This window comes from Manacus candei, unplaced genomic scaffold (genome assembly GCF_025592945.1).
Source record: "Manacus candei isolate 608988 ecotype Guabito, Panama unplaced genomic scaffold, ASM2559294v1 h1tg000041l, whole genome shotgun sequence".
NCBI classification, from domain to species: Eukaryota; Metazoa; Chordata; class Aves; order Passeriformes; family Pipridae; genus Manacus; species Manacus candei.
Window position 1 is genome coordinate 3,520,096 of NW_026138089.1, and position 144,179 is coordinate 3,664,274.

The window sequence follows — 144,179 nt, forward strand, 5'->3', positions numbered from 1 at the left end:
TAGGAATGTGTTGTTTACTATACGTGAGAGACCACTAAAATGGATGTGCTTCCAAGCTGGTGAGGGGAACCTGGCCCAAAGCTGGGTGAGGAGCAGAGTGCAGCTTCAGTGGGACTTGTTTGGTGACTCTCCAGTGCTATGTGAGCCAGCATGAGCCTGGAGGGAGAGCAGGTGCTGCCTATGCACTGACTCACTGCCTCCTTCCCCTGGTGCCTTTCTGCACCTCCAAGGAGGGAGCGGGACAGGAGAGGAGGGCTGCGATGTATGGATGGATTGTTATTTTCCTGATTATGAACTTATCTTCAGTTTTCTGGAGTTGAACTCAGTTACAAATGACCTTACCTGTGCGAAATGGCTGTTCAGAGCAATCAAGTCTGTCCTTCTGCACCTTTTCCTCTGCCTTCTTCCGCTGTAGAGGGAGGCTAGGCATATCTAAGGTTAGGTGGTATTAACACCGTCCAGAGATTTTTAAGCCTGGGTAGTGTGTTATGGTTAATACACCTGTGTCATGAAGTAGGGGCAGAGCAAAAGGGCTTGGCCAATAATCCTGTATTGGCCTCCAACTCTTGTTTGGGACCTGGCATATCTTTTAAAAAATTCCAGCATCTATTTAAAGACTGCAAGTGATGCAGACTGCAATACTCCACATCCCTGAGTAAGCTGTTTCAATGATTAATTACCTGCTCAGTTAAAAATTCACACATCATTTCTAATCTGAATCTGTCTAGCTTCGACTTCCCAGTGTTGTCTCTTTAATAGCTGGGAGAAAAAGAGACATGACATCCATCTGTGTCTTGGTGCAGCCCCTTGTAAATTGTGATCAAGCCACCTTTTAACCCTTCTCTTAGATGAACTGCACGTATAAAGATGCCTTTCACTGCAGGAATGCTTTTCTTTTTCTTCTCTTTTAAAATTTTTTTTTCTTTATTTTTTTTATTTATTTTCATAGCTCCAGTAATTTTTGAGGTTCTTTCCTGGGTTATTATCTCCAGCAAGGTGACTTGGACATACGCAGTAGCCCTGCACACTATTCCTGGATCCTTGGTGTTTTCAGAATGCCTCCCTGACGGGATGGGGACCAGGTGCCTGCATGATCCCTTTGGGACTGAGGAGCCCTGCTCCAGAGAGCAGGGCCTGTGACTCCTCAGAACAATGGCTTAGACCTGGGCAATCCCATGGACATCGAGACTAACGGTTTTTCCCTTTGCTATGTGGGAATGAAGAATGTTTTCCTTTTTTCCTCCAGAATAGCTTCTCATGGACAGTTTATATAATGATTTGGTTCCATTTCAGAACAGAAAACATCTTCCACAAAGCTGGCTTTAATGGGTTCACGCAGACATTTTCTCCATCGTGGTCTCTGCTTATGTGTGGGAGAAACCTTAAAGGTTTTCAGGACAGCGGAAAAATATTGTTAAGATCCTTAACATGTTCTTCAAAAATGTATGTGATGTAGACAGACAGATTTATGAGTAATTGGGGAAAATGGGAACATCAATCCTTTTCACACTCAGGTTTCTGAAGTAATTGAATGCCCTCAAACAGACGCCATCAACAAAAAGATGCAAGTTACCTTTGTTTTTGACTGTCAGATATTTAGGTGGGGTGATAGCCTCCCCCAGGGTTTGATGACTGTGAATTTAGTTGAAAAGAGACAAATGATTATTTTATCTAATACATTTTGACTAAAGCAAACTAGAATCATGTTATAGGGCCGTGCAGGTCTGGATGCTGGAACTGTACATGGATTTGCACTGTTCTTCACTTGGACTTTCCAGCAGTGGCTTGGAAGAAGGAAGATGCTATGCAGGTTTCAGCCACCACATGCTTATCCTGGACTGTGAGTGGCCATGTCAGGCTACATTTTTACTGCTGTTTTGACCTGAGCTTGGTAGTTCCAAGGTGGGGAGGGCACGGCTGCAGGCTCCCCTGGCATCTGTGGTGAGCACAAACGTGTCTCATGCAAAAAATTCACTCTGCTGACTGGCACTGCTGTGCAATTTTGGAGCTGTCTCCTGGGTGAGGTCCTGTAGTGGACAAGGCTATGCACTGATACGCACTTTGAGTCCTGGGAGTCATAGATACACAAGTGCTATGTTACCCTGTTTCACGTCACTGATTATGCAAATTATGCCTGAGTTAACTCGCATTTGGCAAGTAATTTGCACAGAATAATGAACTTCAGGTGATAAACCCGTGTGCTCTAGGTAGAAAGCTGTCAGCCTCACTGAATGTCTTTATACAGCTGAGTTGCTCCCAGATTCAGCTGCTTGGTGCACCCCAATCTTTGAGTAAGCCAGGTAGTGCTTATCCATCCCTTACCTCCTTGCATCTTGGTCCTTCCAGTGTATTGGTCAGTGCCAAGTGTCTTGATGAAAATAGGAACAAGATGCATGGATTTAGGCTGATAAAATTAGTTTCATGTTAGGGGTCTAAACGTATGCTGTTTAGATAGCAGTGGGATTTAAATCAGTGATTTGTAATTGTTAAGCTGGTTGACTTGGTGGTGTGATGTAAGAGGTTCTTACTCTGCTTGTTAATATTTGGTTTTAAGGTTTCTGTTTTGATTTGGTTTTTTAAGCTGAGGCATCCAGCCTTCCAGCAACTGTTGCTTAAAAGTGGATTATCCCTATTTTGCAGACCAGGAACAAGCAACCTGTAGACAGGTTGACCTGTTACTTCCTGTACAAGTGAATTCCAGAGGACTTTTAAAAGAGCATTAGATATTGGCCTGATTTCTCTTGATTTGCCAAGCAGGCCGTCTGTGAAGTGTTGACTTTATATAGAAGAGCTGGGTACTTCTGCTCTGAAAGTCATTGTGACAGAGAGCGTTAGATTCGACCTGCCATGATGAAGCCCTGACTTCTGTTCCCAGACAGGTGTGAAAAGCCCTCTGGTAATGCTTGCAAATTGCAAAATGTCAAAAGCTGCCTGGGGAAGAGGCAAATACTAACGTCCTGTTCTCCTGACTGGCAATTTGGTACCTAAGCCAAATGGTTTTCATTCCCTTGTCAGCGCCTGAGATTGTATCTAAGCCCTGCAGAGAGGTGACACGCCTGTCAAATGCACAAATCACGAAAGGTTTGTGGAGTCTAACAGGCCTGCACTGACAGAGGACCCAGAGCTGAATTCACCCTGGGATAAGGGAGGAGGGACTTGTGGGGACTTTGACCTGAGCCCTTCTGTAGTTTTTTAATATTATACCTTAGTATCATGGCTGTTTTCTGAAAATCCCCTTGGATCTCCTTTACATGTGGTAAATGGGAACCAAATGAACAGGCTGGTGTTTTTGTCAGAGATTGGCTGAATTGATTTTTATGTTGACTGCTAACACAGCACATTTGGTGTGCTGTGATGGAGTTGCTTTATCTATATGTGTTCAGGTGAATGTAGAGAATTGCTAAACTTAGTTTTGGATTACTCATGTAGAAAAAATGTTTGTGCCTGGATAAGCAGGTTCCTAAATGGCACTGTGAAGTCCATGATGAACAAAAATCAAGGATTTAGGATATCCTAGACTCGTACAATGTCTTGGGTTGGAAGGGACCTTAATGATCATCTAGTTCCAACTCTCCTGCAGTGGGCAGGGACACCTTCCACTAGACCAGGTTGCTCAAACCCCTATCCAACCAGACCTTGAACACTGCCAGGGATGGGGCATCCACAGCTTCTCTGGGCAACCTGTTTCAGTGTCTCTCCAGCCTCACAATAAAGAATTTCTTGCTATATCTAATCTAAGCCTAAACTTTCAGTTTAAACCCATTCCCTGTTATATCCCTCCTCATGGATATTTTCACAGCTTGCCTTTGCCTCTGCTCTCTACAATGTCAAACTTTCCATTTTGCTCAGATCCACCAAACAAGTTGAAGATCAGAGTGTATGCCAGAGAGGTTGTATGGGGTTGAGACCCAACTGCACCGTATGTGGGCTACTAAAGTTTGCTGCTGGACATCTCAGAGGTGGATGAAGGCACTGCAGTGTCATCTCAAGGGGACATGTGTTTACACTGAAAAGGCTGATGGTGAAAGTAGTGGTGTATGTGGATCAGATGTGGCTTGAGTCTTTCGAAGTACTTCCTCCTCCTTGCTCTGCAGCCTGCATCAGGGCACTGCTGTCAGCTAAGGTGAGGCACCTTACTGCTGTCATGAGCAGCTTTCTGCTCACCTGATGCACCCTCTTGCGAGCTCCACACAGCGGGAAAATCCACACTGCAGTTCTTGCCATTCTGCTGTACATATTCCTATCAGTGTGTCTCCAGTGTCTCCTCTTGGCTCAGTGACGTGTCTGCCATGACAAATGGAGGTGTCTCACTTTTGAGGCACTGTTATTGCCACACTTCCTCTGGCCTGAATGCCAGAAGGGTGTCTTGTTTAATGGAGCCAAAATGCTGAGTGGTTGAGAAGCTGTTCTTGTCTTTGCTCTCTGCTGCCTGTTAAGTTTGGACACTTTTTTTTTTTCTTTTGTTTTGAAACAATGGACACTTCATTTTTTAATCTTTTTAGGTAACCGTGTAAAAGAAAGGAGGTGGTATTGATTGCAGCTGGAAAGTTGCTGACTTGAGAGTAAATAGACTGCCAATGTTTGAGGAGGAAAAGTTAGCCATGCCTATTTCAAACTCCGTTCATTTCATACCCATTTCATCCTGGTGACCAGTGTCTGCTGCTGACAGAGAACACATTGGTTGAAGGCTTGGTGCTGCCACTTCTTCCCTTCTGGTGTGATGTATCTGCAGTAGTTCTCACCCTGAACTGTTCTGGCAGTACTAGGACCAGGCTTATTCCTCATGCTCTGTTCCTACCCTATTGCTTCTAAAATGCTTTCAGGCATTGGTCATTGTGAAGAAGGACACTCAGGCATGCTGTTGTGAGACAAGAGGTAAAAAGAAAGGAAGAAAATATCTTTCCAAGCTGTCTGTAGTGGGAACTGATAGTGACAGCCAGCAACACAGAGCAGAGGAGGTGTATTTTGGTCAACTAAGCCATTTTTCTGTGAATCACCTTCCCTTTTTCATTCAATCCCATTCTGCTCCAAGAAGCCATCAACAAACTCAATAACTCAACAAAAACAAACCATATATCTGCTTGAGAACAGACCATTAAGTCTGTAGCATCCCACTTGTGAGCTGTATAGCTATGGATTGGTTCCATAAAGTTAGGGATCCTGCCAAAGACTTTTCAGAAGTGACTAATGGTTCTGTGTGCATCAGTTTTTGGCACCTTGAACACCCACTCCCTGAAAGTCTCATCCATTATACATACTGCTACAGAACAGGCAGCCTAGTCCTGCCTCATCAGGGCACCGCTCTGGTTTCCAGGGGGAACAGATTTAGTCTTTATGCATCTCCCTCCTTGTGTTCACCCAGACTGTGCCATAAATAGCGTCACCCCGATGTACAAATCCTCAGAATTCATCAGGGTATCTCTATAGTCTTTATGGTAAATTAACAGTTAGGACTGTGCAAAATTAGAACAGACTTTTTTTTTTCCTTTAACAGAACTGGCAAAATTTTATCTTGATGCCATTTCATTTCAAAAATATCCCTTCAACTGAGTTGTTTGCTGCATATTTCTCTGTGTTGTTTGCATAAATTTAGCTATTAAGAATAAAGCAGAGTGGGTTGGAGTAAACCAAAACAATCCTCCTTGCTTGTCCCTCTTTCACCAGCAAGCCAATGCTGTTTTGTACAACCCATTGTTTTTCTAACCACCAGCACTGCTGGAACAGTTGGGAAATCCACTACTGTGTTCAACAGAGCCAGGAACTTCCCTCGGGTGCTTTGAACCCAATCCTGCAGATGCAGACCTTCTGCCATAGCAGAAATGAGACAAGAGTGACAAGAGTCCGACCCATCTTCCTCTTTTCCAGCTTTACTACCAAACCCAGCCGTTGGGCTAGGAAGACTTCAGCTGGCCATTCTGCATGCCAGGAAGCCCTTCGGATTTCCTGCTGGTCAGCTGGGCTGCTCTTGATGTTGCTGCTGTGGACAGGGCCAGTGGGTGTTCCAGGGAAGCTGTTATTCTTGCTATCATCCATATGGATGGTAACACCAAGCACCACTTACTCTCCTGTGATGGACAAGCCCCAGCTTTGACAGCCCTCTGCCTGTTTTATAGACACATCTGCCTCCTAGACTTTCCTTAGCAGGAGTAAACTTGTGATGCATCCTTCTTCCCTGACATGGTGTAATGCAGCTCAGGGAGGCCCTGAGTCCGCTCTGCCTGATGTTAAACCAAGGAGCCTGGAAGTCACAGTCCACTGCAGCAAAGTCAGTCTTTGCTGTGAGAATGTTGTTACATTAAGTGAAAGATCACCAGACACCTCAGAATAGACTTTGCTAGTTAGATCTCTTACATAAATTTAATGAGGAACGGCTGGTGGTTTTACAAAACCTGTTGATAATTATCAGTTGAGCTTGACATTTCTGCTAATGGATTAATACAATTTATTGTGCTGTGGAGAGGACCTTCTGTGTCGAGAAGCCAATTTCGCTTTCACTTCTATGTGGAAGATAATACACAACAATATTTCTAGAGACATCTTAATTTACAGTCAAAGATAATGTCAAATATAATTCAAATTCTTGCAAATCTTTGGTCTTCTGCCTGGTCAAAAATATAGTTATTTTCTTAACTCCACGATTAAGCTGAAAGCATCTCTTCTTCTCTGTAAAAGAGTTGTTGCCCTTTAGAGATAAGATTTGAGTTCTGACTATCATTAATTCTTCTTATAAACTTCCTCCAATGGAATACATTTGGAAAACACACACATTGTACTTATTTTTCCTAGCCCCATATATATTCTGCACGCTCTGGTCTGCAGTTCATGTCTCGTCTCCCATCTCCCTTACGGAATGGTGGTGTTTTGCTGATCACTTAATTCCAATCCTCCTTTCAGTACTGGGAGGAGAAGGAAACTCTTCTAAAAGGTTAAAGTGTTGCCATAGAATGATTCTTTTTTTGTTACTGTTAGTGATATTAAGAAAGACCCCAAGCCTGATGGCTGCAAGGGAATTCTAAAGTTCAAGTTAAGCAAATTAAATGTTTCAGTGGGAGGAATGTTTTGATAGGAAGTGGATGAAAACTCATCAGATAACTATGGAAAAAAATAGCTGTCCTACGCTCTTGCTAAACTACTATCTCCTTATACCAAGTGTGAACTGCCCTTGCTGGGATATCAAGGCTATTGAAACACAAAGCCCACAGAGTCTTAGCAAAACATTATATATATGGTTATTATTATAAAAATTGAAATTAAAGCATTAATGTTTTTAAAAAACTCCATTAACTTTCGGCACTCTAAGGTATCTTTACTAGACAGTTAACTTTTAAAATATTTTTCTCTGTTAGGGTATTCATTTTTGCATAACTTCTCATTGCTGTCATGTTCAAGTGCTGTGGTTGAGTTTTTAAAATACAGTTATTTCTTTGAAAGTCCTGCTAGCCCACACTCTTACAAGCTTTGTTGCACAAATTTGTGTATAAGAAAAAATTTGATTTATGATACTTTAAAGCAAAATAAGGAATCCTTTTCTGTTCACATACTGGTTGTTATTGCTTAAGTATGTCTACTAGGTGGGCAGATTAACTAGACATTCCATGAAACAAGGCAACTGGGCAGTAAATGGCATTTTTGACTCTACATGGGAAAAAACCCTTCCTTTTTCTCCCGAAATTCCTACAAAGCAAATACTTCAATGAAATCTCTTGCCTTTTTGAGTGTGAAGACATCTTTGGGCAGTTCTGGCTCCCTCTGCGGAGTTCTATGATAAAACAGCACTGTCTCCTTTTGAATGTGAGGTACATAATACAGATGCACAATGTTGGCAGAAGAGTTGATCCAAAAGAATATGCCCATATAATTCAAATTAATGGTCCCATGCAGATGTGGCTGGTTGGTCAGATCTCAAAACATTTGCTGCTTGTCCAAGAGAATGTATCTTTTTGAGAGATTTTTTACAGAGTACTATCCTGAACATCTAGCTTTCAGGAGTGCAGTTTCATATTTCTCAGGGTGAAAAATTATAAGGAACTCAGATGTGAAGCCAAATTTTTTTTTTTTTCTTTTGTAAAGAGGATTAGCTAGAGGAATCAATGAAGGAAGAGAATGATGGATTTGCTGTCCCTTGATATCTTCATAGCCAGCCTGAGTGGCTCTCTGAATGGTAATCAGAGATGGGTCGGCTGGACCTGTGCGGGGATAACTGGTGACCCTCAGTGGTGTCTGTAACGAAGGGGCCGAGCACAGCTGCTCCAAGAGCTTCTTTTGGCCCTAATATCCAGGAGCTAAGGACAAGGCTCCCTAGGGAGGTATATATTGTTCCATTTCTGGAGTGTCACTTCGCTGGCATAGTGCCATTAATGTCTGGTAGTCATTTGAGGGGACTACCAAAGTGTCTGGAAGCCCAGCTGTTGGGGACAGCCCTGGAGGCTCTTGGACCAGGGAAGGGAGGTGAGTCAAAGGATGTTTTGCAGCTGTGACTGGGCTTCTTCTGCAACAGGTGGAGTGTTGGCTTTCTCCCTGACTGAGAAGTTGTGTCACTTATCTTCATTGGTCTTCCTACTGCCTCTGCTTCATGCTATCCCTGTCAGTGCCTTTTTGTTTTCTCAGTGTTTTCAGTTCTCTCCTAAATCATCCTATTTTCCCAAATGATATGCCCTTCCCTTCCCCCACCTATCACACTCCACTCATGTGCCTTACCACTTCCCTTCTCCTGTTCCTGTCTTGCCTGTCTGGACTGTAGATTTCCTAGGGTCCTGCTCCTTTGTGGGTATTATGGAGGATGGGTTTTTAGGTTAGTGCCGTAGGGATGCACAGAAATATGCATTATCTGATCTGTTTGTTCCAGTGTGGAGCGTGTGGAGGTAAGTGCTTGAAGTAGAGATAGGTAGATACAATTTATCTATATTATTGCTTGGCTACCTGCTCATTAATCCTTGATGCTGTAGGTCTCACTGTAGAAAAGTGTGATTAATAGTAACAACAATAATAATTTGCAAAGATTTTTATTCTGGGGGAAAAAAGCAGTGAGAATCTAAAACTGCTAAAAGTTATTGTTCAGATCATAGGGCTGAAAGTTACACTGAAATTAAGGATGTGATGAAAAGTTTTTTAATTCTGTATTGCTCTATCTTTGCTTTTTCTGAGGTCACAGCTTACACCTGTAGCCACTGCTATGAGAGGACTGTTTTTCTCACAGCCATCCACTGGCCTATTTATTTAGTTCTGGGTAGGGAACAATTTCCAATATGATGTTGTATCCTGCAGAATTTCCTTGCTGGAGCAGAAGGAAGGACCAAGTAGTACAGCACTACAAGCTGAGGTCCAGTGCTCCTTTTTCTTTTTGTAGTAGCCTGACCATGCTTTCTCCATCCAGTGGGCAGACAAAGCAAAACAGCATCACTGGACCTTAGCAATCTGGTCTCATCCCTGCCAGTTCTGGGATCGAGGGATCCCGAGATGTTTTCTGGAGTACATTGGTGTTTCCCTACTGCCAACTTCAGGAAAGAGAAGCAGCATGGGTCCCTCTAATGTGCAGGACTTCTGAGGATGTGTGTGAACCACTGCTGAAAGATGGGGGAGAGAGAAAATCAGATGTGCCAGCAACAGTGGCTACATTTCCTTTGCCTGCAAATGTCCCTGAACAACGGCAGTATTTAAATATGAGCTGCTCCTTCAGGGTTTTTTTTTCCCAACCTTAATATTTTTCAAGCCAGAATTAGAGCCAGAAGATTTCTATTGTTTCTGAGCTGCTTCGGAGCTATTTTTTAAAGAAAATAGTTAGGGGGTGTGCCTCTGCTGCTGCTGCTTCTCCGGCCTATTCCTACCCCACTTTCCCCCAACCCTCCCATCCCCTTTGGTGCCTACTGGTTGTACAGCTGTGTGTTATCTCCCACTGACTGGGACAAGGGACCTGCTTCAGTCAGTTTGGAAAAATAATTGACTTTGGGCTCATGATTGGCACTGTGGCGATCATGTTTGCTGATCAACTTTCCCTGGCAGGAAATGAACACTATAGAAAAGATGTGTAAGTGTTATTTTTTTAGCATTTCAAAATGTAGAGGGAAAGAAATGTAGAAAGAAGAGGGATTAAAAAAAAAGAGAGAGAAGAAGAAAAAAAATTACTACTGTCACTCACAATATATATATTTTCCCTTGTAATGTTTGCAATGTGCTTTGGAAGCTGGGAGATTAATTGCCTTTTTCTAATGCTGTTTGCCAGGGTGACGCAAGTTGTTCCTGTCTTTCCTCCTGTGTTTCAGTGAGCAGAAACTTCCGAGCATTCCTGAGCATTCACTTTGCATGCAGCATCTTTGATAATATTACGAGTGATGTGTATAATTCTGGAATACTATTTAACTGTGGCAGGTAGGAGACTACATCTTCTGGGGCAACTCGATGCTGCTTTGTTCTTTTGCGTTCGGGTTTTTTTTTTTTTTTGGAAAAGCTCTTATCTCTGTGTAGTGTCAAATATATTTATTTTTTTAAATGGCAAAAATTTAAAAGTAGATTTGGTTCAGATTCCCAGCCAAATGTGGTCCTGCCCCTGCAGTTGTTTAAACACATGTACCTGTCTATGTATAGTGATATTAACAAACATTTTGATATGTTTAAAAATATTTTCAGACCATGCTCTTGAACTTAGTGAAGCCATCTGTGCATATGCAGTGGCAAAATGGGTAAATTGGTTTAGACATTCTGAAGATTTTTGATGCATCCTATTTTTAAGCCTATAAAAGCAGGGTACATAAACTGTACAGGAAACAGGGGTACACACCATCTAACTATAACCACCTAAATTCAAACAGAGACTTGTGTCTCTGGGATCTCTCTATAGTCATTGGAGATAGAGATATTATTCAAGAGATGTTTCAAAGCACTTACTTAATTTAGGCACTTTGGGCGACACGTCTTCCAATTTAGGTGCAAAAAATTAGGTGGTATGAATAGCCCTCCCTGTTTTAACTCCTGGATGCAAGTCACCCAGAAAAAGGTTGTTGCTGAGTAAATTAATGAAGGGAGGACTAACAGCACTGGTGGCTTCAACAAGGACTTCCCACCCCCTTGGCATACTAATTAACCTCTCCATCTCCACCCTGCAGCATGAGCATGCTGGGCGTTGCAGAGCTTTCATGAGCCGTGCTCGTTAATATTGGCATCGCACCCTGAGACCGTGGGAGGGAAGGTGGGAGAGAAGAGTAAATGTTCCCTGTTACAGGAGGTGAGGAGCACCATTCATGAGTGCTGGGCAGGAAGAGGGATGTGCGTCAGCTCAGCCGGTGCTCACCTCCCTGCAAGCAGGTAGGGAGGTGGCGTCTGTGGCTGTCCTGTGTGAGGCTTTCCTCTAAAAAGAGTAGGAAAATGCAGTTTGAGCACACCACTTTACCTCAGCATGCCAGACAAACCCCACCCATGAGTCCCAGCCCCACACTGCCCTTGGACACGGGCTGTATCCTGGGGGAGCCCTTTAGCATGCTGCGTGCCAGAGGTGCCAAGGGAAGAGATGACTTTGCTCTACAACTGCATCTCTCATCCAGACAGGGACATCTCTAATGAGTTTGGTGTCTCTGCTACAGCCTCTAGTGTGAATTTGTTCATAGCAGAAAAATATGGTGGCTGCTGTCAAGCTGCCATGGCAATGGCACTGGGGACCGAAACACGCCGGGTGCAGGGCATGCCGAAATTTATCTCTCAGTGCTGCAGACTTGCAAATTAAGTCTTTTACTCTTGGAAGTCCCCTGAGCAGAACAGGCAGGACTCTGCGCCCAGCAGTGATCCTTGCTGCAGAGCAGAAAGTGCGTTGTACTTTTTTTCTGTTTTCAGCCTCCCAAACTTTCATTTTTATCAACTGACTGTGAAAGGTGTTGGTTGTCTCTGAAGCAGCAGGGGCAGGTTCATGCTGAAAGACTTAGCTCTCCTAAGAAAGGATGAGTGGGAGGACTGGCACAGAGTTGAGCTTGATTAGTATTGAGCGTAAGTTTTTCCTTGACAAGTTTTTGGCACATTTCTGAATACTTACCTCTTCTCTGTGCCAAGTCCTTGCAAGACATGTACTGAATGTCCAGTGCCAAACAATCTTTTTAAATATTAATCACTAAGAAAGCACATAAATTCTGTGGTTCAAAAACTGTGTATGTGTCATTTGATCTAAACCAAAACAATTTTATACCATGCTTGGTTTCAGTTTCTTGTTTTCTGTGGTTTAGAGGGTTTTTTTCTTCCTATAAACCACTTACCCATGCAGATCATATTATGGCTGGCCCTTGCTTGTATGTAAATAGGCACGATTCTATCATTAACCTTGTGCTAAGGTCAGCTTAATTCCAAAGGCTGGTGAGAACAAGTGGAGCTGGAAAAGCCTCCTGGATCAAGGCTTTCAGGGGTCACAGGGTGTCTCCTTCACAGGTTACTTCTTGCTTCCACCCTGTCCCTGATGAAGCTGAGCCCAGATGACAAAGGTGCATGAGGCCTTTTTTTGTGGTGGTATCTAAACAAAAGCAAGGATGGCAGGAATGCCTGTAGTCTTTATTTTGGTGTTGCTCTCCTTAGGGGTGAGGTTTGATCAGATACCTGAGCATGAGAAAAGATTTGGAGGTGGCAAATGTTTCTCAAACAAGCAGCTTTCCTGCTTCACTTGCCCTGGCCCTGACTCCCATCTGGCCTGTTGGTGAATTGCTTTGCCTTCTTATATCGGCTTATTAAAAACAAAACAAAACAAAACAACCAAAACAAAAAAAAAAAAGGAAAAGAAAATGATGTTTTCTGATGGTTTCATATGTGAGGGAAGAGTCATCTTGTGAAATCTCACCGTGAGCCTTAGAGCTCAGCAAGGTTTACTCTGGTCAGGTTGCATCATATATTCTTCAAATTTGCAAGTCAAGTCTGGAGGAACAGTTCTGAGAAAATCTCATCACCAAAAAAAAAAGATGAAAGGTTGAAATGGTTAAGACTGGAATTCATTCAAGGGAATGCATTCACTGGACACCAATGCTGGTAAATAGAAGAATCCAATGTTTTTACTTTCTCCTCTTTTCATTCAGATTGGCCAGCTTTGACTCTCTAGTGCTCCTTGATGAGATCTGAAGACAGGAACTCCACTTGACCTGAAACAATTATAGCCGAAGAGGAGTAGGAGGGGAAATCTGGAAGTAACTGGCCCAATTTGGGGAGTGACCGAGCTCCTGCTCCCTGTCATGAGCTGTGACAACCATGGCCAGTTATTCTGGTGCCTTCCCGGAGTCGGGTGACAGGCAGTAAGGCTTGAAAATTTTGGGGCAATGGTGTGCTGCCTGCACAGTCAGTGAGTAGAGTGATGTAAATTAGCAGTTCCTGTATCACTTTTCATGTCTTCCCATTCTTCCTATTTCAAAGGCATTATTCAAATGTATTTCACAAAGTTCTTCATGCTCTTTGATGCCCTTGGATCTACTTCCTCTAGGGACCCTAAAGAAATCTCTAGCCTATTCCCTTTATTTCTGCTTTCTGGGATTCTTTTGCCTGTACATAATAAGTTTTTTGGCTTCTCTGTGTGGGCAATGCCTCTCATAACACTTGAAGTAATTTCAGCGTAGCTTTGCAAGACAAGTGCAAATTATGTCACTGAGAAAGAATATGGATTCCTTTGCCTTTGTCATCTGTGTCTGAAGTCTGCCAAAAAGTTTCAGAATTTAACTTGGAGAAGTCATCTTGATTAAAACTTACCTTTCTCCTACTGGTCTATAAAACCTTCTGCTCTGAGAATCTCACTTTAGTTCATGCTGGTGTTGTCGGAAAACCTCCTACTTTCAGGGAAAGCAGCTTGTTATCAACTTTCAAAATTTGCACATTTTGAAATTAATTTTTGGTTTGACCTTAGAACAAAATCAAGGTTTTTCAAAATGTTACCTTTCAAAAAATTCGAGGTGGAACAAAGTTTCTAAATTTTTAATTTCAAAGCCCAGAAATATGTTATTTGTTTTTTTTCACTTTTCTCTCTATTTTGTGCTTTCACTTGTATTGTGTTTTGATAATTTTCATTATTTTGTGACCTGCCAACATAATAAGTGAAGTAATATGTCAATTTATTGTAATGTCATAGTAGAAATATTATAACCATTTTTACTTTTTGCCTAGGGATAACATCACAAGGGTAGCTATGTGGGACTGAAAATATATAATAAACTTTCAACTATGATTTGTAATTGGAGTGTGTAATTTTAAAATACTGCATGGGAATACAAATAAAAATTAACATATTTTAAGTAATACGAATTTTAAAACAATGCATCTTTTAACAGGAAAAACTGCAATCTGAAGTTTGGTGGGGGTTTTTTGTTTTGTTTTGGTTTGGTTTTGTTCAGGACGTGTTTCAGTTTTGCTTTTCACTGATGCAGCCCAGGAAGGGGCAGATAAGTGGAGATAGTGCACATCTATTCTGAGCAAAAATTGGAGTGGCCCTTTCCAGCCAGCCCACACAAAATAGATGACTGTGCTTTTTACCTAGCCCTGTACTATTACTAAAGCTACTATGATAGCAAGGTGATTCTTTTAAAATGTGGTCACCGTGATGGGAAAATAATTCCAAAATAATTCACTGTGGAAATGCAGCCATCCTATTTATAGCCAAGAGATTTATCCTGACTTCTGTGTCTGTTAAGTGAACTTAACTCACAGTCATTTTGTAAGTGAACTTCAGGCTGCCAAGGTGGTGGGACTTTAGGACTGACGCAGTGCGAAAAAGGAGTAATTGTTAAAAAAACTTCACAGTGCCTTGCTGAGACTAAAGAGCATTACTTTGTTGCTAAAATTAGCTGTATTCTAGAGTGTGAAGGGGAGAAGGGGGAAGAAGTGGAATTAGTCAGAGTAATGTCAGCTTTGGGTTAAATCAAAGGGAAATTCAGTGAAGCATTTCTGTAGCTTCATGTTTTCCAAAGGCCATACGTTTCCTCTTTGGATAAGTTAAGTACTGTAATTCTATGACATTTCCCAAGACCAGCATTAAATGTAAAGGATCCAACATCCATTCATCTCCACTGCTGAAGACATTTCCCTCCCTGATGCCCTTCTAGCTGCTTGACTCTGCACCAGGATTACAGACAAAGTCACTTGCCTGGGAGGAGCGGTGGCTTTTCAGGGCCCTGGCAGGAGGAGAGGAGCTGGAAATCTGGGGACTGATTGTCAATCTGTGCCTCCCTGCCAGGTGCTGGGGATGACCACGGCTTTCAGAGGGCTGAAGGTGCCTCGGCTGGTGCCCAGGGGTGCACAGCCACAGCCAGAGCCCTTGATGAGGTGTCCCAGCCTTAAGCAGTCCAGGTTCTGGCTTCTGAAAGCCAGGACCCTCCCAGACGCAGAAATCTCACTTCACTCAGCAATATGATGTCAGGGAAGAGATAAACCACCCCCTCCTCCACCCCCTCCAAGTAGGCTAAGTGCTGATCTCTTTCATGTCTCTGATGTCTTATCACATTTCAGATGCTGTCACTACACCCGGCTGGGATATTTTCAGTGGAAATACCTAAGGAGAAATGAGAACAGTTTGGTAAAAAATAAATATCCAGAACTCAGCCTCCTTTGCATTGCAATGCGATGGGATTTGGAAAGAGTAAAAAGATGTGTGAAAGAAAGAGCTTGTTTATGCAGGAAGTTGCTGTGAAACAGGACAAACCAGGCTTCACAACTCCGTACTGCCATGCTTAAGCTGTTTCCAGTGTTGGAGTTAGTCATTTGGAAACCACCTGCAGTGTAAAATAACATCTTTCCTGCTGGGGCTTTCTCTGCAAACCTCTCACCAGTGCTGTCACGAGACAAGCAGGCAGCACCATTCCCTAGCCCCCTGAGTATGCTAGTACAGACTTTCTCACCCCTTTAGCCAATATCTACTTGGTTAAAAATTATTTGTACTTTGCTGTACTACATGGCTGGAGTGCATATGTGCCCATGCTTTGCAAGTCATTTGCAGTTTATAATGACTCACAGACTGAGGATGCTGCTGTATATCTGCAAAATGGGAATATAGTCCCTGATAAACAAGGGAGATGGACCTAGGGCTTTGCAGATGAAAGTTTGTTTGCACCTCCTGGTGCACCCATGTCTCTCAGAAGTGGCCTCCTGCTCAAGAGGATCTGCCATAAAGGCCTAGTGGCCTCAGCTGGGCATGCTGGCTGTTCTCAGGAGCAGTTTCCCAAGAAGAATTATATACACTGCAGTGTGTACAGGGGCTTCAGGCTCTGGAAAGTTCCATGGCTCTTCCACTTGCTTTTCCTGATCGTTCAGAGCATTGTGAAAATGACAAGTGGTGACTATCTAAATAGACACGTGATAGAAAATCTCCTCTCTGTAGATGTCCCTCCCATTTGCACTCTGCTTTTCAATAGACTTCCCATTACCTTTGTGGCATGGACAGGTGAGCAGGACCCTGTGTGGTAAGCAGTATGCATGCTCTTACCCTTGTGAACTAAATTACCTCTTTTGGACATGGAGGCTCATCCCACCTTTGCCACAGGGGAAGATTGTGTGCCTGCCAGTTACCCTAAAGCACCCCAAATACTCTAAAGTCACACCGTAGCCCACCAGGAAGCGGTTGGTGTTTACTTGGCATGGTGAGGTGAGGCTCTTTGATGCCCTTGCAGTGCAAATGGATGGTAAGCCCAGCCATGCCAACAGAGCCAGCCACTCTGTTGACTGTGTGTCAGTGTTCTCCCAAATCACTGTCTTTCAGACACCGGTCATGGAGTTGCTGCTTCCAGAAATGCTGACCAGGAGATTGTTATGCCAGAGATATACAGAAAGATATACAGAGAGATATACAGAAAGCAGCTGAATAAATAATATATGTTTCTTTTATATAAAATTGCCTTCCTTCTCCGGGTGGTTGAGTGTCTTTCAGGGTGCAAACCAGAGAAGCTTTGGCCTTTGTCTAAGTCCTGCAAACCTGGTAGAAACCAGATCAAAGTATTGTGTTGTACTCAAGAAACAAAGCAGCAGCAGTTGTATATGCTCTCCTACTGCAGCAAGTTTCTACAGGAAGCTAAATAATATTTACCAGATTCGTATGTCTGTCTCTAAGGAATCCTGGAAACAATTTTAGAAATAACTGTCCCTGTTTCAATTATCTCTGTTCAGCAAGTAGCACTATTGCCACTCAGTGGGGTCTGCAACATTAAATGACGTTTCCCAGCAGGGGACAGATGGATGAGGCAAAGTAGAAAGAATCGTTTTAGTTATGGAAAAAAGCATTGAAATAAAAAAATCAAAGTTATGCTAAGTTTTTAATTTTATTAGTTAATTTAACAGTTCATTTAACAACTGCTAATCAGTTTAAAAAAATAATTCTTCTCTCTAATTAGCAGCACTTAATATTATATTGGTACTCTTATTTAAACCTCATGGCTGTCTTTCAGTTCTGAAACTGTAAATTTAACCTTTATTATTGAACTAAGATCCTCACCATTTTGAAAATAGTTTTATAATATGGCTGTTAGATGTGCTGTATAATTAATATTCCTAAATGGACATGACCTTAGATTTATCTGTGAACCTGAAGAACATCTTTCAGATATGTGTAGTTGAGACAAATTACTCATCCTATATTTTTTGAACTTGAATGAGCTTTCTAATAGACTTTCACAAGTTTTGATTCATGTTAAAACTTTGGAAGAGAAAATAATTATCTGCTTTCTCAACAGGAAATTATCCTACCCTACCCTACCTTATTTCCTGGAGTCAGGATGTAATACCAGAAGTATGTTGACTGTACTCTGTTTACTAACACTGAACCAACACTTGTTATTGAAAGTTTGTTCTTGCTCTTATCCCCTCTCCCCACGGGGAGGATTGTTTGAGCTATCTACTTTCTAAATTACAGTAGGTTTTTTCCCCTTGTATTCTTTATGTATGTCATCACTCTCTACAACTCCCTGAAAGGAGGTTGTAGCCAGGTGGGCGTCGGCCTCTTCTCCCAGGCAACCAGCAGTAGGACAAGAGGGCACAATCTTAAGCTCTGCCAGGGGAAGTTTAAGGTGGATATTAGGAAGAAATTTTTTACAGAGAGAGTGATCAGACATTGGAATGGGCTGCCCAGGGAGGTGGTGGATTCTCTGTCCCTGGAGGTTCTTAAGATGAGACTGGATGTGGCACTTAGTGCCATGGTCTGGTAGCCACAGCAGGGTTGGATCAAGGGTTGGACTTGATGATCTCGGAGGTCTTTTCCAACCTGGTTGATTCTATGATTCTGTCACTTGGTGCTTAGGGAAAGGAAAAATCGTGATCGCAGAATTACACCTTGGAGTAGAAGCCTACTTTGTTGAGGTCTGCAAGGGTTGAAGGTCTGGGAGCTCCAACTCACACATCAAACCAAACTGAAAGAAACCTTTGTGTCCACGTAAGTCAGCACTTGTCCTTCTGCAACAAAGTTCTGCTGTGCCTAGGAGCTGAATTTTCCCACCTAAAAGGAGCAACTAAGTCTTTAGGAACCTGATTGTCCAAAACACCGATTGTCCTGAACTTGTAGGGAAGAGAGCAAAGTTGTAGATGCTCAGTGTTTAACTGGTGAATTCTTACTGCCTTTAGATCACCTGTGTGGTTGGCTTTTTTTCTTACCCAAGTAGATTTCAAGGCTTTCTATCTCAATATTTCATAGATACATTATTAATAAGTAAGGTGCAGTCTTCACAATGAATTCTCTTGAATTGCTGTAGAGAACACAAAATACTGATTTATTGCTGCTGCATAGAGCTGAGGGCCTGGAGCCATCCAATCCTGTGGCATTGTTCACCTCCTCACAATGGAATAAGAAAGCAGAGGTGGGAGTATAGGCTGCATGAGATGCAGTTCTATCCAAAGCAAGGGAGTCTGAAGGAAAGGAGCATCTGGCATCACTAACCTGAGATGTGTAGACTCATTGCTTGCTGGCCATTTCATTCTTACTTAAACAATACAGTCCTGAAATTACTTAGGCTTGGCACTGAATTGTTAATGATCTTGTTGACATGAAGTTGAAAAGGCGACATATGGACTAAGATATAACAAGGACAGGATGCCTCTCACTCACAGAAATACTCAGACAGTTATAACACTCAGTGATGATATGGAATTTCTTGAAAGCATGCCTTGTCATTTTTACCACCTGTCACTTTGCAAACAGGGGTCAGGATAATACACTCAAGGGCAATCTCTCCTTCCATTCCACTATTTCACAACCTCAGATCACAAAAAGAAGGTGGTTGGGAACAGACCAATTCCTGGAAGTCCTGAAGTTTTCTTGGCTCCTAGCTCTCTGGAAGACTGCTTTGCTTAGGTGTGTTGTCTCCATCACACCATTTTTTTTAGAATCATCTGAGTCACTTTGAGCTCTAGACATGTGTTCAGAGAAAAATTAGTAAAGCAAAGGGCTAAGTTCTTGATTATTTACTGGCAACAAAGTTATAGTACAGAAAAATGAAAAAATAAATAAATGCAAACTTCAGATGTACTTCACAGCTACAAATTGCTCCATCTGTCACACAGGATTTCTTTGTGGAAGCTGAAGAGACGTTTCTGAGCCTGAGCCCTGTTTCAGAACTGCTTCTCAGATGGGGCTTCTCTGTGTCCCTTCCCCCTTCACTGCTGGAAAAATTGTTTGTTATCTCTGCTGCTGAATGCAGATGAGGGGGCAAATAATGTCCAAAAACTTGTAGCCCTCCTCCACCCTCTGGGGTTTTTTTTGCTTCTGATCTTTTAGCTTAAACTATTCTGCATTTAAGTGAGACTTTGCAGTGTTTGTCTAAGAGAGACTTTGCAGTGCTTATTTTTCACACTTACTCCCTCCTCAATTGCAATGCAGCTGTGCGTTTATAATGTGACATTTGTCATAAGACTTGTCAGACAGGGTTGGGGGTATTTCTGAAAAAAGTTTAGATTGCTTTTTTTCTTTGCTTACCTTTTATACTAGGTATAACACAGATGCAAGAGGCATGGGGCATGGAACCAGTCCCCCTCTCCAGTGATGTTAATTTTAAGGAACATTCTTTATTCAAATCTAAAGCAGTTTAATCATATATATGCATGCCTTGATTACCTTTGGAGCTTGCAGGGAAGTCTTATGCTTTATGACAATGCTGAATCTTAGTACCTTTGTGACATTATCCTAGCATTACTGACATTTATGGCCAAAAATGTATCTTTCACATTTCACTCTGGACCTTCTAGGAAGTAAAATTATTGTTCTGAACTTCAACCAGAAATCCTGATCACCAGTAGAGCTTTTATTTGATTTTCTTGCCTATGTCTACATGGCTTCCTACAGTACTATATCTCTACTATATCTCTAGTTCTGTAAAAAGAAATTTACCAATGATGTCACTATAACTTTGCTAATTAATACATATTCACACCATCTTTAAGATCTGCTAGTAAATTTTGATTCCTCCAGCACATAAATCTGCCACACTCTATGTAGTTGCTTTCCAAAATGGGAGAGACATCTCGCTTACAACTCACAATCACCCTTCCAGGCTAGTTAAGGTAAGACATTTCAAGCTATGATTCATCATGATATATATGAGATTATGCTTTCAAATTTATCCTTGGCTCTGTCTCTTAACATTTTCACTAAATGCTGAGCTGACAGCTGGTGTCAATGCACAAGCTTTGCGTTTTTCTTTGCTTTTATGAGAGTTTGCAAGATCTCTGCAATAGTATTTTCCTCAAAAAATAACTAATCAAAAAAATAAATTAGTGTTATATGAGGGAAGACTCTTGAAAAAAATAGTATGTTCCTGAGAGGTCAAAAAAAGAGAAAGTTGGTAGAAACATGGTCTGATGTGCCATGTAGACTGTTCTGTACAAATCAGCTGTTACTTATCTGTCAGGAATAATCCTGCACATTGGCAAATGAAGCCATGATTTGGGAAAAGGTGGAGAGACAGGTTATCTGATTAGGGTATAATCCCTTACAGGAGAAATTACTGAATCAGTTTTAGTACATACATGCTGTTGGAACCTTGACTCTCTTAATAACATATTAAAAAAGACACAAATATGAAAACTGGAAAAAACTCAATATTTTGGAGACAAAATATCTCTTAGAGTAGCCATTCTGGTATTATTACTAAGTGATTACATCTTGGAGAGGGATAAATATATAGAAAAATCAATGCTAATTTATTTGGATCACTCAGCGACATTGAATATGATAGACCACAAATCCATGCTGGGTTCCCGGTGGCTCTGCTAGGGGTGGATATTTCTGTTCTTTGATTAGTCCACTGCTTCCTTGAAACCTCACCAAAAAAATAACCTGAAGTGTGGGGGTTTTCACCTGAACTTTTTATTTGCCTTTCTTAGCTTGAAATTTATTAGGAAAGGACAAATTCTCTGTTTTCTCTCTGGGAGGTGTATTTATCACATTTCCTGACCTTGGGACGGTTCTGTATGACACCCTGTGATGGGTAGAAGTTCATCGACTCATTAGAGATGCTGGTAGCTTCCCAGTAAGGGACCTAGAAAGGACAGGAGATTTCTGGTCTTTCTGTTGATGTAGTTTGAAGCCCTCCTCACTCTGTGGGACTGTTTGCTGCAGTCAGAGGCTGTTGCTTGTCTCCCTGTTGTTACATGGACTCACAACTGTTCTTTTTTTTCTAGACTGTCTTTTCCATATTTAGCCATGCATCAGTAATCTTCAAAAAAATTGGACACCATGATAGAAAGTGCTGAAGAAAGCTTAGAAGATTTGACTAAGCAGCATGTGGGTGGTAAACTTATGTGAGTACTGCTCAAATTTGTTCAGAGCAGATTTGGCATCTGCATTTTCTCAGGGATTAGTTGGGTGAATAACTTTGACTTGTGAGGTTGTTTAGGAACAGTGCTTAGGTCATATGACATTTTGTTTCCCTCATGGCATGAGATTACTGAGATGTTGCTGGTTTAAAAGCTGTGAAATGAAAGCCCTGTGGCAACTGGTAACAACATATTGAGCTCAATAAATCCTTATGCATTGTGTAAGTTTTACTTGAAGACTGACAGATCCGTCCTTGGTATCAATTGTCATAATGCTACTGACACCAGTGTTATGCTATTCTGTGTAATTCTATGTAATCTGAAGATCTGTCCTTCAGAATAAGACTGGCATAGTGTGTTTGCTTCTCTTCCGAAGCATAGTTTCACTGTTTGAACACTGAATTGTCTGTAACAATTTTCAGTTAAATATTAATTTGTAGCAAAGCCTGTGAAAACCCAAGAGTTTTAGTTACTGATGCTGCTACTGACGCTGAGTCATAGACCAAGACCCACCTAGAAAGTATTGCACAAACTTGTAAGGAAGGAGTTTACGATACAAGGCTAAGACAGGAGACAACTGATGTTGAGGAGCCCAGGGAAACAGGCAGGCAGGCAAAGTAGCTCAGCACGATACAGCGACCTCAGTACACCAAGAGCTCAATTGTTGACATATTTTACAGACATCAGGCAAGAGAGTGCTTCAAGAAGGCATATAAGACATATCTTCTGTTGGCTTTCTTTCCTAGCAGTAGCAGAAAGTATAGAAAGTGCTTAGATGAAAATAGAGTGGAAAATAAAACTGGTAGTAAAGTATAGCTATCGATGCAGAGATTGTAGCGAAGGAGAACCCTGGAAAGGGCTTTGAATTTCTATTGGATTTGAGAAAGCTGATGTTTAGCAAGACCTTGAAATAGTGGCTGGCTGAACTCAAGGGCTAAGTGTGCAAATGCATATATGAATCATAATTTTTTAAATCCAGCTAGCTCTGTTCAGTGCTAAGAGTGAGGTAGGAACTTTTTGCATTGATTCTGCTTAGAGAGACCTACCTTCCAGATAACTTTAAGACATAATTCAGTGTAGTGATTTGATGCTGAATATGATTAATGTGTTGGTACTTGTAAAGTACCCTTTTTCCCAATTTAATGGTTGAAGTAAGGGACATTTCAGCTGAGATTTGAAGGCTGGGATTCAGTGTTTGAAGTGTCAGTGGCATATAGCTCTTATTGTAGAAAGTTCTTCCTGCTGTGCTCTGGCAGAGTACAGATCTCACTCTTAAGTCATAAGGCAAAGTCTGTTCTCCTGAGGTTTTTCATGTACTGAGTGTAGGCTGATTGAACTCTTGCAAATGCTTTCCATATTTTGCTGTATGTCAAGTTGTTCTGGAAATGCTCCGAGTACATACTTATCACAAACAAAACAGCAATGAGAATTTTTAAAATAAATGGCTGAATCAGTGCTTTATGAGGGCCATTTACACTAGACAAGTAGTGACTGATCTTATGCCAAAGCACTCTCTTTTGGACTATTAGCAAAATAAAAGGTTCATATGTTTCAATATCTATCGTCTTGTTAAAGACATTGGGCTGAAATATGCTGGAGTTAGATATAGCCATAATATTTTCATATGGGATCCTTCAGAAAGCACATGGGCTTCAGGAAACGAAATAACCAGCTTAGTAATGGTGGGAGCTTAGAAGGAGAATATGGTTAATGTAATTAGAAAAAGTTTCAATCAAGGAACAAGTTCATCATACAAGTGTTCTTCCACAGAGAAAGCACTTTCCATGAATGACTTTTGCTGTCCTGGCATCTTGATCTTCATGCAAAATTAACTAAGACTCATCAAAATTACATGGCCTATAAACTAAGCTGCTTCAGTTTAGTGTCAGCCTGAAGAAATACTGGAGTGTGACCATGGCACTTGGTAATAAACTATCATTTTAAAAGAATAGGTGGGGAAATCTGTGGTACTGAGGAAATAAAAAGCAATTTAAACCTATATATATAAGAGGAATCACAAGATAGAATGAGACTTCACATGAATGACAGAGAAACCCACAGAAATAATTGAAGGAAGAAATGCGATTCTAACCTTTAAAAATATTTAAAAGATAATATACCTGAAATATCATCAAACCCCAAACGTATAAACAAATCTATATTCATGGACCTTCATGTCTGTCTTCACAGTGCTCTTTAAACATCCAAAGCATCAATCTGGTGGCCTAAGGAGGACCTAAGAGATGACTGAGATTAAGTTACAACCACAGGGAAAAGAATGCTAAAATTTCCATATCCTTTTTCCCTTCTGGATTACACTTTGGATTACATGTAATTTATAACGTAGGATAACACCAGGGAAATGCTTCAAGAAATTATACTCTGAAAAGCCTCTTTATAGCTGACACAAATCTATTTAGCGAGCATGTTTATCAGATTTACTTATGTTCCTGCGCAACTCAAAGGTGTTGATAGATGTAATGCAGCTGCTAAGATCCAACTGCTTGCTTGTTGCTACTGTAGCATGCATGGATCTGGCTGGTAAAATGGGAATGGCTGACTGATTGATTATCAGATTTTCTTTTTTTTTTAATGCGAATATTTTTTAATATATCATTACTTATGGGATCATCTGCGAACAATGGTCCCAAACCATCAAATTCTGATGGTGCTCCACTTCTGTCATCAAGCAACTTTCAGACAAATTCTGTGGAAAATCCAGTGAAAGGCAAGTTATAAATCCCCAGCTGATGCTTGTTAAGTGTCATGTGGCATTTGCAGGAGTTATGGATGTAAATAATTCATAATCCAGTATCAAACTGAAAAGAGCAAATGAGTTTGTCTCTGTGGTTAAAAAGAATAAGGTATTGATTACCATAACAAATTAACAACTTGAAACCTGATATATGTCCTCTGAGTGCTGAGAGCTGCGAACTGGAACAGTCATGTATTACACATTAGCCTCATGAGATTTAAAAGGAATTGTGCTACAAGAATAGCTAGTTATTAAAAGAGTTCTGTAAAAATTATTTTAATGGCATTTTCTGCAGTGCTAGAACAATTACCAACTTGCAATCTAACTAATAGCTTTTCATTAAGTAAGATAGTTGAGCAAGACCCTCTCTTCACAGATTTGCTGCGAAAAATGATGCTGGGTGTATTTTCAGTGGCAGGCAGACTGGTGACAACGGGAACTATTGAAAGATGGAAGAGGGAGATAAAAAGCACTTGACACTTCCAGAGGCCTTTATACTGAGATGGTTAGATGTTGGCTTTTGGTGGAACCAGATTTGCTCTATGGAGTAGAAACTTACAGGGAAAACGAAGCTAGGAAATCTGTGTGTATGTTGGGGAAAGAGGTTACGTTAAAGCCCTACAGATGAACAATTTATGGATGCTCGTTTCTGCTTTGCATTTTCTCTGCTTCCCTCCCCCCATTGCAATGAGTGAGATTCCACCAGCTGATTTAATAAGATAACCACGTGAAAGTGCACTAGTTTGAAATGATATCCAGCTCTAGCCAGCAAGCTGCTTTCAGGATAATACTTCCAACTGATAGAAGCCTTGAAACTATGAGGGAACAGCGTGAATATTCATTCACAATTTTAAGGAACTTCTCTTTGACTGTACTAACACTTACTCCCTTTCTTGTTTACTCAAATGTTTTTGTAAAGTAGTTTGCTGGCAACAGTGTTCATGGAAATTGAAAATCATAGCAAATACTGCAAATGATGATAGATTTCTTTTTTCAGATCCACAGCAAGGCTTGCAAGGAAAGTCATGTATTACATTCAGAGTTACAGAACAAAAACATATAGTTTTATTATTCTGTAAACCAAAATGCTTTTAGCTGAACATGCTCAAAACTGGCAAGATATATTTTGCTGATCAGCTAAGGGATAAAAATCCTCCAGAGGGGATATTGAGACTACCTCACACTGCAGATATTGTGGTATGCTACTGGACAATTTGAAGACAGAAAAAAATATGGTTTTGTATGTTTGATTGTTGAACTCTATGTTTGTGTTGAACTGTTTTGCTGGCCTTATGAGGGATATAAAGATCCTTTTTTGCTTTTTTGGGTATTGAAAGAAACAATTGGTGGACCTATGAAGACAAGGAATCTTCCATAAACCAAAGGAAAGATGTTTTAGATTGACAGATGAAATGAAAGCCATTTTGGCCATCCTTTCACGCTGAAGTGCTGAACTTTGACCAGGAGGAGGGAGGTAGTTCTAGATGTTTGAAGGCAAAAGTTGAGATTAGTGTTTAATCCATGAGGAACAAAGTAATGTACTGCTGCCAATGGCAAAACTGATTTTTGTGGTGAATTCTGGGGGAAAGCAGGACATGATGGGGCTGGGGAAGCTTGAGGATCCTTGGCTAGGTGGTATTTATCTCTCCCTTTCTCCTTGACAAATCTCCTGAACTCCTCATCTGATCTGACCTTGCTTGGGTGGAATGTCTAATGCTAGAATAAATTGTTGTCATATTGAAGTTGACGATGTGTGTTGATCATCTTTCATATAATATTAATATAAAAATTACATAAAACCTCACTGGGAACCATTGAACATATTGAAGATGAGTGTAGCAATGTGCAGACATCTAGGAACACTTGGGAGAGCTGTTCCTGTGGTTTTAAGAAACTTAAATGCCCTGAAGTGTTATTTATTTGGTGACATAAGACAAATTGTTCTATGAGGACTAGTTGATTGCACCTTAAAAATAAATTAAAGCCTCTCTCTGGGTGTCCTGCTCAATTTTGATATAGAACTCTAAATAGGAATCTTGGCTGCCTGGGATGTGCAACATTTAAAGAACCAATTATCATTATACAACTCTGGCAAAGTTTCCCATCATCATTGTTGCTTCTTCACTTTGTTACCTTGTATTTTGTATCTTTCCTCATACTTTATCTGTTATAGATCTGTTTCTCATGTTAATTAAAGTCAGTTTAGTTCGCAATGTGTGGAAGTATTTAGCAGTGTATTTGCTGGAGGGCTGATGGGCCAATGAGGCTGCTATATCCTTCTCTTCTTGGCTGGACCACCACACTGGGGGTACAAGTGGGAAATAGGAAATGGCTTCTGTACTGCTGGCTTTTATCCATAAATGGTCCAGTCCCACTTGAGACTGCAGGAACTTTGTCAACTGACTTCAGCTGAATTTGCTTCTACCCCTACATGGACAGCATCACATGCTGCCTTAGTGCATAGAATGATAACTAATATTGTTTCCTGTGGCTAATCCTCAATCAAAAAAGTTGCTCAAAGTGTATGAAATGTTCTTTTTCACTACTGTTTGCAATTGGAAATAAGGGTTTGAACAGATCAGATCAATGTAAGCGCTTCTTTTGTACTTAGAATTGACTTGGAAAGACAATTTAAGCAAGAGAGATTTTGGCACAGTAATGTTCATATTCATACCAATCTCATAACCTACTAGGGGAAAGTGTGTTTTGGTTTTTTGTTTGTTTGTTTTAATTTTGTTTGATTTTTGTTTTGTTTTGGTTTTGTTGTTTTTTGTTTTGTTTTTTTTTTGTAAGGAGATCACCTTGCTTTATTTTCTCCATATAACCTGGGGCTACTGCAGAGTGGATGAGGTTTTGGCTGTAGCATTAGTATCCACACAGCATAATGATCCAGTTGTGCACAGTGAATCCCTCATTTGGTGCTGCAGCCTTTGTAGATTATGCTGCTGGTTGGTGGAGTTGCCTTCCCTGTGGGAATCAAAGCACCCACTCATTTCCACTTCTGGTGAGGAAATTAATATCCTATTCATGTAGCTCTATATTGCTTTTAATTGGTTTAGTATTAAACTACCGACTGCCTGAATGAAATGTTGTGGGGAAGATCATTTCTAGAAGGTAGTTTGTCTCTGGACAATTATAGAGTGTTTATTTCTGTGTTACTGAATCACAGAAGGGAATATCTCATGTAGAAAACCGTATTTTCAGCTAAATTAATGATCCTTTAATAAAACAATGAGCATTTTTTTTCTTAAATAGAATTACTGACAAAAATGGTAACACCAACTTGCGTGGTAACTCATCTGTCCAATAAAAAAGTGAGTAAATATTTATGAACTGCACATCAGGAGCAATCAGGGAGAGCTGGCAGCATAAAACATACAAACAATATTTTTTAACTTCACAAACCCCTTTATTAACTCCTTAGAACAGAGGCTGTTTGGGGCAGAAAGCCCTTGGAGGTGGAGTTCTCTCCTCGTATCCACTTCAGAGATGTCAGCCAGCTCTCTTCCCCTGAACTTTGGGCTGGAAGGCCAAATGGAAAAGGGTCTGCCAACTGCTGTGGAGTTATGCTGGATGGGGGGCCTTACCTAATGACAGAGTTGATGTGGAAGTGCCAAATCCATGGGTTTGGTGAGGTGTGCAGCTGACAATCTTGATGGAGTGCAAAGGAGTTACAAAACTATGAATGATGGTGAAAAATCCCAGGATTTTCCTCCCAGTATTTTTTTTCTTTCTATTCTCTGCTAAGGAAGGGAATATCTCTATTTCCTGAAGTATGGATGGAATGGTAAAAAGGATAAAGCAAATTCCATTGCACCTTGTCCATGACTCCACCAAGATCTAACGAGGTAGTCAGATACCTGATATAATTGGTGTGCTACTGGATCAAACTGTTCCATGAATACCTCTGGTGCTGCAGTAAATTACACAAGGAATTCAGTCAATGATATCCTGGTCAGAGAGAGTGAAACACTTGTCTCTCAGTATGATATCAGGATACGGTTCTGCTGCTCAAGGTGTAAAGCTGCTGCTCAGACCATCTGTGGGTATTAGACATCCCAAGGTTTGTTTTGTAAAGTGTGGGATATCTTGTAATCCTTGACACGTCTCAACGTAGGTATGCACGTCCTGGGAAACTAAGTCTATCCACAGTGTTTTCAATTCTGAGGCAGAAGAAATACATTAATGTTATGTATTTAGGAGGGATCTTGACATAATCTGCTATAATGACTGGGATTTACAGGTCTGTGTATCTCACCTTGATACCGCTATAGTGATCCCAGTAATGTGTGGTTGATAAATCATGTCTCCAGAAAAGCATCCAGTTTTGATTTTAAGACCTCTAGAATCCAATAACATCTCCCACCACTTATTCTACTGGTTAATATTTTTACTATTAAAACCATGTCCCTAATTCCCGATCAGCCTCAGCTTCCAGCCATTGTTTCTTGACATGCTTTTCTCTGGTGGATTAAACAGTCCCCTCCCACCTGGCAAAGCTTCCCCCAGAGGTCCTTAGATACTGTAATCCAGTGATGTCTGAGTCTTCTTCCTGGCAATTTTTGAAATGCCTTGTGGCACAGTGTTATCTCCAGCCCTGGAATAATTTTTGCAGTTCTTTTCTGAGACTTATGCATTTTCAAAATCCATTTCAAAGATTTTGCAGGCTTGATGGAATATATAGTAAGAGTCATACATAAAGACATACTATACAAGTGATATATTTTGGACTGATTTCATTGTAACTACTACATGGAATAAAATGTATTAACTTGTATGACTTTGAAAAGATGCATTTCATTGGAACAATGCTAATGACATTTTTGCTTTTGTAACCAACCCCCAAAACATGGAGAAGTTTTTGTGGTCTAACCCAAAATATATTTACTTTTCCTTTTGGCAATACGGATTAAAGGAAACTCTTTCAGGCTGACCATGAAATTTTGTGAAACAATCAGTTTTGTTTAAAAAATAGGAATGCAATTTTACGCTTCTTAAGTTTTTCTCCATTTTCTGCTGCAACTAATTGTGGTGTTGGACTGAGTAATTTGTAAATGGACATGCACATCAGTTGATAGATAAGATTTCTTACAGTAAACAAAGGAAGTTTGTGCAACTGAATACATAGTCTGGTATGAAAGGCTGCTTTGACACCACAGCTCCCCTAAAGGAGGGTGTAGAAAGGATCCTGGGGCATGACAGGGACAGGGGGCATCTCCCAGAGCTATGTCCAGGGAGTGCAAAAGGAGCTGTCTTTGTTTTGAGTCTGAAGACAACTAAAGCTAGCAACAGGAGAGGGAACAAGAGTGGGAGCAGAAGAAGGAGGAAGAAAAGGGAAGGGAAAAAAACCCTGAGCAGCTCAGCAAAAAGAAAAGGTTAAAAGAACCCCAACATTCAGAGGCTGAAAAACTGTAGCTTGAGCTGTGTCAGGTACTGGGAATGTCCATTGAGGAACAGAAGATGCAGACTCACCAGGCAAGGGGAAGGACTTCAGTGAGGCTTTGGGTGGGCATGGGGCTTTGGTTGGGCTCAGGAGGGCACAGAATTTGGGAAAGGGGTTTGAGGAGGGCTCCCATCAGGGCCTGTGCTGCATGGGGGTATGGCAGATGAGAAAGGAGGGATGGGATAGGGCAGGGGATAGAAGGCTGAAAGCAGGGTTGAAATTCAGTGGGACCCTAGTAAGACTGGGCCTGATGATCAGACAGGCTTAAGTGTAAGGAGAGAGTCAGACTCTGGCTGCAGAAGAGACTGGATGTGGCACTTAGTGCCATGGTCTAATATATGAGGTGGAAGGTCAAAGGTTGAACTCAATGGTCTCAGAGGTCTTTTCCAACCTAGCTAATTCTGTGATTCTGTGAAATCACAGATCTCCATGAATTCAGTGTGGCAAATGCATGACTGTTATGAACACCTACTGCCATCACATGCTCTGTGAATCACTGCCTCTGGTTTCAACTGTGACACTTGCATATGTCAGGCCAGGGCATATCATGTCACACCAGCAAGGGGTGAAAAAAAACACTATTAAGGGAGAATGCAACTCAGTTTAAGTGACTTGGCTGATACTGTGTCAAAACTCCAGTAGAAGTGGACACTGACAAATCCAGTTCTTCTCTGGACAGGCTTGTATGCACTCTACTATGTTGAGGGCAGTGAGTTCCACAACAAGGAGAAAGCTCATTTTAGATTTTGGGAACACTAAAGACCCAGCAGATTGTAAGTACTCAAAGCTGTGAAGCCCCATCATTATGCTGGTGGTGTTTCTAGGGCACTGGCTGAGTGGTGACTGCCTCTGCTACATCATTTTGTGTCACCCTCTTGCCTGTGCTTCCCTTCTCCCATTGATTTGATAGATCCAGTCATTATCATCTTATTTCCTAGACAAGGTGTAGCTTGCACAGGACAAGATTGCTTCTTCAACTGCACTTTGCCCTGGGTATGATAGACTGGCACTGACTCCTGCTGGGAAGAGTGGGTAGAGTGGTTTAGAGAATTGCCATCCAGAAAGGAACCCGTGATTGCATTATTCCCCTTCAAACCATCCTCCACGCTCCCCGTCCAGCTGCTGTTGCCTAACTGGGTCCAGATGGTTTCATCTCAGCTTGATGTTTTTTCCTAGTGTGCATTTATAATGCCATCAGCCCATGCAGCAGCCAACTGTTGTGATTGGGCAATGTTACTGCCATTACCTTCCTAGGCTTGGCAGCGTGATGGTTATGTTTTGTCTCAAGTTAGATTGCACATTTCTTAGGGTTTTTCCCTGTGCACTTGTAGTGGGTCATTGAAATTATGCTCCGTTTCTGCCTACAGCCTGTTTGTCCATAAAGTAAGCCATGGTGGGAGAGACAGGACAGGGAGCAAATTAGTACTGGGTTTGCTGTACTACCCCCTCCTTGAAGAGCAGGGGCTTCTGGGTCAAGCTGGAGCAGGCAGGAGGTAACCAGGAGAGAAAAAAGTAACTGAAAGTTGAGGTAGAAAAGGAAGGGACTGTTTTATTTGAGTTTTGAAAAATATATGTACTTAGTGTATTTAATCTAATCATGTCCCTCCTGTGGCTTCCTTCCTCTAAGGGGATCTCTTGCACTGTCCTAAACTGGATGAGGAACTCCTCCACCCTCATTTTCATTCTCCCTTTGGGGGAGCAATAAAAAGTCAGATTTCTTCTATGGCAACAGAGATGTGAAAACGTGAGTCTGCCTTCCTCCTTATGAGCAACCAGAAATGTGCAGGAACACGGGAAAGGCTGGGAACTACAGCGTTCTGTTTATTTGGCTCTGAGCCTTCCTGCTGCAGTGATCTCAAATCAAGGAACACATTTGCTTGATTATGGCCTTTTTAATTATTTATTTGGCATTTATTAAAATCCTAAACTGTGCTTAGAAAATACCCACTGATTAATGATCACTCATTAGTGAACAAGGAAGCTTGAAGGATGGCTCAGTTACTTTTGGCAGGAGTAACAGAGGTTTTACCTTTTTACGAGTGTCCTGGTGGAAATGAAAAGACTGTTTTGGATGCTGTGGGAGTTACCTCAGGTAAGGAATTTTTGGGCAAGGGTGTGAAGCCTGTGGCTACCCTTTGTGGCTGCTCCTACTTCCTCCATGGACAATGCAGCTTGTTGTCAAGGGTTGCCTAAGAAGCCCATATCAGTTTAGCAAGTCACTGCAGGTACTTCTGTGGCTTGATCCTGACTTTTACCACACACGTAGAGAGCTTTTAAGTCACTCAATCACCATTGTAATACTTCTGGTATTCAAACTGTGGCCCTTTAGTGTGCACAGATGGGAGAGATCCCTGCTGGATAGTACTTACAAGGTGCTCTGCCAGAGGAATATGCTTTTTCTTTTCAGGGAATTAAGTGGGTTGCTGATTTTGTTTGTGTTACCCTGCTGAGTAGATGGCAGGACAGCTATTGTATCACCCTTCATTCCCTCCACCCCATCCCTTCCCCAAAGAAGGGCACAGATGATCTTGTTTTGAATGCAGATGTGTGTGGAAGTATTGCCAGGGAAAACAGTGTTATCCAGAAAAACTAAAAGTGAGACAGGATACCTTGACATACCTTGGTTGCACTAAAACGGATGAGGAAACCCTCAATATCTGGGAAAACTGGAATATCAGACTTAATTTCCAAATAAAGGTGTGCTATATGTATTTGTTGCATGTGTTTGGGAAGCACAGTAGTACAAGTTGCATCCTGTTATAATAATTGATGTTTTTCTGTTAAAATAATTGACATTTTTCTACAGAATGTTGAACTGTAATATTCTCCCCTTCCCATAGAGAACATTGCATGGAGCAGTAGGCATTCCTTTGAGCATCACTTTGACAGAAAAGCTCTTTAAAAGAAAATACAAAGAAGAGGGAAAAACTCACTCCGCCTCAGCCTTCTCATAGGCAGCCAATAAACCAGCCTTCAAGGAGACTTCTGAGACTGACTGACAAAAGGTTGCTGCACAAAGCTGGCTCCTGATTGTAGCAGATATCTGTTGGATATTTTGCTTTCTGTGCAGGGAAGGAAGACGAGTGAAAAAACAGTGAGATGATCCTTGGGAGTGATGAGTTATGCAGGGTTTGGGAAGTTGGAGAAAGCTGGGTGTAAGTTTGGTCTCTGGCACATTTTGAATATCTCTCAGAATTACATCTGCAATAGCTGCACGTTCCCTCTCCCAGGGTAGCTGTGTGTTGGTAGAGGGTGGTCTATCACCAACACAGCAAATCTACTGTCACCAGTCCCAACAGCCCTTGTGGGTGGAAGGAGAGGGGCCCTTCTAGATCAGTGATGTCTGGGGATTTTTGCATTGTATTTCCTTTTGTTTGTGTCCACTTTTTTTTCAGTGTTGTGACATCAAAGGGGAAGGTCAGGGCTGTTCCCTTGATCACTGTTAATGACAGATACTTGACAGGTTTGTAGATTGGCTATGATGTCTGTGGTCCAGCTGTATGACGAGAGATTCCCTAAATCTCACCCTGACATGAGCCACATATCTTTAAGGCAGAGATACATGTGATACAACTTCTTTTCACCCAAGTGTAAACCCTCATCTCACTCATGTTAGTTTCTGACACCATTTCTTACAAGTCCGTGGTTGCTGCAGGACCGTGTTCGGTCTGGCCAGCAAAGATAAGCACAAATGAATTGATGCTATGTGGTGTAGCTTTGGCATTCATGTACTTAGGACCTTCCATTCCCCACTTAACAGATGCCATATTGATTGAAGGCTTGAGGTCAATTATGATCAATAATGACACCCCAAATTTTCTTACCATCGTCCCATTTCTGACTGACAAGAGTCTGACAGATATGGAGCCCTGCCTAAGCCTACATTTGCAATGTGTATAACGAAATGGTGCTTGTTTTTTGATTTTGTGAGTCTAGTAGGTTTGACTTCTGCCAGACATTCTCAAGGAACAGATCATCCTGAGTGCCATCACACATGTAGGACAACCAGGGGATCAGGCTCAGCCAATATGGGTTTATGAAAGGCAGTTCCTGCATGACCAACCTGATCTCTTCTATGACAAGGTGACCCACTTGGTGGATGAGGGAAAAGCTGTGGATGTTTTCTATCTAGACTTTAGTAAATTGTTTCCTACAGCATTCTCCTAGAGAAACTGGCTGCTCGTGACTTGGAGAGGTGTACTCTTTGCTGAGTAAAAAACTGACTGTAAGGCTGGGCCCAAGTGTGGTGGGGAATGGAGTTACATCCAGCTGGTGGCCAGTCACAAGTGGAGTTCTCCAGGGCTCAGTGTTGGGGCTGGTTCTGCTTAAATTCTTTATTAATGATTTGGATGAGGGGATTGAGTGCACCCTCAGTAAGTTCACAGGTGACACCAAGTTAGGTGGGAGTGTGGATGTATTGGAGGGTAGAAGGGGTCTGCAGAGGGATCTTGACAGATTGGATTGATGGACTGAGAAGAACTGCATGAGGTTAAATAAAGTGCTGGGTCCTGCATTTGGATCGCAACAACACCATGCAACATTCCAGGCTTGGGGAAGGGAGGCTTTAGAGCTGCCCAGCAGAAAGGGACCTGGGGATGCTGGTTGACAGCCAGCTGGATACGAGGCAGCAGTGTGACCAGGAGTGCAAGAAGGCCAATGGCATCCTGGCCTGTATCAAAAGTAGTTTGGCCAGCAGGGCCAGGGCAGTGATTGTCCTGCTGTACTCAGCACTGGTGAGGCTGCATCTCAAGTACTGTGCTCAGTTCTGGGCCCCTCACTTCAAAAAGGATGTGGAGGTGCTGAAGTGTGCCCAGAGAAGGGCAACGAAGCTGATGAAGGGTCTGGAAAACATGTCGTGTGAGGGGTGGCTGAGGGAGCTGGAGTTCTTTAGTCTGGAGAAAAGGAGACTCAGGGAGGACCTCACTGTTCTCTACACCTACCTGAAAGGAGATTGTGGCAAGGTGGGGGTTGATCTCTTCAGCCATGTCTCAGGTGAAAGGATGAGAGGAAATAGTCTTATGTTGTGCCAGGAGAGGTTCAGATTAGATATTGTAAAATTTTTTTTCCCTGAAAGAGTGGTCAAGCATTGGAATAAGTTACCCAGGGAGGTGGTGGAGTCACCATCTCTGGAAGTGTTCAAGAGGTGTCTGGATGTGGCACTAGGGGATATGGTTTAGGGTTGATTATGATTGGGATAGGTTGGACTAGATGATCTGGAAGGTCTCTTCCAAGCTGGACGATTCTGTGATTCTACAATTCTGTTTAGAGTTTTTGGGGCATTTGCTTGTCTATAGGAGGGTCTGAGATTCTGTGTGGTACAGCTGAGAGAGGCTGCTTGCTGGGAAAGCTCCCAGTATACATTGTCTTATAAATGTTGCATTTGCTTGCTCGTGCAATGATGCTTCTAATAGCTTTAGGTAGGGTAAGAGCCTTTGGCATGGATATGAAAATAGCAGGTGGGCTGCTCTCAACCAGCACAAGTGGGAGCTACATAAATACAAAAGGAAATATCTTTGAGGGACACCATTTTTCAGCTCCTAATTCCTACAGGAGTCCAATTCAGCAGGACGGATCCTGGCTTCCTCCAAGCCTTACTCCATCATTGAGTTAGTAGAAGCATGTTGCCTCTTTGAGGAAAAGCCCTTCCTAGCTCCCATTGTATATTCACCATGACTGTGCCACACCTAAATGCTGTAAACCACCGGACTACTGGATTAAAGCTGGCAGAGTCACCACTTTGCTTTCTGTGAAAGCTGCTCTGACTGGTGTGCTCTGAGGCAAGACGTGACTGACTATGATTGACTATAGTACTTCAGGCGAGGTAGACACCAACCTGTCAAGGCATCTGTGTGTCAACATTGAAAGACAAATCCCAAGAGCACTTCACTATTAGATCCTTTTGGGTCTCAAACTAGCAGGTCCTCTGGGAGTGAGGACTAGGTGGACCTGAAGTTTAGTCTTGGATGCTCATCTCGTGAGCATTTGACCCCACGACTGGGGGTCTCTGGAGGAGCCATTCTCCACAGGACATCATGGCTGTGGGAGCTTTTCAGGTTGTGACTGCGGCATTAATTGTCCTGGAAGTGCTCCAGTACCAGCCACTTTGCTCAGCTAAGGATTGAGCCCTGTGTTTATACAGTCGGCAACTTCAGTAGAGTTTAATGAAGTTGGAACTGCCTTTTAATTTTCTTCAGTAGTGGGGCTAGAGTTACGATTATAATTTGGACCTGATTCTGAAAAGAATCTTAGGTCTTTGTGATCAGGCACATGATTTAATTCAGTTGAATTTAATTTTGACACCGGCAAGATTCTCATTTAAAGTGCACATTTCCAAGTGTATAAATCTATAGAAACGACACTGGCTCAGAACCTTTACCAGGCAGGCTGTCATAACTAATGCCTATTAGTTAAATTAATGTAACAACGTGCACTTTTAGTACTTAGGAAAGAATCAGCTCCTCAAATATAAACCACAAAGACCTGGAAATGGTTATTTAATTAAACTCATTTATTTTCTTTTCAGATACTTTCTCTAAAATTTCTTTCTTTCCTTGGGTAAGGTGTTCTTACAAGACACTGTGAATTTAAAATACTAAAATCAAGGAAAGGACAAGTTACAGCATAATGAGTATATTAAAGCTTACCTGCTACTCTGTTCTAAGTGAAACTCTATTTCTAGTATAAAATGCAGAGGAAATTGAATTCATTTGAAAGTGTTTCTGTGGTGAAAGGTGAACACAAAGTCTTCACTGGATGCTGATATATGTGAGTAGCAAGTGGGAAACATGTTCTTGAAATCACTTTTTGAATTATCTGTATAAGTCTATATTATTCATCTATAAGTAAGATGAATTATCTGCATCCTAATTTTATTTTTGGAAGTCTGTCCATTTTGCTTCACAGTAGTCTTTGAATGCTCTTTGTTTTTATGTGCTCAAGGAAGCCCCAGAAAATACAGGAAATCTGAGATATGTTTGGAGTTTATATGACTTACTGCAGGTACCTCCAGCCACTGGAGCACTGTGAACTTCTTGTCTCTGCCACTTAAATTCCCTGATGCACAAGAACAAGAGCTCCATACTTCCATGCTGTGGTCTTGGTTGAAGAGCAGTGTCTGGAGCTAACCACAATGCTGTTTGATGATTCATGAAAAAGTGATTTTGGCAGAGAAGTCAGAGCGGATACATCTACTGTAGATTTTTAGTGCTCTGGATTATTAATAACCAATTAGCAGCCAGTATTTAACACATTTAATAAGGGCTACTCTGGCCATCATTTTGCATTTCCTCAAAACTATAAAAAAATGTTTTTTTTACTTAAAGATTAGAAGATCAGCTTTGGGTAAGAAACAGAAGTCTGTAACCATAAATAAATATGTAGCATGTCCATTGTGGGTTTTACAAGTGTGCTAAGTACATTGAGTTAATTGGTAATTAATTCAGGGTAAAGTCTACAGATAGTCTAAACATACTGATTGCCAACTCCTCCTTTTCCTGGAACAGAATCACTGTGCAATGCTGAACTGAATTAAAATAAAAGACCACTACAGAATATCATTGCTGCTGCAGACTGAAGATATTTTTATGGCATGACACACTACTGGAATAGAGCAGTAGTCATCAACTACTGTTTAGAGCATGAAGCACATTTTGTGTTCTAGAAGTCAGGAAGATGTGTAGAAAGTACACATAGTTAAAGAAGATAGGGTCACCATAAAACTCTGATTTTATTATAATCATAAATGGCCATGGCCAGAATAAACTCTCCACATCTGTTAAAGGACTGATTTTCAGAAAGAAAAAGAAATAAACTGGCTACAGAGCACATGAACTCTGAATAGTAGAGGTCTAAGCTGGGGCATTAGAAACTGCAAATAGAGATCAATGCATGCTTTGTTAAACTACAAATGCCAGAGGAGGCATGAAGTAGTGCTCCAAGAAATCATACATTATCCTGTGATGTTTTCAGGAAGAGTGAGTATTTGGCATTTTCCTTGTAAATAGACTTGGAACTATTTGTGGCTCAGCTCAATAAAATGTAGGCTGATGAAAATTATAGTTTATGGTGTCCTTCATTTTACATGAAGGTGATTGTATTCTTTGGTGCATTGAATCATATACAAGCCTAATGCAATTCAGTCACAAAAGGTGACACTTGTCTCACTTAATTTTATAAGCCCACAAAGCAGAAGTCTACATCTGATCTGGTTGTCTGGTCTCCTTTATGACTGTGGAGATAGCGAAGAGTCTGGAGGTGCTTCTAGAGAATGATTCATCTGTTCTATTTCAGACACCTATTTGAGGAGGAGATGAATTATGCCCCAGGAGCACCTATTTCTCCTTGACTGTGGAGTTAGACAGCCGGCTCAGATGAAGATGTTGCGCATCCAAAAGCCTCTTGCTCTGCAGCCCTAACACACGTGCTTGCATAGTCAGCTGGGTCTCTGCTTCCCCTGGCACTGGTGGCAAAGTTTCCTCACTTCCCATTGTGGGTTTCAAATACAGAACTCCATGGGCACCAATGACCATAAGTCCACTGGCCTGAGAAGGTCCAGCCCACTCCTGAGGTGTTTCCTTCCAGGGATCCTGAGGCTGGATCCCTTTCAGCCTACAGTGAAAGCAGAAGGGACTTCCCGCACCTCTTCAGGTGATGGTTAAACTGTTGTGGGTACTTCACAGTGCTTTTGGGTTGCCACAATTTTCAGAGCTATCCACTGGCCCAAATTATCCCATATTGAGTAGCTGTCACCATCCTGAAACAGCATTTGTGAAGTGTTTTGATGGAGCAGGATTTTGGAAAGTTCTGTGGGCAACAGTAAATAAAATAACAAACAAAACAGAACTTGGCTGCCTGACTTTTCAAAATATCCTGCTAAGACATCTGAAATATTGTCTCTTGCACAGTCCTGCTCCTCAGAGAAATCCAAAAAGGAGTTCATTTTCATACTCAGTGTGTACTTTTGCTGCTTGAGATATTTCTTTCTGCTTCTCATTAATGCTCTTTTCAATCCCACAGGGAGAATGCTAGGTAAAGTGACCAAGAAAAGCTTTCTTGATGCTCTTCCCAACTTCATGAAATATTAATGCTTATTGTATTTGAGCCTTTTGTTTATTTAATATTTGCCCAGGGACAGTATAAGCTGTCTATATTGCTTTCAATCAGAATTACTAATGTAGGAAAAGGGAACACTATAACTCAATACCTACCTTATTAATACTTTTCATACAACAACAAGACAAACAGAAATAGTCCAATCTTGTTACAGATCATTCTTATTTATATGTGCATTGAAGATGAAAGGGTGAATGTTGTTCAATACATGTTTTCTTTCTTTGGCTACTGGGATCCGTGGATACACTTTTTAAGATAAATGCTAGAGTTAGGTGTCTACAACGAAGGGCTGAAACATCATTCTGAGTATATGGTCTTTCATCCATGCAGAAGAGCAAGTGGGAGAATATTCCATGGTCTTCTGGCTCCTCAAGCATCTTCACAGTATGTGCTCTCACAGACTGTGTGATGCTCTGGGAATGAACACGGCACTGGGTTCTATGAAAGGTCCACAGCAGAAACAGCAGGGCTTCAGCTCCAGCTCTGGTTTCCATTTCTTGGCAAAGATGAAAGATATCAACAAAATCATATGCTGCTGGCCTCCTGGAAGAGTTGGTATCTGCACTTTTTCCTGCCTACACTGGCACTGACAACGAGTGATTCTCAAGTACATGTTCAGTTGATCTAACTCGGGCCAGGAAAAAGCCTGATCCCTTCTCTCCTGAAGGGAGATCCCATTTCTAAGGGGAGCACCTTAGAAAACACAAGGCTGACGACAGGATGGTGTCATGGACGCTTATCCCTCCATCAAATATCCCTTGTAGGTGAGGATGGTGAAAGAGATGCATGGGAACAATGGGTGGCAATTAAGTAGCCTGATTTTTCAGAAATCTTGTGCTTTCTGGAGATTACTTCAACTTTTGGAGTAATTGGAAGTAATGATCTTCAGTACTTTGGGCAAAGAAAAGCCAGCTCAACTCATCCTGAGGCCAACATTAAATTTAGATGCCGACTCTAAGAGGATATACTGTCTTTTACTATCGTCTTTCATCGCAGTGGTATGCACATCCTGATCTACTGCACTTGGAAAAATGTCTGTCATAAAAGAAAGCTTTGGAATTAATTCTGAATGAATGCAATGGCAGGGATTCCCATCCCTGGTAAATTCTTACCCCCAATCATGCTTCTAGGCAAGCGTTTTTTTTCTATATATAAAACTTTGAAACTTCACATGCTTTGGCTGTTGTAATATTAGTGTTACTATTAGTAATAACAACAATAATAGACTAATACTGTCTGAGCTAAATATGTCACTGTGATTGAGGCTTTTTATTACTTTATGATATAAATTTGTATACAGTCCTCATCTGTTTTCCCCAAATATATGCTGAGCTTGAATATGTGGGCCAGTAAACTTGCACAGTTTCTCCAGCTGCCTTGGCAAAAATATTACCTGTGGGAGCCAATGAAACATTTATTACACGTTGCTCCTACTGTGCCCACAATGACATTTCTTCAAATGTGGCTGTGCAGAGATTGAAGATATACTTATTGGTTCAGTTTGTCACAGTATTATTATAGATTAGATTATCTTGTGCTACGTGAAGTGGGTAAGAGTCTGGTAAGTGTTTAATTTTTGAAAAGTTGCTGAATAGTGTATACTTGCATTTCCATTGCTGACTGGGGCTGGGGCTCTCTGTCTTGTCTGTGTCTGTGTGATGGCCTGGGACCCACAGGCTTAGTTAAGAGATGCAAAAAGGGTTTTCAGTGCACAAACTCTCTGGAAGCGTAATTTTTTAAAACTGTGTGCTATAAAGGTGTGCTAAAACACTTGTAAGGTGCTGTACATTTTTTTGGTTTGGTTTTTTGTTTTAAGAGTGATTCATATTCCTAAGCAAGCAAAGGAAGAAAAAGTTAGAAAGAGTAAAATCTAAGATTGTATGAATTCAGTGGGAAGGAACATGCACTGTATAGATGACTGTAACTAGTAGGGACGGGAAAGAAAGTGAAAATCTTCCCAAGAACCTCAGAATCAGGAGTCTATGAAGTGGGGGGGGCAGTTTCAACAGGCTAGCAGTACCAATATCATTGGTGGGAAAAATCAAATTATTTGTTCAGTAGTACTCTGCTGCTTACACAGGCAAAAGATAGCTGGCCAACCACAGAGCTTGTTGGAACAGCAAAAGAAATTGTTTACTGCATAGACTATACAGTGAGAGAAGCAAATGCATTCCATCCAATTGTCTGTCATTTTGAAAAGGAATAGTTGGGGATAATAAGGAAATTGCAGCAAAATTAAATGAATTCCTTGTGTTTATCTTCATCCCAAGTGGACAGGGGGAAATACCTGCTCTAGAGCTTCTTTTTTTGCAGGTAACAAGAATGAGGAACAATTTAAAAATTAAATTAATCACTAGGGCCAGATGGTATTCATCCGTGAGTTTGGAAAGAATTTAAGAGTGGTTCATCTGTAAGCAAAAGTACATGAACTATCATTAAAGCCAGCTACCATAAAGAAGGACTGGAATTTTTCCAGAGTTATAGTTCCCTTATTACAAAGAAATTTTAGTTTACCTCATTACTAGTTAAATTAGTAAGGAAAATAATTAGGGACACGTACAATGCTTAAATGATCACCACAGACAAAACCTGTCTTTTTCCAAATTACTTAGGGGAATAGATTGGTGTGGTAGGTAAGGTGAACTTTGGTGTAGCCACTGACAAAATGCCGTGCTGGCAGGTGAGAGGCTAAGTCACTTGCAATGTAGAAACTAATTATGCCAAAGTAATTAGGGAGAACAGGAACAAATCCTCAACTCTGCAACTGGAGGGCATCGTACCGAGTCAGCTCCAAGCTGATTTAATAGCCTGCCACCATTGAAAACTGGAGAACAATTAACTCGTGCACTGTGTTCTTGACAGCATGAAGGTGCCTATGTGCCCTCAGGGATTTGAAATAATTTTTACTCTCCATCTGATAAAATACTTCAGAAAAGTAAAGATCGGGGGGAAATAGGTGTCTCTGAGCAAATATTTGGATTTTGGGCTGCAGTTGAGGTTTATGACTGGAAATATTTGCACATCCTCGGGTCTCCTGTGCAGCAAGGGATGTTGCTGGCCAAAATTTGCCGCCTCCTCTCCCATTGCTGTAGACTCCCTGCAAAGCTTTTGATGCAGACTGCAGGGAGAAAATCATGGAGAATCATGGAGAATGCTGCCTGTCAGGTAAACTGTGCTTTGTCAGATGCATTTCCAATTCTCTAGGAACCTGTAAGTTCCAGACCTGTGCCTCCTCTTCCCATTTGAGTGAATCCTGAAATCCAGCCAATTTTTGACTGAGGCTTTGGCTCTACTTGCTAGTCACCACTTGCTTTTTCCTGTAGGTTTAGCAGGCATGGTATCTGCCTACATTTCTGTAGGGAACCTGTAGAGAGCAAAACCCAACAATAACAGAGAAGCAGCTTCATTATGGCTGACCCAGAGATTCACTCGGTTAAAGCATGGTGCTAATAATGCCAAGGTTCGATCCCTGTATGGGGCTTTAATTGAGAGTTGGACTGGATGATCCATATGGGTCTCTTCCAACTCAGAATATTCTGTGACTGTTTCAAGTGAAAATGGAGATATTACTGAGTATGAATGTAATTCCTTCCTCAGGGCTATCGTGACTGTTTTTTTTTTAAAACCCTTCCCATTTTTTTCAGCCCTTCAACTGTTCCATGAGGGTTAGGACAAAAGTGCTGTCTCTTGTGTCACATACTCTGTTTTGTTCCCCCAGCATCGTGCCTTTGGTGGGGCACAGGTGAAGTTGTGCCAGTGCCATGAATACTCCTTGGACACTTTACATTTTCTGAAGAATTGTTCCCTTGCCAGTAAAATGGTGGAGTAGAAGTGGCAATGCATCTCACTTCCATTTAAATCCCCTCTCTGAGAGGTATCAGTAGTACTGTGTGTTTGGATTCATGGTCTGTGCTTGGGGGGATGGGGCAGAGCACAGATGGCAGTGAGGTGGAGCACTCCATCAGAGCCTGGATGGGCTGTCTCAGCATGGTCTCTGGTGCGTGTCCCCCAGATGGCTTGGTCATCCAAGTCATCTTCTTTCCCAGCTTGTCCTCTGCCTCTGGTCCTAAATACAGCTACCTTTCTGCCCAGAGGTGCCAAGGAGAAAGCACATGGGCCTGGAATATCAAGGGATGACAGTAAGAGGCAAGGAGAGTGCTGTGTTGACTGAGGGGCTGTCCTCTGCCATGTCCCCGGGCTGCCACTGACCTCTGCTGCTGCATCGCTTTCCCTGGGCAGCCACAGCAGTGGAAACCACATCAAGTACACCTCTTTGCACCCATGTCCAACAAGATATCCAGGGCCAGCTCTCCTTTTGCTATCTGTGCTATGGCTCTAGAGGTCATTGTTGACTCAGGTTGCCATCATTATTTAAAGGATGGGGGATTGGTGTGGCATAGCCCCGTGCACAGTGCAGACCAGGGTGATGCTTTATCCTGCATAGACCTTATCAAGAAAGTGAAAGAACACATCAGCTTTCTCCAAATATCTTGATTACAGTCTGCCTTTTAAGGGTGCAGAGCTGTAAACAGACCAGAATTGTTTAGCTGGTTATTGTGTATGTTTCTGTACCATGCTATGAAAATTAGCAGCTACAAAACGTGATTATTGTTGTTTGAGCATTCTAAAAATTTTGCTGTGGCAGGGGCAGGCCTCTGTATGCATTTGAGCCTGGCTGTTTGTCCACATCCTAATTACATGTTCTAATTATAAGTAATTACAGGCACAGGCATGAGCTGTTTTTCTGCCATAGATGTTCCAACAAGATTCAGACATATTGTCAACATGTTTTAGCAGTTTAATTGTAGAGCTGAAAAGCAAAGAGTTGTGAGCTTTATTCCTAGTCCTGGCACATCCCTCACATCCCCCTCACCCAGCTGTAGCTGTGTAAAGTTGGGGGGTCCAACCCAAGCTCGTCACTGAGGCTCCCTCAACAATCTAGGAGGAGAGGCAAAGTACTTCTGCACTGCGGGTTAAGGGGGTCTGGATACTTAGCTTGGGATAGGCACTGAGCTTTTAGGTAGGCAGCTCTGGTGGGATTAATGTCCCTTGCACCCACAGGTCTGGAGCAATGCTGTTGTGCCTGACCTGTGCATCACTTCTTACCTGCTTGTGTATACACTTCCTGCTGTATCCCAGCTGAGTCTGCTCACCAGGTGGTCTCATTGACACTAATGGCATCTTAACTAGCCCCTGAGGACACTCCCCCCACCACCCAGCACTCTCCACTCTTTCCTGCGGATATTTTTCCAAAATGCAAAAAAGGTATTTCCAAAGAGAGGAAGAGTTTTGAAATTATCCACAACCTGAACGTGCCTTCCTCCAACGTAAAAATGGCATGTCAGAATATTTATTCTGATCAAAAAATGTGGAAAAAATATTTCCTCGTTTTGTCAGTGGCAGTCTGGAGTTGCCTGTGCTCCTGTGCTCTGCATTGCTGGTGACTGGTGCACAGCACTGCAATCCCAAAAGGATCTGCCTTCTCCCTCAGCTCAAATGAAAACCATTTTAAAATTCATTTTCATATATTTTCAAAATACATGTGTGCCACGGTATGGCAGGCATCCTGAATTAACAGCAAGATGTCCTTTTTGTTTCATTTTGGATTTTGGAGAGCTTAGTGTTGCTTGCTTACTGCTTTGTCACAAGTCATTGTAGCAAACCTGCAGTTACCAAAATCATGGATGGCACAAGCACAGAAACTGCTTTTGTTGTGTTTGTTTGCCAACCCCAAAAAATCCTTCCTAATATTGACAAGATCCCAGCTTCTGTGGTACTGATGAGCTTTTCTACCAACATGCCCTACAAAAGGCTCAAAGACGTATAAATTATGCAGTGTACTATGATCACGTAGCTGAAATAAAAGGCAACAGTTTCTGAAAACAACCTGCATAAAACTACACTGTGCCAGTTTCACAACGGTATAGTGAGATTTAGCGGTAATTAATTAATATTTCATACATGGCTTTCCAAACCTTGATGAAGCGTTTCCTTCTGAAATGATGGACTGATGTTCCTTGCACAACACTCTCCCACCATCCAGAAACACACCAGGCACACCTTGGCGTGAACTCCTCCATTAAAGTTTAGTTTTCCACAGTCTGTGGTACTTTATCTTTCTGTCTTGATAAGATCAGTAAATGTTTTGCTGCAGGAGAGAGGGCAACGCAGCTGTACGGAGGTTACGCACTGAATCCAAATGGGAAGGGAGAGATACAGAGTATATATAATGCATTATATACACAGAAGGTAATCACGTACGTAGTTGTCGTGAGCAAAGAGACAATTCCAGCTCTTACTGGGCAGACATTAAGTGCAGAACACCTGCCTATTGCATCTATAAATAAAATCTCTGCGGTTCCTCCTTTCAGCCTGAGCAGCCCGAGCATGTGTTTTCTGGAGCAGCTGTCTGCTCAGGGAAAAGAGCAGAGAGTCACCCTGCGGTGGTAACTGTTTAATTTACATCGGTAACGACAGCCCTGGTGCAGGCCGTCCTCCTCGCCAACTCCCAGCGTGGTGGCGAGGGAATTCAGCTGCTAGAGCTGGAGGGAGGAGATTCCTTCCTCCTTTTGGATGCTCCCCCGCCGTGCCGAGGAGCGGAGAGGGTGCTGGCGCTGGCTGCAGCCCGCTGCTCCCTGCTATGTGCTCCTGCTCCCCAGAGCAGTTCATCCCAGCTAGGAAGATGTGTTCGCCGGGTCTCTGTCCCAAGGAGACCCGTAGCCATGTGGTCAGAATCTTTAGCTACCCACCCTGACAGGTAAGGGGAGCCTAAAGGATGTTTTTTTCTTTGTATAAACAGCTCTTTCCTGTTTTGCTTTACAGCTCTGTGTCTCCAAAAACTGTACGAAACTTCTCATTCCCCCCACCTTATCAGTGCAGTGCTGGAGAATCACTGTGGCTAATGAGGAGGACACTTGTCTTCCTTGTCTTTCTTTTTTATCAGACACCTCTGAGAGGGCACCAAGGAAATCTCCATTTCTAAAATAATTTTATTTTTCTGGGAGAGTATATACCTAACCTGTTCCTACACCTATATCTACATCGACACCTACACCTCTACCTCTACCTACACTTATACCTATACTGATACCAAAGTCTATTTTGTCTCTAGGGTTTCTTTCTACAGTCTGTGAGGGAAATAGGAGCTCCACTTTCCAGCCTTGAACACAGTGCCTAAGCATGGCAGCTTACAGAAGGCAGAAATACCCTGGCATGCTTGTGTATGGAACTGTCACATTCAGCTGTGATTCTGAGGTCACATTACTGGATCTGCTCTCATACCAGAATGGCTGGAGGGAGTAATTGATAACAAAAATAAATACCCCTGGCATTTGTAATTCTCTATAATTTCTTATCTTTTCTTCCTCTCATTCAAATTGGATGTCATCCAAAAAGGTAACAAAATCAACCCCATCTGACTCAGATGGCCAGTTATGATCCATCAAGATTATCATTAAGTAGCGGAAATGAGCAAATTTAGAGAAGCTTTAAATATTATTGTTGACTTTTTGGACAGCAAGTTATCAATAACACAGTATTTCACAATAATTGAGATTCATGACTGTGTAATTACTAGGCAAAAAGAAGACTGGAATTTGTGAGGAATGTGAAGATTTAAATAATTTACTTTGCCATGGGTATTAGAAGTGATTTTCTTCCCATATGTCTACACTGGAAAATACAGGAATTGTATTGAACCTGCCCCCTATAAACAAAAAGCACAACAAAACTGATTTCAAAGTTTGACATTCAGATTGTACATTTTTCCTAAACTGCTAGCCTAATAAATATATACTGATTCTAAAAAATGATTCTAAAAAATGCAAGCCATGGCACACAAAATTGGAGAAGTCATTGGTGCTATGTAAACATACAGATTCATTGAATTCAGATGGTGTTATTCTGTCTTTCAGTGTAACATATACAAATAAATGTTTGATAATTTTAGAAGAACTACCTACCAAATTAATTCAAGGATTATTTTTTTTTCTTCACAGGGAAAAAATCTGCCTTCAGTGGTATAGACCTTCATTCATTCTTTCTTCAGATCTGTTTTCTGAGGGGTGTTTAATAGCATATAGGAAAAAAAAAATCACATATTTTTCTATGAGAAACAGTGTGTTTCATCAAAATAGAAATTTGCCACAGGAAGAAAGACTTCAATGAAATTGTACCCATGAAAAATGAGAAACAAGGGCTGTTTCTCCTTGTGATTGAGTCAGTGCAATACATCACAGGATGCTCCTAGACCTCTGCTGTGTGGAGAGGCCATGGGAAATACAGTTTGCCTGGGGAAGAGTGCCCATCTGGGAGGACAGGAAGATGAGGGGAGTAAACTCCCAAGAGGCTTTTTGGCAGCTGGATTGGACACAGAGATTAATGTTGACTCAGATCAAAACAAAAAGTTTAACTTCAGGCCAGTGAATAAAAAAGGAAAGCTTTAGTTTTGGAATGCCAAAAATTGCTTAATTTTAACCCAAGAGTTCCAAAATGCCTTAATCATGGGTGTCCAAAATTTCTGTTCCTTCCATTCACACATTTTATTTTCTGTGTCATTTTTGTAGGAAACAAATCCAAGGCGATAAACATCACCTGCAACATAGAAATCCTGTGTCTTTATTCTAGTTCCTCTGTTGTTAAATGAGTTTAATAAAAGCAATTGAAGCATTTTCATTTTTTAAAATGGAAGAAATGACAAATATGAAAAGTTAACTGCTCATACTATTTTATTCCTCAAGACAGAGGATATTCTGTTACTCTGGGATGCACAAAATTCACCTTCCCAAGGCTGATAATGCCAATTTGCTGCTGCCTTGTGTCACAGATGAGCTACGGAGCACTTAAAACTTTACAAGTGAATCAGAAACAGTCTCTTGTTCCTCATTTACCTGCTGATGTCTTGAAGCACAGGTTTCCAGAACCTGCTTTATACAGTTCACACAGAATAACTGTTTGTCCTCTCAGACAATACAGAAACACAGAACCATTTAGGTTTGGAAAAGACCTTCCAGATCATCGAGTCCAACCTTTGACTGATCTCCACCTTGTCAGCTAGATCACAGCACTAAGTGCCATGTCCAATTGTTGACTGGTGGCTCCACCACCTCCCTGGGCAGCCCATTCCTTTGCTTCAAATGCATGTAAGAGGTTGAAGACTCAAGTAATTTTCTTGGGCTCTTCAGTTTGAATGGGATATGCTGGATCTAAAAGACATGAAGAGGTCTCCTGAACACTATCCACACAGCTGGGCTGGGCAATGACACTCCATAGCAAGGGAGTAGCCACTTGCTACTCTACAAACAGAATGTTTGAATACTCTACAAATAGAATGTGCCCTAGAGGTAAGACTGTTTGTCAACAGCTGACCCCATTCTAGTTTCAGCAAGGGTATTTTAGTCTCCTCTATCCAGGTAAGGTGGGTACTCAGCAGTTTTCAAATGGTATCAGTTTAAAAATACCTATGGGAGACTTTGCACATATTGCTTTCATGGGTGTATAAGGCCAGAAAGACTTTCACCTTCTGCATGGTAAAAGATGCTACTTCATCCAGTGCACTGGAAAAAAAAACACAAGAAGGATTCCTTGTGTCACCAGAAAGACCAAATAATAGAACAGCCAATATATTATGGGAGATAGAGATTCATCAGCTGATATTAAGTCAGCTACGTCTTCCTATGTCCTATGTGTTCCTACAGACTTCATGGGAAATGTGTAGGGCTTTCTTTTATGTCCTTCAGCTACTGCGGTGACAACCACTAAACTCTTCATTTCAGTGTTTCAAGTGATGGAACCATGTCTTTTTATACTTTTTAGATTGTTTTGAGAGTAGTCTGCTGTCCAAAGAAACTTCTAGCTCCCATCAGTCCTGATTTGTGAAGCTGCTTTTTTCATTGGATATCTCAGACTGGTGAAGGGATTTACAGGATATGTCTAACAGGCTAAGGAATCAAACTCAGGATTAAGGGTCACAAAGTGCCTTGCACCATGCTATTTAAGGCAAGTTCTCTCCGGAGCAGACTGGTTGCATTTGCATTGCACAACCTCTGGCCTTCAGATGAGCCTTCAGCCTTGGACTATGGCTGTTATTCCGTGTGTTTTATTCCAAAGTGCCTGAGATCCGATGTACTCTGTAAGGTTTGTGCCATAGGCCAGCTGAGCAGTAGTTTCATGGCACAAAGTGTGGCTGTACATGTCCAATGACATGGTCCCTGTAGATGCAAAGTCTGCTGATGGTGTGTCAAGCTAATGCTGATGTACTCTTGTCCACACTCTCTTTTGGACCAGTCCTTGGCATGAGTATCCCCACCTTTCCCAGGCATGGTGGTAGGAGTGAACTAGGAGAAGGGTTTAATGTTTGATCCTCTTCTGGGTAGGGTAAAGGTGTGCAGTGTAGGCACTGCTGCTGTTCTAGATGCTCACAACCACCTACTGTGATTTTTTTCTTCCAGCGAATTATTTTTGTCAATGCTCATGGACCAACACCAAACTGGGAAAGGTATATGATCAAATACCAGCCTCGACCCCCTTTGCATAGCTGGAAAAGCCAGTACTTTACAGACCCTGTGTTAAAGTCCATTTTTAAAATGCTTTTTGTGATAACAGCATAAACTTTAGGGCTTTTTTTGCTTCTTACCCTGAATACAAGGGTTCTTTTTTTTTTTTTTTTAAGAGGAAAGGGTTTAAAGACCAAAGTGTATCCACTGCCTGCCCAAGCCATGTATTGAACAAAAGCTCCCTTGAAATCCTCATTGCATTCATTGTGGAAAATTAGATTATTCTCATATCAGTGAGTTTCAGCTGCAGATTTCTATTTAGTTCATTAATTTGCCTTGAAGTTGGATGGAACCAGGAATATATTTCTCACTTTGATTGAGTAATTAGGGTTGATACTTTTTTGCTTTCATGCTACTCCTTTTAAAACTCTTTCAGCTGTGTTTTTGAAAATAAAGTGAGCGAATTTATCATATTTAGACATCAGCAAGCACCACATGGCAGAGACAGCTACTCTGGAATCCTAACGGGCTCTCAAGAATTATCCTCTGTGATTATCTCCACGTCTGAAGGACCATATGTCACAGGCTCTGCAAATGGCATCTGGTTATATCACGGAAAGAGGTTTCTTCTATCTATTTTGCAAGCAACTCAACTCTAACTTGTGAACAAATGCCCAAATATATTGAAAGGAGCTGGAATAATTTGAACTGTGTTACTGAAAGTGATGTATTCTGTGAGCTGGATGCCTGTTTTCTCTAAAGACATTCTAACTCTCTTATTGTTTCATGTTGTGTCAGAAAGGACATGTGATAAATCAAATGAGTAGCTAAGCCAGTATACCAGAAAAATAATTATGAATGACCTTTTTCTCTTCTAGCTACAAATGTTATCCAGAAAGGGTACAACCCTTTCAGCTCCATGATAGACCAGAGTACCTCTAATCTATCAGAGTTGAAATCTTGTAATGGGAAATTACTACCACCTCAGCAAACAGTGCCATAATTACTCAAACAATTACTATATTGATCTGAAATTTCATAGGTCAAGTGGATGGCCTGTCTTTGAGAGATATGGGACAGTGATGGTTTTGTGCAAGCTCCTTCTTGACTCAGTCTAGGTGTCTCCACAGACCTCCCTGACATGCCTTGTGGCACTGGGGGCTGCATGGTATCCCTCACCAGCTCTGTGCTCTGATCTGTGGCCCTGCCTACACGTGTCATTGTGATCATGCATCATGGTGATCTAATCACAAAACTCAAGTGATATAAAAATGCCCTCAACTCTCCATTAGGAAATACGTTATTTCACACCCTCACTGATGAAAGCAGCACACTCAGCACCTCCTCATTTCCTATCTATATAGCTTTCCTGCAGGCTTCCAGTCATTGTGGCAGAGTTATGCCACTAAGACCAGAGGTTTTGGCCTGCACAGAAACACACCCAAAATTTTACAGATGAAAGTGGCCAGAACAGTGGGTCTGACTTCAATGGCACTCTGAGATTGAGGCTGGGGAACCCACCCTGATATCAATCTTCTGTGGTTTTTATTGTCCAAGTAAAATTGTAGATCTGGAGACTTCCAGAAAAAAATATTAGGTGTTTTGGACAGGCTCTGCCACATGCTCTGAGTCTAGTAGTTTGGCTGCTCTGATATTGTGCCACCATCTGGGTTCTTGCTGCTGGGAAAGCAGCAATAGGGCCAGAAGGAGCAGTGGGAAGAATCATCCCTGGGCTTTGGGGCCACATTTCAGCTCCAGCCCTCAAGCTAGGTCCTCCATGGTACAGCTGTACTCAACCTCCCCTGCTGATCCCAGCCTTGCCTCCTTGACTTGGTCCCAGAGGTGCCCTGTCCCCAGCCTGGCTCTGCTGGTCACCTCTGGGTGTGGGGGACAGGGCTGCTGGGGGAGGTCCTGCTGCAGGCTGCCCCACTGCCCAGCTGGTGCCCTCCCCAGCCTCACCATGCCCTGACAACAGGAATTCAGGGGTAAGTGAAGCCAGACAAGGTTAGGTTGAAATATAGTGAAAGAAAACCCACGTGAACTGGGTAAACCCACTGGCTTTTAAGACCTATAGTGTCTGTGTAAGGCAACAGCTATGGGGCTTTTAATTCTCTCCTTAGAGAGATTTCAAAATGGGGAATATTATTGTAGCATTTAAAATGACGTATTCATGGAGATTTACATATTTCCACAGCTCTTTCCTACTAGCAATATATATATATATGTGTATATATGTACATTCTCTAAGGTAGAAATGTTTAGTTTGCTCATTATTGTGAACACCTCACTGGTATTTTATCTGTCACTGTATCCAGCAAATGCTGCACGCAGCAGTAATTGTTATTTTAATTAATATTAGTCTGTATGATGCCTCTTACATTTAATGTTAGGCTTCTATGACTCACTGGTACCGAAAAGTGACCTACAATTGCATTAACAGCCTGAGTAATGTATGGCCTGTCATCTCTAACACATTTTGATGCATTTTCCTGTGTTTTTCTATTTTGGGGATAATGTCTGGTTTTACAGACAAATGGCCTAATTCTCAGTGCTTTGTCATTTATTTGTATTTCATGCCAATTTTTTGCACAGATCTAAATTAAAGAAAGGAAAAAAATATACTGCAGAACCTCAGTGTCTCATAATAAAAGGCTGAATCCAGACCTCATAACTCTTATTTCAATCAGTCACAAAGGGAAACATTCAGACTCATTTAAAAATATTTGTCTTTTTCTCTCTCCTGGTAATTTCCTAGTGATTTCTTATTGCCATGAGGAAATTTCTAATATATATATATATTTGCGCCAGCATACACAGATCCTTTTGTACAACAGGTTGACATCTATCTGTGTTTACTGATAACTGGTCAAGCCCAGCATGTGTCCCGCCTCTGAAGGGAACTTGGCAACTTCTGGCCTTACACTATGATCACCTTTTCGTATAAGGAGCTTAGAGAGTCCATTCAGAAGTTATCTCAGAGGGGCCAGAAAAGAAGATTAAACAGCTTTCAAGCTTCAGGGAAGTGCCTTGTGTGGTGGGCCCAGGCTCAGCCTGTGGGGGATGTATGAAATAAATTATGAGGGTAATTTTTGAATCAAAGTATTCAAGAGCTATGTAAAATATGAGGAGAACTGTATGCTAATGAAAGTTTCAGTTTAAACAGTTTTAGTCATACCTAAGATTTTTCTTTTTTGCTCCTTGTCCCCTACTAGCAATTCATTATGGATCTTGAGATTAGCTGTGTGTGGGTGCATTTGCAAGCATGTATATGTGCATGAATGTTTGTGCAAGAGTTGTAATGCCATGATGTACAGTAAGAAAGAATGGCCCTCAGGTTTGATTTGCCCCTGAGAATCATGTAGTAACTCTGATACTGTTCATATGCAAAATCACCTTCCCCTTCACTATCATGTTGGCAGCTTCCAGTTTCCAACCCTGATGTGATAAAGTACCTAGTATGGGAGTGCTGGGCTCCTGCCACTAGCATCCTCAGTCCTCAATATCCCTCAGCCAGCTGCTGTGGGGATCTGGTCTGCCTTTTCTCACCTCTGGAGGTCAAAAAATGTATACTTGAATTTGGCTGGGATAAAGGGTAGGATGAATGGATGGACAACAGCCACTGGATATTACTTTCAGACAGGTATTTGTTATGCAGTCATCACTGGATGCTAAAAACCCCAATATGCCTTAAAATAACTGTATTCTCTTTTCAAAGCTGACAGAACAAAAATCTGCAATTACATTTCGTGTTCATGTCACAACATGACAATGAGAGGTGAACACAGTGCTAAAGACTCGGCAACCCATGAGTCCTTCTAGAAAGTCTTTATGGAGAAGAAAATTTAGCTCTACAAGTATCAACTGTGAAGAACGTTTGGAGTATGGCTGGGAATTCTGATGTACATCAATAATGTATGGGTAACATGGCTGATAAATATAATACATCAGGAATTTAGACACTCACACATGCACATGTTCTCACTTTTTGCCTCAGGTGGGCACATATATAGTTCCCATTCTGGTATATTTACACAGAAACTTAATTTTTGCTAACTCTGGAAAATGCATGCATACTGTTGAAGTAAGCCTCGCCTAATTAATCTCATTACTCTGGGAAAAATAAAATTTCCAGTTCATATGTAGAATCAAAGGCCTCACATTGCATTACCCATCTCCCAAGTCTGCATTCATCCAATAATCAATCAACAGGTTCAGCTAGAAGAAGGATGAAAGTAATGCCAGCCGATGAAGATGTTCTGCAGGGGTCATGAGCGTGGGTAACAGACCCCAAGCCATTCAGCCAAGCTCTTCTGTAAGTACAGCCTTTAAAGACAAATTCAAGAGCATGGACAAACTGTACAAGCAGCAGGGATTCCATTGGCATTTGCAGCAACAAGGAGATTATCAATAGTACACTCTGTAGGATCATCATTGTTCACTGTCAAGGGTCAAGACATGATTCTGCACATTGAGGAACTCAACACTAAATCCAGAGCATGTGAGCAGAAACCTTCTGCCTCATTCTGTGCATTGCCAGTCTGTTGCCATCAGAGTAACCTGATGCTTGTAGCTTCTTTGGGAAGGAACAACCTTATGAGGTGTTCATGTGTGGGGCTGAGCCCACTGGGACTGGGAAGGGTGATTTAGTCTTGTCTGCGTGCTCTTTCTTTTTATCTGAGGAGACTGATGAAAACTTTCAGCTAAGATTCTGTAATGTCAATAAAACTATCCAGGAACAATTGTTACATGGTAGGCTCCCCACTTTCTAAAGAGCCTTATGTTTAAATAAAGATAGAAAGATAACTTTTTCAGAAGCATCATGGGAAGGAAAAGACAGTGAAACAGCCATTCAAGACTCCACAAAATGGCATGATTGGCCATTTCAGATGCCTAATGAAAAAACAAAAGGAAAAAGTTGTAATTCAAGTGTTAATAGTGGATGTGTGAATCTGCACTAAGCAGGACTGTTTTTAACGGCTAAATAGGAAATGCCTATTTTTTTTTACTCACTACCTGCCTGGCATTTAGCATGAATAAATTCAGGCTATGCATCTTTGCCTGTGAATACAACATCACTTTAAGAGGTTTATTTGTGAGTCAAGCCTCTTGTTCTGATGCACTCCCAAGCTCTGCAGTAGAATCATGACTACCATCAAGTTATGGCATTAATCACTGAAAATCTCTTGCTTGGTTATGATGGGTTTCTCTGTTTCTTTCCAATGCACTTTTAATATTTGGATTTCTATGCTGTTTTCATCCCAACCTTTCTCTCTAAGAACTTCTCCCTAAATGACTTCTGAGTGAAACAGACATCTCTGCAGTACATTTCTTTACATTTCTGCCAAAGTAAATCTAGATTAACTGCACAGAATTTGGTGAAGTTGTTAAGACTTTATGAAGGAATGGAGACTCAAAATACAGGTAGACTGTAGTATATGGTGTATTGATGTATGATCCATTTTCAGCTGGTGTGGGAGTATGCTCATCGCTGTGTCACGCTCATGATATGGTTTGAATGTTGCAGCTGAAATGGAATGAATTATAATCTACACACTTGGGCTAGTGGTGCTAGCTAGCTTGCTTGCTATTTTTATTAACCAGTCTTTCCCTGTTTTTCCTCTTCCTAAGGAGAAGATTGATGCTTCTTTGGAAGAAAAAATTATGAACCTAACCCAGTCTTTGTGCATTGAATTATGCATGGAGCCACTGTAATTGCACCTATCAATCAATGCCTGCGGAAAAATGCAAGGCTGGGCGAGTAATGGCTGTGGGTAAACACACATTTAGTCATACAATGGTTATGGTAACTGAGTGTGCATTTTGTATGCACAGTTGGACAAACGTTGTTATGACAGCTTTCACAGCTCAGTTCATGGAAGTACTGTGCAGCACAAGAATATTGCTTTTCTTCTGGGATTGGACAAAAAGGAAAACTGCTCTTCTGTTTCAGTCTCATACTTCAAGACATATTCTATCTTACAGATTCACAGACAACCAGAATCTTGAGAAACCACCATTAGTCTGTCCCCTCCCAGATATATTTACACAACTCTTGGCAAATATTTACCCAGTTCTTCAAAATCTCCAGTATGAGAGTGTCTGTAGCCTCCTGAATTACCATTGACTTAGGAGCTCTACTGTTAGAACACTTTTTCCACTATTATCCAGTCCAAATCTTGCACTAATTTGGGCCTAGGTGACTTTCCCCAGGCACTGTGATCATATGGAACAGGTGGATCCGCCCTCTTTGCAACAAAGCAAACTGCTAGTTAGTGTGACGATAGTGGTGGGAAGATCTGGAGTCAATAGAATAACATTCCCAACTTTAGAAGAAAACTGTAAGTATTGTTAGCTCAGATGCTGCTTTTTCAGGAGATGGCGACCCTTTTCAATCATCTTTAATCTTTCAGAGTTTAAAATTGTCACTCCAGAAACGTAGCAGGCAAAAACATAGAGAGACCTTCTTTCTGCAAAGCACGTGACTACAGAACTCCAAGCCTTATCAGAACCTTCCTAGATGCTGGCTTATAGTAATTTTGAAAAACATTTCATATACATTTCATATACTTGTGTCAAGGTATAGACAGAGAGAAGGATTGTTCCTTCTCTGTAATAGCCTCCAGCGATTTCAGTTTAGCAATTCCCTTTGTGGGCACCAAGTTTAGATGCCTAATGTGAGATATTCCTGGCTATGTTTAGACTAATAACTGAGATAGGAGAGGGAGGGTTTTCACACACAAACCTCGCTTCATTGAGGTCTGCTAATGGTGTTTAGTGCCTTTGATCTTTGAATCTAAAGTTTTTTGAAACACGCTCATTAGAAAATTTCAGAAAGATAAGAGGTGCCTCAGTGGTGCTTTCTTTGTGCCTAGTGCGCAAGTGCACTGCTTACAGATGGCACTGTCAGCAGTTTGGAGGCTTGGTTCAGAAGAGTGTGCTGTGAGAGGGGATGCACTGGGGTTTGTCTGATCTCAGGGTGGGTTGTAGAAGCCTGACAGGACTGGAAAAGATTGATGCCAGGATGGAAAGGTGGGCTTAGGCAATACTGCTCTTGGGTGAGAGAGGGCAGACATGCTTTCATTGGCTGCACAACAGCAACCTGGCAGAGTGAGATCAAAATCCCTGTTAGTAAACAGTTCTAAGGCTGCAATAAGGGATTGCTGAATGCTTATACAGGATGAGTAAGGGCATACCAGGGGCCCCCTGGTGGTCTAGTGGTTAGGATGCAGCGCTCTCAACGTCGCGGCCCAGGTTTGATTCCCGATCAGGGAACTCCTCCGGGCAGATGGAGCTCGTCAGCCCTGTAAGGCCATCCATCTAAGAGAAGGTCACTCTAAACAAACCTACGTCCTGAGGACCTCACTGCCACTGTCCAAGCTCGCTCGGCCCCGGCAGATGAACCTCAGGTCTAAAGGGTGGGCTCAGTTCAGCGCACACTGTGTCTCACCTAAAAAACCCACTGCGCAGGCTGGAAGGGTAATGACCTTTCCCAAATCTTCGTTTGCGAAGACGGGCCATGATGAAAGGCGTACCAAGAATGGCAGAAACAGATGCAAATCTGTGGGTTAAGAGCCAAGAAGGACAAAATGTAAGACATCTTTCCACAAAATTCCATCATTCATGAAGCGGGATGTACAGTTGTTCATGAAGCCTCTTCTCAAGGAGAAAGGTGTTTAAAAATTTATTTCTGCTTGAGGCATTACATTATGCTTTTCATAGCTAGTGTGAATACAAATACCATTTGAAGGACATTTATGGTCATCCTTATTACTGAATACTCTAGGAGGATGGGGTTTGCCTAATTTCACATTCGTGGTCTCCACCCATTCAGAAAAATTTTGCAAGTCCCACTCTTAAGCGATTTGTTGCATGCCTATGTCCAGTTACTCACACTGGTGTTAACAGCAGCCTTCTCCCAGATGTGTTTCTTTAATCATCAGAGTGTGTTTCTTCCCAGAGCAATGAGTTACCACTTCATATATTTGTTGCTACATGGAATATTAATATGGTAATCATGTCTGTCTCCTTAGGGGACTTGTATTTTATGGCAGCAATTCAATACTGTTCACTTTTTGGAGTTAAAAGAAATACAAGAGTTGAAGATTTTAAAAGCTTTTTCTAAAAAACCTAGGCAAAAAGCATACCAGAAATCAGTTCAGAAAAAAAGTAGAACCCATAAAAACCAGAAAGAAAAATATAATTCAAGATCACCAAAAACATGGGCTATTGTTCATGATGACTGTTGTTTTCTTTTTACACACCGAAGAAAAAGTGCTTTCTAAAAGATATAAAATGTGTTTCTCTGATAGGGTCCTGAATAAATTGCACAACCCCAGAGGGTATTGAGATGTGTGCCCAAGGCTGGTGCTGCAGGGTGCAGTGGAGTAACCCTGGCTGAGCTCAGGGGCAGAATTTTGTGAGAAAGAGCTGCAGGAAACTTTGTTGGGGTAGGGATGCCTCCACGAGCTTCATTTCAGCTTCAGCCCTTGCCCCCAGTCCCTGTCCAAGTTTTTCTGCAGCTCTGCCCACTCCTGTCCACACCTTTCACTGATCTTGACCCCCAGCTTGTCCTTGGAACTGTTCCATCCCCATGTCTGTGATCACAGTCCCCAGTCCAGGTCCGGTTGCCACCTCTGGAGCAATGGGATGGGGCCATGGGGAGAGGTCTCTGCTCTGACTTGTCCTGCTGCCCCCCAGCCACCCACCTCTGCAGCACTGTGTCCAGACTCTTTCTCCCTATAACTAAGGCACTGCTAGCATGAAAAGGCAGACACAACAGCTGTATTAAAAAAAGCTCAAAATTGATTTTATTCCCTTTTACACTGTAAAAATAAATGTCAGTCAGAGAGCAAGAGAAAAATCACATTTGTAACCATTAGTTTAGCCACTGGCATGGCAGCAGCACTGTGGGTCCCTGGTACTTTTAAGGCTTGATTCTATAAATGCTTACACATCTGCCTATCATGCAAGTAATCCAACTGCATGGATGTAAGAATATGTGTGTGTATGTGCATATATATACATATATACTTATCTTTGCTGGAAGTGGATCTTGTTCCATGGAGAATATACTGCCTAAATGGTCCCAGGCTAATCTATGTCAATATTTTAAGCTCATTTTACTTGATGGCAGATGGAGAAAAACAGCTTATAACATTAATTTTCTTATTGGATCTCATCTGACAAAATCCCCAGTTACTTTCATCTCACATGAACCATTATTCTTTTGTACATACATGCCTAATAAGCTTAAATTTTGAAAATGAATATTTACACTTACTAATAGCAAGGGGGAGTTAAAATCAAACATGTTGTACGGTCTTCTGGGGAAGCCAGCAGTAAAGCACTGCTTTCAATAATCAATAAGTCAACCAAGCAAGTCTCTAGACTGTTGTTACAAGGGAATCTGTCATCATGCAAAGCGAAGATTTGTCTGAGAAACTGCTAAGTAAATGCTTCTGCCACTTAGTAGTGGTTTGGTAGTTTGTATTTGCTACAGATTAAATTGCAGGCATGCACACATTTGTTTTGTATTCCAAACAGAGATAGTGTCTGGACCAAACCACCCATATCTAGTCCTCACTGACTTGAGTCAGTTTAAGGATGGGAAGATAGGCTCTATATTCCCTGTCTCAAACTCTTCCTGTACTGCTCCCTCTCCCTTTTCTTTGTGTCTTCTGCATTTTGTATCTCTCAACATTAAAATACTAGGATAAATTTACTTGACATTTTTACAGACTATCAAACAAACAAATGGTCTTATACCTCACTGGTCTGTATCCACCTGTGACAACTAATACCCCCCAAAAGGGACTTCACTCCCCAATAAATGTCCAAATGCAAGGCAAGAACTCGAGTATCTATTTTCAACAGTATCATAATATTCTTACTAAGTATATCTGAAAACACCAGAAAATAATAGAAGTCTCAATATAATATTAAACTGAGCTTCATTTCTACAAACAAAATGCATTCTGTGCTGCACTGTTTTAGCTTTTATGACTGTTCTTGTTCATTTCCTAGTTTTGTCTGAGAATGAGCTTAAAGTTTGGGACCTGAAATTCTTGATACCCAGGTAACTGCCCCAAAGGGTCATGTTTGGAGACTCAAACATGCACATTATTGTTCCCTCCAACCCCTCTCCATTGGCATTTATGTTCCTTTCTAGTGCTGCTGAGATTTGCTTCTGTCTCGGAGGGAATATGAATGACTCATTGTTTATCTATAAAAAAATCCTTTTCCATTCTGTATATCATGTCTCTCTTTTTGGACATCCTTCCCAGCAAATGTGGCAGGTGCTGTGGTGAGAGAATGGGGATGCAGACAGGCTGCTAATGTGACAAAGCTGCTTTCAGTTCTTGGACACATCTGCAAAATGGTCAGATGAACAGAGTGGACCCCAGTGGCAAACACAATGTCTAGGATGGAAACTGTATGTTTTATGCAGCTGGGTTGGACCTGTGAATAGTTCAAAACAGAGCTGCTTGTAGTTGTGAGAAATACTGTACGTAGGGCAGTATTAAATTGTTGATATCAAGGCACAAAAGCAATAGATTTAAAGATGTAGGCAGTCTCTCTCCTCCCAGGAGATGGAGAGGATCCAAGCTGGGGCAGCAGCAACCCCATCCCTACCAGAGCCTGTTGACAGGTAGCAGTGTAATGTCTCTTGTGATGGTGCTGGCCTGAAATGTTTTTGCTTAATCCTGGAGCCTGTCTTTTTCCCACCCCTCATCTAGCCTTACCTGATGGCTTTGTAGTGTTGGCATTTATCAGTGTCTACTTGTTCTACCCTTCTGTTCTGCTTTATCTAATCTGTGTACAGGAGATACAGGTCCTCCTACTCATGACCTTTGCCTTTCCCTTGTTTTATATCCATTAACAGCTAACTACCCTCATCATAAAAGGCTAATTCCTTTATATTGGGAAGGCCAAAGCTCCATGAAATCAAAGGTGAAACTCCCATTGACTTCAGCTGGAGCAAAAGTGGCTCAGTTTAATCAAAGAACTCGAGGAAAAAAGCAAAACAAAAGGCAGAGACAGTAAGTTCAGCCTACAACAAACTCCAAAATGATCAAAAGCTTACAAGGATCTCAAACCTTCCTAGATAGTCATGCAACATCTAAGAGGACATGGCTACCGTCAGGACTGAAGCCCATTACAGCCACTACCCACCTCAATAAATGCTGTTCTCCTAATTTTAACGCTTCCTTCAAGCCCAGAGTGTGTGAGCACTGGGTAGTTACCCACTGGTTGTGATACGATTTCGTATTGAGTGACCAGTATTCATGGATTCAGTTGCTGTACAGATTTCCTATTTGCTTTTAAAGTCATAATTTCTAAACTATGTCACTTTTCATTAAGATGACAAATGCTGGCATTTTGTGGGATGTGGTATTGATCACATCAAGCTCTACTATGATGGCTGGCAGCAGAAGAACAACACGGGAGCTGACCATGCCTGGCTCGATCAGACAGCTTCCCTAGGGTTTGTTTTCATCCTGCAGTATAGTTCTGGCTGAGTGTGAATAAAATCACTGAAAAGGTAACACACTGATTTGCTGAATTATCTATCAAGTGAACAGTTCAAAGCAGAGATAGGGCCATCTGACAGAAGTAAGAAGCTCTGACTGGCAGGGGTTAATTCTCTACCAGTGAGAGTTTTATTGCCTACTGCTGAACGAGGGGGTTCAGGAACTGAGCAGTTTCCGCTGGATGAATGAAAGAGTCTGAGAATCTTTTAGCAGGAAACATCACATTTTGCAGTCCCAACATTTTTCTTGTGGACTTTATTTTTTAATTCCTCATAGTTCTTTTAAACATCCTGTATTAGCAGGCCCTGATGAGGAATCCAAATAGCCAGTAATCCTCTGGCATATCCTTCTTGCAAAAACTCTGTGTTAAGAGTATCCTATATTATGGAGGAAATATCACCTTCCATGCCTTAAGATATTTAACATCACAAAACACAAGTAATTAAACTGCCTTCTGTTCAGAACTGCTAAAATGGTCAAGGAAGAGAAATAGTTCTGGTGCTTGATATGAAACCAGTAGCCAATTTGTTTCCTTGCCTAACTGTTTTTCATCCAGCTTATATATATACTCAATGTATATATGTCCATATATGTGTTCAAGCTGTAGAGGAAATTTCAGATTATAAATCCTTTTAGGGGATATATGTCACCTTCTGGATTGAACTTCTAAATGATATTTTTTATACCATTGAAAATAAATGGTCTTTGTCCTCATCTAATGAGAGTGACCTCCTATACAAAGCTCTTTGAGATCTATTTAAGATTGCCAATAAGAAAGTGATATTGATTCTTATTTATTAACTTTGTGTATTTCTGGCAGTTACATATTTTAGTCCCTTTAGATTGAATGATTAGGCCTCTTAATATCATGGAATCATAAAATGGTTTGGGTTGGAAGGGACCTTATCATCTAGTTCCAATCTCCCTGCCATGGGCAGGGACATCTTCCCCTAGACCAGGTTGCTCAGAGCCCCATCCAACCTGGCCTTGAACAATCCCAGGGATAGGGCATCCCACAGCTTCTCTGGGCAGCCTGTTCCAGTGTCTCACGATCCTCACAAAAGAATTTCTTCCTAATATCTAACATAAACCTGCCTTCTTTCATCTTTCCTCAGCCATTCCCCCTTGTCACTAAAAATCCTTGTAAAAAGTTCCTCTCCAGCTTTCTTGTAGGCCCTCTTTACACACTGGAAGGCAGCTATAAGGTCTCCCCAGAGCCTTCTCTTCTCCAGGATGAACAGCCCCAACTCTCTCAGCCTGTCCTCATGGTAGAGGTGCTCCAGCCCTCTGATCATCTTCATGGCCTCCTCTGAACTCACTCCAGCTGGTCTATGTCCTTCTTATGTCGGTGACCCCAAAGCTGGATGCAGCACTCCAGGTGGGGTCTCTGGAGAGTGGAGTTGAGGGGGACAATCCCTCCCGTGACCTGCTGGCCACACTGCTTTTGATGCAGCCCAGGACACAGTTGGCTATCTGGGCTGCAAGAGCACATTTCCAGGTTTTGTTGAGCTTCTCATCAACCAGCAACCCCAAGTGCTTCTCCCCAGGAGTGCTCTCCATTCTCTGCCCAGCCTGTGCTTGTGTTTGGGATTGCCCCCACCCACGTGAAGGACCTTGCACTTGGTCTTGTTGACCTTCATGAGGTTTGCATGGGGCCAACTCTAAAGCCTGTCAGGGTTCCTCTGGATGGCATCCCTTTCCTACAGCATGTCAGCTATAACACACAGCTTGACATTGTCATAAAACTTGCCGAGGATGCACTCAATCCCACTGTCCATGTTGCCAACAAAGATGTTAAACAGTGCTGATCCCAATACCGACTTCTGAGGAACACCAGTTGTCACGAGCCTGCACTATGTGAGTGTGACCATTCAGTCAATTCCTTATTCACCAAGTGGTCAATCTGTGAAATACATATCTCTCCAGTTTAGAAAAAAGGGTGGTTTTTTGGACAATTTCAAATACTTTGCACAACATGTTGCTATAGGACTTGTTTTTCAAACATCTCTTAATTTTATCTCTTGTGATTTTTTTTATTTTCTCCCTTTTTTTTTACTTTATTTTTCTTTTAAAGCACACAGAGCTCTGAGATTTAAAGAGGTCTTCTGTAGAATAATTATATTGCCTAGAAGAAGATCAACACAGAGTTTGAGAATGAAAATTCAAGGAAAATAAGATGTGAAGGCCACACAAAAATTTCCACCTCTGAAACTTTGACTCTTCCTTTACCGAACATTAAGCTAAACCTTGTCGACTAATGATTTACTTCTCTGTACTTTCCACTCTGTTGTTACAGGTTAAAATAGCATCAGGAGAGCATGTGGAGGTAAATGCTAATTTTTTAAGTGTCATAAACTACATCTAAGAAAGGATGAAGAGAGCAGTTGTTCTCTGTGAGAGACCCTGTATGCTGTGTATGGTGCTGTCCCAGAATAGCCAATAACTTTGGCTTGTTATCCCTTCTTGAAGTTCTGATGGCTGAGGCATGTGGCACACTGGGGGGCCCAGAACCCTGGCACTGTTGCTAGCCAGAAAGGCAATCACAGTGGGTGGTAGAGGGGAATCAGTTCTGCACAGTTCTGCTCTTGGTTGCAGCTGGAACCACTCTGAAATGCAAAGAGAACTAGTTAAGCAAACCAATTACAGAACAAAAAGTCGTAGTGTCCCCCCCCCCCCCCAGTTCCTAAGCTGTGATAACAGTCATTCTGTGTTACTCTGTGTTATTCAAAGATGAAAAAAGAGGGAGAAAGGGGAGGGAAATTTGCTTTTGAGATATGTATTTATTGAAAATTTTCAAACCAGCAAGACTTCTTTTCAAACTCTGAAATGGAAAAACTTTGTAAATATTTCATGGATCCGAGTTTCTCTTTAGGTAATTACTTGTTTAGAAAACAAACCTGTGAACTCAGCCACTGGGGATACCCATATGAAAGTATGGCCATACTGTCTTTTGTGTTGCACACCAGTGAACAGGCATCACATGGCCTGTGATTTTCAAGAATCAGTTACAATTCCTTCTTGGAGAAGTGATGGCCCATGATTAATTTCAGGATGATTCTGGAGACTTGGCTACCGAGCTGCAGTGAGACTGCTATGCAAATACAACATTTTTCCATTGAAATAGGTCAGTTCTCCAACATGATCAGCAGCCTGCCTAATTCCCAGACATTAAGCTAATTGGATTGTCCAGATACAAGATACAACAATCTTTTGTATTCTTAGAAATAACTGTGGAATTATAACTTTCCCATAGGTTTAGCAATACTCTCCACTCTCTCTCTCCATTAAAAGAATTCAATCCTATTTCAGAAGATAACCTTGAGAGAATGAGGAAGGTATAGGCTTTGCCTCTCTCTTAATAAAAGTCTGATATGAAGGTTTAATTAAGAGAGAGAAAATAACTAGGAATGAACACAGGATTTACAGCGAAATAGACCTCATATAAGTGAAGTAAGAATCACAAATGTGATTCAAAAGGTCCCCCTGCCGAGACAGAGCAGAGATTCTCACTGAAGCTTGAGATAAGATCTGTCATAGCTGTTTTCCATTTTCCATCTGTGATGCCAATTCTTATCCTCCCTTTTCCCTTCCTCTGTCTTGGCTTACAAAGCTAAGAAGAATTTTTTTCCAGCTTCTTTCTTTTTTGAGCTTGGTGCCCCTTCTCTCACAGCGTTGTGGGACTAAGGTTTTGCTGTTGGGTATTTTTCTGCAGGAGTTTTAAACACCTGACATTCCCACTAATCCATCTCATAGGCCTTTCACTGCATTGGAGTAAGTGAAGGAGAAGCTGCTACACCTGCAGTTACCCTTCTGTGTTCTGCTAGGGACACAATTTTTTTTCATACTGTCCTATCAAAGTAGAAAGTAGTGGCATGTAAAGAATAAAGAAACTTAAGTTGCCCGATCTGATAATACCTGTCTTCTCTGATAACTTCAGAGTGTGCTTGTTTCTTTATGCATTCATGTATTAAATCTCTCCCACCATGATAAGTTTAAGTGTACAAATCTCTGAAAAAAAATATTTTAATAAGTATCTTGCACTCAAGGGATTTCAGAGCTTAGAAAGTGAAATCCAGCTATCTTGTTTATTCACAGATGCATCCTTCGCTTGAGCTTCTCAGGTTTTGGTGGTAGGGCTTACTGAAGGAGTCCTAGGAAAGATTTGTCTAACTTCATGTGGTAGATGTGACATTGAAAACACACTACATTTCATGGAGATGGTCTTGAAGGTATGTGTATATAATTGTATGCTTAGTCAACAATTAGTCCCTCTTTCCAGAATTTTAGATTTAGGCTTATGAAATCTCCTGGTGTTAGGATACCTTGACACTCTGAGTCTAACAGCGTTATACACATCTTTGTCTGTACTGCACTGAGATAATGAGAAGCTATTATTGGGATTCCTACATGATGCTACAATGATACAAATGTATTATTTGGGTTCCTAGATGATGCTACAATAGATATGAATGCTAAATCATGTTTTAAATTTATCTTTGGCTAACAGACTATTTTGAAAATGTGGTTGGCCTCTGAAGGGGATGTTTTTCCCAAGCTAGATTTATTTGTTCTATGAAAGAAGTTTTAAAAGCCAGTGAAATATTCCCAGGATAATTCACACGCAGCTGACTGAATAATTCATCATGAATAATGTATTCAGATTTTGCCTCTCTCTTCATAAGGAGATTAGGATATTCTCAGATACATTCATTATTCAAACTAATACTGAGTTTTCTCATCCCCCCCATTCAAGGGTTTGATTCTGTCACTTTTACTCAAGTTGAGTAGCATTTTCTGTGGGGACTCACACTGATTTTAATGGCAGTTCCTGCACAGCGTGGTACAGGGGAGAGCATCTGGACGCAAGTGAAAGGTTACAAGCACTTGTGAATATTTGATAGTTGTACTTTGAAGCTCCTCCTGTATGGGATTGCTATGCAAATCCTAGGAGATACTTTTGTTAGCTCTTGTAACTAACCATCGCAACCCCAATTTATTAAACATGCAATTTCAATTTTGATTGCAGCTGAGAGGCAAGCTAACATCTTGCTTTCCATGAGCAGTGGAGCTTAACTTTGAATACTTTGCTGTTTACAGCAAGTGAACAAAAAAGATCAAGAGAGAAGGCTAAAAGAAACGTGCTCAAGTGGGCAGTCATTCAGAATATCTCTTGTTACCAGTGTTGCTTCTGGAAACTGCCCATAGGCACTTTTTCAGTATTGAAAAAAAAATGCATTAATCACCTCTGTGCCTTCCTGTTACCTGTGACTACAGTCCCTTTGGGCAAGTATTGTTAATATAGACCTGGCCTTCAACTGGGCAGATGAGGCTTCCTTCTCAATTTCCAGCAGCAGTGGATAACGGAAGAACTAGAAGTATAGATTGGGATACACCTTCACTGCAGCACACCTTCATGGATGCTACTACTGCCATCCCGCTTTGCTGAAGAAACTTTAGCCTGGTGGCTCTTTAGGCTGGTGTTTACCATCTCCTGGCTGTGTTCCCAGGTTAGAGTTCTCATGTTCCTCCCACCCAGATAATGCTTGAAAAGCCCTCTCAGCAACCATGTTTTGGTTGACAGTTTTGTGTTTGATAGCTACCTGTGGTGGACTAGGATGAATATTTAGTCTTTTTGAAAGAAAATATAACTTGTTCCTAAAAATCATACCATTTCTTCCAGTGACTGGGTCAAAAAATCTCTCTTTGAACACTCTGCCAAGATTTCTCCTTCTTCTTGGGTCAAAACCAAAAGCTATCTCAGAGGGGAAGACTTTGGACTAAATATAGTCTGTATTCTTACATAAAAATGCAAGATGTTTTATGTAAGAAGGTTATCCAATATTTTATACACCTACATTTTCTCTGTGTGGGGAAAATGAAAAGTTCTGCCAATGTGAAGTATAAAACCTGTGATAAAACCTTTGGAGCAAAGTGCTGTGCCTCCAACATGAAGACTGCAGTCTTCTGTATGATGGAGAAAGGGAACCTTATCAATAAATGTATTTGCAACAGATATGCTTGCAGTGTCTGCACCAGAAAGTGGTTGCCTGGTTCTATTAAAGTTCAAGCCAGACTGGAGTTGGCAGGTTTAAAGTACTTTGAACCTGGTCCAACACTAATTTGATGGACAGGGTTGGAATAAGGCAGTTTAGTCTGTGAAAGTAAAACAAATACAAACAGTCTCCTGGCTCTCTGATGCTGTTTACAAGAGCATTAAAATGATTTCCCACTAATGATACGCAGTTGTAGGGATTGCAGCACTATATCATGAGGGTAATGCTGCTGCTACTGAGGTGTGGATCTAGAGAGATCCAAAACAAAATGCCAGCAGAGCAACTGGTCTATATACAATGCCAGAAATGACATTCTAGTAAAATAGAGTCAAAGTGTTGCTGCTGCACTTCTTAAAGGAGAGAAAATAAATACAGGAAGCAATTCATGTTGGCTTTGCCTGATGCTCTAGTGATGTATTTGTTATTATATACCTGCTATACATAGACCTGGTTTTAAATCTCCTCTGTATGGCTTAAGTATCTTATTCCATATCAGGTTCCTCGCTTCTTGTGTTAATTCATGTCATGCCTTCTATATAAAAGACCTCTTATGAGGCACATTTATGTTCAGAAGGACATTATAGAGCACTTGCAGATTTGCTAATTTAGCCTTGATACTATGATGTATTTTTAAAAAAAGTTTGAAGCTTGCTTTCTTGTAACCACCACATTTTTCCTTAAATGAAGGGCAATAAAACAGTGTTCAGGAAGTATTTATGCATACATACATTTTGTATAAATGCTGCCTCAGAAAGCAGAGAATTTTATATTTACCCTTTGGGCTTTTTCTCTGCTATAATGCAGGTTCTTTGACAGCAGTGTCCCTTCTCCTTTCCTTCTGCATTCAGTGGGAATGCAGAAGCCCTTGGTTTCTTTTTGTTTAGGACAGAAGTTGTGTTAACCTTGCAAATGCAGTGAATGTCAAATCGGTAAACTGCTGACTTGCCTAGCATTTGTCTTTTCAGCCTATTTATGCCATAGCTGTATGTTAAAGAGCACCATAAACCACTTATAATTTGACCCATTCTGTGCAAACGAAGCAAAATCTGCAGATAACACAAACCGTAATTCCAGATGTCAGTAGGTTGCAGATCACTTGCTTAGTATTTTTAATGAAAGATGAACACTAAACACTCTTTTATCTCATTAATGATCTACTTATTATTCATATTAACAGAACTGGGACCTGCAAACTCATAAATATCAGTAGATGTTGTGATACTGGCCTTGCTGTGAGTGCTTTATGGGTTATAAATTACTTTAAATTATCATTAGACACGGGTTTCAGTGGAGCTGCACTGAAAAGCCCTCCCTCCTTCCTAGTTTTTAAAGGCATCACAAGACTATAATGATGCTGAAAACTGGAATTGATGGAATTGAAAACTGTAAAATTGGAATTGATGTGTAACTTGGAGGTTCACATTTTGTGATGTTTCCCTCTTGTGCCTTGTGCAAGAATTCTCTGGTTATCTTTTTTCAATTTTTTAATGTGATTTCAGGGGTTTACTTTTCCCTGAACACTGAATTTTTGAGAATCTTTGCAAAGATTCTCAAAACCATGGTTGCTATGGAGGCTGTGGAGAGGAGGTATGGAACGGGGGAGACATTTAAATTGCTGTTACTAGAGCTCATTTTTGTACCTGATCCATTCACTTCCCAAAAAATCTGATTTGATCACTGATGTCCCTGTGATGAACCAGCAAGGCAAGGACCAAACTATCACATAATTAAAAATCATTATAAAGTTAAGACATTCTTAGGGTTTAGAAGATGAAATGTTTGATCAGACAGGAATAGGAGACTCCAGAATTTAGGATTCCCTTTGTCTTTTCCTTCAGTGCTTTTGGGTTTGTATTGAGTGTTCGGAATGTAACTTCACTTAGGTTCATCACCGTGTGGGGGGGAAATGTTAACAGGCATGATTCGTCATACAGCCAGTGGAGTTTCAGGAAATTTGGCAACCAAGAAATCAGGGGGAAAAAAAGTAAGGTTTCAACTGAATTTTTCTGTGCTAACCTAAAGCTTATTTTCAGCGACATCACCCATCAAGAGACTGCTCCCCCCACTGCTTTTCTGTTAGGCAGACTGCCCCGTGCCAGCACTGGTGGCTTCACAGGGCTTTTCATGCTGTTCTAATCACTGTCCCCTGTGCACAAGAGGAGGCAGCCAACAGCCCATGACGACACCTGCTTTTTTGGGGCCAGCAGCAGAAATGAGAATTAACTCTGCAACAACTTGGATTTTGTTGCTTCAAAATGCCAACTTCAGATGCATTAATTAAATTTCCACTTGGAGAAAAAAAAAAGTCTGCTATTACCTAGGAGTGTTATTTTGGGTTCTGTGCTTTCTCATTGCTTGTAATTGTCAGGATTAAGAACGGTTCCTGGATTCCATCTCTTTTATCTAGTCCAGTTTGTTCCCCGGATTTACACTGCACTAGGTTGCTGCAGCTTGTATTCATTCCCCTTGCTCTGTTCCCTCACCATACGTTAACCAATCACCAGGATTAATGCATTCCTGAAAGGTAAGGAGCAGAAGCCTGTCTCCTTGACAGCAGGGGACAAACTCATAATAAATACATAAAAATAAACATAAATAGTTACAGCCAGCAGCAGATTGTGTTGGCAGTAAAAAAGAGTTTGCTTGATGCTTTATGGAAATGAAAGCTCTATCTTCTGCCTTCACTGCCATCATTATGAGAGCCCTTTTAATCTGCTCTCTGAACATGATTATCATTTCTATAAACATAAAATATGCTGCTTTAACTCTAAGTTCCCTCCCCTAGATTAATGTCATTGAAAGTAACAGCAATTAAAATAAGAGGCTGTCCAGGCAGTCACTGCAAGTGCAGATTCAGATAACAATAGAGCATAAGTTCAGCAGCTGGTATGACATAGGCAGGAATACCATTTCCAACAGCCTTTTTCCACATCAGTTGCTCTTCCCCTGGCACCTGGCTGGTGATGGAAGTTACATCATGTGTGGCCATCCAGGGTAGAAAATTATTTTGAATAGGTCTTACAGGCCCTTTTATCCTATGGGACTTGACAGAGGTGACTGATCTGAAACTGGCAGAGGCTCAGTGCAGCAATATAACATGGTACATGAATTATTGCAATATGGATTAAATGCTATATACAGATATAAAATGACTGACTGACTGACTGTAATTGTTCAGCTAGGAATAAAGTAAGTAGAATGCTGTGTGGTAAGTTTCATCTCACTATCTTAAATTATGCATCCATATAGCACAGAAGCAAACCCACATAATGGTAATATTGTCAAATGGACTATCAACCTCTGGGAACTTGCCAAACCTGGTCACGGTAATGTCCAGCTGTCTTCTGCACTAGACAAAATAATTTTCTGATCCCAGGTGAGCTCCTGAGGGACTAGTTGGAGCTTTTGACTTCCATGAAGCAGAACATTTGGAAACTGTGAATGAAAGTTTCATGCTTGTAGACATTGCAACTATCCTTGCTCTTAGTTTGTAAATGTCAGCTCCAGCCCTCAGCTTCCCCACAAGCTCTTCATGCTTCTCTGACAGCAAGGAATTAGAGTATTGCTGGTGTAGCTGGCTGCCTCCCAGTTTCTGCACCATGGCAAAGTGGAATCCTGCTGACATGGGTCTGCAGGAGCAATTCTCTATCCCCCTATGAAAGCTAGGTAGTGTGACAATCATGTTGGAGAGGAAGGGGCTTCTCCGGAATAAATTAGCTGTCCATGCCTTCTAGGTCAGCTTCTTAACATGATAAGAAACTGAACAGCTTCTAGGCCCTGACCACTTCTGGAATAAAAGCAGCTCAGGGTTGGCCTGTGACTTCTTTCTTCAGAAGATGCAGGTTAAGACAATGTCATAAAGTGTACAAGGGAAAGGAAACATATTCTCATCCTACCTTCTCTTTCTCCTGTTTCAGGGTGCCAAGTTTTTGATCACGTTTTTTGTTGTTGTTTCTCACCTCCCCACCCCAAAATTGGTGGAGTTGCAACAATGAAATTTTGAGGCAAGGACACAAGCAGAAATTTGCCTGTCTTTGCTAAAGCCACTGGCAGCATGAACAAGCTAGTGCAGGAGCAAACCTCCTGAGGTGGGCTGTAATAACTTTCTGCAGAGAGCAAGAAGGACTTGGTAACTACCTGGTCCTTTCTTTGCTCCAGGAATAGTGCAACTACATGCTGTCCTTTCCCTTGGGCAGATGGCGATTTGGATGATAATCTTGCAGTGAGTCCCTCCTGCTCAGCTTGTTCATGCTGTAACTGGAAAGTATTTTCCGTGTGCTTGTGCTGCACTGACTTCCAAAGCTATGGGAAGAAGGGCTGTATCGAGTTCAAATTTAATATAAAAACTTAAAAATAGCACTGGGAAGATAAACCTGGAATAGCTCCCTCCGTCTACCGCGTACTCTGCTTAGCACTTCCTTTCACCCCGCAGCCCAGCCCATCACTCCCATGTGGTGTTACCGTCGCCATAGCATATGTTAGTTACTGGATCAGTGCCATTGGTAGCGCATAGTTTTTGCATATAACCCTTCGATAAAATTCTACATGGTTTCTTTGCTGTGACTCAGTAAGTTGAATCCTTCTTGTATGAGAAAGATGAAAGAGTTCGGGAGACAAATGACTAACATATCTACACCTTGTGATGTTCTGCAAGTACCTTGATTAAAAATAGCTCAGATTGGTGCTGTTGCTGTATGTGAGCCACAGGGCAGGTAAAAATCTTTATCACTGGTAGATTTTATAAGGTCACCTGTCATCTGAACACCAGCCACAAAAAATTAGCATATTAAAAAACTACCATTAATTCATTTCATACACCTTTTAATCTTCATTTGACTCCTGATTTATACCATGTGTTCATGCAAGGTTACAAACGGGGACCTTAAAAATGCACCATTTCTCTGGCATTTCACGTACACAAGTTTCATGAACTTTACAATAGTCATGGTCAAAAAGTGTTAGGAAAAAATCCTCGAAGTTCCTCTTGTTCTTTGTATTCTTCAGAATAAAGGTATGGCAGGTATTTCTACAAATGTACAGCACCCATTGCAATTTCACTGAACTGAGAGAAAAAACTGAGGTTTTTTTTTTTCCCCTGTGCATTTTTTTAAAGCCCGTGAAGAAATAAGTGAGAGAAGAGAGGCAATCTTATATTCGGAAAGATAATTGCCACAACAGTATATAAAACTCCTTTTCTTTAGCTCATCACTTGAATGCTTGAAGAGGATGGGTTGTAACTGCCCCCAAGCTCATCGAAAGACACTTCACTTTCTCAGGGGTACTTATTAAACTGAAGATTCATCTCATGCTGTATGTGAGAAAGGTGAAATAATTATGCAAAAAAGTGAGGGAAAAGGAATTACTGCTAAGTTATTGGTGCACATGTGACACACAGCATGAGTCTTTCTCATTCACAAGAGAGCTTTTAGTCCTGCTGAAACAAGGGAAAGATATAGGAATTTGCCTTGCAGGTCAGTGTGCAGGGGGTCTGAATATCTGATAAGCTCTGAAAACTACTATCTGTGGCATATCTTGACACAGAAACTCTGGAACGAGCATGCAGCACATGTATTGAGGTGCATCTTCTTCAGCTGATGCCTTTGATGTTTTATGACAATTTTTAATGCTGATGCGGCAAAACAACCTCAGAATGTGCAAAACCATAGCAACTGCTGCAGATTATATCTGGAGATAAAATACCCTTATCTCTTCTAATTTTACTGCATTTCTTCCCTTCCAAGACAACGACAGCAGTCCCTCTTACAAGCAGGGGTTTTTTTATGGGATAGGATTGGAATTTCAGAAGAGACTCCAGCCTAGCAATGTGGAAGAGAGGGCACACATGCTGAAACCTGATGTGATTTTGCTGGGATAAAGGAGTGCTGCCCAGTGTCTGGTGATTTTTTATTGGATTAAAAGATTTGTGGGGCAGAAACCACTATTGCCAAGACTCTGCTGGGTGCTCCCCAGTACTGTTGGCAGAAGGATATGAGATTGTGATGCCTAATTCTGGGCCACCAGAGCCAGGACAGTGGCCTATGCAGGGACTACACTGGTTTGTCTGTCTCAAAAAAAAGTTGGAGCCAGGTCTTAGGGGTTTTTCTGATGAACATTCTCTTGGAAACTGGCATGTTTCCGTGGAGACTTTCAGTTTAGCAGATATGGCCTTTCTGAGGGAGAAGAATATCTTCTCTGACGTTTCCCAACTGCTTTAGTTGTAAGTGCTGCATATGATGGTTTGCAAATCATTACTGTCAGGACTCAATACATTAACTTGAATAAAATAATACACATTTCTTGCTTATTAACACCTTCAAAATATACAATCATGCCTCATTTTTGCTTTTTGAAACAGGAAATATTCAAACTTTTCCTTGGGTAAAAAATGTTAATTTCAAGTGTTTAAAAGAAAATTAATAGCAATGAATATATGATCAGAAATTGTCAAATCAGTTTTTATTTCCATTATAAGACACTATTTTAGTTTATAGGCTGAGTCCTATGGGATTTTGGAAATAAAGCAGTACCACGAGGATCCAAACGGAGAGATGCATCCTTTCTGCTGCAAAAAAAGCTGCAAAGGAGAAGACTTCAGTCAAAGAGAGCCAGGACTAGCACACAGGGATCAGCTCCGAGGTGAGCGGGTGCTGGCAAGCCTGGCTAGCTGCAGTTACTTTAATACAGAGCCTCCGTCAAATTCCTGGAATTGATTAGTTGTTAACTCCAAGGAAAACAGTTGTGCAGCAAAAGGGAATAGAGGCAATTTTTGAGTGGTGCAATTTCTTCTGTGATCTTCCCTCGTGTTATGGATAGAACTGCTGCTGAACTAGTGAACACAATGACATCGCTCTCTCCCCTCAGAAAGCCTTTATAACCAGAGGAAATCCGCCCATGATTTCTCCACCTGCTTCCCAGAGTCCGGCATAACAAGGCCAGGACACAGCAGTCTCTCTGGGCTCGCCGGGACTGGCAGTTCCTGCCCAAATCACAATTACTCTTCTTGAAACAGGCCCCAGCTTCATAGATGAGAGGGGTTTGTTGTGCCCAAAACTGGGAGAAACCTGCTCAAAGACACGCTTCCCCCCGCCAATCCCCCGCAGAAAAAGCTACTTGTCAATTTTCCGCCGCCCCCGCCGCGCCGGCAGCGCCGCCGCCCCCGCGCACCCCTCGCCCGCCTCCTCCCGCTCCGCCGGGGATGGCCGCGGATGAGGAGACACCTGGGTTTCCCTGGCAACAGGTGCCGCGGCGGCCGGGAGAGCCGGGAGAGCCGGGGTTTCCCCGCTCGGCTCCGCGCCGCCGGCGGCCCCGGAAGCGCCTCGCGGGCCGGGCCGGGCCGGGGCTGCCCCTCGGGAAAGGGGCGGCAGGGCTGGCCCGGCCCTGCGGCCCCCGGCGGGACCAGCCGGGGGTCCGGGCGAGAGCGGCCCCGCCCGCGGCGGGAAGGTAAGGGCGTCCTGCCGGTGGCGGAGTCGGGGAGATGGAGGGGAGCTGAGGCAGCCCTCGGGGTCAGGCACAGGGGCTCCTCCCTGATCACCTCCCGTGGTTCGAGGGCTCGCGGGGAGGGTGCAGCTCAGCCCAGAGATGAGCCCTGTTCCCCTGGGGCCGGGGCTCGCAGCTTCCTCCTCACTGGCCCCCGCCTTGGCCACCCTGCTTTGACCACCTGGGGTATCTCCCAGCCTCTGCCATCCCGCTTGGCTTCGCCGACGGCCTCCTCGTGCCTGGGTGGCTTCTCCCATCCCCACTGCTTCTCACCGCGCCCCAGACACTTTTCCCATCCCCGCTGCTTCCCACCGCGCCCCAGACACTTTTCCCATCCCTGCTGCTTCCCAGCGCGCCCCAGACACTTTTCCCATCCCCGCTGCTTCCCACCGCGCCCCAGACACCCGCCCCTGCATGTGCCCTCGGAGCTGGTTTGCTCTTGCGTGGGCCTGGGCCCACTGAGGTGGCATCTCCTCTCTCATCTGTTTCAGCCAGGCAAGGCTTGCCCACTTCGCTCTTTATTTGTCCTTGTTTACATTTGTCCTGAGCGAAGGTTGGCAGGTCACCAACCTCGCTAATGCCTTTCCCCCTCATCGTCGACACAGCAGCGGCGGTGCCTGGTCCCTGTGCTCCATCGTAGCGCCCGCCAGGCTTTCTGCTGCTGCCCAGCGCTGTAGGGGTGGATACCTGCCGGTTAATCCCGGCTTCTTCTGCAGGGCACGGACGCATCAGGTTGGGCACGGGTTTGCTCTAATGAGGCTTTGTGGCTCCTGGACCAGAGCTGGCTCCTGCGTGGGCGGTGAGCTCATGTCTGTCTGTGTGCGCCCTCGTAGTCAGACGTGCCCGCGGTCCAAAGCTCTGTTCCCTTGGCGGGTTGCGGGTCCCCTACCAGAGGGGCATCCCCCGATATTCGTTGCTGGGTGAGATCAGACAGAGATGGACAGTACTATCAGTCTTGCCATGTTGTGGCCAAGTACCTCCTTTTCTACTGCTTTATTTTCTTCTTTCCTTGAATCCCAAAGCTAAAGCATAGGGAAGGGCAAAAAGAACAATGAATGTCCTGGTACATATTCTTAAAAAAAAAAAAAAAAGCCCAAATCCTTTACAAATCCAAGAAGCATTAAAAAAAATCTTGAAGAAAAATTCTTAAAAAAATTATCCTCACTTAAAATTTGCCTATTTGTTTTGTAACAGTAATGCTTCAGTGGTGCTTGCTGGTGAAGTTAAATGTCGAATAGTCTTCCCATAAAATTTATCAAGAAAATGGGGCTGATTGGTGACTTCAGGCACTAATACAACAACAGCATCACAGATAACAATACAAAGTGACCTTGAATGTCAGTTAAGAGAAGGCTCTATCCATAATTTTTTATTGCACACAAGATCTCTGGACTCTTCTCTGTGTCTCCTTTGTGTTGTGTTTGCAGAAAAAGAAAAGAAATACAAAGCTCCCCTAATGTTATGAAAACAAAAAGTTGTTTATAATTCTGTGGCCTGTGTGATATTTTCTGATAATGTAAAAACTCAATTGAAAAAGGAAATAATATGTTGCCTTGCATTGTTCCTCCAAATGACTTAGAGGGAGATAACTTGATAAAAACATTTCTATCACACCCTCTGGTTAGTTAAGTGTAGCTGTTATGTTTCCAAAAATAGACGGTCCCTAAGTGTGCCTGAAGTCTGCAATATGGAGGTCAGTTCTGTGTCATACATAGCCTTTTCTGCCACAGCTATTCTGCCTTAAAATTGTCATGGACTTCTCCTGTCTATTTCTTTAATTCACTCATAATTTTCTATTGTTCTATAAAGTAGACACATGCTTGTAATCAGAGAGAGACAAGCCTGTAATCAGAAAGTAGCCAACAATGGTCGTTTGATGCCATAAAAATAAAAAATGTTCAGCAGTTTGAAATAAGGGAAATTATCACTTTTTAATGGCTCCTGGCAAAACTCCATAACTAACTTTCTTAAGAAATGTATCTACTAAATAGTGAATAATGAACCAATACCTCTATAAACTCTGCACTGAATTGCTTCTTTGTCTTATTTTTCAATGAGTTATAATGTTTTGGCTTTCTAGCATTATTGACATTAAATCAGCTTGCTGACTGTGGGCATGTCTTTGGGAAGAGAGTAGCCAGGAATTGCACAAAGCCCAGGAGGAATGTGCTGCGATGGGGGTTGGGAGATCAGGGCCATTCCAGAAGTAACAGGATGCTTTTCCTTGTACTTAGCCTCAGGCATAGACATGGCTTACTCCTTCCCTCGGTCAAAACAAGGAACTTCAGAGGCTTAAGCATCCACTCGGATGGCTGCTAATGAGACTGTTCTGTCTCTTCATACACTTCAAAATCTACATGCCATATTTCAGTCTCGGGCCTTCTGGGCGTTTGTGTCTAATTAGGCTGGAGGGCCTCCAGTTCAAGATTACCTGTGCTGCTTGGTGCTCAATTCTTTTATATGACTTTGGCAATAAAGCAGATTACTGTGGGTTTATGTGCAAGCAAATTAGGGACAGATGTAAGCATTCTTATAAGCCCTGTTCCTGCTTTCTTAGCACGAACTGAATTCTACCATCATCTGGTTCTTTCTACATAAAACGTGTAGTGTGCTGATTGTAGCATATTTATAACTGGGGGTACTCTGTAAGATGTGAGGCTTTTAAATACTTCATCTTCTCTTGCCATTTTTTTTTCCAAATGAGAAACAATACTGCTGCAAGAAAAGCTTCCAGATAGAAATAATGAAAAAGAGAAAAGGACTCTGAGCACAGCTATACATAGCACAGCAACAAATGTTTTAAGTTTGTTTTCATAACAACCTAGAGTGCAATGGAGGAAACAATGCATAGTACATGAAATGGTGTTTAAAACTATGAAGTAATATGACATTGTTTAGGACTGCTATTTTATACTGCTTTAATTTAAAAAAAAAAATCCCTGTGCATTATAGGAGGAATATGGAAAGACTGCTCTGGCTGTCTCCTTGTCATCATGGAATAAATAAACCATACAGTAAAATCATAGAACCATAGAATGGTTTTGGTTGGAAGGGACTTTAAAGGTCACCCAGTTCTGACCCCTTGCCATAGTCAGGGACACCTTTCACTGGAACAGGTTTCTTCAGAGCCCCACCTTAAATGAACCTTAACAACATTTAGAAATATGTGTTAAAGTGCACTCCAAAAGTCATCAGATTTCTTCACAGTTATACTTTTGGAATCAGGAATATTGTGTTTGAAAACAAAATTCTCATTAGGAGGACTTAAGAATAATAGTATCCTGATATCCAAACTCTTGCATAATATAAATCTTAGGGATTTTGCCTAAGGCCCCTTTGTGACACCTCTATGGAGATGTTCTGATGCTGAGATGGTGAGGGACAGAGCACCATGAAAAGTGAGTGGCTTCTACCTTTCAGGCTCCCAGATTTTTGCTTGTGATTCTGCAGTTTGATAAAGTAAATTTTTGTTTCTTTGAAGAAAAAAGATTACAGATGAAACACTGATACCTAATTCTTGGATTTAAATTATATGACATTAGTGAAGCAGTTCTACATTTTAGAATGCTCCGTAAAACCCCAACACTTTGTGTTTGCAGGACTTGGAGCCATGGTGAACTCATTATTCCTAACGTTGCATATATTGTGAAAAAGAAAAAAGGCTGCCTGAATATCAAATACTGACTAACGTGTTCATCCAACAGAAATACTGAGCAGCTGCCCCTTTATAAGCAACTTTTATATTAAAGGACTTTCTGTCCTTTATGAAATGTTGAGACAACTGGGACAATCACATCTGAAATGTCTCTGCTTTCGTCTCTGGAATACAGAGGAGTGAGCAGGGAGGAAGCATTGCCTGGTGACAAGGGGTGACAAGAGCAGCCAGAGAGCTGTGGTCCTGAATGCTTGTAAGTGCACATAGTGGAATGTGTCCTGTTGAAGGTGCTATGCCCTGTTCCCTGCCTCTCCAAACCATGGTGAGAAACAGCCTGGCAATGCCCTTGGAGTCTGTGCCTGGGCTTTGTGTTGGAAGCCTCTATCTATTTAGGAGTACAGTGGTGCACTTTTATGTATCGTATGGTCAGTCATTTTCATAGAAACCGAAGTGACTGCTCAATAATAAAATGTTCCTCCAGAAGAAGCTGAGCTACTTTTCAGGGGTAAAGTAACACTTTAACCCCCCTTTTTTATCCCATAACATTCCAGAGATCAACAAAAATCTGCAAGTGTTAACCTTGAAAAGGAAACATGTTTGGCCCTGAAGGAGGAAATGCAAGTGATCTTCTGTTAGAGAGCAATCTTAGGAGATCTCAGAAACCAAAAACCTGAGTTCAGTTGGTCTTCACCAAGATAGTTTTCTGGTGAAGTGTTTCAGAATTACTTTGTATATCAGATATGTGTTCCAAATGTAAAGGAGAGGCCAAATGCCTTAATAAGTTAGGAAGGCAGTAGCCTCATTTATCAAAAAGATAAGAGGAACCCAGCTGACAGAATTATCAATATTTTGCAGGGAAAAAAAAATATGGTAGGATGAAGAACTGTACTGCAGTTGGTTAGTGGCTTTGCCTTTTCGTTTTAGAGCACTGACCTTAACTCTGAAAAAGTGTTTGTGGAAGAAATATTCTTAGAGACCCAGTCCGGACTTCATGTGCTGGTGCAAATGAAATGCAAGTGGCATTTTAGGATTATTTGGGAGGGGTTGTATAAAATTGGAGTAGAGCTCTGTGGCTTGGATCATTCTACTTTTTTTCAGCAGTTTCTGAAGTCATTGTAGCTGCAACTTGGCTGTCATGTTCTTCCTTTAATTGGAAACTGGCCAAGGGGATGGTTGGCAGGCCTGTTTTTTGGAAACCTGGACATTATCTTGCTGCTTTGGGGCCTCTGCAGTATTAATAAACAATGAATAAACTTCCTGGCATTTCTTTAACAACATTATGGTTAAAGAACAATCTGTTTAAACCTTCAGAGAATAGCTATTGCAGAAGAACAGAAAACACAGTCCACTGACATCTAGCAAATGAATCTTTTTGGTAAAGTAAAAAGGCTTTTTTGGATCTTTGCACAGCAGAAAGAATAGTCCTGGGACATAGTATAAATAATAAACTACCACTAATAAATATGGTTCTTCCACTGTAGAGTCTTACACATACTGGTTAAGAATCTCTTTTCCTCAGTTGGTCTGCGTATGATATTCATTGAATTTTGGATTCTGATCTTGAATTTATGTTTTGAGATCTTGTCTTGAAAATGCCACTCAAGTTACCATCCAGCGTGTATCTCAGTTGGCCAGAGCTGAGAGAATATCCCTAGATTTAGTTGGGATGTACTTAACTTTCCCTGGACCAGGGGCTGCAGGTAGAATTGCTCTTCTGTGTAACAGGGGACCATTATAAACATGTTCTGTGGAAACCTGCCGTGTGGGGGTGCTGCAGGGTGAGCCAGGAGTGCCTCTGGTCTGTGCTGCTGCTGCTTGAGGAGCTGAGTGGTGTGGTCTGTAAGAAGCCCCCATCTGTGCCATGAGCCTTTGAGCAGCTTCTCACAGGCGATTTTTTTTTTTCCCACAGCAGAGAATGGAACTCTGGGGGATGGATGTAGGGATTTTCCTTGGCAGTGTAGTTGTGTATTGAGTGCCCTGGTAGCTGTAGTCAGCAATACTGCAGCTTTTCCTCTCCTATGGCACATCTCTCTGTGGCGTGAAGATCACTAATGAGGAGCTAATTAGGCATAAGTGATCATGATTTTATTCTGTTTTCCTCTAATAAATATATTCAAGTCCTTATTCTCACTGTTTTATGAAAATGACCGATTTCATAGTGCTGAAAACAAGTTTCAAGACAAAAAAAAATGGTAAAACATTTTTTTTTCCTGTCCAAGAATTTTAAACTTGATGAACAAAAAGACAAAGAAAACCCAACAAAGAAAATTATTGCTATGGAAATCCCCAAGTGAGAAGGTAGGGGTGTGAATATTCTATAAAATAAAAGTTAAGTACTTTGAGAAATTGATAAAGGCACACAAAAGTCTCAGTGGTAAATAGAATTATGGATGAAATAGCTTATTCTTTTTTTTTTTTAATTTTAAATAAACATAGTAAGAACAAAACGAGTCCAAACAAAAGAGTGGGCTGTTGTTGGGTGAAAAATGTCCATTAGAATTAAAGTATTAGTTGAATTACTTCTCTTCTTCACGTGTCAATAAAGGACAGTAAAGTACCGAGACTGTACCTGGGCTGATGGTGATGATGAGGTGTGTAACACCCTCCTCCACCTTTGCTGTGCTGCTCTGTGAGCTGCTGTTGTGCTGCTGTGTCAGCTCTTACTATTAGGCTTATTTAAACAGCTGGACCTGACAACTAATACCCAGAAGTTTTTACAGAATTCACTGGAGAGTTCTGTGGGTTATGAAGCTTGAAATTTTCAATATACTTTGAAACACTAAGAAATTAGAGCAAACTTGGGAATTTGTCACCAATGCTTTCAAAAGGAATCTTCTGGATAATTGGAAGCCTATCAATTTGGCTCTGGTCCTGGAAAATGTGAAAGAAATTCTCCTATTACATTTAAGCTTCCTATCATTCTTTAAAACTAGTCAACCATGATTTTTGGAAAATAGATTTTATCAACCTGACTCTTTATTCCTTTCTTTATTCTCTTTTTTGAGAGATAACAAATACAGTTTGATCAATGCCATTGTGTTGAAGTAATATATAATACACTTCTGTGAGGCATGATTTTTTGATCAAGAGACTAGACTGAAATGAAATCAATTTGATGCTTCTTAAATGGACTAAAAGCTGGCAGACAGGCTATGAAACATGACTGTAAATGGGGAATCCTCACTGAGTATGTGCCTTTGTGTTGGATCCTATAAGAACAGGTTATTAGCAGTGACTATTTAGCACTTTATTGATGACCTAGATGGTGAAATATCAGTTTTCCACAGGACTGTGGTGCATTTAAGAGGATAGCTATCTGGTGCAGAGTGATCTGTCAGTGTTAGTAAAGTGGGTGCAAGCTGTAGTGTAGCACGAGTGGGGTTTTAGTGAACTACTGTGGTTCTTGGACGAGTAATGGCAGTAATGAGTAGAGGTAGAAAAATATTTTGTACACGTACTTTGTATTGATTTTAAGGAGAAAAGGGGTTAGATAATGTCATAACAATAAAGGACTTGGAAGAATGGAATGCCAAGGTCACTATCTGCTGGATTTACCAGAGAGAGGTGGCCCAGTATCGTGTGCTCTGTTTAAGTACCAGTTGTGGTTCTTGGTATGGGAAGGCATTGTTCAGTGTAGCCAACGTGGGCATAACAAAATGCACTGTCTGGAAAGCAAGGTTTGCCTTTGGAAAAGTGAGATAAACTTACCATTACAATAATAATAACAGTACAAACATTTTGTAAAAATAAATGCTAGTTAAAAAGGGATGTGATTATGGGAAGACTTGTGTTTTTCAGATCTGAAATCTTAGAGAACATCTACCATGTAAGGAAATATTATCCTAAATTCAGGAGGTTTTGTGCAACTTATGGCCATTTCCAAGAGGACCATGGCTCACTCTCTCCATGCATTTATTTATTTAGAGAACTTTGAAGCTTTATTCAGGCCTCTGAATGTGGATGAAACTTAATGTAGTCTTTTGCTCTACTCAGATTTTATATTAAAGAATTGTCTTTATGTTAAAGTTTTTACTGTCAGGAATGAAAGCAGGGAAAGTCACGTGTATACTTCAGAACTTAAGAGATGCCTGCACTCCTTTCTCCTGTTGCTCTCTTACCTTGTTACTTGAGACTTCCTAACTTGCCAGGACAGAGACCAGGAATTTAACGTACCTGTTCCTTCTGTTCTTTGATAGAGCTGGTTTTGATCTATGACTAGAGCAGTTGAATGTAGTGCTCAACTCAGGCAAGGTTTCTGAATTGGCTAAATGCAGTGAAGGGCTAAGATGAAATTTTTATATTGGGCTAGATGAAATTTTTGCACTGCTCTTGACAGAGGTTGTACCAAAACTCTGGTGTAGAGTTTTCACATGACTATGTTTATATTACTTCCCTTTGAAAGAATTTTATGTCTCTCTGCAGACCTGTGATTGGTTAAGATTATACTGGAATTTCTTAATGTTGAAATGGTGTGTGACAGAAAGCAAAAGCAACTTCAGTTGTTTTACAGTATTACAGTATCTACAGTATTACAGCTTAGATATCATGGTCTGCCCAAGAGATCTCAGATGTACAGAAACAGGTTCTGCTCCACACTCTCGGGAATCAAAAAAATTTAGAGGTTTGATCTTTAGAAAGTCCATTGCATTGAAGTACAACCCTGAGTATCTGTCCAGTCTTTGCTTATGCTATTTACTATTGGCAGGGCTCCGAAAGTAATGCATGAAAAAGTTCTGTATCTGGAACAGTTAATGTTCATCTGCATGTTTTTAACCTTTATGCTAAAGTAATGAAAAATGCTATTCAGTTGAATCCAGGTATTTCATATAAAATTAGTAAAGTTAGTAATTATACATACCATTTCTCTATCACTTTTGCTTGCTGGAACAATTTATCCTTCCATCCTACTAAAATTGAAAATAATGAAGCTGCCTTGCTTTGAGGAGGACTTTGAAATTACATGCCCAGATCACCTAGAAACAGAGCCAGGGATAGTATCTGTGAGTCTCAAACTGCTCTTTTATCCACTGGACCGTGCTGATGACACCATTAAATACAAAATTTGATAAGTACCCAAGTGCAAATGCATAACCAAATTTCAGGTCTTGCTGTAGGAATATACTAAGAATGTTTTTAAAAACTGTGATGATAAATTATTTTTCAAATAGATTTTTTTATTATTATTTATAAAAACATAAACAGAAAATTTGACCCTCCCTGCTTTTCTCAAGAAGAAATTTACATTTTTTTTCCTGTGACCATGAAAATACTTCTTTCCTCCCCATTCCAGTTACTGCATTGAAAGCCTACCCTTTGTTTAAGTTCAATTCCTATCTTCAATTTACAGCCTACAACATGCACAGTCTATATTCTCCAGCAGTTGCAGCAACACTTACATGTTGGAACTGTTTGTAACATCAGTGGAACTATCTCTTCCTCCTTTTTGAAGTTATGCCTTAAAATGATCCTTTCTTCCTTTCTTTTGCCCCTCACTCCCCAGTTTGTGCTGAGCTGTGCCCTCCTGATTTACAGCTGGATTAAAGGTGCCTCTGATAAAGACCTCTTTGTTGTTCCATTGGGACTTAGTGTAATGTTCTCTCAGTCCTCTTTCTAGGTCTTTTAGTGTTACAGTCTACAAATTACCACCCTCATCTCTTTTCGTGTTGCTCTGTCTTGCCAAAAGAATAAACGTGGCTGTGGCTGTCTCGTGTGTAGCCGGGACTATCGGTTTCCTCCCTGAGAAGATGAGAGTGCTCCTGCTGTGTTCGTGTCTGTATTCCAGCAAACACTGCAAACACACCTGAGAGAACTTCTGTTCACCTCTCTGGTATCTGTTCAGAACATTTTGATTGTTAAAGCACCTGTATGAAAGATGCTGACTGCTGAATGACCACCTTGACAGAGAAGAAATACATACCATTGTCATAGGCATACATGCCAAGAGAGAAATACTAATTAGGAGATTTCTGGTTGCAGTCTAGCAGCCAGCCTTAGGTGCATGAGTATTTTGTATGACCAGTAGCTATTTATGGATGATTCCTAAACACAAGCTCTGAAAGGATTAGCAAGATGTACGGTATGTGATACTTTGCCCTTTCCACAAACACCACGGTCACAGCCCTAAAGAACTGCAATGAGGTCATAAAAATATTCTTTTTTTCCAAGCTTTAAAGATCAGCAGTATTTGTCATGGAGCAAAATGGCATGGAAGTTGAACTTCTGTTCCCACAATTGTATTTGAGAAGTACTCATGAATCTTGACAGACTTATGAGTGATTATAAACAGCTGAAGGAAAACAATAGGGCTGCGCTGGCCATGGGACATGGGTGGGCCCCACCGTCAGTGTATCTGTGCTGATGAAGTCTCGTGTGGCAGGTAGAATATGTCAGAGAGCTGGGGCAATCACACTGCAGCATGTTTGAGCTTCAGTTCCAGCTGCTCCTCAGCTGCTCAAATGCTTTATCTGAAGAAATGTATTAAATAAAGTGCATTGTGTGTGGTTTTTTTGAAGAGGCTGAACTGTGTCTTCTCATGATGCCAGTTCACGTCTAAGAACATTCTGGCTGTCGTAGCTTTAACCTCAACCCACTCTCTTAGTTCAGGGAAGCACATGTTGCCAACTCAGGGGTGGCTCACAGAGGTGTAAATACAGATGGCTTTATGTGTATATGCATTCATATATGGATGTTTATAGCTCAGTGTTGTATTAAAATGAATATAATTAACGGAGGAAAAGATAATTCCTGGAGAAGTTGTCTAGGACTAAAGGTCTTCCATGGCCTGGAGCAGGAAAGCTTACAAAAGGATGAATTTTCTTGATGCCAAGACCTTATTTCATAAAATATGAAGAGAAGATACAGAATTGGAGAAGCAGGATATAAAAAACCGAAGTGATGAGATTGTTGACAGTGGTATTTGAGGATAGACTGATGAAGGGAAGAAATAATTTACTGCCCACTTACAAATTGCAGAGGGAAAGAAATAGCAATCCTGCATGCTCTGATATGACAAAGACACTTCTGTCTGTAACTAACGGAAAATCTACTGCTGTTTTGTGATTCCAAGTAACTGAATCAAAATCAGTAAAACATTTTGCTTCTTTTAAATGCAATTGCCTGTGGGTAGAAAATGTTTCCTGATGTCTCCTAAATTCTTTAAGTGGTGTTTCTGTGAGTATATGAAGATGTATTCTGCACAAAGGAATACTGTAGTCTGGAATCTGTGTTCTGGAATCATGTTGTCTGACAAATTTCTTTATAAGACATGAGAAGCTAAATAGTTACATTGAAAAGGCTTTAAATTTAAAGTTTATTATGTTATTAAATTACATACGTATAATTTTTAAGGAAATACTATGTAAAAAGACTTCATTTCTGGAAATTTATTAGTTAGGGCTAAAAAGCTGTTTATATACAAAATCTTTCATATCCCACATATATTAAATGCAGTGTACTCTGTCTATAAAGATCTCTTGTGGCTTACTGTTTGATCTGAACACCATGTAATAAAAAGTTCTGCTGAGATGAAATTCTGTGTAATTGAAAGCCCAAATGAAGAAGATGCCTAGTAGGGAAGGAATAAAATGCACAAACTATAAGTAAATAGACATGCTGAAAATAGTATATGAGGTGTTTTTTATTTCTACAAACTGGAATCTAATTTCAAAGAAGAAACTACAAAAAATGGAAAGAAATTACAACCACTGTCACACTCAAAATATCTATGTGAAAAAAGACAGGTGAAAGAAAAGATGAGATCACAAAAGGGGTACTTCTGCAAGAAAAAAACCGGCTTTTACCAGACTACAAGTAAAATCCAAATGTAGTGAAGAGTTTACTGGCCTTTAGCAATTAGGTACTTTAAACAGTGAAGGGAATTTCATAGTCCAACAGTACCGGATAGGTGGGAAAGATTGTGTCCTTTTTATGGCATTTTAATTTCTGTATCAGTCAAGGTTTGTAATTTTCAGGAAAAGAGGTGTAAGCTGATTATTTGGTAATACAGACATCCCATTTTGATGTTTAATTTGCAAATGTTCATGAGCTAGAACATTTCACTAAGCAGCTGATAGTGTGAGGAAGAGTTAAAGCTGTGGGTTCAGCCTCCTGCTGTGCAGGCAGTAGAAGTAGCTGCTGAAGAGTAAGACAGATCTGGAAGTTGGGCTCCTGCTACATCAGCTTGGAATGAAATCAATACGTGGATAAGACGGGGTTGTTGTTGTCCCTGTTCTTCAAGGAGATACATGCATGGCAAGGATTTGATGAGTGGAATTGTTAAACTATATCTGAGCAGTGCTACACAGGGACATAAGACTTTGTATCCCCAAGTCTCCAGAGGGAACTACAAGACAACAGGATTAACTGTCAGAGTGGATTCTCTCGGTAGACAGAAACTCTCTTCTACATGATTGGAATAGATAATTGATGGAAGATCAGATCCTGTAGACTTCTGGAACAGAGTAGTTTTTCACTTTTTCTCATTACAGTCTTTGTCATGAAAACATATACTTTATGCCATTTTCTGGTCTCCTTACAGTCATTACACTGAGAGTGTTATCACTTTTAATTTTTTCAATTTTTCCATTCCTAAGGCCTAATATAATTATTTTCTCATAATAAATTCTCTGTTTCAGTGTCTTTATAAAGAAATTAACATTGGTGGAGTTTGGTAAGAAATCATATTCTTTCCTGACAAGCTAAAGATGGTATTGTTTAAAGAAATAATTATCTTAGGATACCATTTCCATTAAGACCTATTTTTAGGAGCTGGTTAAATGTAAGAAAAAGTAGTGATCAGGACCTTCCATAGACACTGAGAAGGGAAGGAGCTGTATTTCTCTAGTCTGACTTTGAGCATGAAAGAGATCCAGGGATTCTTGCATCTGACTCTCTGTATTGCTAGAAAGTCATCTAGCTTTGATCTGCCAGTGGCAAATGACGGAGGATCTAATACAAGCTTTTGGAGAGCAATCCAATGACTACTTAACTGGGTGAAACCCAATGAAATTCAAAATAACTGGAATAACTTTCTATTTATGGCATGAATTGTCTGTAACAGGCATGTAACCTTAAAAAAAACTTAAAAGTTTAGAATCTTTAGAAAGGAATAGTAGGTTTGAAGAAGAATTAATAGACAGATGTCCTTTGGTTTCTGCTGCACTGGATTTCTCATTTCATAAACTCTCATTTTCCAAACATATGGCTTATTTCTAGACTGGAACTATCTAGTTTTAATTTTTAGATTCTGCATTTTTTACAATCTTTTTGTCTTTTATATTATTTATTCAACTTCAAAATAATGAGCAGGGATGCCTATCCCATGTATGCATGGTTTGTAGGAGGCACAGATTTGTTTGAGTTAGGTCATTCAGCACCTTCAGTTCCCACCCCAGTCAGGGTCAGAGGGATTAAAACCCACACAGAATTCTAAATTGTCTGTAGTTGCTAAAGAATATTAATTGGATGAAGCTGTACACCAAAGATCAGCAACACTTCCGTCTCTTCTGTACATCAGGTACCCGATGATAGCAAATGCCCTTGAAACAAAGTTAGACTGAGAAATACAGCAGTGGGTGTTGTATGTTGGTACGTGTGCTCCTGGAGTTTACTGGTATCCATTAATTGGATGTTGCTGAGTATCCATTAATTGGATGTTGCTGAGTTATATAATGTCCATATATAATCTCCCATTCTTATAACATTTTCTGGACACCTATGGTGATGTTACTGTTTGACATTGGCCTGTAACAAGCTGGCTTGTGCTTTCAATTTCATGTCCATTAAAAACAAGCCTTAAAATGGGCTGCCCCCTTTTGGGGACAACCAGACTTTGTTTCAGTTGTTTCAAAAAGCAATCGCAAGGAGAATTACCAATAAACTAGAGAATTCTGAGCAGAGCAAACCGCTGCAGTGCAGAACATAATTCATAGAAAGCATTTGACAATAGCATTTTTGATGATTCATTCTCCTGACTCAGATGGCAGAGAGAACTAGGCATGGGAACAGTGTATCTTTGCAATAAAAGAATGAGAAATTACAGGGTCACACTTGTTGTGATGACCCTGGAAATGATAGCAGGTTATTCTGGTGACCATTCTGGGCCAGGTTGTGATGGGTCAGGGAGAGAGAGCACAGTCAGTAAATTTATGAATACAATATAGATTATTGAAGGATGTGGGGAAAATGTCTAGCCAAGTGTAGCTGATGACTTTTCCTATAAGTTTGTCTGGTAAAGATAATTTCATGTGCTGTAGGGTATGCAATATTGTGTGACATCCTAATTTTTTCATAAATTGTTCTCTGAGATGGGGCAGTTCGGCATGAGATTGTTTTCATAGTGTTGAGTCTTGTATTTGCATTACCCTGTGACTAACTAGCGGTGAGGTCTGCCTGAAGCTTTACGCATTGCTGAGCTGCAATAAAATCTCTCCGCCCCTTGAGCACTCCAGTATCTGACATTGTGCTTGTTTTAATGGGATTATTTTTTCTTGTACAGGGACTCAAAATTGGGCCTCCCTTGTCTGGCAGCATCTGTCCAGCTTGTTGGATTTCGGTAGGCTGGTGATGCCTGCATCTTTGTTGAGTTTAGCTGAGGGCAGCCTGCCCGTTTAAAAGCATGGGGACAAAAGTGCCAGTGTTCTGACAATCCTGTTTTTCAAGGAATCCAGCCTAAAATGAAGAACACTAAATTAGTGTAGCTCTTGGTAACTGGATTAAAGCTAACTACCTTCAAAGGAATTGCTATGCAGTGCAGTCTTCCCAGGAAGGATCTTGTTTTGGAATTTTTTTACCTGAATTGAGGTGGGAACAAAAACCATGTGCCTTGTGCCTGCATTTGCAAATCTCACATCCTGCGTGATCCAGCTAGATGTGCCTGACATCCCCCTGCACACCACAAGTACCTCTCTATTGACATGCTGAGTTGGAGACTGTAAGTATTCCAGAAACAGAAGGATCCCTTTTCTGGGGCAGCCGTGGCCCCATTTTTAGTCCAGTCAGAAACCTTTTTGCTGTCTGCTGCTGAGGAGACCTTCAGTAAGAGGATGACAAGGTGTGGAATGCACAAGTGTCTGTGGTAACTGTGCTCAGGGCCTGTACAAGAAATGTTCAGAGGTGCTGTGTGAGACATTTTCCGCTGAGCCTCAGCTTTCCCACACTCCTGATCTTGCCGAAGGTGTGTGGTGGTTCCTGTGTGTGCCTGGCCTGCTGATTGGGGCCACCTGTAGCTTGACTGCAATGTGGACGCACACAAACTCTGGCCAAGTTACCTGGTGACACGATGGCAGGTGTCCAGCCCTGCCACTGGAAGGAGGTGGGAGCTTACTTGGCCTGAGACAACCAGCACCAGTGCTGTAAACAGACCCTTCAGGTGGAGCACAAGGTACGGATGCTTTTTTCTGGCTATTGCCACTTTGAGCTGGTCTTCAGAGGATGGTTGAGGTTTATTTTCGACCGATGAAGCATAGGGAGGTCCTTGAAACCTAGGGAGAGTGAAGGGAGATGGGCTGATACAGATTCCTTCCTATCTTTAATTTTGTTGTTTCAACTGCTGCCTCTGAGCATTTGTGCATACGAACTTCACAAATGCCTGGCAGTCTGTAAACTTTACATCGTCTTTCCTTCAAAGTTGGCCTAACCTGGCTGGGGAGTCTTCCGCAAGGCTATATGAGTCACAAAAAGTAGCAATATGCTAAGTTAAATACAGTAAATGATTTATCTCCTCTCCCTCTGGTTTGTGTTTTGAAATGTACGCTGCGCGGTTTGATAGCTTCCTACCACTGCTGCCAGGCCACCTGTCCCGCACCACGGCCAAGTCTTTGTCTCCAAAAATACCACTGCAGCTCAGACAAACAACTTGGCAGCCATGCCAGGGAAGACCGTTAAAATGACAATCTCGTATCGCCACAGTGGGAGAGAAAGATACATTACATGTCTGACCCAACACTTCAGAACTGCAGAGCCATGTCTAAAATGCATGTAGTGAGCTGATCAGCCTCTGGAAACAGGCATTGTGTGGCATCACAATAGTTAACATAGTACTACTGCTGTCTGTGGTATAGTCTGATTTTTTTTTTCATCAGTCACTCAAGTTATTAGCACTGGTGAATTAGACCTTTATCCCTTGCCACAAGTGCTGGAGCGAGTCCAGAGAAGGGCAGTGAAGCTGGTGAAGGGGCTGGAGCCCATGTCCTCTGAGGAGCAGCTGAGGGAGCTGGGGTTGTTTCGCTTTCAGAAAAGGAGGCTGAGGGGGAACCTCCTCACTCTCTACAACTACCTTAAAGGAGGTTGTAGCCAGGTCGGGGTTGGAGTCTTCTCCCAGGTAACAGGTGACAGGATGAGAGGAAGTGGCTTCAAGTTGCATCAGGGGAGGTTTAGATTAGATATTAGGAATAGCTTTTTCATGGACAGGGTTGTAAAACATTGCAAAATGCAACCCAGGGAAGTGGTGGAGTCACCATCCTTGGAAGTGTTCAAGTAATGTGGATATGGCACTTGAGGACATGGTTTAATGGTGAAAATTGTGGTGCTGCTGAGTTGACAGTTGGACTTGACCTTAAAGTTCTTTTCCAACCATAACAATTCTATGATTCTATGAAACCCAGTGCTTTTTCTCTGCTTACTCTTTCTTTTTTGCCTGTTAGTGAAAGTATTGTAAGTATGTAATGCCATGTGCTGGCTGCAGACAGTCACTTGAGTTTTCAAAAAAGTAGGTTAAATGTAAACAGACAGTGAAGTGGGTGACCCACTGAGATTTAGGTCTCCCGAAGCATTAGGGTTGCCTCTATGCTTATGTTGCTGTTCATGTGGTTTGTATAGACTTGGCCCATATGTTTCTATACCCAAGCTAGCTAGCAGCAGCCCAGGAGACAGCAGGGAACGTAGTGCTGGCAGCACCCTCCCTGGATAGGACTGTTAGTGCTGAGCTCTCCAGTGCCATGGTAGTGGTGACCCACCTGCTGGCCCATGGGAGCTGGAACCGCAGTCACTGGGACTGTGGACACTTCTCTTGTGTTGAACGTCAAAGAGGGAGCAAGAGAATGGAGTTGCAGTCACTGGGGATTTATTTGCTGTATAGTTGGGTGTAGCTGAACTTTTTCCACAGAGCTGCAGGGTGAAAAAACCCAAGTGGGATGCAGCTCCTGCAAGGCATCCTTGTCCCTGGCAGCAGCAGCTTCTGGTGTGCAGCGGAGGGACTTCAGGGATGACATCTCGCTGATGGGCTCTGCAGAAGGCACTACTTTGCACACCTCCATGATGGGCTGTCCAATATCCCCTGGGTCAAGGCCAGTATTGATTGTGAGAGAGATGTGGCGAAGACACTTTGTAAGTGCACAGCATTCAAGGGGACAATGTAAGGGAGGCAAAATACCTCGTCTGCCTACGTGCAGATAAAATAAGGAAACATGCCTGTTAAAACAAAAGATCTGGGTTGCTTGTTTGGTTTTAAGAAACTTTGCATCCTCCCATTGAAAGAAGCCCTTGGGGTGAAAGGAGTGCAGTTGTGAGCTTAATATTGTTGGCATCTGTTTCTACCAAGGTTACATAATTGCTGTTTTCCTGGGAAATGAAATCATGGAAATAAAAAACTAAATTCACTACAGCATAAGCAGGCACAACTTTGATTTCAGGCACCTGTCTGTGCCAGTATTTAATTTGGCACGGGAAACATAGCATCAAAATGAATATGAAGCAAGTAGCACAGAAATAATGGCACTACTGGCATTCAGACAGGGGGATGTGAGAACAAATACATCTCTCCCCATCATGGGAAACCTCACAGTACATAGTGTGTATGGGGGATGAGGCCAATGACAGGAACAGGCAAGGAGAGTCCTGTGCAGCAGGAATGGTGGGGCAGTTGGAAAATACACTTACAGAATTCCAATAAACCGCATCTTAAATGAATTGGATGGAGAGAAGGGCAAGCTGCAAACAAAAAAGAGAATCTGAAAGGCTGTAAGGCCTTTCCTCTGTCTTGCCTTAGTAATTATCTCTTGTTTGCAGAGCTTCCATTAATTGGAATGCATTTCCTAATGAAATTAGGCTGGCAGCCAGTATTCAAGTCTTTTTACTGCTAGGGAAAATTTGTTCTTTGAACAACTCAGCCATTGATTTTTATTTGTATTTTCATTCATCATGAGACTGTTACGTGCCAAAAATTCCACACTCCGTCATATTGCCTTGGACAGTCTGAGTTATTTGATTTATTCCCTTGCTCTCGTGTCTCAAAAACAGAATTCTACAGCAGTGCCCCATTTGTAGTTACTTTGTTGTGTGGTTTTCACACATCCCTTTTTTTCTTTTTAAACACTTTGCCTTCGTTTTAACTACCTATTTGTTGGGACAGCATGAAATGCATGGCAGTGCAAAGGCACTAAGAATCCTAAATTAAAAAAGAAAAGGTCTTAAAAATAGGTTACAGTGACATTTTTATTGTGGGATTTCTAAATTTAAAAAGATTTTCAAACTTGCCTTGTTTATAGGCGGCGCAGGAACTGGACTATATCGGTGCAGAAGAGCACATTTTGAAGAGAGATCTTTGCGAAGTGAAACTGTCAACAATTTTGCTGGAAGGGGTCAAAACCCTGTTCAGACCTGAGACAGTCTTTGATCTGTACTTTGCTTATCTCTTTGGAGAAAGGTGGGACTGGAGGCAGGAATTACAGCATTTTTTGGATGTAGTGTCTTCACTTCTTCAGCCAAGTCAGGACTGAGTATTGCTCATGTGTGCAAACTACCTTGTCTATCTTACTTGGCAGGATATGGTTTGATATACTGACAGTATCTGCATAAAAACCTTACCCATCAGGTTGAATTACTTCCAAAAATTAATCTCTCTGTTATGTCCTCCCTACACGATAATATCTGTACTGATCACCCTCCATAGCAAATATGAATCTTACAAAATACATGCAACCATTTTACAACAGACTTTAAGAATTGATCGGCTGATCTCCTTTCTCATTCAGCACATAGGAAGAACAGTGAGCAAGGCTGAAGTTTAGATGAAGGGAGAATGATTTGAGTTACCTCCAACTCAGAATGATCAAAAATTTGAGACTGGCTTTAAAATTAGTTTTTGAAAAGCAATATGCTTAAGGGTTCAATCTTAGTTTCTTTGATGTCTGAGACTTAAATGAGTGCACTCAGTTTACCTTTACAGATTGTTTCAACACATGCTAGCAGAAATAGTTGTGAATTAAATCTTAGTCACCCACCATCTATAGCAACTGGAAGTAGGGACAAAATCAGTATTATAGCACCTGTGACTGAAAACAGGAGAGAAAAAACCCCAGTCAAATTCTGTACTTTTTAGGACTTTACTGCAGTTTCTGGAGCAATGACATTATTTTCTTCAACTTTCTAAAGCTTCAAACTGTGTGTGTATATTAGACTTGTATACATGCAAAGGAACTCACACACTTGGTGTTACTTATTTAAACAAATATAATTTTCTTAGGTGTAGTAAAATTCTTTTTCCTTATGATTCAAGCAGTTTTGTTTCCTATCCAGAAAGTAAATAGTTATTTTCAAGAGACAGGCTGTTACTGTAAGAAATTGCACTGAAAAATTATGCTGAGAACCACTTAATACCTTGTATATTATGAATGGTGTGAACAATTTAGTGATGTTACCAACACATGCCTCTGGTGAGAAAGTCAGCCAGAGTCCCTCAGCTGCTGGGCTGAGGCTGTAGACTCTGCATAGCTGTGATGAAATTGTGTGTACAGGGAGTATGTACTTCAAGAAGGATTGATGGACTAGTTTAGTGGGATGTTCAATTAGAACAGTTCACAAAGAAAGGCAGCCCTTAGATCAAGCAAAGAACGTTTCTGCGATTATTGGAACAAATAAAAGAGGCTTTAGGGCTCTCTTTCACTGGAAAATGATAAGGAAAAAGAACGCTACAGAAAGTGGTTTTCTAGGGGGAAGGAAAGAATCATAGAATCACAGAATATGCTGAGTTGGAAGGGACCCACAAGGATCACTCAGTCCACCTCCTGCATAGGACCATTCCCAAGAGTCACACCATGTGCCTGAGAGTATAATCCAAATGCTTCTTGAACTCTGTCAGGCTTGGTGCTGTGACCCTGGTGAGCCTGTTTCAATACCCAACCATACTCTGGGTGAAGAACCTTTTTCTAATATCCAGTCTAAACCTCCCCTGACACAAAATTCATGCCATTCCGTTGGGTCCTGTCACTGGTCACTACAGAGAAGAGATCAGTGCCTGCCTCTCCTCTTCCCCTCACGAGGAAGTTGTAAACTGTGATGAGGTTTCCCCTCAGTCTTTTAGGACTTGTTTCATTAAGTTCATTCAGGTTTTTTAGGAATTTTCTGGCCTGGGTTGTACCAACTGTGTGATGCTCCCAGTTAATTTCTGGCGAGTTGAAGTCCCCCATGAAGACAAGGGCAGTTAATTTGCAAGTGTCCCTTAGCTCCTCAAAGAATAATTGGTCAGCGTCAGCGTCCTGGCTGAGAGGTCTATAGCAGACTCCCATGATGACATCCACATTATTTGTTTGCCCCTTGATTCCTAACCAGAGGCTCTCAACTGTGCCTTTGCCAGCTGTGAACTCTGTACATTCTAACCCTTCCATTACATGCAGTGCCACCCCTCCACCTCTTCTACCCTGCCTATCCATCCTGAACAACCTGTGACCGTCCAACAGAGTGGTCTGTCAATCCTGTGACTGACAGGACTCATCCCACCAAGTTTTACTTATGCCAGTGATGTCAAATCTCTGGGACTGGGCTAAAGCTTCGAGCTCCTCTTGTTTGCTCCTCATGCACACGTATTTGCATCAGGTTGTTGTAACTGTTCTCTGAAGACGCACAACAGAATTTTTCCCTCTCTAGCTGTACAGTTAAATCCTGGTAACCACTTTTGAAACAATGTGATTATCAGATACCTAGAGTACAGTTTATAACAGCACGAGATATTACAGCAACTTGAATAGGCTTTCTGGTCATACATTACAAACATGGGGGGGCATGTTCCTCTAACACCGGACTTGATAAAACTCTCCATTGCAGTGCTCTCTAACAAGTCCTGGCAGTTCTGTGAAAATTTCAAATAAATGTCTTAGTCAATCTGTTCTTCAGGTTATTGATTACTGACCAGCTAATATTCCTCAGCATACTTCCCATCTATAATGAAAAAGATATTATATGTATTTCTTTGTAGTATTAATTTCCTTCTGGTCCTGGGATGCTGTAGAAAATCTAGCAGGCTGTAGCTCATAGTTGTAGTCTTTTCCTGAATGTTATAAAGCAAACAAACAGGCCACCTCCTTTCCTAAAATTGCAGTAGTAAGATCAGAAAGTGACAGAAGGTTTTCAAGGATTGTTTCCCTCTCAATGTACAGCTGGCTCCTGACTATCTTTCCATTCAAATTGAAATGGCTACAGAAAAGAAGGTGTACAGATGCAGAAGAAAATAACTGTGGAAAGAACATGTAGTATTTTAATGATGCTAGAAATATATTGCCACTGGGGAATGTGCTGTTTTGCAGTGTTGAAATGATGAACTCTCTCTTTAGGTTCGGAAATTCCATGACTACTGATGTGTTTACAAGAGCAGTTTCTGCTTTCTCCTCTGACCACGTTGTCCCTATCTTAAATATGTTATGCATAAATATGGAAGAAGAGAGAAATACAGATACAGCATGTGGGTTGTGACTGGATTGTGAAACTTAACTAGCATACAAACACAGTACCAGAATAAGATCATATTTGACTGCTGGAACATTTACTTTTCCCAGCAAAACATTTATTTGCTTTTTATTATTCTTAATAAATGGAGAAAGGATGTAGATTTGTGTTTTGCCTGCCTGTCTTGCCCATGAGGTGTTTATATTTTATAAATAAAACAACAAAATAAGCCAAAAGACATTGTTTTGACACAGTGCCTGATTGTAAGAACGTGAAGCTTCATCTAAGAGGATTCAACACCAGGCTGTCCTGGGGAGGAGCAGCTGCCACTTCCCATTGCAAAGCAGAGTACAGGAATGCCCCAAGGCATTATAGGAAATGGCAGGGATCCTGTGGGATCATCTATAGCAAAGGATCAGTCACAAAGGGCTTGACATGAAACTCAACTTTTCTTTCTGGGACTGTTCTGATGCTGTTATGGCAAGTGCCTCATCTCCTGATTCTTCCAGCCTGAGAGATGGGTAGTTAATTTTTAAATAGCTGATAGTTCCCACACCTCTTTCTTCTTCTTTGTCCTAAAGCAACTGCCTATCCTTGCAGTTCTTCCCACTGACAGTAGTTAAGTGGGGGGTGGTGGTGGTGTGTTAGTCTGTATTTTGGTAAAGAACACTAGTACGGACCGATCAGGGGAGTAGCAGGTTCATCTGTGCTGAGGGAGAAAGCATGACAACAGTGCTGGAAGAGCTCTGGGTTGAGCCTTGCTGAATAGAAAATGGAGAGACCTGCCCCAGGACACCTCCAAAGCATTATCTGTTATCTGTTCTCTGGCTGGGCTCTTGGTATTGATCGGAGTCACAGGCAGTGGTTGCAAGTTATCTATCATTCATGCGATCTCTCTAGACTGACCAAAAAGGTTGCAGTGCACAGTAACCATGTATTTTCTTCACTTGTTACTAGTTTTCAGTATGATTGGAGCCTCCTGTGCTGCAACGTGTTCTCCCACACACGTGTATCTGCATCTGAAACAGCCACTGTGGCTCACAGAGTGGCTTTTTGAAACTTTACTGACCAACAAGCAGTGAAGGTTTTGGATGAAGTTAAAGATGAAGTGAGGACTGAGTTTCATTTTGCATTGGAGACCTCCCTTCCATTGCTGGGACCTTTGCATGGCTGACAGGCTATCCAGACAGGGGCTCCTTTTCAATTTTTTTGCTCCAACATTTTAAGCTGTAATAATTTCAGAACATTAAAATCATGTGTCTTAATGCTTTCTCAGAGAGTGTTTTGCATGCCTCCAGAGAATGTATGTATGGACTTGCAGATCTGGGGTAGACTCAAGAAGAATGCTGAGCGGCACAGAAATTGTGGAAAGCCAGGAATATGTTCAGACACACTTTTATGGTTTGTCTGAGTGTCCCCTGTGGGACACGATCCAAGGGGTTTCTAGGCTTATGCAGACATTGTTTTGATACCACAGCACAGAAGGGCTGAGTCTGCCGCATGTGCTTGTGTGTGTGTGCATATACTAGCTGTGCCAGAGCCTATAGGCACTGTCTTTAAAATCCTTGCATGAATAATGAAATACACTTTGAGGTTTTTCTGCAGTCTGGCAGCAGGGAATTGCTACTCCTGTAACCTTTATTTCTCTTCTTGGGAGGAATTGTGTGCAGCATCCAATGTAGTGCTCTGTCATCAAGATTACAAGCTGATACTGCCTAGATAGCTTTCTCTTTTTTTTTCTTTCCTTGTGTTAGCATATGGAAGCTACAGATTTGAGCAGTTGATGTGGCCCATTTTGTCCACTCATTTACCACTTTATATCCTCCTTCCTCATCAACCAGTTTCTGCTGTGTGGGAAGGCTAAGCCCTCCCAGAGCAGAGGAGTCATGACAAAAACATCAGGCAGCAGGTTGTAACTGGCATCTAGATGCTTTTGGCTGGTGTTTCCTCTGGACTTCTGGGAATGCTGGATGCCTCACTGGCAAGGTTTTTCCCAGAGAGGAGTGAGGGGAGGTGGGGCAGGCACAGAGGAGTGCTGCACTGCATCTCCTTTTCCAAGCCAGGCAGAGAGGTTTTAGTACCTGTGAGCAGTGAACAAGACTGAGCAGTCTTGTTCTTTTCTTGTAATTCATTCATATACAGGCCATGGAGAGGCAGAGTTCACAAAATCACAGAATACTCTGAGTTGGAAGGGACCCACAAGGATCATCCAGTCCAACCCCTAGCCCTGCACAGGATCCTCCCCAAGAGTCACACCATGTGCATTAGAGTATCATCCAAAAACTTCTTGAACTCTGTCAGGCTTGGTGCTGTGACCACTTCCCTGGGGAGCCTGTTCCACTGCCCAGCCACCCTCTGGGTGAAGAACCTTTTTCTAATATCCAACCTAAACCTCCTCTGACACAACTTCATGCCATTTCTTGGGTTCTGTCACTGGTCACCACAGAGAAGAGATCAGTGCCTGCCCCTCCTCTTCCCCTCACAACAATGTTGTAGACTGCAATGAGGTCTCCCCTCAGTCTCCTTTTCTCCAGGCAGAACAGACCAAGTGGCCTCAGTTGCTCCTCGATCATCTTCCCCTCAAGGCCCTTCACAACCTTTACCCTCCTTTGGACACTCTCTAACAGCTTAATATCTGTCTTATATTGTGATGCCCAAAACTGCACACAATATCCAAGGTGAGGCCTCACCAGTGCAGAGCAGAGTGGGACAATCCCCTCCCTCGACTGGCTGGTGATGCTTTGCCTGATGTTCCCCAGGACATGGTTGGCCCTCCTGGCTGCCGGAGCACTGCTGACTCATACTCAACTTGCTATCACCAGGATTCCCAGATCCCTTTCCACAGCACTGCTTTCCATCATCTCATTCCCCAGTCTGTATGTACATCAGGAGTTGCCCCATCTCAGGTGCAGAATCTGGGACTTTCCCTTGTTAAACTTCATATGGTTGGTGATTGCCCAGCCCTCTAATTTATCGAGGTCTTTCTGCAGGGCTTCCCTGCCTTTGAGGGAGTCAGCAGCTCCTCCCGGTTTGAGTCATCTGCAAACTTGCTTAGGATCCCTTCCAGCCCTGCCTCCAAGTCCTTTATGAAGATTTTGAAGAGCACAGGGCCCAAGATGGAGCCCTGTGGAACCCCATTAGTGACAGGTCACCAGTCTGATGTTACCCCATTCACTTTTACCCGCTGTGCTTGACCTGTGAGCCAGTTGTTCACCTACCACATGATATGTTTATCCAGCTGTATCCTGGACATTTTGTCCAGAAGGATCCTGTACTGAAATCCAAAAAGATTATATCGGCTGACTTCCCTTGAGCAAGAAGGTGGTTTACCTTGTCATGAAAGGAAGTCAGGTTTGATAAGCAGGACTTTCCTCTCATGAAACTGTGCTGGCTGTGACCAATGACAGCATTGAAAAGTGATCAGCACTGATGGACCCCAGCACCTACAAAAACATTTTCTCAGGAGACCTTACTTATTAATTCCCTGAGCAGCCTGAAGTCTGCTTTCCTCATGTCCGGAGTTGAGTTGTGTCTGTCCGGGGTGTGCTGTGGACACAGCAGGAGTTATTCATTTTCACTGGTAATGAACTCCATGTCAGAAGGGTCTCTGTATTTCCCTGGGCTCAGATAAGTCATGGGGTAATATAACAAATTCCCATTGGTTCTTTTCCCCAGACAGCACACAGCCATGGACAGTGGTTGTTTTGTGTCCCACATCTCTCATCCTGAATACTTTTCATTTCATGGAGTGGATTATACTTCAGCCTCTTCCCTTTTTCTTCGCTGATCCTCCATGAAGTTTAAAGGTCCTGCCTGCTTTTCTGTGGTAGGAAGGAAAGCACTTCTGTCCCACAAACATACTTGGGCACGGCTTTGCTGGGCTGTGTGCAGAGGAGTTGGAAGGAGCTGCTCTTATTCCCAGTTTATCATCCTTTGTCAGCTGGTGGGAAAAAGCTCTGTACTCCTACTTGGAAGAATCATTTAGGCACTAGAGCAGGGTCCACAATACGCACTATAGGCCTTATCCTGTCACTGTGTCTGTTACTGGAGGGAGACCTCCCCGTCCAGTGGTGTGAACTGGAAATAATGTAAATCCAACTTCAGCAATGCACGGCAAGGCATCACCGCAGCACTCTGTAGGTAAACTGTGCTTACTTGTGAATTGTATCAAGGAATGGTTAGTTGGAAGGGTGGTCCTGGCACCAAAGTGTATCTTTTTTGAGATCTGGGTAGTGTGAATGATACAGGGGACTAGAGGAGGAGGGGAGGAGTGGTTTCCTTCTGCGGAGAGGTGAGCAGCCTTGAGGAAATCTTAGCAATCTCTCTGCTGGTGCTTCTGAGTTCTCTTATAATGTCAGTACACCCACTAACCACATTCTCATCAACTCAAGCTTACCATTAATTTTTTGTTAAACTACATGTTCTTGGGATCTGATTTTAGAAAATACAGAGTGCTTATGGGCATAACTACAGTGCATAAAATTTTTGCTGTCAGCGAAATAGCAGAGAGAATGCTAAGTAGTCTCAAAAAATGAGGTGGGTGGTATCTCAACTGGGATATCCATAATCAAGGAAGACTTTTGACCTTACATGCCCTGTGCTGTGGATGTAGGCTATGATAATCCTATTTTGCCTGAAGTATTCTTACTGCTGCAGTGTGCTCTATTGGAAGGGATAAGAACACTATAAGCATTGCCTTCACTGTAAAAGGATCTGCAAATGAAAAACTGATGCATACATGAGATGCCAAGCACTAGATACTGACTTCAGCAGGATCAGGAAAGAAACTAGAAAATGCAGCATATATTTATACAAAAATTGAATTTTCACAGATGACCATAGGGAATGTGGTCATTCCCTGTCATGATATTACAATGTCTTTTACCTTTACATTTTTATAAAACATGCGTGTGAAAGTATGTATCAGAAAGAAACTTCTTGGGGGGAAAAAAGGGAAATATTAGAATTTAGTTTGCTGTCCCTTCTGTGCTGCAATAGCCCTTGGCCCTGACATTTCCATTGATTAGGGCAGAGAAAAGAGTAATCCAGTCTGAGAGTTTGTGGTCTCACCTGCCTAAAACACTTCCCAGTTTGTCCTCAGCATGAGAGACTGGAACAGGAACGGATCATTCAATTGCTGCAAGAAACAAACTTGTAATTGTTAAACTCATTGTGCTTTGGTTTGCAGTGCAGTCTTAAAGTGGAAACTATTGTAAATATAAACATAAGTTTTCATACAAGCAAGGGATTTTCCTCGTAATTGGTGTAACATTAATGACGGTTGAGATGGATTGAAGAACAAACTATTGATTGAGTTAGTATGGCATGAAAATCACAGGGGTTTTGCTGGATTAGGGGAAGGCTTCTCCTCTCCTCACATATGGAGTATCAAATTTTCCTGAGCACTTGTTATATCCAGTGTGGGTTTACTGATGTACTGTCTGCTTTCTCTTCAGGTGTATTGAGCTGGTTTTAAACCACCACTTGAGATTGTGCCATTTCCTACAGCAGGTCTTCTCGCTGTCCAAGAACAGCATAACATTCTGTACATCCCTGCACTCATCTCTGATTCACTGGAGAGTGATAGACGTGCTCCTGGTGGACTGGCTGCTGAGGATATCCACTTCAGGGCTCTGTCACTGTGTAGGTGCAGACAAGGAGTGGGACATGGTGATTTGACCCTCCAGAGGTGGGACAAAGATGGGACAGATCTCCACCTCTCTGGTAGACCTGGGGACCCTTGGCTGGGTCTTGTTGATAGCAGCAACCCAATAGCCAAGCCAGATGATGTCCCATCTCTGTGTGTCAGGCCCCCTTCCCTGAAGCAGTTCTGGTTGCTTCCTGGCCTTCAAAAGCCAACCAGCTCTCACAGACTTCTGTAAAAGATGACAAATCCTGGCCTTTGTTCAAAACTCAGCCTAACACAATAGCTGAATGTCTTTTAGAAGTCTTGAAACTGAGAGCAATATGCGTCAGCAGTCCTCTTAGGACGTGTCTTGTAACAAACTCCTTTGTTCGTTAAGTGTAAGGACAGGAAAAGAAAACCAAAGTTTGATTTACTTATCAGTACACTAATACCTGTATTTTTTGGCTGATGGTACTGGCTGCATTTTGCACAGTGGCCAAGACAGAAACAAAATCAGCAGCACACCTGATTTCTGTGGATTTTTACTTGGATTTACAAAAGGCCATGAAATCAAAAAAGCAAACCTAATGACTAAAATCAGTCTTGCTTGAATGTGGCATTGACCTTACTGTTTCTGATAATATTGACACCATACAGCACAGTTTTGGTCAGAGTTTGGCAAAGATTGTACTGATCAGTCTTTTGTGTTCTACATATATGTCTTCATTGTTGGAATTGGAGGAACAGAGAATGTTGTCTTCACTTTAAATGAGTTGTTTAATAATTTGTCTCCAGAAAAAATAATTTTTCTGTGAATTCAGACTTTTTACTTTATTGATAATGAAAATGTAATTTTCCCTTGCTGATGCTGTCTGTGCAATATACTTTTACAGTGCTGCTGCCATCCTGTTCTGAGTACCCTGGGGAAATTGTGACACATTTGTTCAAAAACATGTGGGACTTGCAAATCTGTTTTCTGTTTCATTATGTTTTGTTTGTGGGTTTCCCCTTTTTAAATTTATGCTGAAGGTGGATTGCAAACGAAACTCTCTACAAACCAGTTACAGAGCAGGAAATTCTTCTTTCTAGTCAAAGCCCTCTCATTCAGTGTGAATATGAGATTTTTTGTCAATTCTAATCCAGACATCTTTGAAGCAGGAGTCAAAAATCTGCCTTGTGATATTACTACCTCCTTCAGAAATTATAGTTTTCAAGGTAGCCTAGATGTACATAATTTCTTGTTTCTTACTGTCCCCTTGGCATTGCAGAACAACCTTTTCTCTATATCTGCTTAAAAACCAAAACATGTAATTAATTAGTATGTTCTGTTCCAGTTTTACAGGCACATATCTAGGTTGTCTTCTAGTTTGGGTCCAAGTTGTTTGCTTCCTGGACTGTTTGCTTTTTGCTCTCCTCCCAGGGGCTCATAGCTGCATTTCCTACAGAAGCAGAAGACTGGAAAACCCTCTAATCCCGAATAAGCTGTCTTCCTTTCTCTTGTTGAAGTGGGCTTCAATACAATGAGCTTTTGGGCCACTTTCCAGCAACATGAAAAAAAATTCTACTTTCATGTAGTCTCCTATGTACCCTCTGGCTACTTTCCTCCCCACTTCTCCCCTGAAAAGCTGGGTTAAATTGTGTCCCAGTACTTTTGAGTGAATTTCCAAGTCACAAAAGTATATATTCTTGCTGAAATAATCTATTTTTTAATTTTAAATCCTTGGCTTGGCATTGCCAGATTACCATATGGAACAAGTTCTAATAACCAGCCAAGATATAAATAAATTCAGTAAGAACATTAAGAGCGAAAAACAAAGAAATCCATAATCTTCCAAACAGCCTGTCAGGCACTACTTTCATTCCAACTGGGAAAAGAAAAGTAGCTAGGAAGAACAAATGTCTGCAATTAAAATGACAGCTTTCAAAAATATATATGTGTGATGGACTCTAACAGAAAATGTTTCCTCTCCACATCTCTGAAATTGTATCCTGTGCTCTCTGACCTTGGGTGTCCCACTGTTCATAGAACCACCTGTACAAGAGTTTTAATCAGGACTTCAAAAATTCACCCTACTTGTTGGATGGTGTTGCTTGTGTTTTTCTGTGCACTGGTTGCGATTCCTCATTTCATATATCAATGACAAATTGCAGTAGCTCCAGAAAGCTACATCATATCATACCTAAGCATGCATGCATATACTGACAAATTTTTCATGGATGTTCAAAGTTTTGGGAATGTGGGGTTTGTACAGTGATACACAGAGGTCTTTATTTTTATCTACCTCTCTGAAGCCAAAGAGTGAGTGATACTATAGTTCAGTGACTAGTCTGTGTCATCTGTGTATAATATGCAAGGATTTTGTTTAAAGATAGCACAATTAGAGCTGGAAATCCATCTTCAATTTAAAACCAAGGCTCTTGCTACATCTTGACCCAATTCTAGCTCTGTTGTTTGAGAGTCTGCATGAGCTGGCTCTATCTATGCTGCAGCAGTAACAAGGTGAAAGGCTTTTCTTGTGCCCCTTTGACTTGAAGGCAAGGATTCCCCTAAATTTTCAAAGAATCTGTATGTGTGAGTTTCATGGCAGTTACACCATCCTAAACTGGCTCTGAATAATCACTACTATGGGGCAGTTAAAAGCCTGTTTGTGATCACTAGTAGTAGATAAGTTGCAGGGTCAGGTTTACGTGCTCTCTAGTGAGGCTGCTGTGAGTGATTCTGTGGAAATGGTGAAGGCTGCCAAAAAATAATGCATGAATGAACAGTTCAGAGGCCCAGCAGTTCACAGCAAAGCATCGCTTTCTGTCCAGACGGTAGCAAGTTCAAAATAGCCAGTTCCCATTTCCCTACATCATGGCACAATGCCAGAAGTTTTCAGGACTTTGGTGCATCCAACAGGGTTTTTGTTAGAGTAAGTGTTTGTAATTTTCATCATTTCTGGAAAAAGAAGTCTATTGCTGGGAAGAAATTTAGCTGAGAGCAGGGCCTTGTGCTTTTTCCCCCCACTAAGATAATACAAAGCAGCTGCTGCTGCATCTTCCTCTGAGTGGCCTCAGCACAACACCCTTGGAAATAAGAATGACTCATCTTGATGGGGGTCTTCCTGTCGGGATATTGGAAATAAACACAGTTACTGCAGGGGACTTAAAGTACAGTAATTTGGCTGATGAAACTTGAGGCATTGCTGGGCGAGGAGAGGCTGCAATCAGAAAGCTGTCAGAAGCAGCAGAGAAGCCCTGGGGGAAAAGACGAGCAGAGTAATAAGATATGTCCAGAATTTTTTGTCGTTAACTTAAAATATTGTGGAAATAGAATATTGGCTCTCAGTTAAGTCACGCAGAGACTTGGAAAAGGGCTTTGAGAAACACACAGGCATTGTGCAGGATTGCTGTAACAGCTATGCCAAATGCTGTAGCTTAGTGAAGGTCTTCGACAGCTCTACAGCAGTAAGAACCCTGCATAGCTCACTCTACCTGGTGTGTACAACAGCCGTGTGCTCCAGGTGTGGCTGAGAGCAAAGTAAATGGCAGGACTGCTCTAAATAGTCAACCTTAGCTTCTTGCAGTAGAACCTCATCTCTTCCCTTCCTTTGCCCTATCCCTGTTGAGACAGAAGTGAATCCTTATGAATTTCCTTAGTCATTGATTCATTATTTAGGGGGTTTAATCAGTCCATTTAAAGCTGCTACTGAACATTCAGAATTATATGCATACATTTTGCCTTGCCTTTTTAGGAGGGTTTGGTATTTTTATCTTTGTTTGCTTGTTTATTTTTTTCTTACAGAGAGAGCTGTTGGTAGTTTGAGGAAGCTATGACTTTACAAAGAAGCATTTTTGATGGGTAGAGGAGTCTATTACATGAGGTCTCTTCTGCTCAGCTTGATGCCTTATTCTGCTAGTTTGTCTTTCTTTCAATATTCGCAGCAAACTCTGTTCTCCACTTGCCTGCTTGCCCCTATCCACAGACTCTGAGCTGCAGAACAATGCCTGATGAGGGACAGAGTATGTGTGACAGTACACAGGGCTATAGACTATTCAGCATCACCAGAACAAGCTCTCAAACTTGATCTTGTGGAGAAAGTCTTTGGAGAAGATGCAAATATTCAACTTTTTTTTTTTTTTTCTAGGATGGAAACACAAAATTTTTCCAAGGTGAGAAATGAATCCTGAAAAAGGCGGGAAAATCCTGAAATGTTTTCTGGACTTCTGTATGTTGAACCGAAAAAGAATTTACACGCTTGGAAAATGTTTTCTGCGTACATCATAAGAACACATTCCTAGACCAGACTAGGCCTGTTGAATGAACACAATAGCTGGAAGATTGTTATGTAAAATCAAATGAGATTTGTCACAACAATCTTGGTCTATGACTACTGGTCATATGATATGACCATTGTTCCATAATGATTGCTAGAAGAAGCTTGTGGCACATGTATGCTGGGGGGGGGTGCTGCTGTTTCTGAGCAGGATGCCTCTCTGCAGCTTGTTGTTCTGCCTCCTTGTCAAGCAGTACTTTGAGGAGTCAAACAGTGTCAAGGGGAGAGAAAATATGGAAGTGAAGAGAAAATGCAAAAGCTTTTTAATCTATAAAACCATTGTACAAGTATAGTGGGTTTCTGTGGCTGGGTTTTGGTAGCAGAGGGGGTTACAGGGGTGGCTTCTGTTAGAAGCTGCTAGAAGCTTCCCCTGTCTGGTGGAGCCAATACCAGCCAGCTCCAGGAGCCAATGCCAGCCAGCTCCAGGAGCCAATGCCAGCCGGCTCCAGGACGGACTTCCTGCCACTGGCCAAGGCCAAGCTGATCAGGAGTAATGGTAATGCCTCTGTGACAACATATTTAAGAACAGAAAGGTGTTGTGCAGAAAGAATTCCATCCAGGGAAGAGCGGATTGAGGACGTGGGGACAACAAAGTAGACACCAAGGGCAGTGCAGAAGGAGGGGGAGGAGCTGAGGAGCTCCAGGCACTGGAGCTGTGGCCCCTGTGACCCGTGGTGCAGACGATGGTGGGGCAGCTGTGCCCCTACAGCCCATGGAGGAGCCCATGCTGGAGCAGGTGGATGCATGAAGGAGGCCGTGACCCCGTGGGAGGCCCAAGATGGAGCAGGTTCCTGCTGGAAACCTGCAGCCTGTGGAGAAGGGAGCCCACGCTGGAGCAGGTTTTCCCTTCCACAGGGACTTGTGGCCCCTGTGGGTGACCCACATCGGTACAGCTCACCCGTGAAGGACTGCACCCCATGGAGGAGTGACCCATGGGACAGCAGTTTGGGAAGAGCTGCTGGCCAAGGGATGGACTCACACTGGAGAGGTCTATCAAGGACTGTCTCCTGTGGGAGGGACCCCACAGGAGCAGGGGAAGGACTCCTCTCTCTGAACAGTGGCAGAAATGACAACTGACCATAACTCCCATTCCTCATCCCCCTGCACTGCTGGGGGGGAGGACGGAGAACATGGAAGGAAGGAGGGATGGGGGGAGGGTGTTTTTTTAAGATTATTTTCCTTCTCACTCTTTTACTCTTATCCTGTTGATGATAAATATAAGTGCTATCCCCACTGTGAATCTTTTTTGCCCATGAAGGTAATCAGTAACTGACCTCTCCCAGCTCTTAACTCATGAATCCTTAGCTGTTTTTTTTCTCTCTCCTCTGTCCAGTTGCAAAGGGAAGTGAGAGAGTGGCTTTAATGGGTACCTGGCATCTAGCCAGGGTCAACCCACTACAACGTTAGTGCTGATTCTGAAACAAACTTGTGCTGTAATGCTGGTTGTCTGTCGGGGGGCAAGAGAAGCATTGTGATGCAGTAAGATGCTTAAAAATCAAGCTGAATTTCCAGTGTGCTGTACACCAGGACACAAGTGATGCTTGTGCTGTTAATATATGCATGAAAAAATGAGTACTATTACTATAATTAGTAATTTTCATTATAATTAACATAGCAAGAGCATGAGTCTGTAAAAAAAAGAAGAAAAGGTGTTACACAATCCTCGTACTACAACAAAGCTCAGGGCATTAGAATTTTACTTATCCACAGCAGAAATAACCACGTCAGCCAACAAGTGCATTTGTATGGTCAAAAAGTTAAATATTGCTCCCTGCTTGTATACTAATGACAGAATCACAGAATGACTGAGGAAACTCGGGTATCACTCATAAAAAGTTTGACACCTTGATGAGTAAAAGATATGAGTGATACTTCATAGTCAAACAATAGTTTCTTTAGGTAAGATTTTATGTCCTTTTTAACTTGTGTAAATACATGAGGATATATGTCTCATTCCTAGATCTGTTTGGTTTGTGTCTAAAAATGATATTCTTACTCTCTAATCTGTAGATGATAGTGCATCATGCTATTATTAAATAAAAATGCACTCTATCACACAAGTTGGATGCTTATAATGTGGCACTGTTTATGGAATCTTGTTTCTTAAATACTTCATAGTTGCTTCCATTTGAGGTCTACCTTACCATAATTTATGTTTTAGGCATTCAGCATTATCTTGCAGTGTGGAATTCAAATTTACATTTATCGTAAATTCTGAGGAGAAAACCTTTGTAATACTGCAATTTCATATCATGTCTGTATTGATTGTGGGGAGATGAATTTTTTTCATGGAAAAATCTTAGAGAGCTTGTATAACACAAGTTTCTTTTCTCTCTGGCATAATTAATTTTATGGTAAGATGCTAAAGATGCATTTCATTTAGTGTACTCAGAAATACTACACATTTCAGCTTTTGCATGCTAACCTTTTCCATTGCTGAAACTTAAAAAAGCTGCTGAGAAAGACCAAAAAAACCAAAGCTTCTGATTAAATATACCCCAAAGTTAATGAAAATTTGGCCAATAATGTTCCATCCGAGTTCAAAGGCAAAACTGAAATTTAACTTGCTGTAGAGAAATATTGAGAATTTCTTGTATTTTCAGTCACCGTTTAAAACAGTAGCATCTTTGGTTGTCTTCATCAAAAAGGGAAAAAGAGAAATATATTGTAGTACAGGATAAAATATTACTTCTTTCAAATGTACATGCTTTGTAGGCCATTATGAGAAAACTTTGCACATGGAAAGTGAATGGATTGGAATAACCAAAAAGAGGACAACAGCAACATTGTATCTGTGAGTCCCTTTCGACTCATTCATTTAGCACAACTTGTAAGATCAGCAGCACATTGAGTAATTGATATTGGCAAATGAATGGCATTTCTGTGCCTACATCTTCTTGATTTTCTCAAACTATTGCATCACTGGAGGGCTAGAGAAAAGCACAGGAAAGGGATTAAAATAACCAGTTTTTTATATAGCATACTAATTTTTGCTATCTAAAAGGAAGAAAAAATAAAAATGAAGACTTAATTTCTTTTTTTTTTTTAATTGAAGCAACCTGGAGCAGAGGACCTAATCTGAAAACTCTTGAACTAAATCTTGAAATACCTTGTTTCCAGGCACCATGGGCTTTACTTGCCCAATCACTTTGTTCTCACAATATAAATCAGTGAAAGGAAGAAGGTGCATGGACCCCTTGGGATCTCAGGTTGTGAGCACCATTTGCCCACTGTGCCCTTCTCATCAGTATTGAAACTAGACAGGTTGTAAGCAGAAAGAAGTATTTTGTTACCCAGATTTGCGTGATTTTAAGTTTGGGGTTTTTTTCCCCCAAATACTAATGAAAATGTGTACTCATTATTAATGTCTAGAGAGAAATGAAGATCAACTGCAGTAAGAGCTATTGAGTTCACACAGTATCTAGTACGTAGTTCCTAAGGAACACGTTGCACATAACTGTTATTGCTTGCCAAAATCAAATGAGAAACAGAAAAGTCCCCAAAATAACGAAGGTGAAATTGGTACAGTACCCCGACATACATTAGTGTCACAATGCAAACACTGAAGTGTTAATTCACCTTTTTCCACACCTATCTGAGTTTATACAGATAGAAGGGAAGAAACTACTAAAATATTGAAACAACAAAAGGCTGCTAGTTTTAAAAAAGATGGAAATTTATTTGCAAAAATGTAACTTTCCATTAAAGATTCTTTAAATGAAACAAATTCATCTGAAGTTCTTAATACATGCAAGTTTGAAGTGAAGCAGTACTAGTAGTCTCATACAGTACTTGGAAAGGTTCGTTTTGAGTGAAAAAAGTTACCCAAACTCTTCAGTTTTTCCTCAAACTCACAGTGTTTTCATACCAAACGTGATGGAAAGGGGCAGAAGAAAAAGGCAAAAACAGGACTTCTGAGAATTTCTGACATGTTTTTTCAAGAGTCTGTCCTTTCTCCTCAGGATAGGTGGGATTCAATTTGTCAAACTTTACTACAGCCTGGAGGTGCCTGTCTCTGAGCTATTCTAGGTTCCCTGTGTGATCCATGGAGAGAAGTAGGCTCTTTTAAGGGGTGACTCATGTAATCTATTTCAAACACCTCCTCTCAGAGAAGATGTCCATATAAGAGCCAAGGGTGTCTGGCTCAGATGCGTATGTCTACACTTGGCCAGATGAACCTCACCCAGTATGTCTATGCTGTAGCCTGCCAAGAAACATGATAAATTTAGCTGTATAGAGCTCAGTGCTGTCACAGTGAGGTTTTTAAAAGCTAACTTAGGTATTTCTGACTCCACAATGCAGTCTTCCATATGACAATGTTCACCTAAGATACCAGGGTACCTCATGGTACTTATAACTCAGGTGTTTCAGGCTCTTGTTTTCCACAGCTGCCACCTCTCACTGGTGGCACACATAGCCAGGGAACTCTGGAAGCCACCCCATGTGCAGTGTGGGACTAAGGAAACCAGGGTTTGGTGAAGAAATATCCTGTAGGAGTTAAAGTGTTATTTGACTTCTGTACTGGTGAAACTACTGTTGAGGTCTGAGTCCAGTTGTGGTGCTGATGTTTTAAACACCTCTGAAATCCTTCCAGCACAGTCAGAGGTCTGGACATGCTGCCTGTCAGGGGAACTGAAGAAGCTCAGTCTTTTTATTTTGACAAAGAAAAGGTTAGCACGTTATTTTATCGTGGTTTCAGAGTTGCTACACAGTGACATTTTTTGATACAGGATGACAATTTAATCTAGTGAATGAAAGCAGGATGCTACTCAATCTCTAAAACCAGATTATTTCAGGTTATAAAAAAGAGCACTTTTTACAACAAGGCTAAATAACTGCTGGAATAACTTTATCTGGAGTTTTATGGATTATTCTTTTTCTTGAAAATCCTTTTTAATCTAGATATGATACAGCACAATGAGCTCTTACTGCTTTAATGAAGGAATTAAATAGTGAAATGTTGTGGCCCGTGAAGTGAGACTCTGAAGATATCCCCTTTGGCCTAAAAAGCTGTTTAATGGACCCGGTGCAGCACTGGATCTGCACGTCTCACAGTCCTGGGAAATCTGCATTTCAAAAAGGGCTATGCAGCCTTTCCCATTTCCAATACAATCACTGTCAATCACCTGGCCCTATCTTCCTCACATTATGTTCCTTTAATAAGGTTTTTGATCTGAAAATGTGCTCGGTAAACTAGCTTTCTGTGAGCTGACTCGTTTTATAGAAACATAGATAAGGGAGACGTAGAAGCAGAGGGTGCTGGAGCTGAAGGTCATGACTGTAAGGTATGTCACAGGGCTTAAGTTTGAGGTATTTTGGTTTTACTACCAATTCTCTGCTGGATTTTCTTTTTCACCATTATATACCAGAACACCTTTAGTAAGCCAAATATAAATCTCCTGTTTAATTTTGACAGAAGAAAATGAATGCTTCTCTTCAACTCCAGGCAACAAATACAAGTCCCTGTGTTAGGAATCTAGTCCATCTTTGCTTCTCAGTGTGGAAGAAATTTGAATTTGTGCTTTGCACCTCTCTCTGGAGGATGCTCTGTTGATAGCTAAAATTATAGGATATGAGTCTTTGCCAAAACTATGTTATTAAATGTACATTTCTCCCTCACCCTACCCCCCCACTTCGATCTCTTTCTTGCTCAGACTTTATTAGAGGCTGAATAAGCTTGGCCACATCTATATTTCTCATCCCATCGGTAAAATATGTTTCTTCTTTGAATAACTTTGGCTTAGGCAGAACTAGAGTGTTCCTGTTAAAGCATAGAATTGCAATACTATACTGTCTACTTTGTTTTGTAAGTGTTCCCATTTGGGGTATATTCCCTTCTCTTCCCTGTTCAAAGCATGCAGGGCACACATCTGAGATGAGCTGTGAAGGATTCCTATACTATGTTCTTCTACCTTTACCAAGAGGCTAAAAAATGGGATGCATCTTGGAAGATGCATTGCAGTAAGAGTGCACAACCCCTTGAGAAACATGGAAGCACTGATTGTATCAACGAGTTTCTGAAATGGAAATTTATTGTTGAGTGGAAACATATTTTGGTTTTGCACAATCGGATTTTCTACTCTGTAATTAAATAAAAGCAGCTTCATAGAAAACTGTAGCATCTTAAAGAAATGATGCATTTTATAAAAGAAAAAACCTATAGTAGTTAAGATTTAATTTTTTTTTCACTGATCCCAACTATTTTTCTTCGACAGAATGGCAATATCAGTCATCTAACACTGTAGCAGCTCTGATGTGCACAATTGAAAGGTTTTGAAAAACATCTCATCTAGAAATCAGACCTTTTGCATAAAGGCTTTCAGATGACACTGCATCTTGTGGCTGTGTCTTCAGTGAGGATTGCTTCTGCATGGAGTGAAGATACTGCTCTTCCTCTTCCCTTCCAGGCCCACTCTCTATGTGTTCCCACCTGTCTTGGTCTAGTCCAGTCTATCACATTTCCTGGCTGATTCAGGGCAAGGCAAGGTTTCAGTTCACTTCCTGTCTGCCTCTACTCAGGAGCGAGGAGGTGGAGAAATTCTTAACTAAGGTTCTTTTCCTATATTTCTGTTCCTAGGATTCCTCTTTTACCTTTCCAGAATGCCTTTTGATCTGCCTCTGCCAGCCAAAGCATTTGTGACATGTGATGACCCCTCACAATGTTCTTACTCCTTGCTGTCAACTTTGAAAAAGACAGTGATGCTGATAAATGATATCTGCTGTGATGTTGCTGGGGTATGAATAACGCTAGAGCTTAGGCTTTGGAGTGGGTTTCTAGTAGAGAAGGGCTTACATATGTACATTTCATGAGTGTAATACTGGCAAATCATATCAAATAACAATGTACAATTAAGAATAAAATTAGGAGATGTCGTGTGTTCCTTTTATAATAATAAATAGAAATTTCATAGGGGATACGAATGAAGTAAGAGGATAGAGTTAAATTTTCCAATGTGGTAAGAAAGCAGTGAAACTTCCCAGAGTCTGTAAACTCTTGAATTAAACATATACTGTACATTTTACACCATACTAAAAAAAGTGTAATGGCTGCACATCAGCTTTGGAAAGTGATGCAAATTGCACTATTAATGCCATCTTTGCATTTGGATTTGTAACTACTTATTGTTCTATCAAAACATAGCTGCATTTTCACTCCTACTTGCTTTATCAAACCAGTTTGAATTTAGGAGAGGAACTTAGCTTGTCTGTTTAGCTTGCATATTATTAGCAAACTTTGCTAGTAACATGGGAGTCATCTACACTAAGTTTGATGTCTGAGCCTAAGTCTACTGTCCTCCATTTGTAGGCAATGAAGTGAACAGACAACTCTAGAAGGTGATGCTCTCATGATAAGTTAGCTCAGATAAAGGAGATTAATTACTCTTTTCAGGTGCTTTTTTTCAATTATCAGCTGCAAAAAAAGGAATAGCCTGGGCTTAAGTCTTTCTTTGTTTCTTTATTTATCTTTGTTAGGCACCTCAAGGAAAGAAGATAAACCCATATTTTGTCATGGATCAATGGAACAGCTTTTGGGTCATGTTAATTTTTATAAGATAAGGTTAATTTGTGTCATTGCAGCTATTTGTAGCAATATGCTTGTTTTGCAAAAGAAGTTCAGGGAAGGGAAAGAAAAGGAGAAAACCTTGAAGTGACCTGATATAGTTTCCTGGTTTTTTTGGATATCACTCACAGTAACAGCCCTGTAAATACCAAAGAGGGTCCAGGGATCATCAAGATGCTCAGGAGCTGAAAGCTCCTGAACTACAGTGAGAGGCTGAGGGAATCAGTGAAGAAATTAAAGGAAAGTATAGCATAGAGTAGTATATAACTAATTAAAGAGCAGGGATACAGATGACAGAGCCAAAGTCTTCTCAGCATAGTCAAAAAATATATCGGGGATAAATGGCTGCACTGAAGGTTGGAGGGCTCAGAGTAGATGCGAGGAGAAGCCATGTCTCTGGGTGGGAGGTGCCCTCTTTACCTGTTGGAGTGTTCAGGACTGAGCTAGACAAAGCCATGGCAGAGCTGATCTGGGGCTGGCAGCGCTCGTGCTTTGGGTGGGAGGCTGCTCAGGGTGAGCACCGGAGGTGTCTCCCAACCACTGTCTGTAAGACTTTCTTCTCTTTACTCTAAGGAAACCAATCTCTTCCTGTGCAGTTACACCCTCAGAATCTGGAGCCTGATCCTGGTCTCCTCTTCCCAACCCTGCTGTGCTTCTCACCCCGTGAACTCCTGAGGCATCTGTGCAATATGGGGGTATGCTCCTGCTGTTCCTGGCTCATGGACCATTTGCAAAATGCTCCTAATTCTGCTGAATTGTTCCACTTAGGACACTGCTCTGTGACAGTGCGTTTGATCAATACCAATGAGGCACCTGAAATTAGATTTTTTCATGTGTAAGGTGGGTATGCTTTAATGATCAGCCTATTGTCTTTTCTGAGGAAAAGTCAGAAATAAAAATATCTTCTCAGGGTCTCAGTTTTCCCTAACTGGGATGGAGACAGCTAATGTTTTCTGATCTCTAAATAGAAAATTGATTTCAGAATCTTAATTTCCTGTTGGGATGCCGGAACTAGACAGTACGCCTTTTACAAAATAAGCTGCTTTGCAAGTCAGGTCATTTTGAAACAGTAACTACTTATAAACATGGAGAATCTTGGGGAAAAATTAGGGAAAAGAGAGATACATGGAACTGGAAAGTGCTAGTTTAGCATGGCTCTTCAGCAAATCTTCCATAGCTTGGTCATCTTGATGCCGAGTCATCTTGATATTTTCTTCTGTCTCATTAATCCTCACCTATTTTAGATGATATAAGCAAATGCACTTCTTTTGAATATTATCACTTTAATCCCTCTTCACCTTGAGTTCACTACAGGAAATTATATTTTTTTCTTGTTGAAAAGATTGCAGAATGAGCACAGCTTTTTGCTAGTAGAATAAATTTATTTGTTTATTTTGTTATATTAGTGCTATGGTCTCTCTTGATTTCCAGGCTAAGCATAGTACAATGTATATTTTTAAATACCAGTGCTTGAAGAATTGGAGAACTGAAAGAACTCTTGCATCTTTTTCTTCAATGATCCATCAGCCTTGTAGACTGTTCTGGTTCTTTGCCTTCAGAGAAGTTATTTTATATTTGGTTGATTTTAAACTGCATTTTTATTTTATTGATCTATTCAGTGACTATACAACAGTAAAAATTTGTGTACCTTAAAGGCAAATAGGAATCTTGCATTGTCTGTGTGCACTTAAAACACAAGAACAGTGAAAGTTTTCCTATTCAGTTCCTTTTTCTGAGCTTCATTAGAGCAGTCTCCTGGTAATCTGTCTCTGTCACACATAGTTTCTTATTTTAGTTCGTAATTATCCCTCTTGTATCAGAAAGAGAAAAAAAGAAGCAAAGGTGGGACTTTTTTACCTTTTGAAATGCCTGGCAGGTTTGTATTGGAGGATGATAAAGGAATCAGAGCCCTGTATGACACCAGGCTGGAGGAGTGGTTGATAGGCTGAAGGACAGGCTACTGCTCAGAGGCACCCTAGCAGGCTGGCCAAAATGGCAAAGTCCAGCACCTGGGGCAGGATAACCCCAAATGTCAGTATAGGCTGGGGCAGCTTTCCAGAAGAGGTGTGGGGGTCCCCTTGGACAGCACAGCAGCGTCCCTGGTGGCCATGGAAGGAACCACAAAGCTGTTAAACAAGGGTCATGAGGCTTCATTTGGAGTCCTGTACCTGTGGGTGCTCAAAACCAACTGGAAGTATGTTCCAGAGAACTGTATAAACTCTGTGCTTTAACACAGCACCATGGATGTGAGTGATAGCTTCTGTGTGTGCAGAATGGCACCTGTTGGGATGCTCATAAACCACAGGAATCCTCAGTGGTCATTATAGGAGAGTAACAGAGCAGGCAAGACAGCAAGCTATAAAAGTTGAGTAAAGGGGGTAAGTTCTAGTTGTTTTGGTGCCTAAAGCAGATTTTTGTGAACAGCCTGACTCCTACAGCTCACAGATGCAACGGGTGAGGTAGTCAGGAGACTTCTTTTAAAAGGTAAAAGAATATTGCTATCAGGCTGTTGAAAGATCTGAGATTCAGATTGGGCTGATTTCCCCCAAAGGTCTTGATTTTTCTCCATAAACTACAGATGGTGTGTAGGACATCAGTTTCTAAATGGGATGTCACATCTATGTTTAAAAAGTTAGGCAAGATGAATCTGGGTCAGTTCTGGGCTGAGTTTTGTCAGTAATATTGCAATCAAGATTAAAGCTCCAGAGAGTCTACATTCACTTTTCACTCTTTTCTCAACTGCACCCTTTTGGCACAGTCTGACTCACCACTACACTTTTAAATGTCAGCTCTCAACTTGTTAAATCACATCTCTAACTCTTAAGTGAGGAAACTAATTTATTTTAAATAATTAAGCTTCAAATTTAGCCTTTTCTTCCTCCAAAAACTGGAATGCAGCAGACCAAGAAAGACTAGGTTGCACCAGTGGCAAATGGCAAATGCATAGTCCATATGTGCTGAAGAGGACATCAGTAGCAGTACTAAAGATTGTTCATCAAACATGCAAGATGAGACCAGATTTGCATTGAAAATTAGCTGAAGATGTGGGGACAGCCACATCAGGAGCCATATCTTCACCTGTCTGGTGAGGACATGACTTAGCCGCAGTGAGGTCCTGTCTTGCTTGTCACTGCTGATTTTGACTTTGTTGTGGGGTCATCTGTCCTGTCCCCCATGATGCAAGCAGTCGGGTAGTGCCAACACCATGAGTGGTGAAAGGTTATCTTCCTGAAGGGCTCAAACCAGCCAACATAGAGCTGCTGCTCTGCCAGGAGATCATGGAAGATTTGGTGCCTCTTCCAAGTGCACTTGCACAGCGGCTGAGCTGCCTGCTGTCCTGGACACTGTCTGGGAGGGTGTTTGGCTCAACAGATCTTACATCTCCTCAGCATTAAGGGGCCATGTCTTTGGTGCACTAGGAGCTGTAATCACTACTGCAAGCTGGAGTTTGGCTGTAGGCAGAGCTAAACAAAGGCAGCGTCCTGACTGGGCTGTCCTTTCTTCTCCTGGTTCTCTTGTAATGTCAGCAGGGTCCAGATTTAAAAGAAATAGAGCAACACCCCAGGGTGCTTGTTTTTAACTGTACCTAGACTTGGGCTGGCATTGACTGGGCTGAAAGTTCTCATGATCTTCACTGAAGTCTTTTAGAATGATTTGACTTTGTGCTTTTCTACCCCCTGCAGTTCTGATGTCTGGTGTGTTGTCAGTGTCTACAAATCCCTAGCTTTCATTAGAAAATACTTAACTAGTACCAAACTGTGATGAAACTCTTGAAACTGTGACCCAGCTACATGTGTTGTCTGCCAAACTAGAAGATGATGACAGATAATTCATAAAATGTATTCTGTTTCTCTCAATATTTAAAAATAAAATGCAGATTATTCTGCATTGAGCATCTGATACAAGAAACAACTTAAGTGCTGAAACATGTGTTGTTATTCTCAAAGCAACAAGTCTGTCCAGATCATCTGCCTTAAAGTATAAAGGACTGTACTAGGCATATGAAGCGAGGGAAGGCTAGGCTTTTCTAGCTCTGTTCTACAGGTCAGAACCAATCCAATAGGAAAACATGGCACAGTGTCTGTGACTCCCTGCTTCTCCGTGCTGAGGACTGTGGGACAACCAGTAGAAGCAGAGTCATCAGAGTTGGTGGTATGTATAACACACGTGTGCACTAGAAAGGCTTGGAACAGAGCACCCTCCATGGAATGGGGATCTTCAGGGAGAGCTAAGAGTTTCATGTGTTGTCCTCGGGGCATACTGGCAAGAATGTTTTCTGAACAGATAAGTATGGAAAGCATAGCTGTCCTGATGTGGAGTGGCTTTTCTCCCTCATTTCCCACAATATGTTTTTACTGGAAGGTTATCCCCTGATGAAAAGGGACAGGGAATGTTGAGGGCTGCCTAGGATGGAGAGACCCTCTGGTTCCACCAATGCATTGGGATTAGTGTTGTCTAGCCAGCATTCTGGTCTGGGACATGGCACATACCAAGAATTTGGGTGAGATCTAAGTGAGGGTGCAATGGGTGCTTTATAGTTGGCCACACAGTGGCCTGTCCTGACTCATTGCATGAAGTAGTGCATTGTGAACTTGGATAAGGTGCTCCTGCCTGCAACCCTTTGTAGGGAAGCCTTTGGGTCATGCACTCCTGGTCAAGGAGCAGCATCGACTGATATGGGGCTTGGTGTGGCGCAGTGGTGGGTTTCAGTAGCTTTTGCAAGACCAAGTTAAGAGAAGAGTTTTCCACATCATGCAGGACTACAGCCTGGAGAACAGAAAAGACCTGTCAAACTCCATTTTTTATTACATATTCATAACTTGTTAGAGCAGGTCCCACTCTGTCACAGAAATGACCTTTGTGTGTTATACATCTATTGTTCTTTGCTGCACAAAGTCAGTACTGCCAGCTGCTATAGTCCCTAATGGATCTGTAGCTGTAGGAGGTTTTGTTTCAGCCCCAAAAGTAAAGAAAGACCTGACTGTTAAGCATAAAAGGAAGTGTGTTTATTGCTGGCCTTCCTATGTAGTCTGAGTAGCCACAGAAAGGCACCGTAGGATGTGTTCTGCCAGGAGGGGTTGTCACAAAGAAGTGGAAGATGGTTGAACACATTTCTGTTTATTGAGGAAAGCCTTGTGCAAATATCTCCCACATTTTAGCAAAATTTACAGCCTCTAAAATTGCTAGCTTTCTGGAGCCTCAGAGGCTTACAGTGCTAAAGTCATTGGAACAACTGCTAATGAGTTAATTACAGTGGATTCATTAGTTAAAATTGCAGCCAGAAACTTGAATGTTGCAGATAATTCTGCTGGCAAGTGGTTTACACTGCTGGGCAGATCTTTGCCTGATTTATGACACAGAGTTCTTGCCTGATTATCCTGGGAATTCAGTTCTGTTTCTGTCTTATTTATAAAGATTATCTTTTGGTTCTGAAGAGACTACATACGTGCTGTTTGTGTTGCTCTGATTCTTTTAAATCTGGACCCTGCTGACAATAAAAGAGAACTGGGGGGAAGAAAGGACAGCTCTCTTATGCAGGCTGGGAGGAACAGGACAGCCCAGTCAGGACACACCTGGAGTGCTGGTCTGCCTTTGTTTAGCTCTGCCTACAGCCTAACTCCAGCTTGCAGTAGTGATTACAGCTCCTGGTGCAACAAAACCATGGCTCCTCCATGCTGAGGAGATGTAAGATCTGTTGGGCCAAACACCCTGTCAGCTATCCATCACCCAATAAATCTGAAGCATTGGGAGGCTTCCAAAGAAAAATGAAACTAGTTCATAGCCTCTGAGGGTCATTTTGTGCAAAACAACAAGGATTTTGTCAACAGAACAAAAATTTGTTGCATAAATCAATAGTTGAACTTTTTTTTTTTTGTGGGCACCTATTTGATACTTAAAATGGATATTTAGAAATGTTTTTCTTGGCTTTTTTATAGTTACTGAGATTGTCCATAAAATGTAAGTGTTTACTCAGTTTCCTTTCTTATAAATAGCAGATATATCAAACCTCCTAAAACCACCAAAAGCAATTCAGAGACCAGGTTTCAACCTTACCTCAGATGTTTTTCCCCAGCAGAAATTGCAACTGTGGGTGTTGAGCCCTTTGGAGATACTCTCAGGTTTCCCAGACTCCTCCAGTAAAGCCTCTATCTCTTTTGCCAAGTTTTGTTTAAATACTTTTAGTTAACTTTTTGATTAAGTTCAATGAATATCTTCCTTCCACCTTGGCTCAGCAAGAATAGCATCTCAATTTCTCTCCTGTCCAGATAGGTGGACCTTTGACCTGAGGGTTTAATCATTATTCAGGGTCTTACAGCTGTTTCATTAGGAAAAGGGATTGATACGGAGTCTGCTTTTTCTCCACTACAAATCTGTTATTTCAAACACCTACAAAGTCCCATTTCTCTGAACAGAGTAGGAGTCTAGTTTTGGTCCTAGTTCCACACCTCTTTCCAGCCTGCACTAAATGTGTAAAAGTTTCTCTCATATTATGCTTGAGATCACACTAATTAAGTTTTTGTCAGATCCATTTTTATGGGCTTTCCTTGCTTCTCTCCCATGTGTGTGTGCCCAGGGCACATCTGCAGCCAGCTCCACTGAGCTCCACTGAATGCTTGTAGCATTCAATCCCTGAGCAAACCTGCCTGTCTCATCTTGCTTCCGAAAGCTTCAGTTAGTTGTCTCTTAGATTTAAGTCTGATATTCATGTACTGAGCTGTTAAAATTTGTCTTGCCTTTGACACTTTGCTGCTGCTTAGAGAAATACCTCAGGTAGTGGTGAATCAGGAAGAAGTAAATACTTGTTTACAGAAGATGCTGAATTGTCCCAGTCCCAAAGAATCACGTCTTCCTTGTGTGTTTAGTAATGCTGCTTCTACAATAGCCCTTTTATTCTGATTTCTGTAGAAGGTTTCAAAAAGCCATGTGATAATTCTTTGAAGTACTTGAAGTGTTTTGATCCCAAAGCTAAACTAAAAAGACTTGTAAAGATAAACTAAATAGACTTGTGAGATTGTTTTATAAATCGATTATCTCTTAAACATGCAAAAAAAAATTAATGAACATTTAACAGCTATAGTCTCTGCACAGTGAGAAGGGCTAGAGAATGACTTCCACACATGGCTTCCATCTGAATAGTTTGCTAGTGTTATCTGAAAAAGACAAAATATTAGGTAGATTAGGTACAGGAATAAAAGAAATCCCTCAGCATAATGTTCCAGAATATTTGAAGAAGTTCTCCTCCCCCAGCCAGCTTTCTGATGCTGCCTTCACACTCCTAGATGGATGGGTGAGTAGTTTCCAACTTCTACAAATGCTGGACATTAAGGAGCAAAAACTTCCTCCCTCTCCTACCCACTGTGTTTTTGTACATGAATATTGTTGTGGTGAGTAGTGACCAAAAGTGATGAAATAAACCTCATCCTGAACTTAAGAAAACCTTATGCAGCCTAGTAGAAAGTTTCTCCTTCAGTCTGGATTTTCATGTGTTGATTCCCATTTACGAACAGTTTTTCCTACTAAATGCCTTCCTGAACTTAATCAGGTTTTAACCAAGGAATGAGCATTAAAATGTTTTTATAAATACATTATCAACGAAAGGAGGGCTAAGGAGAATCTCCATCCTTTACTGGATGGGGGGGGGAAGCATAGTGACAAAGGATGAGGAAAAAGCTAGGATACTTAGTGCCTTCTTTGCCTCAGTATTTGTCAGTAAGACCAGTTGCTTTACAGGTGCCCAGCACCCTGAGCTGGAAGACAAGGGACCTCCTACACAACTTAGACTCACACAAGTCTACGGGATTGGATGTGAATGGGTCCCAAGGGTACTGAGGGAGCTGGTGGAAGTGCTCATCAAGCCACCTTCCATCGTTTACCAGCAGTCCTGGCTAACTGGAGAGATCCCAGTTGACTGGATGTCAGCAAACATGACCCCCATCTACAGGTAGGGCTGCGAGGAGAATTTGGGGAACTATGAGCCTGTCATCCCAAGCTCTGTGCAGGGAAGGTCATGGAGCAGCTCATCTTAAGTGCTATCACATGGCACATACAGGACAACTGGAGGATCAGGCCCAGTCAGTATGGGTTTAGGAAAGGCAGGTCCTGCTTGACCAACCTGATCTTCTCCTATGACAGGGTGACCCTCTTAGTGGATGAGGGAAAGGCTGTGGATATTGTCTGCATGGAGTTTAATACATTTCTCACAGCATTCTCCTGGAGAAACTGACTGTTCATGGCTTGGATGAGTCTACTCTGGCTGAAAAACTGGCTGAATGGCTGGGCCCAGAGAGTGATGGAGAATGGAGTTACATCTTCTTTGCATCCAGTCACAAGTGGTATTCCCTAGGGCTCAGCCTTGGGGCAAGTCCTGTTTAACATCTTTATTGATGATATGGAGGTGCTGAGTGCACCCTCAATCAGTTTGCAGATGACCCAAAGTTGAGCAGGAGTGTTGATCTGCTGGAGGGTAGGAAGGCTCTGCAGAGGGATATGGACAGGATGGATCAGTTGTATTACATTCAATGAGGTGAAGTGCTGCGTCCTGCACTTGGGTCACAACATACCCAAGCAGTGCAACAGACTGGGGGTAGAGTGGCTGGAGAGCTGCTCAGCAGGAAAGGACCTTGGGGTGTTGGTCAACAGCAGCTGAACATGAGCCAGCGTGTACCCAGGTGGCCAAGGACAGTGGCATCCTGGCTTGTGTCAGAAATAGTGTGGGCAGCAGGACTAGGGCAGTGAATCCTGTGTTCAGTGTTGGGCCCCTCCCTACAAGAACATTGAGGTGCTGCAACATGACCAGAGAAGGGCAACAGAGCTGGTGAAAGGTCTGGAGCACAAATCCTGTGAAGAGCGGCTGAGAGAGCTGAGGTTGTTTAACCTGAAGAAAAGGAGGCTCAGGGAAGACCTTATTGCTCTCTACATCTACCTGAAAGGTTGTAGGGAGGGAGTGTTGGTCTCTTCTGCCAAGTAAAAAGCAGTAGGACAAGAGGAAACAACTTCAAGTTGTACCAAGGGAGGTTTAGATTTGATATGAGAAAAGATTTCTTCACAGAAGAGTTTGTCAGACATTCAAACAAGCTTCCCAGAGAAGTGTTGGAGGCCCCATCCCTGGAGGTATTTAAAAGATGTGTAAATGTGTCACTTAGGGACAGAGTTTAGTGGTGGACTTGGCAGTGCAAAGTTAACAGTTGGACTCAATGATTTTAGAGGTCTTTTTCTACCTAAATTATTCTATGATTCTATGACAAGTTTTGTATTCTCTTTTGGCACATGGGACCTGATGAGTTGTGCCCATGTGCTGGGCACAGGCAGGGTGTCACCAAACTGAGGGAGATGAACCTTCTCTGTCCACTCAGCACTGGTGAGACATATCTGGAGTTCTGGGTCCAGTGCTGGGCTCCCCAGCACAAGAGAGACATGAATGGACTGGAACAAGTCCAGTGAAAGGTTACAAGAATGTTAAGGGACTGGAACCTTTGTTATATGAGGAGAGATGGAGAAAGTTGGGATTGTGCAGCCTGAGGAAGAGAAGAGTCAGGGGATCTTATTTATATGTATATTTATTTGTTTCTTATTTATTTGCATAAATACTGACTGGGTTGAGATGGACCAGAGTAGAGATGACAGAGCTAGACTCTAGCACCAGTGACAGGACAAGAGGTAATGGGCACAGTTTGAAATATAGGAAGTTCCACTTAAACATTTACTCAAAGGCTGATCAAGTTGCCCAGAGGGGTTGTGAAATCTCCCTCCTTGGACCAGATGTTCTCCTGTGCTTCCTTCCTGCCTCAGCTGGTATAGGAAGCTCTGTTCTGTTTTTTTTCTTTTGCAAAAATGGTACTGCAACCCAAGTGTATATACCCATGAGGGTTCACCTGTAGTTGATGTTTGTGACATTTTGTAGTTCAGTCCAGCAGCTGCAATACCCACACTCATGTTGAACTGACAAGATTGAAAGGTATCTGCTTACTGAAAAGGTCATTTTTGGTATCTTTTCACTTATGCCATAAAAATAAATCCGATCTCTAACTAGGATGTCTTAGCTTCAGCTTTGTGTATGTCTTTGGGGTTTTTTTCCCCCTTTTCCTGTCTGTGTGTTTTTCTGTCAAAAGCCAGTTCATGAACTCCAGAGAAATGTACACCACTGGCTTGGCTGAACTGTTCTAATTCCTCATTTTGGAAAAACAGTGGGGCTGCTGTCTGCCACTGTCCCATTAACAATGTATTACACTGTCCTGACAATTACGAAACAAAATCCATTTTCACACTTGCTAATAATTCTTCCACAGCCACTGCTGCTATGTGCTTGATAAACCCCAATAAATTAGCAGATTGGCAACTGCTATGGCACCTACATGCATTTGATCAGCAGTGCTGTTATACAATGCTTTGGTGGAAGCAGCAAGGACACTCCCTTGTTGTTTATCATAGGAACCACAGTCCCCATTGTTTCGTTACCGTAGCTGTGGCTGCCCCTCCGCAGTCAGTCATGCACTGTTCATCATCAGCTCCACCCCAGAGTTGCACTCACTGGGGTGGAGTTTAACTGCTGATTGAACTCCACTGTTATCACAAATATTTTTTTTTGTGATAATATTATGAGGCAGCATCTATAGCAGAGGCTATAAAAGTGTTAAGATGGGAAAAAGGAAGCTGATTTATTGGTTGAGCTTGGGACTGTACAATAGGACTACAAAACAAGCCTGTGCTCATCCAGCTTGGATTCATACTAGGGCTGGCATCTCCCTCTGTCAGGTTTGTAATGTAAGCTCAAGCACTGGGGCTTGTTCCCAATCTCAGTTCTTCCCTTCCTATAAAAAGAAAGATGAAAGTGTGCAGCCCACGGTGTCACAGTCTTCTCCAGGGCATGTTGCATGCCTTCCAGCCAATGCATAGGTGATACCTGGTTGGTGACCTCATGCACCTGACACCTGCAACTGAGGCCAGCAAGTGGCAGCTGCCTGTCATGGACTGTACAGCTTTCTTTGCAAGGTGAAGCTCTGTACTTTGCACCCTAGAGCAGGGACAGGGCTTAACATTTGCAGTTGGGCCCACTTGTCTTGGCATAACAAAAGTTCAAAGTGTGCAGCTTTTAGTCCTAACATAATGTTCAAGCATTTCAAGCCTGCCCCTGGGAAAGGCTGCTCAACCTCCAGAAGGACGCAGCACTTATGGAAGTTGGACTGTGTGGAAACAGTTGGCCTTCCACTTCCAGCAACCTGTTTTTGCAGATTGTTCAGTAAATAATCACTGTGAGCGTAAAAGGCTACCACAATGCTATATGAGAAGATTTCCAAAGGTGAAAATGCTGCCGGTGGAAATAAAGTGAACTTCAGCTATGTAGAACTGAATCTGCAACAGGGGATTTTTCTTTCAGAGAATTATTTTTTCCTTCAGTCTGGTAGTCTGGAATGTTACAAGTTTTGTTTCAGGGAAACACTCATTAAGCAGTCATAGCTGGATATCTATTAGGTGGTTGGTGAAACAAAGTTTATTAACTGATCCATATCCAGAAATGTTATTAAAATCCAAGAATTTTGTGTAATATTGTATTGCTCAGATATCAGATATTACCAGGCCCAAAAATTTTAATACAGGACAGATTTCCAAAAATCATGGTTATTCTTAAAGTGGAAATTGCCATAAGAATGTTCAGCAGATGCTATGAAAATAATGTGAACATAGCTATGAAAATAATGTGATTTTTGGTTAGGAAAAAAAATTGATCCAACCTCTGTCATCTCAGGAATTAGATGTTTCCCAAAACTTTTTTTTTTCAATCTTCTTATATTAGCTTCCAATTGTATAAAGAATTATTAGCTTGAGGATATAAGAAGAAACTGGTAATATCACCCGTGCTGTTGCTGTAAATCGAACATTCAAGAGCAACAGCCAATAACCCACTGAAGTGCAGAAGGACAAGGAAATTTGATGGAATATTGCTTTGCACTTTTTGTGACCACCAGCTCCTGTACAAAGCTGAGTACTGAATATTAGTCAACTGTCCTTTGTGAAAGTTACTTAAAAGAAATTGCAGGAAGTTCAGAATCAAGCATCAACATTTACAATTTTAAAAACTGCTAGTAAAGTGAATAATAATATATCTCTCTGCTGGATCAGAGCCTGGACTTGCAAATGGGTCCATTCAGCTCTTTGCATGAATCCAGCAATGGATCCGGGTTCAAGGATTTCTTATGAAGCCTCCATTAGACCTAAGAAGGGCTTTGAAAATTTATTTTTAGACAGTAAAGGACAGTAGGGATCAGCAGAATGATGGAGTCTGACCTCCTGCATAATCCTGCACCTCCTCCACAGCAGGACATGAGCTGCTTTTTGTAATGAGATGAAGTGAAGCCAAAATTTGGAGCACTGGTTGCTGCGTCTATTTGAGTTGCTGTGTTGTGCATATGCCTCCCTGGATTGAGAAAATGACCCTGCAAAACTCAGGAGCAGCTAGACATATTAAATTTCTCTCCTAGGACAGTATAATAAACATTTCTAATCCTGACACACTCTGTGTGACACAGGAAAAACCCCACATTTAGTTTTATTGCAGACGTCACTGCTGTGTCTCAGAACAGTTGCGGTGGGTGAGGGGGGATCTTTGGCCAGGGACTGTACAAACGCAGCAGGCACTAAGAAGCCTGTAGCATAAAGGCAGGCAGAGACAGAATGTTGAGATCCACAAACTAACTTTAGAATATCTGGATCAGACACTGGAAGTAATAAAAATACTGCTAAAACACTGAGCTGAGCTGCTGCTATTTTATATCACTGCTAAGTGAGAAGGAGCACTAAAACATTTCAGGAGCTGGTTTAGAGACAGAAATCTGCATATACAGCACGTTGTTAAGGGTGAAAGCAGAAAGTAAAATGATTTCCCCTTTTGTCACAACTTAGTCCCAAACCTACGCTTAATAAAATGTCCTCAATGAGATATCAGGTTCCAGAAGGACCTGGACTGCAGTCAACTGCCAGAGAGAGATCCCAGGAAGATTTGGAAATGATTCTAGTGGGGGTGACTGGAATTTGCTGAGGAAAGGAAATCAATCCAGACTGGCACTTACACGGAGATGAACAGAGCTCCTCTATGGGAACATCACTAAGGATCCAAAACCCAAGAGAGAAAGACAAAGAAATAGATAACTTTCCATCTCTAGAAAGGAAGGTAGTTTTTAAAAATTACATCCATGTGCACATATCTGGTGTGAAACAACAACAGCTTCTTAAGTGGATAATGTTAAGAGAAGACCCCACAACTGGGGCAATCCACAGAGGTGGACTGCCTTAAGGAGGAATTCATTGTGTTCTCTCCAGATTTCAGGGTGATGGAGGCTAGTTTAGCCACTGGCAGCAGGATGTCTGAGATGGCTCTGTCCTAGGACTGATGGACATTCACACACATTCACAGGAAGAAGAAGAAGGAGACTACTGCTCCCTGATGCTGCCAGAGTACAGGAGTGGGTGTAGCTGCAGCAGTGGAGTCAGAATCATACTCAGCAGCTTCTCTCACGAGGTGTCAGGGAAGAGCCTGTGCTTCCAGATATGCTGAGAAAAGGGCAGAATCCATAGATAATTGGTTAAATGCTTCTGTAATCTATTTCCCAGCAAATTAAAAAAATGGACTTCTTGCCTCTGTAGATTTTACAAGTTCATTATTTTGTGGCTCATTTGTATTCTATTATTGTATGGTATGTATTATTGTAGTTCTAGTGGGGACAGTTTTCTTACTATCATGCATTAACACAGCTGTAGAAAGCAGGGGAAAAGCAACATATGAAAGAATTATAATGAACCAACTCATGCAAATTTTGTTTTTGCACTAAAACTGAAGCAACTTCTGTGTCCCAGTCAACTCTACCAAAAACATTCCCAAAGCCACCTTATGCACCTAAACTCAAAGTCAGCACTTGATTTCTGATTTCTTGAGAAGGCAGTTTCCTTCAGCACTCTGGAGAAAGAAAGGATCTGCCTGACTCCTGTGCTGCTTTCAGCTGTGACTGTGATACTTTGCTTCTCTTCTTTCTGTGATTGATTGCTTCTTCAGCATGACCTTCAGATAAGTCCTTTTTCCTTCCTTCTCCCCTTCCATTTCCTGCTAATTTTCCAAGAGATGTCCTGGGACTTTTTCCTCTATCCCTTTGTTTTTCCGTTCACAATGAACTAATTACTAAGGTGGTAGTTTAACAATGATCCTTACCCAGAGAACTTGTAAATGTTCGTGTTGCTGTCCAAGATAACATTTTCCTCATCTTCAGTTCTCATCAATGGATGTCAAGTTCAAGACAGTTCACTTATTTGTGTACTGCTTTCTTAAATGATTGTTGTGAACACCACCACCATACCACTCACATTAATCGAAGTGGAACACCGATCCAGAGCCCATTTCCATACCTCTTAAACTTGTATACAAGGCTGCCAACAAAAAAAAATCATTAAGCTGACCTCCCTATATTGGATCTAGAGTTTGTTACATCTCTTTACATTTTCACAGATTGCATCTTAAACTCTTCCAAAGCAACAGACAAATTTGGAAGGACCATAGTTTTAATAGTCGGTGTTCTTCCAAGCTCCATTTTCAGGCAGAATGAATTTAAATTACTGGAGGAGAACCTAGTAAATATTCTGTAGCAACTTTTTACTTATGGTATCTCCACACTTTTACACCTTTTTATTAAAACTGCGCTAGTAATTAAGGAATAGTGATTGGGCAAATTATTTAAGTAACTGAGTGAGTGAACTGAGATTACAATTATTGAGGTTAAAATTGCTGATTCCTGCATACAATATTTAATCCTAAGAGTAGTCATTTTGAGTTTGTTATTGCCTGTACCAGTCCCTTTAGTTAGATTTGATGCACATATTTTGTCTTGAAATTACATACACTTTACTCACAAAGTCTTATTCTAAGTGATGAGAGGTATTGAGGTATTTGTGTAACTTTCAGTTAGGTTTTGAATTATAGCAACACTTGAACAGGGGAATTTTTCATTGGCTAAACTGTCATTGAAAACATACTTGTACCATCAACATGATGGTTAAGACGACGTTATACTGTTGACCTGGTGTCAGCTCTTGTAGATTGAGGCATTTTTTTTGATAGGAGTTTTGAGAGGATGGAATATAAATCCATTTTAAAGATGAAATTGGTGGATCAGCTATGGCCTTCCAACAATGATTTCCTGTATTTGGACTGCTTTTAAAATCTTGTTATTTCAAATAATCTAAATTGGAATTCACTCAATAGCTTTTTTAAAGAGTAAATTTAGGGCCAGGTCAGAGGAGAGACTTAAACAAGGAAGTCGTGTCAGTCATCCAACCTGTAAAGCATTTTCCACAGAAGCAACTCCAATGTATGGAACAATCCAGACAGCAGGGAAAGCCTCCCTTTCCTCTGGGATGGCAATGTCAGAGCCTGGAGCATGATTCCACAACCCTTCCAGAAGTTTGGCCCTCTGCACTCAAGGCCACGTCTTTGGTCCGAAAGAGGTATTTGAGAAGCCTTTTCTGTCATGCACCTTTTTGAGCAAAGGCTGGAAGAAGACTTCTCATGGCAGAGGCTTCCCACAGCTGCTTGGCAATGACATTGGTTCCTGCTTGGGACACTGCAGTAGGTGTTGCAGCTTGTTGCTTGTGCCGGTACCCACACTAGATCCTGGCCCTGACTTGTGGACTGATTTCTTGACCTCAGGCCTGATGGCTTATTACTTATTTGGGATTGTTCAGCCTGGAGGGTCTGGGGAGATGTTATAGCAGCCTCCCAGTACCTGAAGGGAGCTTATAAAAAAAGGAGAGAAACTCTTTACATGGGCATGTACCCATAGGACATGGTTTTAAACTGAAGAAGAGTTGATTTAGATTAGACATAAGGAAGAAGTTTTTTTAAAATGAGAGTTGGAAACACTGAAACAGGTTACCCAGAGATGCTCCATCCATGGCAATATTCAAGATCAGGTTGTATGGGGCTGTGAAAAACCTGATCTAGTTGAAGATGTCTCTGCTTATTGCAGGGGGGTTGGACTAGATGATTCTGCCTCAAACTATTCAATGACTCTTAGATTATGGACTTGCCTGTTCGGGGATCTCACCTTGCACATCATGGTAAGACTGAGTTCTTTCGTTGATACTGTTGCCTTTGCCAGCTTTGTCACCAGCTCCCTTTTCCTCACGGAACAGCTCACTCATGCTGCTTCCTGAAATAGTAGAACCAGAGAGCATCATAGCGTATCCAGATAGGATGCAATTATGGAAGCACTTCCCTCCAAATCCCTGTGCGTGAGGCTGACAAATACCAGAATTTGCGTCCTCTGAGGGCAGCTCATTGATACTGCTGTTTTCAAGTCTGAAAAGTAGAGGAGGAAAATTAGAGACCCTGTCCTTTGAAAAACATTGCAAAGATCGAAGAAAAACATTACTTCTGGCTTGCTCAGGCATTCCTTGGGTTTTTCTTGCTGGCTTCCATTAGTGGCTGGTCTGTCAGTGACTTTTCAAAACTGCATTTGGAAGTTTTTATCACAGGATGCTCTGTAAACCAAAACTCTAAATAGCTTAAAAAACCATTACAAAAATAAACGAGAAATGCATAGGCCCAGCTCAGGAAAACATGGAGCCCCCAGTGGTAGAGGAGGGAAAGATGATTCTGCACTTTGGTTTCTTAAGTGCTTTCCCTGTTCAGCCATAATGGACCATTCATCACAAACCATCCGACGTTGGAAACAGACTCCTAAGCTTTGATCTCACTGAATTAATCTGTTCTAATACCGTTATCATGCACTATTCTTTGATGTGGGTAATATTCTGAAATGCTAGAATAAAAGTCTTCTGCTTGTGAATTCTGATGGCACTGACACACAGGGCTCAGGAGCTGTTGCCTTTGCAAGACTTCTGGCTTTGTTTCTCTCTTAAGTGATTTGATACCACTTAAATACTTAATTTCTGAGACCAACACAGAGATGCTGTTGGCTCTTTCCTCATCTGAGTTTTTGCAAGAAGTCAGCAGAGCCTGACAAGTTCTCCTGGGGAACAGCAGGGGATTAGATGACTATGTAGTTACTTGCTTCTCTAGGCATGCAGGCACTGTGTAAAAGGTTGTTACCTGGTTGTCCATGAGATGTTTGGAGGATAATGTGGCCCACTTCTATTACATACCCTCCCAGGAAACCTGTAACTTCTGGTCACAAGAGCTCTATGCAATTATTCCTTTGCTGCATGAAAGGAATGTGTGAATAGAGACTGGGGAGTAGGTGGGGTCAGAAAGTGAAGATGTTTCTCTTTGACCCTTCTTTTTATTCTTATAAAAGTATATGAAGAAGACACACACTGGCAAAACCAGCTAAATTTCAAGTGTAGCACATGAAGTACCATGAGTGTCAAAAGAAAACTGAGACTCAAGTATAGTGAAGTATGTTGTAAGGTTCAGTCATCATGGATGTCATAGGTCACGTTCTGTATGCCTCAACCACACTCCTCAATTACTGCAGAAGTGACTGGTTCCCTCTCTTGCATTTTTAAACTACTTTTTGTATTCTAGAAATGGTTCAGGTGAGATACTGCCATGGCTCAGTGCCTTAAATAGTAGCCATATAAAAGGACACGCAAAGATCAAATCCTTGCTGAGAGATAAAAGTCACGATCCATCAAATTAGAAATGTGCTAGCAAAACATCTTGTTTCCTTGGTGTATGTGATAAGGCCATAGTAAGTTGCTTAATAATAACATAATAGAATGAAAATGGTGCCAAAGATGTATCTTGGTGTTGTTTTGGCTGAGACATATGACTCCTATATTCAGGTGTATCCTTCTCTCACTAGAGATAAATCTTTTTCACTAGAGAGATAAATATTCAACATGTACAGCATCTTTGCTATATTAAGTTACAAGATTTGCTTTGTAATAGAGTGTAACATTTATTGTAGCATATCCTTATCTAGCAAGATTTTCACTGATTACTGTAAGGGTTTTCTGGAATGGTACATAAAATGAAAGCCATGTCACTTTTGCTGTCCCTCTATCTGCAAGCAAATCAAAGTAGGTTGGGAAAAGTCAAAGGCCTTAAACAATCCAAACATAAATAACTGGGGCTGCCCAGAATAGGCACCAGGAACAGGTATTGCTATTTGAATATCTTGATTGTCTTAGGAGGCATTTTAAGGCCATTAAAAACACTCAATCAGCCCTCTGAATGATTGTTTGTTGGTTTGTTTGGGGTTTTTTTGGGCGGGTGGTGATTGTTTAAATTACTGGTCTTCTATCTTCTTAGCATATATTAGAATTAAAACATATATATATATATATATATAGGATTTGAAAACTACACAGCTTAAAAGCACAGGCTATTTTAAACTATTATCATCTGATGAGTCTTACTGAAGGGAATATAGCTATGCTCATCTACCACAGGCATAAAGCTGGAGAAAGAAGCTTAGTCTTATTTTCAAATTTTTTTTTAATGCAAAAATACGAAAATTAGAAGATTGCATTTTTTCCTACTTTTGTTAAATTACCTTTCAAATTCAGACTTTATTTATTGACTGCTATGCTTAAAAGAAATAGTATTAAAATGCACATGAAGCTGATTACATAAGTCAATTCTGCTTTTATCATACAGACATTAGTCTTTCCTATGGTTTGCTCAATTCTCTTCATAAATTTGTAAAGATCTATGAAGATCATTTCTTCACAGATGTGAGGGTATGGATGAGTACGGTCAGCTTTATTCTTCAAGTCACAAAGGGCAAGAGTAGTGGTGCATTACCGATCTGTAGTTCTTAGTCTGAAGTCACAAATGGCAGTGTTGTGCTCACAAGGAATTTTGTTGCCATTAAAAGTTCCCATGAAAAGTAGCCTGCTTCAGATGGCATGTGGAACCACAGGAAAAACCTTTTACACCATGAGTGTGATCAAAAACTGGCACAGATTGCTCAGGGAGGTTGTTGAGTCTCCATCCTTGCATCCGTGGAGATAATCTAAAGTTATCTGGACAAGTTCCTTGGCACTTAGTGCTGAGTGGGCCTGCTTGAGCAGAGAAGGCTGGAGACAGTAACCTTCAGAGGTCTTTTCTGATGTCAACCGTTCTGTGATTCCGTGGTTCTGTAATATTAAAAAAAAGGCTTTGTTATTTTGGGGTTTTTTCACTTCAAACTGAAATTTGGTAATGTGTGGATGTTTGTGTGGAAGTTCAATGTCAGCAACATTGTTTGCTGGGTTTTAGAGAGGAAGCCAGAGAATTTGCTTAGCCATGTATAGTGAGATTTAGTTCCAGATTGAGAAGCCTATTTGTATATGTGAAAATGTTTAAATTCTGGTCAGCATGGTTGACACACAGGCAACAGGGTTGGTTGGTAGCACCCCGAGAATGACTCAGGTCTCTGGAGTAGAAGCCTGTGGGGCAGTGATCTGAGTCCCTCTGTAGACTTCCCAGGTGATACCTGCCACACCTGGAGTCTTGTGTTTCAATCTCTAGCTGAGTCCCATTCAAAGCATCTCATTAAAAGTAGAGAGCATGCAGACTGGAAAATGTATCTGCTCAAACCAGAACTTGGCTAAAATAAGAAGAGTAACAGGAAGGGTCTTCTTGTAAAAATATATATGATGACCCAGGATCTTTGATTACTCAAAGAACTCTATTTTCACCTTTTCAGAGATACTGCAGCTTTAGCAGCAAATTGTACTCAGTGCATCACTTGGACAAAGATTTGGTCTAACAGATGGATTTACTTGCTACTGATGTAAGTAAAAAGTGAAAATGTCCCTGCTTGGGTTGAGCTCTCAATCTTTCACTGTGTTTTTTGATAAAAAGCCATAATTATCACATGTGTTGGGTAACTTCCAGTTATCCAGAATCCTGTACCTCCTGGTTCTATTTATTTATCAACCTCACTCCCTTACATGTATCCAGCATGAAAAATGGACATATCCAACTGTGCAACACTATTATGTGCAAACATTAAAAACAAGGAGAAAAACTCCCCCATACCATGCAACTCCAAAGAGTTCTTCCTAATCTTAAATATTTAAAATCCAACTCACCACTAAATCATGGACTTGAAATATATATAATGGCCTACTATAAAATCTGACTTGAGTATGCACAAAATACAGGGAGAAGACTTCCCTGTGAATTCAGGGAGAGGATTGCTTTTGGAATGACTGAAAGTTCAGATTCAATGCCATGTGCTAGACACAGTGAGATGAGTTCTGGAGATATTTGTTTTATTGGAGATATTGTATGTTCTGACTGAGGGGATTGTGGTTTGCACTGCTGTTTTCCTGTTGGAGCAGGAGGTGGCGCGAAATAAATGTGCATTTCATTATCCATCACTGAACAAGCTACCAATCTGATGGTTTGCCTTTACTGAAGTGTACAGGTTTTATTCTTTGTCTCTTGGCTGAGTGGTACTGACTTGGCTATGAAGAGATTCCTTCAGCTGCATAAAGAATAAGCTTCAGTTCTTTAATACTGCAGCAGAAGAGAAAAATGTTAATGTTTCCCTCCACCATCAAGGAGGTTATTTCTGCATTAAAGCTCTTATCTATTACACTGTGCTAATTATATTACAAGATCTTGAATGGGTTGTCTTACTTTTTTTTGTCTTCCATTGATAAGTAATCTTTGTACTAAAAGCCCTCTCATAATGATGTGTTCCTTTGGTGACAGCATGCTGACATCCAGTGCCAGCAAAGCAAACAATTAACATCAGACTGGCCTACTAAGCCTTACGATATGTAAAGAAGCACTTTGTTTATCAGTACATGGAGTTTTTCCATAGACTGAACACAGTTACTCTGTGAAATAGTCTTCATATGAAGAGAACACTTCCTGCAAGTCTGATTTAATACCACACCAATTATTTTCAGTTGCCCTGATTGGACCTTAACTATCTAAATGCAGTGTATGGAATGGCAAGTCTCACTGTTACGGTTCTTGAAGAAGGCAGGTGTAAAGTTGATGGGCCAGTGAGAGTTGTGTCAAGAACCTAAGTATGAAAAAATACTTACTTGCAAATGAGAGGAAGCACATCTCTTTACTGAGAATTGCCACAAAAATGCAAAAGGAATTGAATTTAGAACAAGCTGGTCAGCTGCAGGAAGATGGTGCCAGGTTATGAGGATGGTGCCAGGTTATGAAGCTGTAGATATGTGTGGAAGTACCCTTGGTTTCCCTGACTGTTTAAAGCGAGGAAAGCACAATGTGGGATGTGCATATTTATGTCTCTAGTGAGAGATATTTATCTCTAGTTAGAGTTATGAGCAGAAAATGAACTGTAGTGATCTAAGATAGGACCGAGGAGAACTTGAGATCAGATATCAACTATTATGAGAATTTTATATAGCACCAGAGCAAAGAGCCTCTACTAGGCTGGTCACCAAATCATGGCTGGTTTGTTTTCTGTTCTGAACATCTCAGAGGGACAGCTGTCCTCATATGTGCTGGTAGTCTTCTCTAACTCAGAGATTATTTTGCCAGGGGGTGGGTGGGGTGGGGGTGGCTTTGAAAACCAAACAGATGAGATGTGTATTCCATCTGGTCAGACAGGCTTCTTGATGACAAAATCATGTGATTATCAGTGATCTGGGTTGGTAAAAATGGTCTGTTTCACTTAGTCCTTCATTCAGGAAGTGTCTTGCATTCTAGTACTTATTTTTTTAACAAGGTTGGGAGGTGGGAAGTGGGGTGGGGGCAGAAAGGAAGGAAGAAGAGATGGCCCTAGAAAGTGCCTGAAGATTCCAGGAAATTGGTAGGCTGGACTTGTTAAGGCTTGTGAAATGATTTTTGACTCAGGCTTTCAAATGAAAAAATGAGATATTAGAAGGATGATAGTCTTTTATCTGCTGAGGAAGATGGATGGGTATGACTTAAGATGTCATGTATATGAATGGGTGCTATAAAGGGATCATTCTAATGACATGCTGTAAAAGACAACTGTCAGGAATAAATTATTCTTCTCTTTTGATGATATTGATGATAATGCACTCAAATTCCCCATGACACATTTCCTCACCCAAAGTTAAAAGCTTTTCCTAAAATGTTTAACGGGCGCAGAGGTCTTTGTTGTGCATTTCCAGCTCCATGAAAAACATCGGGCTTACATCAGAGCAATTTTGCCTGCAATTAGTGTGTTTGCACACAAGTACACAGCCTTTGATTAAGCAAAGGAAAGTATTTAAGCGCATGTGTAAGTACCTTTCAGCAGTGGAGCAGTGAAACCGAAATAGGAAAGGAGAAAGCCTGATTTCAAAAGTAACAAGGCTGGTAAGAAGAGCCGTTCTGAGCACCTGAGCAGTTCAGGACTCTGACAGGGATGGAGATGAGCTGCATGTAGCTACCTCCAGAGATACCTGGGCAGGTCACACCCTGCCTATGCAGCCCAAGACCAGCACCACTTACTTGTTCTAAGGAGCAGCACTGGAAACAGGGGGGAGAAAGACAAAGACCAAAAACACTGAGGGAGGCAAGGATCTGTTTTGCAGGTGTTGACCACCAGCTCAGAGCCTAGAGGTGAGGGCCCTCAGCCTGAAGGGAAGCTGACTATGTTGCATTGCACTGTTGCCAACCTCTCCTCCCAAAATTGCCTGTCTACAGAGGGAATGTCGTGTCTACCCATGGACAACAGTTTGTTTGGAGAAATCAACAAACCTGCATGCTTGAACGTGCTAGGGGAAAGGACACAACAGAGGTACTGTGGCTGTGGTTGACCCATGATGGCACAGGGACACCCCTGAGGGACCAGGACTCATGGGCAACCCACTGTGGGAAAGAGAAACTGAAGAGCAGGATGGCAGGAAGCCATTGACCATAGGGTGCTAGAATGAATTACACTACTTCAGCCTCCCATGCAGTCATGCCTCACTGGAAGAATTTTAGTGCACTGAGATTAAAAAAAAGGCAAAAATAAGGGTACTTGAGAGCAGAAAAGGGAAGGACAGGAGTTAAGTAGGTTTTTGCACAGTGATTTCTGTTTTGTTTTGTTTTTTGTTTCTTTTTTCCCTCACTGTGAACCAGTGATTGTAGGTTTATGTGGGTTGGCAGTAAATTAAGTCAAGTAAAATTCTCTGACTTGATGCAGGTTTACCTTCAGCAGACTGGTATAAGAAATGATGGGCTAAATTAAAGTCAAGGAAATGTAGCCGTAGCATTTGGAGAAGTTTTCTAATGATAAAGGAGGCTGATCACAGACTGGATTGCTGAGGGAGTCCATGGAGCCGCTGGAGGATTTAAGAGCAGATTAAATGAACTTCTGTCAAGAACAATTTAGAAGAAGTTGATCCTGCCTTTGGGACAAAGAGGCGAATTAGGTGACCCTCTTGAGGTGCTGCTGAGCCCTGTTGCATTTGATTTCTATGACACTGACATGGTCTTGTGTACCCCTGGGAGAAAAGAGGATACTAAGCTTAATTATCAGAAGGCAGTTTCAGTCAGCAGGAGGTGTTTCCTGAGGAGAGATGGCTTGAGACAAAAGGCTGAGGATGTTAAAGAGGTGAAGGGCACAATTAAATGAGATTACATAATGCTGTATTTGTAATTAAGTTGACAGAAAAGTGAATCCTTTTTCATTTAACCTAGTACTGACCACGCGTCTCAGAATAGTCTTCCTTAATTCAACGTATATTAAAAAATTGGATCCTCAGGTGCTGTTTAGGTCACTCTGTGGGCAGGGAGGTACTGGCAAGGATGGTACTTAAGAATCAGGGAGCCACTGAGGATGCACTCACAGCACCTCAGGCTGCAGCTGCTTTAGCCAGAATGATTACCAACTCCAGCTTCAGCTTGACTGTACATACTGAGTCTCAAGCACCTTGCAGCACTCCTGCCAAGGACAAGCACGATTTCATCCTTCTGCCTACTACATTAATTCAGGTAGCTATTTTGAGGTTAAGGCCATGTTGGCTTTGAACTGCAGCTGGTAATGAACACCTGGATGGACTTCTGCTTTATTTGCAGGTGACTGAGGTAATATTATTAATTATTAAACCATTTCTTGTAATATTTAATTATTTCTCCCCATTTTGTGATGAGCAAGCAGTGCTATTATTGCCTGTAACCAAATAACCATCCCCATTTATCATACTAATTGTGTTCTAATGAGGAAGGACCCGAGACTGGGTGAGTTGTCTACCCTGAAGAATTTTGGAATGTAGCTTCCTATGGTGATGATCACAGGCTGTAATAATTAGGTATGCTAGGTGCTATACTTATCACGAAGCTTAAATGCAATAAAAATTCATCATATGGTGGTAGGCTTACAAAACACAATGAATTGCCATAGTAAACGTGGAAATATGAAAATAGAGTATGAACAGATACAAAATTACTTCCTCTTGCATGGTTTCCCACACAAGGGGATAACTCCTTTTCACTGCATTGTACATGGAACTGAAAGAAAATCACAGCAAAGACTCTGTGCTGAATTGCATAAAGCTTTAGGAGGAAGACTGGGTTTTGCTTGCTTATGCTTCCCTCCTGGTTTCCTCCCTGGTCCAGCAATATTACACTGAATGCACTTCTGCAGAGCCCTTGAATATGCACTACACCCTTGATAATCTGTGGTGTTTTTTAAAAGGAAGCAGGATACTGGGCCTGCGATCTGACTTATGGATTCAAAGGAAAAATATAATCTGCTAAAACTACCTGTCTGTCTACATATAGATACCTTCCAGATAGATAAATCATACCCTTTTCCTCCTGTATTTGTATTTTACCATGAAATTAATTCACAAAGGTTTTAACATAGTAACATCCATACAACAGGGAAACTCCACATGAATATTCTGGAGACAATATCCACTTTAGTTTAATACAGTGGATAATCTACTCAAGGGTTTCTCTGAATAGTCAGTAAATATACATGTTGTTTTTGAAGTCCTCCCCATGAGACAACAGCAACCAATAACATCTGCAATCAGAAACCAGTGGGACGCTCAAGTTTTCAGGTTTTGCCTATGCTCAGTAATTTCCACAATAGCTTTCAAAATGATGTGCTATTAACTATTCAGTATTAATCAATGTCGTCGGGAGTATTTATTGGAAGAAAAAAGTGAAAACTACTGTAGTTTTTCCAAACTGTTTTTATAGCTCTTGATTGCTTGTTTGTTTGTTTGTTTTTAAAAGTAATATGTTCAGAGAAGAGAGAAATGTGTTTTAAATATTGAGAGGTAGCTTGGAAGATGCAAAGAAAAACCTCCACACTACTCAAAACGAGTTCTAATGCTGATAATTGCAGGTTCAAATCTAGATTAATCATACATGCAGTAGTCTATACATAGCTGAAAGTTGATTCAGTCCAGTGTTTAGGTGTTGGGAGTAAAGAGAAGGAAACACCTTTGCTGAGCATGAAAGCTATAAGGATGATTTTGGGGAATACAAAGGACAGATAAAACTATTTTTCTGTTATTCCTCTTATAATTGTACCTTCACTGAGAATCACTAGACTTTTCATCATCTCTTTCATTTGCAGATGCAGTCACCCACAAGTTATTCTAAGTGGAATCCCCCCTATCCCTGCTGGTTTTGAGTGCAGATTTATGTTTCCACCTTTTCTGTCACCTTCTTGCAGTACTGCCATTCCCCTTTGTCCTGCTCTTGTAAAAAGTCCCTCTTCATCTTTCTTGTAGGCTCCCTTCAGGTACTGGAAGGCCATAGGTAGGTCACCCTGAAGCCTTCACTTTTCCAGGCTGAACAAACACAATTCCCTCAGCCTTTCCTCACAGGAGAGGTGCTCCATCCTTTTCATCATCTTGGTGACCCTCCTTTGGACTCGAGAGAGAGAGCTCTCTTTCTCTTGTGTTGCCACAGCAGCCCGGGTCATTACTTGGTAGGAATTGGGACTGGCCCCTCAGCTAAGAACACTCGTTTGCCATATGATTTTGAAAGTGACTCAAAACCCTGGGTACATGAGGAACACATTTTTGTCCCTGGACCGTGGAAGAAATGGGGTGATCAGTAATAACTCTCACCTGACTGAGAGACTGTACCAGCATCTAAATGTTTTGGGTATGGATAGCTATTTTCATGCTACCTTGAGGTTTAGCAAATGTAGTACCCTGCTTTAATCTGGCTAAAGGTCTGATAATATTCTGAGTATTGAAGCTGCATGGTCCTATCATTTTCAAGGTAACAATGAGATGAAAGTATGTAGTACCTGTACTGCATAGGCCGCTGGTTTCTGCTCTAGAACATCGTAGACTAGCAACATCCTTGAGGCAAAAGAGGCTATGTGTTTCAGTTTGCACATTAAAAGCTATGGTTAGCTCTCTCTCTCCATGCATGTATTACTTTGATATGAATTTTAGAAAAGATATACATCTAGATCACAGTACTTTGTAACACCTGTCTATTATGATTCAGTTTTAGGCTTTGGATTTGGAGTATTATCTCTATATTTTTTGTTTAGGGTATTTTGAAACCTTCTAAAAACCTTCTCAGACATTACTATTCTCTCTCAGTCTGGTGAGATAGTAATCAGTCAAGGTCCTTAAAATGGTACTCTATAACAACACGCTGAGAGCCTAAGTTTCTATTGATTCAAGAAAGATACTCTGGTCATTTATTTGCTTGCTTCTTACTAGACTTCTGGTTCTTTGACTTTTGCTGGTGAATATTGTAATTTATTTGACTTCCACTCACCTCTTGTCCTGCTCATACTGTAAAATTTGTATCCTTCATCACTGCTGACGGGAATGCCAGTTCTTGGCTGGGTTCCATAATCCCAAAATCAGAGAAGGCATATTTACTGCATTTACTCTTCAGTGTGATTTTTGTACTCATAGGAGTGAGCATGTGCATGTTGTCATCCTTGGAAAGTTTTTAGACAAGTGTCACATTCCTCTGTGAGGGTGAAATACGGAACTGTACAGAGCTGCTGGAGAGGACTAACAGAGAGCAATCAGAAAGGTTTGAGGCTGGCAGCACAGCAAAGGCTTCTGTTTCCCAGAGGATGCCCTGCCTTGCCGTGCTTCAGCCCCGGCTGGGAGGTCAACAGCCGTGATTCAATCACGGGGATTTCCCAGGGGCCTGCACAGCTGCTGTTTGTTACCAACCTGTCTCCTCCTGTGCTACTTGCTCTCTCCTCTTGTGCTGTCGTCTTGGGTTTGGGTTTCTTTGTTCTGTTGTTTTTGTGGGGGGTTTTATTTGTGTGGTTTTTTTTTTTTTTTGGTTTTGGGTTGGGTTTTTTTTAGCTTTCTTCTTTTTTTTCTTTTCAAAGCTACTCACTGCTCTTCAAGTATTTTCAAGAAAGGAAAGACAATGTTTACTGATTTGAATTTTGGGAATTGAGTTCCACTGGAAAAATTTGAAATGTGTTACTTTTTGTTTCCTTCACAAGAATAGAAGTATTGTATCATTCTCTCATTCCTTCACCTAGTCAGCAAGTGCACACATTCAAATGTCAGTACCCAGAGGGAAGAGCAAGTGCCTGGCAATGTGGCAGTGTGTGTGTGAGCAGCATTGTTGGTAAGCAGCTGCTGCTCCAGTTGAACGCTGCAATTCTGCAATGCAGCCAGGAGCACTGAAACAACTGGCTGAGGAGTTCTCCAAAGTACTTGAGTTCAGCATCTCTGGGAGTGTTACATAAGTTATGGGGGACACAATAAAAGCTAATGTTGTGTCTGTATGTTTATAAATTGACAGGCTGCGCTAGGTAGCTTTAAATTGGCTTGTGTTTTATCAGTCCTTAACAAATCATGAAAAGAATGATAATAATCAATGTAAGCTGTAATCCCTTCATTCTAATGAGTGTTATTCAACATGGTTTTATAACAAACAGCTTGTGTATTTCTTTGGTATCAGTTTTAATTAAATTACAAATCTGTGTGATAAAGGCAACGCTGTTGTCATGGACTCCAGTAAAACAACTGACTTTTGTCAGAGTAAAATTATGATTAGAAAAATAATTACTGCCAAATGAAATCAATATAACATATATTTATATCATATATTAAGCTAATTAAAATGTAATAATTAAGATGTTTCAACAAGCAAGTTCAGATGCTGTGTTTGAAATGGCTATGCTTGTCCTTAGCAAGGGTGGGAGATGGAGAAGGTAGGGTGAGGAAGCCCACATTCTTGTCTACAAATTTTTTTTTTAGTTTTACTAGTGTTGAACAAAGTAATTGCTGACAGAGTTTCAGAGAACAAGAAGTTAATGAAGTGGGGATGGTCCTGTGCAGGGCTAAGAATTGTACTCGATGATCCTTGTGGGTCCCTTCCAACTCAGCATATTCTGTGATTCTGTGTAAACTGTTAAGCAAAGACAGAAGAGCTATTTAGAAGTACCAGGGTTATCATGGGAGAAGATGATCTTCCCAAAATTATATGAGTGCCACAGCCGGGGGGGGGGGGGGGGCAACCACCAGTGAGCAGCACTTACTTGCCTGCATGGCTGGGCAGATATGGGGCAATCGCTCAGGGTCCCAGGAGGTGAGTGACTGTGAGCTTGAACTGAGCTCCCATTACAGGCCAGTGCCAGAAATGACAAGTGAGGTATTAGCAAATTTCAGTGGGCTGTATATTGAATGAAAATATAGCCATGTTTTGGTGCTTTGGCATTAATGAAAGTACTACCAGAATACTCATTGCAGTTGTGTTGTCCACATACTTACGTACAAATATGTTGACTAGCTGGGAAAGGTTCAGAAGACAACTACAAGGCTCTTTTCTGACACTTTGTCTTAGTATTTCTTGCAAGAGAACAAAAAAAAAAAAAAATTTAGTTCACTGCAGAGGACATTTAAAAGTGACATAGTGCCTCTGTAGCAAGATGCTGTCTCACAGCAAAAGCCTGATGAATTTAGGAGTGTGCTGGTTTTGGCTGGGGTAGAGTTAATTTTTTTCCCAGTGGCTGGTATGGGGCTGTGTTTTGAATTTGTGCTGAACATAAGGTTGATGTTTTTGTTATTTTTGTTATTGCTGAGCAGAGCTTACACGGAACCTTTTCTGCTTTTCATATGACCACGCTGGTGAGGAGACTGGGGGTGCATGGGAGGTTGGGAGGAGACACAGAAAGGACAGGTGACTCCAACTGACCGAAGGGATACTCCATTCCATATGACATCATACTCAGTATACAAAGTGGGTATAAGAAGGAGGAAGGCGATGGGACACATTTGGAGTGATGGTGTTTGTCTTCCCAAGTCACTGTTATGCTTGATGAGGCCCTGCTCTCCTGGAGGTGGCTGAACACCTGCCTCGCCGTGGGTAGCAGTGAATGAATTCCTTGTTTTTCTTTGCTTGTGTGTGTGGCTTTTGCTTTTCCTATTAAACTGTCTTTATATGAACCCATGAGTTTTCCAGCTTTTACCCTTCCAATTCTTTCCCCGATCCTGCTGGTAGAGAAGTGAGTGAGTAGCTGTGTGGTGCTTGGCTGCTGGCTGGGGTTAAACCATGACAAGGAGATACACTGGGAACGGTCAGCTGGAAGCTGAAGCTTGGGAATTGCAGACTGAAGTGCAAGTCTCTAACAGTGAGAACAATAACTTATTGGTCCTTTAAAAAAATCGTGCATTTTCACAGTAAAGACTTCGGGACTCCAGTTTTAATTATGAAATCATCCAACAGTTCTCATCATGACTTTGTTTGTTTTTTTTCCCCCCAAGTCTGTAAGAGGAATGCCTACAGTTCCTATTTTCCTGCCCATTACCTTGAAATTATGTAAAAAAGTTGTACAGTCTTCTTGATTTGTGATAAATTAATATGCTTTTTTGGAAATTATGCAAATCATTTTTTCATGTATCTTGTACTAGCACATATCTCATCTGTCCAACAACAGCATTAATTTAAAGCTAATACAGTTATATCCTTACCTTTTCTCTGTTGATTACAAGTCTAAACTCTTCTCATTTATTTTCAATGCAGTCACTGTGCAGAAAATTTTAATAATTGTTTTCACCAAAGTGATTTAATTGCCATGGTTTTCACTGTAAGTGAAATTGATGTCACATTTCTACTTTCAAACTGCTTGCATACACTAAAACCTTCATGTTAGTTCCTTGCCTCTTTGTGTTCTGCTATGCTTTTCCAACAAGGTGATGGGGATACTCTTTCAAATGTAAATAATGGAGAAAAGCTCATGTATGTGCAACAGCTTCTCATTTTACCGATTAAGGGTGTGTGTAGTTTCAGCTTGTTGGTACCTTTTGCTGTATGAACAGGATAGAAAGCAATTCCATGAAGGACTTGTTGGCAGCTGTTGCTGCTGGTTGTACCCACGTGCTTTGCGTGAGTGATACTGTACTTGTGTAATTTACAGCTCAGGAGAAGAGGGTCTCACATTCAAGTACGTGATGATTCATGCCCAAATGAGAACAGATTTCTCAGGGAAGAAAGTGATGCCCTCTTCCATTATTTCGTGGCAGTTTTGCAGTATTTTTTACCATCTTTAAAACATTTCTGGCACAAAGCTTATCTGCCAGAAATTTTCAGTCTCTGACCCTGTTGTTTATTTCTCAGATTTACTGTGAGTTTTCTGTGATTAGTATTCCCAGCCTCTGCCGGCTAATACAACGTCCAGAGTTCAACAAGCTCCAGCTTTAGCATTTTTTTTATAAAGCACTGGGACTCTGCAATAAACTTATCCCTTCTGTCTTATCGCAAATATTTATCCCAATTCTCTTAATAAAAGTTCTGAGTCATCTCTAGTTCTGTACTTATAAAAATTTCACTGGAAAAACACATCACAAGCCAACAAAATGAAAGCCCCAGCCTTCCAAAGGCTTTATAGAAAAGATGTTTATTCCTAACTAAAAATCAATTCCTTTATGTATAACAGACATTTAATTAAATTAT